This window comes from Mustela erminea, chromosome 19 (genome assembly GCF_009829155.1).
Source record: "Mustela erminea isolate mMusErm1 chromosome 19, mMusErm1.Pri, whole genome shotgun sequence".
Taxonomy (NCBI): Eukaryota; Metazoa; Chordata; class Mammalia; order Carnivora; family Mustelidae; genus Mustela; species Mustela erminea.
In genome coordinates, this window is record NC_045632.1 from 1,885,674 (window position 1) to 1,992,946 (window position 107,273).

Consider the following 107,273-nt stretch of genomic DNA (forward strand, 5'->3'; position numbering starts at 1 on the left):
TCTTTTTTTTAATGGGGGCCTCACTGAACCTCTGGCTCTTCATCTATCTTGGCCACTATGACATGTCTGCTGCCACCACTCCATGACACATTGTTTTTTGTTTTGTTTTTGTTTTTGTTTTTTTTGGTCAGAAAGAGAGAGAGAAAGCACACGAGCAGGCAGACAGGCAGGCAGAGGTGGAGAGAGAGGCAGGCTCCCCGCCGAGCCAGGAGCCCAATGTGGGACTCGATCCCAAGACCCTGGGATCATGACCTGAGCCGAAAGCAGCAGCTTAACCCACTGAGCTACCCAGGCATCCCACTCCATGACACATTGTATCTTTGGGGCCAGTCGCCTTAATGTCTTCCTGGGAGACAATGTCGGGTACCCCCCGACTTAGCTGGCTATACATCTTGGGGTGTGTTTGTGTCCACGTGCCGCTGTTTCTGAACCCATTTCCGGGCCACAGTGTCCCCCCGGGGCCTGGCCTTAGAGGGTCCTTGGTTTCCTAAGGGCTGCTGTCACAAATGGCCACAACCCAGGGGGTATAAAACAAAGGAAAGCTATCCTCTTGTTGTTCTAGAGGCCAGGGGTCTGAAATCAAGTGGTCGGCAGGGCAGTACTCTCTCCAAAGGCCCCATTCCCCTTCCAGCGGCTCCTGGCCCCAGCGCTGCAGGGCTGTGAGTGCCTCCCTTGGCTCCCTGCCTCCGTCTTCTTATGGCCTCTCCTCTGCGTGTCTGTGTCTCCTCTTCCATCTCCTGGAAGGACACACGTCAGCGGATTTAGGGCCCACCTAGATAATCCAAGATGATCTCATCTCAAGATCCTTCCCTTAATTGTACCTGCAAAAACCTTCTTCCCCAAATAAGGTCACATTCACAAGTTCCAGGAGTTAGGATAGGGCCATATTTTTATGCGGGGAGGGACCCACCATTCAACCCCCTACAGAGAGAATGTTGAGCCTCCCCCCAGGCAAACAGCTGTGTGTGAGAATTTCCCCTGTGAGAATCCCCTAACCCGTATAAGACTACGCACGATGACCGTCTCTCCAGTAGGCCATGAGCTCTGGGAGGGCAGCTCTGGGCCTCCTTCCCTGTGGCCCACCCCCCAACCACAGCAGCCAGCACAAATCGCCTGGCGCAGAGCAGACCCTTGAGAAGTAATGGCCGAGTGAATGGGACACCCCCACCCTCGCCCATACCCTCCACGTCATGGCACCCGTGATTCTCCGTGGCCGCATCTGGTCCCGTGTCACCGTATGTGACCGTTTGAGGGTATGAAAAGAAACATAGGGGTACCTGGGTGGCTCAGTCGGTTAAGGGTTATGATCCTGGGTCCTGGGATCGTGCCCTAAACATCAGGCTCCCTGTTCAGGTGGGAGGCTGCTTCTCCCTCTCCCTCTGCCCCTCTCCCCTGCCTGCCCATGCTTGCTCTCTCTGTCAAATAAATAAATACAACCTTAAAAAAAAAAGGAATGCAAATATCAGTAGTCATTTATTGTCCATGACAGCACCCATATTCCAGATGAGAAAACTGAGAGCCCGAGAGAGCAAACTTCCCATCCAAGCGCAGGTCTGCGCCTCCAAAGCCCATGCTCATGGTCACGGGGCCCTCTTGCCAGGCAGGAAAGTTGTGCATCTATTATTTTAATTGTGCACACCAGGCATGTGCTCACGCACACATTGCTACCAGAAAGGATAAAAAGCGCATGCGTCATTGAGAGTATAGGCCCGAGAGTCAGACCTGAGTTCGAGTCCTGCCCTTCCATTTCCTGGCTGTGTGACCTCCAGCGACATCACAGCCCTGAGCCCGTTTCCTCATCTGTGGAAAGGAGGTATAATAATGGGTCCACCCTGCCAGTTTGTCAAGAGGATTTTTTTTTTTTTTAAGATTTTAAAATCTGAGCGGAAGACAGATGCTTTACCCAGTGAGCCGCCCAGGTGCCCTGTTGTGAGAACTAAACACCAATGAATTTGTACAGTGCTTATAACAGCATGGTGCTGAGAAAGAACTTGATAAACAGGAATTGCTGTGGTTATCATCTGGGAATTGGTTTTGAAGGTGGCAAGCCAGGGGAAGGAAAGAGGATGGGACCTATTTGACTTGATGGAAAAATGAGGTAATGAAGACCTAGCCTAGATGTGTGCATTACCTAGACTTTTTATTCTGCTGTTCTAACAAAAACTAAAAAACAGAGTGGCTTAAATAAGGTGGAAGTTATTTTTCTCTCATGTAAAGGTCCAATTAATGTACTTAGGGCTAGAATAGTAGCTTGAGAATGTCAGAGATCCAGACTCCTACTTTGCAGCTCGTCTGCCTTCACCAGACATACGTACCCCCATGGTCCAAAATGGCTGCTCCAGCACCCACCATCACATCCATAGTCCAACCATTGAGAAGAAAAAAGAAAGTCAGGTGTATACCCCTGCCCTTTAAACCACAACCAAGAAGTTATGCATATCACATTCTTTTGCCTAGAATTTAGACATATGGTCACACCTATCCCAAGGGAGACCAGGAAATGTCATTTTTATCTGGGCAACATATACCCAACTAAAATTCTGAGGTTCTGTTTAAAAAGAAGAGGGGAGAAGTGTATTTGAGGGACAAGCATTATCTGTCACACTGGGGTTCTGCTACCAAACGGCTATGTGACCCTGGGTGAAATGAGTTTACCATCCTGAGCCTCAGCTTCCTTGTTGGCAAATAGGATTAACGCAGGCTGCTCAGGATGGATGAGTTGAGGATTTTTTTTTTTTTTTTAAGAGAGAAAGAGTGGAGGGAGAGGGAGAAGCAGATTCCCCACTGAGCAGGGAGTGCAACGTGGGGCTCAGTCTCAGGACCCTGAGAGCATGACCCAAGCTGAAATCAAGAGCTGGATACCCAGCCAACTGAGCCACCCAGACACCCCGAGCTGATGAGGATTTAACAAGGGTGTGGGTGCCCAGCGCTTAGCACAGGGCCTGGTCCATTATCAGCCTGGAGTGTGTGTGTTGGGCATCTCCTTGTCCTTTGAGTGCAGGCTGTGGGTCTTTGTGTGTGAGAAACTATCCCTGGGTTCAAGAGCTGAACCCAGCCCTGACCTTGGTAAGTCACTTCTCTAAAACAAAGGATCTGGCTTCTCCACACTTGGAAATCCCCTCTCAGCCTCCTGACCTTGGGACTGGGCACGTGTCCTTATACACCCATCCCTCTTACACACCCATCCCCCCCCCATCCTCTGCAGAAGGACAGACTCTTAGAAATGGGGAGAGGGTCCATAAGCAGGGTCTCCAGCCCCCCAGATCTCACAGAATGAAGCACACATCCCTCCCTCAACCACTACTACCATGAAGACAGCTCTCCTTGTCTCTGACAGTCCTGACATTCTCAAGCCAAAGTCACATTTTCAAATGCATTTCTCGGGGGCCCCAGCCCCTGCTGCAAGTTTCACTTGTTATCACCACCGTGGGTAAATCCAGACAGTCAGAGACTGTCTCTTCCAGGTGCGTGCGAGAAATCTGCCAAATGTTAAATGCCAATGCCATTCCCAAAAAAACAAATTTTAAGAGCATGCACAGGAAGCTGAACACATCTCCTGGCTAGGTATGTTTGCAGACCCTCATGGAAGCCAAACATCCACTTTACAGAAAGGGAAATGGAGTCCTGGAGAGGGTGAAAAACTGACTTAGTGAGCCTCATGAGTCCAGGGCTCCAGGACCCACCATAACCAAGGGATGAAACCCGTCACCAGTCATGGAATGACCAACAAACACCCTGTGCCTTCTGAGATGCAGTCCGGGTCTGTACCCCCCACCCCCACCGACGGACACAGCATCTCTTCTAGAACATTTCTGCCACCAGAAACGAAGTATTAGACAAACTCAAACCCAGGGGAACAAAAGATCTGGCCTGGCCTGTTCAAAAATGTCGACTTCATGGAACACAAAGAAAGCCCAAGGCATTGTACCAGATTGGAGGCATCAAGAAGACAGGAAACCGGGCGCCTGGGTGGCTCAGTGGGTTAAGCCGCTGCCTTCGGCTCAGGTCATGATCTCAGGGTCCTGGGATCGAGTCCCGCATCGGGTTCTCTGCTCCGCGGGGAGCCTGCTTCCTCCTCTCTCTCTCTCTGCCTGTCTCTCCATCTACTTGTGATCTCTCTGTGTCAAATGAATAAATAAAATCTTAAAAAAAAAAAAAAGAAGAAGAAGACAGGAAACCGAATACAACTTATGACCTCGGTTTGGACACTGGACTGGAAAAAACGGTTTTGCTCTGAAGGATAGTTTGGGGACAACTAGTGCAGCCAGTCTAGGCTGCACTGGTGAATCCGGGTGAAGGGCACACAAGAAGTCTTTGTCCTAGCGTTGCTACTTTCCTGTAAGTTTATCTTTATTTTATTTTTTTTTAATTAATTTATTTAACAGAGAGAAACACAACGAGAGAGGGAACACAAGTAGGGGGAATGGGAGAGGGAGATGCAGGCCTCCTGCTGAGCAGGGAGCCAGATTCGGGGCTCGATTCCAGGACCCTAGCTAGGATCATGACCTGAGCCGAAGGCAGATGCTTAACGACTGAGTCATCCAGGCGCCCCTACTTTCCTGTAAGCCTAAAATGATTTCCGTAGAGAAAAAATGAGAATTAAAAAGTCAGGGCTTGAAAGGGGGGTTTAAGGCTCTGTGTTTCTATCAGTATCTAAGCCTGTGCAGGTATCTGTGGTCAGAGTTTGGGGAATTGGGAGGGTGAATTCGCTGTGGCAGACGCGGCCTTGGGGCGGGACAGGGGCCTTAGGGCGTGGCTAAGGGGTGTGGCCAAACTCAGAGGCCTGGCTGGGACCAGGGGCAGGCCAGCGCCTGAACCTTGGGGCGTGGCCAGAGACCGGAGTCGTGGCCAGACTTGGGGGCGTGGTCTGAAAAGCTCTAACCCGAAGGAGGCGAGTCTGTACTTGGAGCGCCCTCTTGTGGCTATCGTGGGGGGTCTGGCCTCCGCTTTTTATTTTATTTTATTATTATTATTTTTAAAGATTTTATTTATTTTATTTGACAGACAGAGATTACAAGTAGGCAGAGAGGCAGGCAGAGAGAGAGGGGAGGAAGCAGGCTCCCCGCTGAGCAAAGAGCCCGCTGTGGGGCTTGATCCCAGGACCCTGGGATCACGACCTGAGCCGAAGGCAGAAGCTTTAACCCACTGAGCCACCCAGGCGCCCCTAGCCTCCGCTTTTTAAAGAACAGCTTTATTTTTTACAAAATTTTAAAAAATATAAATATAAATAAATAAATAAATAAAAATAAAAATATAGGGGCTCCTGGGTGGCTCAGTTGTTAAGCGTCTGCCTTTGGCGCAGGTCATGATCCCAGCGTCCTGGGACTCCCTGCTCAGCAGGAAGCCTGCTTCTCCCTCTCCCACTCCTCCTGCTTGTGTTCCCTCTCTGTGTCTCTCTGTCAAATAAATAAATAAAATCTTTTAAAATTTTTAAATAAATAAAATAAAAATATAAAAACAGCTTTATTGAGATACAATGTATACATCATACAATTCAACTATTTGAAGTGTGCAATTCAGTGGTTTTAGTAAATTCAAAGGGCTGTGCAATCATCATTAAAATGAATTGAAAACCATGTCTTCAGCCTAAAAACAAACCCCATACCCATTTGGTAGCCACTCCCTACTTCTCCCCAACCCCCTTCAGCTCAGGCAATCCTTAACATACTTTCTGTCTGCATAGATTTGCCTATTCCAAACACTATATAAATCTGATCATACAGGGGAGTCTGGATGTTTTAATTTTTTTAAGATTTTATTTATTGACAGAGATCTCAAGTAGGTAGAGAGGCAGGCAGAGAGAGAGGAAGGGAAGCAGGCTCCCTGCTAAGCAGAGAGCCCAATGTCGGGCTCGATCCCAGGACCCTGAGACCATGACCTGAGCTGAAGGCAGAGGTTTAAGGCACTGAGCCACCCAGGCGCCCTTCATTCCTTTTAATGGTTGAATAATCTTCCATTGTCCAGGTACACTGTTTTTCATTTACTCACTTACCTGCTGATGGACGTTTAGATTATTTCCACAAATAATTGTGTGGATGCATGTTTTCAGTTCTCAGGAATATATCCGCATAGGAGTGAAATTGCTGGGTCAAACACTAACTCTATTTTGCCCTAGATAAACTCTCTTTATTTCCCCTACTTTGAGGAGCTGCCAAATCGTTTTCCAAAGCAGCTGCACCGTTTACATTCCCACCAGCAGCTCCAATTCCTCCGCAGCCTCCCCAGTGCTTATTATCTGTCTTTTCCATTACAGTTAACCTTGCAGGTGTGAAGTGGTAGCTCATTGTCATTCTGATTTTCATCTGACTGATAACAATGTTGCGGATATTTTCCTATCATTCACTGCCTTTGGATCCACCATACCGCTAGAGGAACTCTTAGCCATGTTGCCCTATTTGATCCACATTTTTCCAATTAAGGTATTAATGACATCTTCCTTCTTGGAGTCCCTCCCTTTCCCTTTGCCACATCCTGCATGTGATGTTCAGCATGACCTCCGTGTTTTGTTTTGTTTTTTAAATATTTTATTTCTTTATTTGACAGAGGTCATAAGCAGGCAGAGAGGCAAGTAGAGGGAGAGAGGAGGAAGCAGGCTCCCTGCTGAGCAAAGAGCCCGATGGGGGGCTGGATCCCAGGACCCTGAGATCATGACCTGAGCCAAAGGCAGAGGCTTTAACCCACTGAGCCACCCAGGTGCACCCCCTCCATGTTTTCATACTGTGATCACATCCAGATGCATCCCCATATAATCTATGGCATTGGCTCTGCAGTTTTTCAAACCTGATATAAATGACATTGTGCTGTAATCCTTCTGCACCTTTTTTAAAAAAATTATTATCATTGCTTATTATATTAGTTTCCTAGGGCTGCTGTAATTAAGGACCACAAACTGAGTGACTTAAAGCAACAGAAATTTATTTTCTCCCCATTCTGGGAAGGACCCAAAACCCAGGTGTTGGCAAGGCTACATTCTCTCTGAAGGCTCGAGAGGAGGATCCTTCCTTGCCTCTTCCTAGCTTCTGGTGTTTGCCAGCAATTCTTGACATTCCTTGGCTCTGATCTCTGCCTCTGACACCATGTGGCTTTCTTCCATGTATGTACCTGTGTCCGTATCCAAATTTCCAATCATGCTGGGTTTGCGACCCACTCTAATAGTATGAACTCATCTTAACTTAGTGACATCTTCAAGAACTCCACTTCTAGATAAGGTCACATTCTATTTCTAAATAAGGTTCTAGAGGACTTGAATTTGGGGGTGGGGCACACTAGTCAATCCAGTATACTCATCATCGCGTTTTCAGAACTCACACTATTGGTATGTGTGTCCAATTCATTCATTTGAACTGCTGTGTGGGAGGCCTTTGTGAGAGTATACCGCAATTTATTCATCCCTCCTGCTGGTGATGAACTTACCTTGTTTCCAGTTTTCTCTGTTTCCGACAAGACTGCAATTAACATTCTGGAACAAGTCTCTTGGAGTTTCTTAGGGCAGTAATTTTCAAAGTGCCCAACAAGATCCATTAGTGGGTTGTGAAATCAATTTAGTGGGTTGCAAACATGATTTTCCCTTTAATGAAATGGAATCAAATAGAACAGAAGCTATTGTAACACGTGCACATAGTCAGGGTACGGATTACCCCGTGAAACTGCTTCAGGTGTTTATCATGACCTGATCTGAGCAAACGTTTTTTGCTCGGGAGGCTGTAGCCAGTAATGGCTGTGCTCTGTCCAAGGTCTGATGGATGCCACCAAATTACTTTCCAACTCATTTGTTCATTTACACTCCCATCAGCTCGTCATCAACACTTAGCATAGTCAAAAATCTGAATTTTTACCAGGCCGATGGGTTGTCATCTTATTTCTGGAAGAGGAAACAGGCTCAGAGAGGGCAGAAATGCCAAGAGCTGGAAGACAGACCCCGCCATCTGGACTGCAACGACCCCAGTCTTCGCTGGGATTGAGATGCAACGTTGAGGACCCTGTAAGTGAAGAGTTCTCGGGCTCTAAATAGACACCTGGGTGGATCTGCCTTCAGCTCCGGTTCTGATCCCAGCGTCCTGGGATCCAGTCCCGCATCGGGCTCCTTGCTCAGTGGGGCGCCTGCTTCTCCCTCTGCCTGCTGCTTCCCCTGCTTGTGCTGGCGCTCTCTCTCTTTAATACACAAATAAAATCTTAAAAAAAAGACTTCTCGTGGTCTAAGACGGAATGAGGGCTGAGTGGGGAAAGGAGTTTAGGATGAGAGCTCAGCTAAACCCCTTTCACCTTTCTACACCTCAAAGGGATGCCTGGAACGCAGGGACCTTCTGCCCGGCCCACAGCGCCCTCAGGTGGCTGCCTAGCGCACAGCCGGAGTTGGGCTGATGCTACGGATTGCGCAGGTTGGGGAGAAAACCACACTCCTCCAGCCCTGAGCCTACCAGACGCGCCTTGACCCCACCAGACGCGCCTTGACCCCCGCATTCTTTTTTTTTTTTAAGATTTTATTTATTTATTTGACAGAGAGAGATCACAAGTAGGCAGAGAGGCAGGCAGACAGAGAGAGAGAGAGAGGAGGAAGCAGGCTCCCCGCTGAGCAGAGAGCCCGATGCAGGACTCGATCCCAGGACCCTGAGATCATGACCCGAGCCGAAGGCAGCGGCTTAACCCACTGAGCCACCCAGGCGCCCCAACCCCCGCATTCTTGAACCCCATCTTCCCGCCTCATCTCCTGAGGGACCCACCTCCTCTGGAAATCTTGGCGTCTCGACTCTGGCCTGATTTCCCGCAGGCCCCTCAAGTGGGGATTCAGGAATTATGTTGCCAAGCTCCTGCTCCCTCAGACACCCAACACCTGCTACTAGGGGACCAAGGAGTCTGGTCATTCTATGCTTTCCTTTTCCGAGACAAAGGAATCGCACTATCTCCCCGACCTTTACTCCCAAAAAGTTCAGCTCTCTGATCTTTAATCCTACGCCCTAGCCAAAGATCCAAACCTGGGTCCGAAAGCCCCAGGAGTGCTCCGTCCCAGCCCCACCCCCCCGCAGGGTTTGGATAGCTAAGCTCCCAGCCCTTCCCCCAGCCCCCAAAGCCTCAGGTCTCCCCCAGCCCCTCCTCCACTGCAACCTTGGGACCCAGGCTCCAGTCGGCCTCAGAAGGGGCCCAGGCGTCCTACCTACAATTCCTACCCATTGAAGTCTTCTCCCATGTCCACCCACCGCAGCCACCCCATCCAGCTCTCTTTAGGGGATCAGACCTTCGAACCCCATCTCTAGGAACTCAAGTGCCAGATTCCCCCAGACTCCGCCTCCTCCAGAGACACACGCACCTGTGTCCCCTCCCCGCTTCTCCGGGGCCCGCCCCCTTACCTTTGGCTCCGGGTCCCGCCCCCACCCTGGGCGGGGCCGCACCTTGGCCTGCCGCGGGCCTACCTTCCCCGGAACCCGGGGGCCCATGGCTGCCGCGGCAGCGCCCTGGGGGTGGCCGTCGGGAGAGGCCCGCGCGCTCGGCCGGGCTGTGAGGCGGCTGCAGCGCCTGGAAGGGCAGTGCGGGGATCCCCGGCTTGCCTCCAGCCCCCCCTCGCTGCGAGACGTGCTGCCCCGCATCGTGCAGCTGCTGCGCCAGGTGGCCCACGCCCGGCGGGCGGCCGGCGGAGGCGGCCCCGAGGGTCCCGGTGGTGCGAGGGACTTTCTCATCGTCCACCTTCACAACCTGGAGGCCAAGAGCAGGCAGGTGGCGGCACTGCTGCCACCCCGGGGTGAGAGGACTGCCAACGACGAGCTCTTCCGGGAGGGCTCCAGACTCAGGTGAGCAGCCGCCCTGGCCCCAGAGAAGACATGGGATCAGGAGTCCGGGCCCCCAGCCCCCTTCTCCGTCAGACCCAGGCGTCCAGGCCCCCAGCCCCCTCCTCCCTCAGACCCAGGAGTCCAAGCCCCAAGCCCCGCTCCCTGAGAACCTGTAAAACCGAACAACCCAGTTTTTTCTTTCTTTGGACACCTATGCCCTCAGTTCCCCATTTCTCCTCTTTCTTGGCCATCCAGCAGCCCGCTTCACATCGCCCCACTCTCCCAGAAAACTAGACATACATCCTGGGAATGTGGGGTTCCCAGGGAGCTTCTTGCATGAGGAGGGATGGACTGACACTTCCATCACTGCCCCTGCCTGTGGGGACACACAGCCCCCCCCCACCCCGTCTTGGTTCCTGAGGAACACCTAGCTCAGGACCCAGGGCTTATCTGTAGCTCCCCCCCTCCACTTCTGAACTCTGGGGAAGGCGCTGCTGAGTGACAGGAGCAGGTGAGGTCTGGGCTTTAGAGCCCAGCTCAAAACAAGGTCCGGACCAGCTGCTCTCAACCCTGTCAGGCAAATACTTTTGTCTCCTCAAATTCATCCTGAAATGAAATGCATAGGTTAGGGGCACCTGGGTGGCTCAGTCGGTTAAGTGTCTGCCTTCAGCTCAGGTCATGATCCCCGGGTCCTGGGATGGAGCCCTGCATCGGGCTCCCTGCTTGGCGGGGAGACTGCTTCTCCCTCTCCCATTCCCCCTGCTTGTGTTCCCTCTTTCTTTCTCTCTGTAAAATAAATAAATAAAATATTTTTTTTAAAAATGCATAGGTTAAACTATGCATAATTTTTTAAAAAATTATTATAATACCCAAGTGGCGCCTGGATGGTTCAGTGGGTTAAAGCCTCTGCCTTCAGCTCAGGTCATGATCCCCGGGTCCTGGGATCGAGTCCCGCATCGGGCTCTCTGTTCTGTGGGGAGCCTGCTTCCTCCTCTCTCTCGCTGCCTGCCTCTCCGCCTACTTGTGATCTCTCTCTGTCAAATAAATAAATAAATAAATCTTTTTTTTTAATCACTATAACACCCAAACTGTATTATAAGAGATTATTTAAAAAAAAGAAGAAGAAGAATGTCCTTCATAGTAACGTTATCTGTGTTTCCAATGAAAATGCCAGGACATGGGGTGCCTGGGTGGCTCAATGGGTTAAGCCTCTGCCTTCAGCTTGGGTCATGATTCCAGGGTCCTGGGATCGAGCCCCGCGTTGGGCTCTCTGCTCGGCATGGCAGGGAGCCTGCTTCCTCCTCTCTCTCTACCTGCCTCTCTGCCTACCTGTGATCTCTGTCTAATAAATAAATAAAATTTTTTTTTAAAAATGCCAGGACACGATTATAATTATTCTAGGAAGCAGAATGGGCTAGTCAAACATTGGCACCTCTAGGGAGAATCCCTATGTCACTGAGCCAGTCTCCCTTCCCTACAGAGGATCATCGAATTTCTGTAAAAATAATTTAAGATGTGCAGAAAACGCTTTTGTAAAATGGAATTGGGTTTTAGGTTTAGATCATTTAAAATAGATTCTCCACTTTCATGGATGCCTGATGGGACATTGGAAAGTGGAGTGGGATGTGGGCAAATTTTGCTACAGGGGACTGTCCCCCACAATTTAGCCTCCCTATCGTAATGGCTATGTCAAGTAAATTTCTCAAAACTCATTAGAAAGGTGGTATAACTCCACTGAGAATCACTGTTCTAGAAACTAGGAAGCGGGGCACCTGGGTGGCTCAGTGGGTTAAAGCCTCTGCCTTCGGCTCAGGTCATGATCCCAGGGTCCTGGGATCGAGCCCCACATCGGGCTCTCTGCTCGGCAGGGAGCCTGCTTCTTCCTCTTTCTCTGCCTGCCTCTCTGCCTACTTGTGGTTGCTGTCTGTCAAATAAAAAATAAATAAAATCTTTAAAAAAAAAAAAAGAAACTAGGAAGCATGGGGCTTAGTGAGTGTCTGAGTTGAGTGTTCTAGTTACTAGGGTTCTAGAAACTCTCTGAAGAAGATTTTAGAACAACACTCCCAACTAAAAATCTAATGCAGCCCACATACATAATCTTTTATTTTCCAATAGACATATTACAGATTTTTTTTTTAAGATTTTATTTTAAAATAATCTCTACACCCAGGGCGCCTGGGTGGCTCAGTAGGTTAAAGCCTCTGCCTTTGGCTCAGGTCATGATCCCAGAGTCCTGGGATGGAGCCCCACATCCGACTCTCTGATCTGTAGGGAGCCTGCTTTCTCCTCTCTCTCTCTCTCTCTCTCTCTGCCTGACTCTCTGCCTACTTGTGATCTCTGTCAAATAAATAAATAAAATCTTTCAAAAAAAAAAAAATCTCTACACCCAACATGGGGCTCGAACTCAAACCCCCAAGATCAGGAGTCACCTGCTCTACCAATTGAACCAGCCAGAGGCCCCAAGAAAAAAAAATTTTTAACAGGTGCAGTGAGTTTTGATAACATTCCCTTTACTCAACTCACACTATCCAAAATATAATCTCAACTTGTAATCAGTATAAAGCAATAATTAATAAGATAGTTCACATTTTCTTTTTCCAAAATCTGGGGCACCTGGGTGGCTCAGTCAGTTAAGCATCTCTTCAGCTCAGGTCATGGTCCCAAGGTCCTGAGATTGAGTGCTCGCTTCGGCAGCACATATACCAAGGTCCTGAGATTGAGCCCTGCATTGGCTCCTTGCTCAGCGAGAAGCCTGCTTCTCCCTCTCCCTCTGCCCCTCCTCATGTGCTTTCTCTCTGTCTTTCTCTCATGCTCACTCTCTCTCTGAAATAAACAAATAAAATCTTTAATTTTTTTTATTAAAGAGGAGAGACCCCTCTTTTTAAAAAAGAAAAAAAGATTATTTATTTATTTTATTTATTTGAAAGAAAGAGACAGAGATAGAGCACAGGCAGGGAGAAGAGGGAGAAGCAGGCTCCCCACTGAGCCTCACACATGGGACTCCATCCTAGGACTCTGGGATCATGACCTGAGCTGAAGGCAGATGCTTAACCCACTGAGCCACCCAGGCATCCCTAAATGAAATCTTTAAAAATAATAATAATAATAAAGCCAATAGTAAAAAATGAATGTGCACTGAGTGCTGGCTGCACGTCAGGTGCGCTGGGCATTCTCTGCTGCCCCTCTGAGACAGGGGCTGCACTTATACCCATTTCACAGTTGGGGAAACTGACATAAGGGGGAATAAAGGAACCTCCCCAAAATGCTGCAGCTAAATGTCAGAGCTACCTTTTCTGCACCACCCCCCATCCTGACCCATACCCCAGGGGGGCCACTGGCAGGAGAAAGCACAGGGGTCCACCCCCCCCCCCCAGGGCTGCTAAAACCAAGAAGGCTCCCAGCGCAACCTGCTCTCAGACTGCTCCCAATGCCCTCGGCTCTCATGGGCTCCACCTCTGATAAGGCACCCCTGGGGGGCGGCAGGTGGAGGCTGGGGTCTGTTTGCTGGAGGATGACTGGGATCCTGGGCAGTGCCTCCCTTCCTTCATGGGTAAGGAAACTGAGGTTCACAGAGGGGAGGTGTCGGCGCTGCCATAGGCCATCTTGGAATCAATTTCTTGGTTACAGAGTCTGGGGGCCTGGTGCCTGTGGGTCTTTCCTACAGTGGGTGCAGGTGTCGGTGGGAGGCCCGGAGTCCAGTCCAGGCCCTCAGAGCCCATCCCCACAGGCGACAGCTGGCCAAGCTGGCCCTCATCTTCAGTTACATGCACGCGGAACTGGGTGCACTCTTCCCCAAGGGAGAGTACTGTGGGCACACCTACCAGCCCACCAAGGCGCAGGCCCATGCCTTCTGGAGGGAGCACTGTGGAGCCCGGTGAGTTAGCACCTGTCCCCGGGGCCCCTTAGCTCCAGCGCCTCCTCCTGTCCCTGCCCTAGGGGACCCAGGAGTCCAGCCCCCAGCCACCTCCTCCCTCAAACCCAGCAGTCCAGGCCCCCAGCCACCTCCTCCTCAGAGGTCTTCCCATCCAGGTTCCTCCGCTGCATACCCCACCCCCTCCATCCAGGTGTGTGCTGCCCTGGGCTGAGTTTGAGTCACTCTTGTGCACCTGCCACCCAGTGGAGTCAGGCTCCACAGCCCTGGCCTTGCGCTCCACCATTAACCTCACCTGCAGTGGCCACGTGTCCATCTTCGAGTTTGACATCTTCACCAGGCTCTTCCAGGTCAGCAAAGGCCAAGGCTGGAAGCCCAGACTCTTGGATCCTGGGGGAAGGAGAGGTTGTTGAGAAAAGAGGGGCTGGGATCCCAGACCTGTCGTTCCTGGGAAAGGGAGGATCTGGGGTCTTCTGTATCAGATTCCTGAGGCCCGCCCCAGGTGAAAGCAGGGTGACTGAGACCCCGGGAGGCATGAGAGGTGGGCGGCTTCCTCGGCCCCTCCCTGACCCACTTGCCTCCCTGCTCCAGCCGTGGCCAACACTCCTCAGGAACTGGCAGCTCCTGGCGGTCAACCACCCGGGCTACATGGCCTTCCTCACATATGATGAGGTCCAAGAGCGTCTGCAGACCTGCAGAGACAAGCCAGGCAGGTAAAAGGGCTGGGCCATAGGAGGAGGAGGCTGCTGGGGGCTCCAGGGTCTGGATCCTGGGCTAGGGTGTTGGGGGAGCCCAGCCAGCCTTTGGGGAGTAAGAACTGAAGGGCTGAAGAACCTGAGAACCCAGACTGCCGAGCACTGAGAGGTAGGATGCTGAGTGCCTCATCCTGGGACCTCCCAGGAACCTAATGATCTTGGGCAGTGCTCACCATGCACCACCTTTTGACGTGCATTCTTCTGACACTCTCACAATACACCTTCTCACAATCCAGCAGCTAAAGGAACAATACCGAGGCCGGGGGGCTGAAGACCCTGCCCCAGGATAAGATCCATTTCTGATGAGTCAGAGCTCATATTGCACCGTCTGTCAAAAAAAATTTTTAAGGCGTGCCTGGGTGGCTCAGTGTGTTAAAGCCTCTGCCTTCGGCTCGGGTCATGATCCCAGGGTCCTGGGATCAGGCCCCATGTTGGACTCTCTGCTCGGCGGGAAGCCTGCTTCCCCCCACTCTCTCTCTGCCTGCCTGTCTGCCTACTTGTGATCTCTGTCAAATAAATAAATAAAATCTTTTTTAAAAAAATTTTTATATGATCCCCCCACACACACACACACTTGCTGGAGTAGGAGACTGAGATCCAAATACCTGAGTCCTTAAAAGATTTCAAGCCGAGAAACTTGAGCTGTTGGGCCCTCCCAGAGGGCTAAGGATTGAGGGACTGAGCTACCTGGAACACCTGGATGTTGAGGGAATAGGAGGTCAGATTCATGAGTCTTGCAAGGCTGACTCCAGTAACGCCAAGTATGTTAGCACTCTCCCGGTTACACTTCATACTGGTTTAAAGGGAAAGGAAAAAGGATGGATAAATTCTCGTGATTGAAAAGACCAGGTGTGGGGTTTCAGGCACAGCTGGATCTAGGTGCTCAAATGCTATTGTCAGGGATCAGTGTTTTCCCTGTGTCTACTTCCCTCTGTGTTTGCTTCATTCTCAGACATGGTCTCTCCTTATGGTGGCAAAAAGTTTCTAGAAGCCCCAGCTGTACGCTCTACCAGCTTAGCAACCTCTGTAGGAATAGGGTACCTTGCTCCTGATACTTCTAGCAAAAAAAAATCTCAGTGGTTACTATGGTCAGGGGTCCTAAAAAAGGCACTGATTGGCCAAGATAAAAACAACCTTGTCTGAGCCCCAGTGAAGGAGGAGGAAGAGACAAGCAGGTAAAGCAGCAGGTAATTCCCTATAGGGGAGGACAAGAATTTTAATGCTCATTGATGAAAAAGTGGTAAGCTAGATTATAAAGGACAACGACTTAGACACCTGGATCTCCAACAGAATGGGCAGCTGGGAAGTCCCCAGTGGGACAGCAGTGACCACTCCCTCACCCCGTCCTACCAACCTCTTCCTCCAGTTACATCTTCCGACCCAGCTGCACTCGCCTGGGTCAATGGGCCATTGGATACGTGAGCTCAGATGGCAGCATCCTGCAGACCATCCCTCTCAACAAACCCCTGTTCCAAGCACTCCTGGATGGACAAAAAGAAGGCTTGTGAGTCGCCATCTTGGCAGGGGGAGGGTGTCAGCAGAATGCGCTTGGAAAAGTAGCTTGTGTTGAGCACTGCCAAGATCCCTCAGGGCCCAGGTCGCAGGGTAGACATTGTACGTTTGCAATACTACGTTGTTCCAGTAGGCGGCAGACGAGGGTCTTGGAGCTATTTCTTTTTTTTTTTTTTTTAAGATTTTATTTATTTATTTGACAGAGAGAGATCACAGTAGGCAGAGAGGCAGGCAGAGAGAGAGGGAAGAGGAAGCAGGCTCCCTGCTGACCAGAGAGCCCGATGCGGGGCTCGATCCCAGGACCCTGAGATCATGACCTGAGCTGAAGGCAGCGGCTTAACCCACTGAGCCATCCAGGCGCCCCTTTTTTTTTTTTTTTTTAAAGATTTTATTTATTTTAGAAGCAGAGAGAGAGCTCGAGCTCGAGTACTACAGGCACATGCAAGCAGGAGGAGGGGCAGAGGAAGAGAGAGAGAGAGAGAGTTTCAAGCAGGCGCTACACTAAGCCTGGAGCCGGACCCAGGCCTTGATCTCACAACCCTGAGGTCATGACCTGAGCTGAAATCAAGAGTCTGAAACCTAACCAGCTGAGCCACCCAGGCGCCCCTGGGGCACCTTTTCTGGTTCATGGAAAGCGGCCATGGGCACTAGCAAGTGGCTGCAAGGAGTGTGTGGGAGCCGACCCCACTGGCTCTGTTCCTAGGAATTCTGCTGAAAATCTTTGGCTTCTAGATACCCACACCCTGTGCTAGAATCTAGACCAGGAGAAAGAACTGGGCAGACAGCTGGACAGGTCTTTTCAACTTCCAGCCTTGGCTGCCCCCCAGCTTCTCTTTCAGAAGCTGCCCTGGGTCGGAGGGGAGTGGGAAAAGGTGGTGGGAAAAGGTGAGTCTCTCCCCGAACCTTTAGCCAGAGCTTTCTTACCAGGCGTACCTAAATGATACGATGTGAGACAGATAGATACGCAGTCTGTTCTCTTTTGTTGTTATTCATGGTAGTTCTGTAAAGTCCCCACAAACACTGATTTATAGAACACTGAGCCATGGCTTATGGGGCAAATACAAGTGTAGTTTCCTGCAAGATTCTGGTCCCATATATTTTTTTTAATTTTAAGTAGGCTGCACACCCAATGTGGGGCTTTAACTCATGACCCCGAGATCTAGAGTCCCAAGCTCTACAGACTGTGCCAGCTGGGCGTCCTATCTGGTCACATTTTTGTCAACCAGTTGCTACCTTATTGGTAATCAGTAGCAACCTTTATGTGTTTTTCTGCCTAAAGACACCTTATTTAATGTGTAGTCTGTGCTTTGACAGTGAAGTCAAGTCTAAATAAAGCTCATCTGACACGTGTATATTCCCTATAAGGCGCAGCCCAGCCTTGTGCTTAGGGACACTGGACAGCACTCCAACACTGTCTCAGGGACATTTAAAACAGCGAAATCACTGACAGAATGCATAAAAATGCAAAAAAACATGGCACTAAATGCACTGATAAGGATGCTTGTTTATAGCGTGAGGAAATGAAATGAAAAGACTGAGTGTCCCCTTCTCCAGCCTCAGCCGGAAACGCATCAGGTGACTCAGGGTTTTGACAGGATGTGCAGTTGGTGAGTGACCACAAGAGTACCATGACTATGGATTTGAGGGTGACAGATGTTAGCAGGGAGACACATCTGCAGAAACGGAATCCAAGAATAATGAGGCTCTATTGGTTATACTAGTATATCCCGACTTGACAAACAAGAAAAAGTGAGGCACAGAGAGACAGAGCCACTTGTTGGGGTCACACAGCCACTGAGCTCACGGGCTGGGACTTGAGGCTGGGCTCAGATACGGACCTTCACCCACCACAGTGTCTTGAGTTCCAGGTCAGACTTCATTGGAGAAAAGAGATTCTAGAAATGAAATGAATATGAACATCATCAATCTGGCTTAACCTATTCCTCTGCCCCATCCTGCCCAGCACACAGATCCCACTACCCATTATAAAAATGGACAGATCAAGGAGAGAGGCGAAGAGACTCCAAGCACTTTCTACCATACAGTGAGGTGGCTTGTGGGGTCTAAAGCTGATCATAGCAGCTCTCTCTTTGGATGTGTTTAAGTGTGGAGGAAGCGTTTTATGGCCACCACCAATCTTTGCCCTGCCCCCTCCTCCCCGGACATGATTATGTCCATTTTACAGAAAGGAAAACTGAGTGCAGGGAGGTAGAGTTGCCCAGCGCAGGGCACACAGTGTGTTTGTGGGAGAGCTCTACCTGTTCTGCTCTACCTGGCTGACCAGGCAGACCCACCAGGCTCAGGGGACCCTTGGCACTGCTGTAGGGTACAGTTGTGACCCAGAGGGTGCACAGCCCAGTTCTCAGACCTTGCCCACGGCCCTCCAGGCCCTGCTGTGTGGCCTTGAGCTGTTACCTTTCCTGCAGTGAACTTCCGTAACTATATGTGAAGTGAGGAGTGTAGACAATCTAGAAGGGTCCTTCTGATTTGCTAATCCAAGACTAGGATCTGGTTGCTCTAGCAATGCATGAGCTAAGACACTCCTATATTTGGAGTTGAACACTCAAGGACGGGGGCTCCCTGGGAGGGTGAAGACTGGGGTTTCCCGGTTTCTCAGTTTCCTGGTTCCTGTTGATCTGATTTGTGTTTCCAGACCTTGGGACACTTAGGTCTAATGTGCCTTTTTTGGGGGGCTCTGAGGGGATACAGCCCTGCCCTGGGATCCGAGGAGATACCACTTGCCCTGGAAAGTCCCAATGGGAGGAGAGGGAAGGGAAGAGATTCCTAGGCCAATGATGGGTTTGGGAGAGATGCTCATCCAGGGGCCGTGGGCCTATGGCAGAGTCCAGGGAGCCCTTGCTTCTTGGGGTGGGGGATGTTAGATGTCCCTCAGTACCCCTGTCTTCCCTTTGCCCAGCTACCTCTACCCAGACGGGAAGAACCACAACCCAGACCTGACTGAGCTCTACCAGACGAAACCCCATCCCTACATCCGTGTGTCAGAGGTGAGGTCGCGCCCTCTGCCTCCCCCCGCCCCATCCCTGCTTCCTGCCCTATCCCTCACCCCCACACTGTGCCTCAATTCCTGAATTCTCTCCCTCAGACTCAGGCCTAGAATCCCAGAGGCCTTGGGTATGTGTGCTGGTGCAGTGGCCATGTGAGCTGGGTTAAATCACTTGGTCCCTCTCTCTGCCTCTGTTCCTTCTCTGGAAACTACGGTTCCTCCTGCCTCCTCCCCAGGGGTTTTTGCGGGGATTAAACTAGGAAATGATACTGCTGAGATTATTGGAATGGCTGATGCACTTGAACTTCCCCCGATGACAGCCCCTGTATAGCTTCTAGTCTTTACAGCCACCCCATGGGTGAGAGAGAAATGCCAAGTGAAACCTTTTGGTATAAGTATATCCCACACACTATCTGGGATATACTTAGATCTTAAAAAATTCCACTTCATTTATCCAGAAATCAGCTTTAACAGGGCATGCTATATTTTTAGTTGCTAAATCTGACAACCCTGAGTGTAGACCACCCTGGAGACAGAGGCCCACAAGAAGGTACAAGGAGGAGTCTGCTGAACACACGACCTTGAACTTCAGAGGGCTCAGGGCTGGCACAAAAGTTTGGGGCTTTCTTCCTGTGGCCTGACTTGGATCCCCATGGCTGACAGGCCCCTTGCCATCCTCCCCGTCTTCTCGCCTGCTAGGAGCAGCTGCAGCTCTACTGGGCCATGGACTCCACGTTCGAGCTCTGTAAGATCTGCGCGGAGAGCAACAAGGATGTGAAAATCGAGCCCTGTGGGCACCTGCTCTGTAGCCGCTGTCTGGCCGCCTGGCAGGTGGGTCTGACCGCCCTACCGTCCTGCCCATTCTCCCCCCACTTTACGGCACAAGTCCCTCCTAGAGGATCACCCACATAGGGCAATGCTTATGGATCATATGGGGAAACTGAGGCCCAGGGAGAGCAGAGATGTGCTCAGGGTCCCTCAGGAGTGATGAATGGGAACCCAGCTCTCTCTGTGCCTCTGTCTCCATCTTGCTCTGTGTCTCTAACCTCCGCTCTTCCTTCTCCGGCTGCGTTATTATCCGTGGAAAGGGCTCCTTGTTCCCTGTTCCTTGGCTGGGCGATCTGGGGCCAGTGGCTTCCCCTCTCTGAGCCTTGGGCTCCACCCCTGGAGAATGGGGCTAACAGTAGCCAACCTCCCAAGGGCTATAGTGAGGATCCAAGCCCACAAAACCCTCTGCAAAGGCCCTCTGGGAAGCTGGGGCTCTTGACCCCTAGGTAGTATAGAACCTGACATTAATTTTTTTAAGATTTTCTTTATTTGAGAGAGAGAGAGCATAAGAGGGGAGAAGGTCAAAGGGAGAAGCAGACTCCCCATATGCGGGACTCAATCCCAGGACTCCGGGATCATGACCTGAGCTGAAGACAGTTGCTTAACCAACTGAGCCACCTAGGTGCCCTGGGTTTTTGATGGTAATGGAGGTGTTGGACAAGTATCTGATGGCTGAGGCATGCGTTCCAAAGACTTTCATCTTGGATACACATATTGCCAGCTGTAGGACGCAGCTGCTAGCAAAATCCGATAAGGAACCAGGCCACCCAGCTCATGAAGTACCCTGTTTAGAAAGCCGAGGGGAACCGGTCAGATGACTGACCCTGGAAGACCCTGCTTTGTCCTTCCCACGTTCTAATGCCTCAAATTCACTAACAAAGAGTGGACCGATGAATCCCTAGACACTACACTTATCCCTTAATAAAGGCAGAGCCCCGGGTATGTGCACCTTCCCTCTCTCTACACCCAGGACCTCGCTGTGGGGCCACGTAACCCCCAGGACCTGTGAGTCATCATCTGGTTCTTCGGAGCTCACGGGTGGCTGTCACCGAGGTGTATCCTGGATCATAAGAACCGTAGCACTGGCCCCAGTGATGGCTGCGAGGCAGATGTCTCTATGGGGCTCACCAAAGTTCATAGGGGCCCCGGCAAGTACCTTGGGCATTTCTAGGCAACAGCATCGCTTTGGACAGCTAAGCCCCTCACCCTGCAACACCCTGGCTCCACGGGGCTCCCCACTCGTGCCCCTCCTGACCCTGCTCCCAACCCCCTCCCCCCCCCCACATTCCCCCCCAGCTCCTCTCCTCCTGACTCCTCTCCCTCTCTCTCCGTCTCCCTCCATCTCTCCTCAGCACATCACTGTTGGGGATGTAGGCTCTTGTGATCCCAAGGGACATGGTGGAGGACAGGGAGAACCTGACCCAGGCCCTTCCCACCCTACTCCTAGCACTCGGATAGCCAGACCTGCCCCTTCTGCCGCAGAGAGATCAAGGGCCAAGAGGCCGTGAGTATCCAATTCCAAGTGAGGCCAGCGGAAGCCAGGGCCACTGCTGAGCACCTGAGAGATAGCAGTGACCAGGAAGATGAGGAGGAGGAGCTGGGACAGGTGAGCGGGGCCAGGGACTCCTGGGTCTGAGGGAGGAAGTGCTGGGGGCCTGGACTCCTGGGTCTGAGGGAGGAGGCTGGGGGCCTCACTTCTAGGTCTGAGGGATAAGGGGGCTTGGGGTCTGAACTCCTGGGTCTGAGGGAGGAGCCTGGGGGCCTCACTTCTAGGTCTGAGGGATAAGGGGGCTTGGGGTCTGAACTCCTGGGTCTGAGGGAGGAGCCTGGGGGCCTCACTTCTAGGTCTGAGGGATAAGGGGGCTTGGGGTCTGAACTCCTGGGTCTGAGGGAGGAGGCTGGGGGCCTAGACTTCTGAGTCTGAGGGAGGAGGGGACTGGACTCATGGGGGGAGGAGACTGAAGACCTCCCTCCTAGGTCTGAGGAGGGGACTGGGGGTCTAGACTCCTGGATCTGAATGGGGAGGCAGCTGGCGACAGGATTCTGGGGTCCTAGAAGCTGGACCTTTGCTTCCCCCAAGAATCCAGGGCTCTTTCTCCAGCTGTAACTCTCCTAAGGGTTAGGACTTTGCCTTCTCCATTCTATCTCCAAAGCCAGAAGAGTGCCTGAATGCTGGGACTCTGAGCAGAAGGACACGTAGGGGGGCAGACAATGGCAGCTTTCAGTCCCCTCCTCACCCTCTGTCTCTCCTAGGTGGTTTCCTCAGCACCCCCACAGCCCCCTCAGCTGAGTGTGTCTCCCGCTAAAGGCCGGCTGAAAGTGGTGAGTCAGGCGCTGGTCTGAGGTGGGCAGCTCAGGTCTTACTCAGCCTGGGGTCTCTCAGGGGCCCCAGGCCCAGCACTGATCTTTGCGCCCATTGACAAGGTGCTGGACGATCCTCTACGCCCTCTTGTTCTTGTCCTTAGTTATCCCTCACTGGCTTCCTGACTCTCCGTCCAGCATCCCGGTCATGTCTTACCCGGTCATGGGCCTTTGCACCAGCTGTTCCTTGTGCCTAGACCTCCTTTCCCCAGGCTTGCTTTCTCATCTCCTCCTCAGGGAGGCCTTCCCTGACCACCGTATTTTACTGATAATAAGAACCCCGCCCCCACCAAAGTGCTGCTGATTTCCATAGTTCTTTTCACCACCTGCCAGAGGACAGTCTTTAGGCCTCTGCCTTCTCTGGTATGTCTCCAGAGTCTAGAACAGTACCTGACACACACTGGGTATTCAGTGAAGAGACTTTGAATAAATTCCTTGAACTGGGTGTCCCCAGCAGCCCATGGAGTCAAAAACTGTTCCCCTCTTCACTTTCCAGAGGAAGAAGGCTCAGAGAGGTGATTGCACTCGAAGAGAATTTGGTGTTTGGGGGGCACTTAGAGAACCCTCAAACCAGCTGCTTATTTTCTAAGCAAGCCCCAGCCTTCTTTCTCTCCCCCACCCCATACTTCCTACCCCAGGATTTTCCAAGCCCCTGGCCTGCTGGGGAGGGGCCCGTCTCTGCTAGCGTCTCAGGCCAAGCACACGCAAGATTCAATCAATACAGGGCTGTCTTCAAACAAACAGCTCAGGAAGTCCGGGAACACAATTCGACCGCAGCAAACAAGTGAGCCAGCAGGAAGGGGGGGTGGCGGTGACACCAGCCAGGGAAGCTAAAAACAGATCCAGACCTGCAGCCAAAAGCAAATGGAAACATTAGGAGGCACTTAGCCGGCTCCCTGAGGACAATGAGGGGGACACAGCCCAAATGGGGGCCCAAGGGGGGGCCACAGGGGTGCACTGTTGCCTCGGCTAGGCCCTCCGCTGGCATGCCTTTTCCTCTGCTCCCCAAACCTGCCCAATTCAAATCCTAGTCAACTCCTACCCCTTTGTTCTTCAAAACACGCAGCAAGAGAGAGGTGGTCCTGGGGGGCGGGGGCGGGGGGCGCCGCTGCCCAGCAAAGTGACCGCCAGAATGAAAATGGTTAACGTATGCAGAACTTGCTCTATGCCTGGCACTGCTCTTGACCTATTGATTTAATTGTCATGACAACCCAGGGAGGCAGGTACTGTTCTGATCCCTCTTATGCAGAGCCCGATGTGGAGGCCACCAGCTCAAGAGAGAGAGTTGGGACTGGCCCCCAGGCCCCTGGCTCTAGACTCCAGACTCTGTCCTCCACTCCAGTGGGCCTCTGGGCTCCTCTCTGTGAAATGGGCACCATGCCAGTCCCGGCCGTGTGGGGGCGGGGGTTGGGCCGCTGTGGGCATGGGGCAAAAGGGGCTGTGTCCATGTCCTGGGAGTCTGCGTAGGCCACTCCCACACTGCGGTTCCCCACCTGAGAAACCCCCCTCTAGGCAGCAAGCCCGTCATTTGGTGGGACCCCAGCACCTTGCTGGCCCCTGGGGACCTCTCCCATCCTGTCTCCATAGAGAATAGCAATAAGCCTCGCATGGGACCCCCAGGTTCTGCTGAAATGAGCAAGACTGAGTGTTTGTAACCTGGATTCACATCCCTCCCTGACCTCTAAGAAGCCCCTGCCTGCTGCTCCCCAGGGCTCCAAGAAAAAGCCAACATGCTCTCTGCAGCCCACAAGGCCTGGGGGATCTGACCCCTCCCCACCTCTCTGACCGCTTACCATCCCCCCACCTCCTCTTCAGCAGCAGTGAACCCCTGCCCCTTCTAATGGGCCAGCAAGCCCACCACCCATCTCAGGACCTCTGACTACATCTTTCTTACTCTCAGCCTTCTGTGTAATTCCCCGTCCCCTTCCCAGAGGTCTTCCATGGCCTCTCTTACATCTAGTCATCCCCCACTCTCCCCATGCCGTTTCAGTTCCTTGAAGAACATCTAACACTCTCTGGATGTTTCCTTGTCCGTGCACTGATTACTCATGGTATCGTGCACTGATTACTCACTCTCTGGATATTTTCCTTATCTGTGAGCTGATTATTCATGGTAAGCCTCGTGCTCAATAGATCATCAGTTTCATGAGGACAGAGATTTGTGTGCCTGGTTCATAGCTCTCTCTTCAGAACCTAGAATAGTGCCAGACACACTGTAGATTCTGAGAATATTTGTGAGATGGATGGATGGATGGATGGATGGATGGAAATATGGTTGGATGGATAGACGGGTGGGTCGATGGATGGATGGAAAGATGGACAGATAGATGGATGAAAGCATGGGTGGGTGGATGAATAGATGGACGGAAGGAAGGAAGAAAGGAAAGGTGGATGGATAGATGGATGGATGGACGGACGGATGGATGGAGGAATGCGTAGATGGATGGACAAACAAAACTTCCTACTTAAGCCAGAAGTCCTACGGAAAAAAACAACATGGACCAGGGACACTTCTGTTGTACTGTCCCTCCTCCTCCCCCCAGCCACCAAAGTGTTATCACTGTCTGGACCTATGAAATGAAAAGACAGTTGTAGCTCAGCTGTGACATTTCTTAATCTCCTCCCTCCAGGCACCTCTGGCCCTCCCCAGGCTTCCGGGCCCTCTTTCCTTTCCAAGAATTAAGACTGAGGCACCTCTGGCCCTCCCCAGACTTCAGGGTCCTCTTTCCTTTCCAAGAATTAAGACTGTGGAGTTAGCTCCGTGGCAAATCACCTCCAGCCCTCAGGCCAGGGAGGAAGCCCCGGGGTAAGTGGAGAGGCAGCTGGGGTCCAAGACACCTGGGTGTGTGGGAAGACGGGATTGGGGGAGCAGAAGGGAAACACTGGTCCTAGGAAATCGACAGCCCTCTTCAAACTCTCTCCACTGCAGAAACACCTAAGGGAAAAGTCATCCCTCCAGCTGTGCCTGAGGGTCCCGTGATTCCCTGCCCAGGCCACCACAGCCCCAGCCAGGTTCCCTCCCTGGGCCTGGCCCTGCTTTTCCCCCAACCCGGGCTGGGATACCATCTAACCCACCTCTCTTTCTGCCTCGCAGGGCCCCAAATGTGCTGCTAAAGGGAGCCCTGGGGCTGGAAGGGGTTTCTGAATAATAAACTGCCAAACCTGGTTGTCCTCAGATGTGTGGAGAAAGTTCAGCAGTCACCAGGGGGCAGCTTGACCTTGGGAATGGGGGTCCCTGAGGCCTGATCTCTGCCCCCCATTAACCCAGGGGTCGAGAAGGGTGAGTGGGGGACCCAGCTCTTCGGGATCCAGGAGTCTAGGCTCCCAGCCTCTTCCCTCAGACCCAAGAGTCCAGAGTCCCAAGTTTTCAGAGAATCAGGCAGCCATCCCTCTTTCCCCACTAATGCAAACGAATTTTCTGGAACCAGATCTAGATATCCAAGTACGAAGTCCCTAGTCCAAAAGACCCCACATTTCTTTAAGAGTCGTGTACCGGATCTTGCCCCAGTGTTCTTATCCCTCTTTTCTCTCCATTCCACTCTGGGAGAAGGGTTCCAGGGATTGCCAGTCCAAATCAAACTGAGGATGTGTCTCCCCACCTCATCACTAATCTTGGAGGGACCCAAGCTTCCCTTCACTTCAGTTTAAACCAGTCCACACCCCCTGAGCCCAGGCCGTGCCCAGCCCCAGGCACATGTAGCAGTAATCACTGCCCCCTGGTGGCTCCCAGTCCTGTGGGAGACGGACTGTGATGACACCAGAGTGGGCAGGGTTGGAGGGGTGGGTGGGGGAGAAACGGGGAGGGGGGTGCCACAGGAGCCCAGAGTAGACAGCTGAGCCAGCCTGGGAGGTCAGGGAGGACCTCCAGGAGAAGGCATCCGAGCTGCGACTAAAAAGAAGAGGAAAAGGTTTCCGACTATCAAGGGAGCATGGAAGCCCCCACCGTGGATTTGTCCCAAGCAGCAGAAGCCACCCCCTGGGACAGAAAGAGAATTCACTGAGAGGACGTGCGATCTCTCACAGATTCCCGGGAGCGATTAGAGATCCAAGAGGGGAAAGGAAGCCGTGAAAGGGAAGGGATCCACTGGCAGCCGGCTCCCGCTGTAGCCCTGCCCCCATCACACCATGGAACTGGTCCGATGAGATTACAGTGATGGCCCAATAACCCCTGGACAGCAACCAGCCACCTTGTTGCCTCTGCCGCCCCAGCATCAGGCTGAGGCTGCTCTTCTCACTCACAGTTGCTCGGAACAAATCGTGCCAACACTTAGTGGTGACGCCAACGTCATGGAGACTGAGGGCCAGGATCTGGGGACGGGCTCAGGGTACAGTCAGGTGGTGTTCTGGGCCAGGGCCTGTGAGGGCGGGATGGAGGGCTCTCTGCGGTCCGACCTCTCCATGTGGCCACCACGCTAGCTAGCTTGGGGTTCCCCGCAACATGGCTGCCTAAGGCAGCCTGACTACTTGTAGGTTGGCTGATGGCTTAGTGGAGAGTCTCCGGGTAACCCAGGCAGAAGTTGCATAGCCTTTTCTTTTATTTTTTATTTTTCAAGATTTTATTTGTTTATTTGCCAGAGATTGAGAGCACGAGCAGGGGGAACAGCAGGCAGAGGGAGAAGCAGACTGCCTGCTGAGCAAGGAGCCCAATGTGGGACTCAATCTCAGGACCCTGGGATCATGACTGAGCTGAAGGCAGTCACTTAACCGACTGAGCCCCCCAGGCGCCCCCTCGTGGCCTTTTCTACCTAATCTTGGGAGTCCTATAACGTCACTTCTGCCACGTTCTCTCTATGGGAGAATCACAGCCATGGCATGGCATAGATACAAAAGAGGAATGGACATAGGGTCCCCCTTTCCTGGGGAGTGTCGAGATCAGATTGTTAGAAGAGCATATGGAGGGGCGCCTGGGTGGCTCGGTCGTTAAACGTCTGCCTTTGGCTCAGGTCATGATCCCAGGGTCCTGGGATGGAACCCCTCATTAAATGAATAAATAAAATCTTTAAAAAAAAAAAAAAAAAAAGGAGCATATGGAACGAGAGATACCATTGCAGGCATCTTTGGAAAATAGAATGTGCCCCAGCTCCACAAGGGCATAGACCAACCAGTCCCTGAATCTTCGGCATTATTAGTTCCTGATTCCAAGTACAGCAGGATTTAGGGGCGCCTGGCTGGCTCCGTCGGAAGAACATGTGACTCTTGACCTAGCAACCGTGAGTTCGAGCCCCACACTGGGTGTGGATGTTACTTAAAAATAAATAAAGAGAAAACTAAAAGAAAAAAAAAGTTCTTATCTAAACTTTTGCTGCTTACAGTAAACTGTTGTCCAACTCAGTGCAATCACACTGCCCTCCCCGCTCCAAAAGACAACACGGGCTGGGGCGCCTGGGTGACTCAGAGTGTTAAGCCTCTGCCTTTGGCTCAGGTCATGATCCCAGGGTCCTGGGATCCAGCCCCACATCGGGATCTCTGCTCAGCGGGGAGCCTGCTTCCTCCTCTCTCTCTGCCTGCCTCTCTGCCTAGTTGTGATCTCTGTCAAATAAATAAATAAAATCTTAAAAAAAAAAAAAAAAGACAACACACGGGCTGTCAAAGTTACATTCTCCCGATGCAAATCTGGAATGACCGCAGACCACAGAATCACCATTCCCCACCAAATGTGTCATGATCCCGTATTCCACAAGCTGTGAACTCCTTGTAAAGTCAACCATCACACACTGTAAAGTAACAGGATAAAGGTACAGTAGTCCCCCTTATCCGCACGGGGAAGGTTCCGAGACCTCTCAGATGCCTAAAACCACAGACAGTAACCAACGCTAGGTATACTGTATTTTTTGACTACGGGCTTAGTACTTGGATATCTGTATATACCTATGTTAAAGTTTAATTTACAAGTTAGGTAGAGTAAGAGATTAACAATAATAAAATAGAACAGTTATAACAACATCCTGTAATTAGAGTTACGAGAATGTGGTCGCTTTCTCAAAATATCTTCTTTTACTCAACCTTCTTCTTTTTTTTTTTTTTTTTTATTTTATTTTACTTACTGGGACGCCTGGGTGGCTCGGTCGTTGGGTGTCTGACTTCGGCTCTGGTCATGATTAACAGGAGAAGAAAAAATTAATACCTTAAAAGAAGAAAACACTCAAGAAGCAGCAGTCCTGAATGGTGTTTCATAAACTGAAGAAGTTCCTAGTTTACAGTTCTTTTACATTACATTTTACAATAGTGCTTGTACAAGCTTGCCAAAGATAGAATATGGATCGCCAGTCTTTACATTGCACTTTCAGTTCCTCCATTTGGAATTCAGAAAGGGGAGGGATCCTGAAGATATCACATGTTAAACATACTTTGACACCTACTGTGTTATAAAATATATCATCAGATGTGCCTTGAGAATAGTATATGTAACATTGAAAAAAAGTTTCTGGCTATTAAAAAAAAAAAAAAAAAAAGATCGAGCCCCGCTTGGGCTCCCTACTCAGTGGGAAGCCTGCTTCTCCCACTCCCTCTGCTTGTGTTCCCTCTCTCACTGTGTCCCTCTCTGTCAAATAAATAAATAAAATCTTCAAAAAAATTTTATTTGTCAGCGAGAGAGCGAGCACAAGCAGGGAGAGGCAGGCAGAGGGAGAAGCAGGCTCCCCACTGAGCAAGGAACTCAATGTGGGATTTGAACCCAGGACCCTGGGATCATGACCCGAACAGAAGGCAAGACACTTAACCAACTGAGCCACCCAGCCACCCAGCCATCCCTAGACTCAACCTTCTTGTGATGATGGAGAATAAATGCCTACGTGTTAAGATGAAATGAGGGGCACGACACCAGCACTGTGACATGACCTTGGGCTACTCTTGCCTTTCTGAAATATACGTCAGGAGGAAGATCATCTGCTTCCGGACAACTGTTGGCTGAAGGTAACAAACCATGGAAAAGGAAACCGTCAATAGGCAGGGCAGCCACAGAGGAAAAATAAGCCTTGTTAATTAAAATGTGTAAGTGTATACACATGAGACAGGAAGAATGGGATTGGGAAATTCATTTATTGCACAGATCTTGACTCTGCTGCTTATATCAAGGACGATACTAGGCGCTGGAGATACAGTGGTAAATTCTACAGAAGACAAACAATAAAAAATAAATGTGTGACCCCGGTAAGTGTTGTAGAGGAGAAACGTAGTAGGGAAAGGAAAATAGAAATGGCTGGGAAAGCAGAAATTGCTATTTTAGATAAGATGGTCAAGGGAAACTGATGAGGTGATGTTGGAAAAGAGAGTTGAAGCAAGTAAGGGAGGGAGCTGTGTGGGGAAGAATGTCTAAGCAGAGGGAAGAGGAAGTGCAAAGGTCTTGTGGCCAGAACCCAGAGTGTGCCTGGCTTTGCAGAACAGCAAGGAAGCAAAGAGACCAATGTGGCAAGAACAGAGCTGGCAAGGAGGAAGAGAAAGATGGAGTCAGGGAGGACAAGATCAAGGACCTTGTGAGCCATGGAGTGGATTTTAGCTTTTCCTGAGAGGTGCCCTGGAAGGACTCTGAGCAGAAGAGTGATGTGGGTTGATTCACACTTTAACGGGATCCCTCTGGCTGTTTTGTGGGAATAAATTGTAGGGACAAGGGCCGATGACGTTACAGTACTAGTTTCTGCAAGTCTTCGAGGGACCGTGGCTAGTATTTATTCCTGCCTGCCTTCATGCACACGCCATACAGTCCTTCCCTTTCGCCCGAACCTTGGCTGTTTGGATTCTTGAGGAAGGTGGAAGTGGGAGTGGCTGTGGAGAGGGTGCCCACCAGAGTCCAGCCCAAGCAAGTAGGTGTACAAGCAGGAGCCAGAGGAACTGGGGAGTGGGTGTCCGGGGTTGCAGTGTGTGAACTTGTCCCCAGGAACCCTTGGAGTTGTATTTGTCCATGAGTGAGCCTGTACTATGTGTCCCACGATGATCCAGGGAGCCTGCATGCTCCTGACTCCCGAGCCCTGTAAATTTCCCCTGAGCACCTGCTCCATGTCAGGCCTTATGCAGGGGACACAGCCATGACGGACAGAGAGAGCTCCAGCCCTGCCCCCATGGACCTGCGGTCCCGTGTGGGGAGAGATTAAGCCACAGACAATATGACCCAGAATGTGCAGGACTGGGTTAGGGGAGCCTAGAGGGGGCCTTTGACCTAGCCAGGGGAGCAGGGAGGGCATCCTGGAGGAGGTGATGGTGTAGCTAATACTAAAGGGTTCCCTTTCCCAATGTAACAATTGCTTTCCTTTATCACTGATGAATCAAGTAGCCTTGACCAGTGTGACCAATAACTCCCAGGCTGACATGTAATCTAAGCCTTCCTTCTGAGCCTGATGGTCAAAGCCGTCTTACCAGTGACCCCCATTCTGGCCAGTGTCCAGGACTAGCTACTCCCTATAACCAGTGACATCTCTTCCCTCCCCCGCTCCCAGAGGATTTTGTCCCAGTCAGACCCTGCTTGTGAGAAGACTTGAGCAGTCGGAACTGTGACCCCTCCCCCCCAATCTGACCTGTGACCCTTCCTTCTGACCCTTCCTTCGGACCCCTGGCTCTGCTCCTCCCCACCCCCCTCAGGTGCCCTAGCCTGCTCTCCCTCCCCCACTCACCTGCTCCCTCCAGCCTGATTCTCCTCCCCTTCCCCCAAAGGTTGGGAGGGAGTGAAGGGGAGAGGAAGGGAGGAAGGGGGGTGGCATTCCTGGGATTCTCCGGATGAGGGGATGAGGGAGGGCTTGAGGAAGAAGGAGAGCCACGGAAAGAGCACCCCACCGCACTCCCCGCCCCCCACCCTCATCACTGAGCCCTGGGCTGAACTGAGGTTTGAAGACCATTAAATTTAAGAGATTGAATTGATGGGTTCCAGGCCACTGGTCAGACAGGAAAGCAGCCCTGAGCACTGGCTACAGGGGAGGGCCTCACAAGGCATACAGGGAGAAGATGTTCTAGGCCAGTGATCAAGCTGGGCGCCACTGGTTGTACTGGGAGAGGACAGGGCAAGCCGCTGGTCACGCCGGGAACCACCGGTTCCACTGGAAGAGGCCAGTGCATCCCTTAATGGTCCCCGGTCAGAATGAGGGGGAGAGGGGTCCACGGTGCGGTGAGGTCCCAGCTCAGGACACTGGTTAGACTGGTCTGTCAGGCCACCGCCGGGGGCACTGGTCAGCCTGAGCCGGGCAGACCAGGACTTGGGGGCAGAGGGAGCCCCGCTCCGGGGGCCGAGCGCTGGGAGGTCCACTCCGGGCAGTGGGAGGTCCTGGCAAGGCGCCCGGGTTTGGGGGGGCGGGGACGAAGGGGGGCCGAGAGGGCGGGGCGGGGCGGGGCGGGGCTTCGAGGGGCGGGGCCTGGTCGCTCCCAGCCCCCGGGGCCGCCGAGCTGCAGCCCCGCCAGTCGCCGCCGCCGCCGTCGCCGCCGCCGCCGCCACCGCGAACATGGAGCCCCGGGACGGCCCGGCCCGGGGGTGCAGGGCCCCGCGGCTGCTGGTGCTCGCGCTCCTGCTGGGAGCGCACCCAGGTATGGCTCGGGCAAGAAGCAGGGCGCCACTGGGAGCGGTCCCTGGGGACCCCAGGAAGGGAAGGGGGAAGGGGATTTCATGGACCCCGGGAAGCCAAACCTGAGACCCCCGCCCCCCGAGGAAAAGGGATACAGGAGCATGGGGGATACCCCTCCCAACGGGAGACCTAGGGACAGCTAGGCAGAGGGGCTGGGCATCCCAGAGCAGTGGATTACACAGCACCCGGGAACTCAGCCCGCTCTGCACTCCGGACCAAGGAATGAGGGCCCTCCGCGCCTGGAATCTGGGTCCCGAGACTCCTGCTCCCTCAGACCCAGGGGTCCAGGCCTCCAGTGGCTGGAGTGGCTTCACCCAGGACACAGGAGACTCAAACGCTAGGGCTTCCCCCAGAAAGGTTCTCAAGTTTTGCGAGGGCCAGGGACCCTATGGCTAGAGCCCAGTGAGTCACGTGCTCTTGAGGGTTCCCCCAGCCTGGATTCAGAGCCCAGACCCTAAGGAAGCCACCTCCCTCATGGAGGGGCTGGAACACTGGCCCTAGGCAATGTTGGTGTACCAAAGTGTTTCTGAGTGACAGTGCCCCCTTCCTGGGGCCCCAGATAAATCCACACACCTGCGCGGTGGTGGGAGGGGAGAAGGCCCAGAGGGGCTGGCACCCGAGGGACAGAGAGAACAGGGAGATGAGGGCACAGAGATCTCTCCATCTGTCCTCCTGTCTGTTACTCAGACTAGCCCCAGGCACCACACCCCCTCCCCTGGGACAGGCCTGGGCCAGAGGTGGGTGCCTGGGAATCCAGGCCCCTGGCACAAACATGGTGAATAGCGGGTCCCCAGGGGCAGGGCTGGTCAAGCTGGGCGGGGAAGGGAAGGGAGGTTCTAAGAAGTGAGAGCTGATGCCAGGATGCCAGCCCAGAGGGTGAGAGAGCATGATTTCCCCAATGGGAACAGCTCTATCTGCCAGGATCCTGGGGCAGGACTCCAGCCTACCACCTCCCCCCCCAAACCTTGGCTCCCTTCCGCCTCAGGATCCAGGCTCCTGGGCCTCGCCCCTCTCCTATTTGGAGGGGACGCACCTTACCCCCTTCCCTGCTCCATCAAAGAGGCAGAGGGGCCAAGGGGCGGGTAGGGGGCTCTGGCGCCAGGTGGGGCAGGTCTGGGCCAGCCTGTCCCTCCCACATTCCTGAAACCTGCCCAGCCCTGTCCCCCCTTACCGCCCCCACACACCCATACCTCAGCTGCAGGCGCAGCCCCAGCCCCCTGACTCATGACAAGAGACCCAGGGGCTGAGAGAGATGGAGACGGAGCACCAGGCCGACAGAGAGGCAGAGACTGTGGCCTAGAGATGGAGACCCAGAGTGAGAGACACACAGGCAGAGATGGAGAGACAGCAACCCCGGGCACCGCGCCAGACCCTGTGCAGGGTGCTGGAGGCCAAGGATGAGCCAGTGCTGGCCCTGCCCTTGAGGGGCGGCTGGTCTAATGGGAGGAACAAGGACAGGTGCAGTACCCACCCCCCCGCCAGGAAGATTGGACAGAGGGTCCTACATGACTCAGGGGAGGAGCCCTTAGTTCTTTGAATAGAGAAATGGAGAGAAATGTCGATGGATTTGCAAGCTCAGAGATGCAGACATGAGAAATGGAGGGAGGCGGGAGCTAGGGCTGAGGGATAGGGGCTGAGGGTCTGAACTGTGTCCGAGGGATGAGGGAGCTGGAGGCCTGGATTCCTGGGTTTGAAGGAAGAGGGGCCGAGGGTCTGGACTCCTGGGTCTGAGGGAGGAAGGGGCTGGGGGCTGGGAGTCCTAACCTCAGGATCTGAGGGAGGAGGGGCTGGGAGTCCTGACTCCTGGGTCTGAGGGAGGAGGGGCTCAGAGGCAGAAAGAGCTCAGTGGCTCTTCTGCAGGTGCCCAGGCTGAGGAGCCTTTGCCTGGGTCCTCCCTGGTGGAGGTGATGAAGGGGGAGCCCGTCGCCCTGAACTGCACCGCCTTGGCGGCCCACGACCATTTTGTGCTGGAGTGGTTCCTGGTGAGTGCTGCCTGCTGGGGACCAGAGGGCAGCCAAGGGGGCTGGGAGTCAGGGCACTGCAGGGCTACACACATTCGTTCCCTCATCTGAGCCCAAAGGACCGAAGAGCTCCATCCAGCTGCCTTCCCATTTTACAGGTGGGGGAGTTGAGGCCCAGCAAACGGAAGGTTTCTCCAAGGTCCCCTGGCTTCTGGGCAGAGCTGAGACTAGAAGGAAGATCTCCCCCCTTGGGAGCATAGGCTCCTGAGAGAGAACATTGAGAAACAGACGAAGATATAGCAAGAGATGGGGTGCGGTGGGGGGGGACTAAAGGAAGAGAAAGAAAAGAGGAGATAAGAGGCCGAGGAACAGGCAGAGAGAGGAGGAGAGACAGGAGCAGAGCAGGATGGAGAATGAGGGACCAAGAGAGAGGAGACCACTGCATGGGGCCCAGGAATAAGAGCCAGACCAGAGGGAGGTGACAAGAAGAGAGACATGACCTGCAGGACAGAGAGGGAGGGGCAGGCCAGGCAGCTCCGCGCTGAGGCCCTCCCCGCCCACAGGTAGACCGCTCTGGGGTCCGCCACCGCCTGGCCTCAGCCCAGCAGCAGGGCTCCGAGCTCCAGGGCCGGGTGCACGACTCCCGGGGCCGCAGCCCCCCATACCAGCTGGACTCCCAGGGCCACCTGGTGCTGACTGAGGCCCAGGTGGGAGACGAGCAGAGCTACATGTGCGTGGTGAGGGCGGGCGCAGCGAGCACCGAGGCCACCACAGAGCTCCGCATGTTCGGTGAGTGTCTGCCGGCACCCCGGAAGGGGAGGGCAAGGGAGAGCCCCTGAAAGGGGCTCTTGATGGTAACATCTCCCCTACAGCGAAACCTGAGGCCACGGAGGTCTTCCCCAACAAAGGGATCCTGTCTGTGGTGGAAGACTTTGCCCAGGAGGTACCTCGGGTGGGGACCCTGATTCCAAGGTCCTGAGAGAGGAGAGCGCTGGGAGGTTTGCACTCCCGCATCCTGGGAGAGGACTGGGCTGGGGGGACCCAGACTCCTATACCTGAGTGAGGAGAAGTCCCGAGGAAAGAGGGGCCTGGGCTACAGAGGCCTGGGTCAGAGCCCAGGGCCACACCTGTGTCTGCCCGTGTCTGCCCTAGATCGCCACCTGCAACAGCCGCAACGGGAACCCCGCCCCCCAGATCACGTGGTATCAGAATGGGCGGCCGCTCCGGGTGCCCATGGAGGTGAACGCAGGTGAGCAGACGCCGGAGCCCAGGTCGGCGTGGGATAGAGCCGGCTGGCGGCTGGCGCTGACCGCCTCCCCCCTCTCTCCCAGAGGGCTACATGACCAGCCGTACGGTCCGGGAGGCTTCGGGCCTGCAGTCTCTCACCAGCACCCTCTACCTGCGGCTCCGGAAGGCCCATCGGGACGCCAGCTTTCACTGCTCCGTGAGCTACAACCTGCCCATGGGCCGACGCGGCCGCCTGGACAGCCCTGTCTTCCACCTGACCCTGCACTGTGAGTCCCTGCGGGACCTGACCTCCCTCGACCTTGGACCCTCCTAGCTGACTAGAAGCGCGCCCTGACTTAGCACCCCCTCCAGCACCCTGAACCCCGGGGCGTCTCAGGACTAAACTGCTCCACCGAATTGGGTCTTGGAATCTCACCCTGACCTGTCGCCCGCGTGGACCTCTGACCCTTGACCTGTTCTCTCAATTCAACCTCTGACCTCTGGTCCCTGATGTCAGACTAAGTGCGAACCTGAGCTGTAAAGGATATGACCTCTGCCCCCTGACCAACCACAGCCTGCCCCTTGACTGCGGCACTGACCTCTTTCCCTTAACCCAGACCTGCCTCTTACCCTTGACCTGACCTACCCTTAACCCTGATCATGAGTCTGTCCTGACCTGACCGTCCCTCTTGCGCTTTCCCTTAGATCCCACGGAGAACGTGGATTTCTGGGTGGGCAGCCCGTCCACCACTGAGGGCTGGGTACGCGAGGGTGACTCTGTCCAGCTGTTTTGCCGGGGGGACGGCAACCCCAGCATGGAATACGTATTTTTCCGCCTTCAGGTGACTCACTCCATCGTTCCTTTGGAAGTCCCAGCCCCTGACCTCTGACCTATTGGCCTCCACCAACTTCTGACCTTTCACCTGTGTGGCCCCTGTCTTAGCAGGGCACCTGGCTGGTGACCCAGTAGCTAGCAGGACCCCTGAGGCCCTATTTGAGAGCGTCCTAACTTGCTACCTGAACTGGGGGACCCCTGGCCTAGCAGGGCCTCTGCCCCGTTACTTGAGGGGGCCCTGACCATAGTAGGACACTAACTCGGGAACCCCTGACCTACAAGGTGCCTGACTCTGACCCGGGTGGCCCCAACCTAGCAGGACCCCGCCGGACCGGGGCGGCTCCTGAGCCGGGTTCCTCATCCCTGGTCACCCAGGACAAGCAGGAGAACGTGCTGAAAACAAATCTTGAGGGGAACTTGACCCTGGAGGGGGTTCAGCGGGGCCAGAGCGGGACCTACGGCTGCAGGGTCGAGGACTACGACGCTGCCGAGGACGCGGTGCTCTCCAAAACCGCGGAGCTGCGTGTGGCCTGTGAGCGTCCTGGGAGAATGGGCAGGGGGGCCCTAGCACCAGCGGCCTCCTCGTCCTCATCCCACAGCCCCGCCGCCAACCCTTTCTCTCCGTTTCTGTGGTCCTTCCTGGTCTGCGATGGCCCCCTCCGCCCCCAGGGGCCTACCCCAGCCCCCTCCAGTCTCCCGCAGGAGGCAGCCAGAGAGCTCATTCTGAAGCACAAACCTGACTGCCCCCTGCTCCGAACCTGCCATGGCTCCCCAGTGCCCCTGGGAGAAAGCCCATGTGATCCATCCCGGCCTTCTAGGCCAGCGTGGGGGCTTCACCTCTACCTGATGCTTCTCCCCACCCAGGCATTCTTCTCATCCCAGCCAAGCTCCTCTCCTCATGTCTAGGTCCACTCCCCTGGTTTCTACTTTCCACGTCTAGTTAAGTCTCCAGGGTCCCAGTCTTCTAGAAAACCTTCTGAGCCTGCTTGCACCCGAGCCCTGGATAAAGGGTCTGTCCCTCCTTGGCACTCCTTCTGCCTCCTTTTCTGGGGCTTGACCCTGTGGCTGGGGTCGGGGAGACAGCTGTGAACAACATAGTTCAGTCCCCACCTTCTTTTCCCAGCCCAGGCGGGGGGACAGGTGGTAGATGGGGAACAAGACACTTTGAGTAGCGATGGGACAGCTACAGGGACTAACCCAGAGGGAGGGGATACGAAATTGGCTAGGTGAGTGGGGACTATTTTAGAGGGAGGATGTTACAGGCTCTGTCCCGTCCCGGGAAGCCGATTCTGACTTGGAGATCTGCAGGCAGGAAGTTTATAGGACGTTCCTTGGGATCCACATCTATGGAGGCTGAGGAAGGGAAGGAAGCAGGACTGGGCAGAGGCAGAAGACGGGCTGCAAAAGTCTCATTTGGCCCTGAGGGGCACCTGAAAGGTGGTCATAATTGTGCCCAGTTGGGGCAAGGGGGGTGGACCTTTCTACCCCCATGTCAAACAGCCATTTCACATGGGCCGCCTGAGGAAGGGGGCATGACCTTGAGCAAGGGGCTCTATGCAGCTGAGGTAGTTCCCAGAGAGGGCCGACAGCTGAGGGCTGACAGCTGACATCCTTCTCAACAGCTGGGGGAATAAATCCTTCAGTGTGGAGGGGAAAGCTGAGCATCCACAACAGGGGGTCAGAGGAGCCTCTCAGTTAAGTAGGAAACCAAAGAATAGAATCAGAAACACGAAGAGCCCAAAGAGGAGCTTCCAGGCAGAGGGATCAGCAAGTGCAAAGACCCTGGGACAGGACTCAACCATGGCATGTTGGAGAAAAATGGAAAGAGAGTAGGGTAGCTGGAGCCCAGGACAAAGGTGGTGGGATGAGAAGCAAAGCTGAGGACATAGGCAGAGGTCAGACCAGGCAGGCTCCTGTAGGCTTTGTCAAGGAATTTGGCCTCTATGCCAAGGGCATAGAGGGAGCCCCAGCGAGATTTTATGCAGAGAGCAGGGCTGACCAGTGTGTGTTTTCACAAAAGATCCATCTGGCAGCTCTGGGGATAGAGGGGCCCAGGATCCTGGCCAGCAGGGAGACCAGTGAGGAGCTGGCTACAGTAGTCAAGGCTGTTGGTCCTGGAGGTCAGAGATGGAGAGAAGTGGGAGGGTCGGTTTCAGAGGCAGAGCAAACAAAACTGGATGGAAAGATGGGAATCAGAGAAGGGACACACCTCCCACCTCCCCGGTCCACTCTGGAGGAAGGTGGTTGAATTGGCCATGAGGTTTGCTGTTAGACTTGGGCCGGAGGGGAGCGTGGTAAGCTTGTGGAGGTGGGGAGAATGGAGGAATGCGGACAGGCTCTTCTTAGGGTCGTGTATTCATATCTGTACCCCCAAAAGCCCTGGAGAGCCCCTCACTGCATGGGGGAGGGTCTGGGGAAGGTGACAGTCTGCCCCCCTCCTCCAGACCTGGACCCCCTCGAGCTCAGCACCGGGGAGGAGCTCTCCTTACACTTGGGTAACAGCACAACCGTGAACTGCTCCGTGCAAGGTCTGCCCACCCCTGCCCTGCGCTGGACCAAGGTGAGAAGGGAAAGGAGCCCCCAGCCCTGGAACCCTCAGCCCGCACCCTCTCCCTTCCCTGGACCCCGTCCTCACACCCGCCTGGCCTCCCTGTTCTCTCCCTGCCAGGACTTCGTCCCCCTGGGGAATGGCCCCACCCTCTCCCTGAGCTCCATCACCTTCGACTCTGCGGGCACCTACGTCTGTGAGGCCTCCATGCCCACGGTCCCCCTCCTCAGCCGTACCCAGAGCTTCAAGCTGCTGGTCCAAGGTTCGGGCTGGGGCAGGTCCGGATGGGGACCATGGGAGTGGGAGCGCCAGAACCAAGGGCTGGACCCTCTGCCTGCTAGTCCTCGGCCCTCTGTCCTTCTCTTTCTCTCCCCCTCCTTGCCCTTCTCCAGCGGACCTCCTACTCTTCCCTCCCTCCCCCCTCCACCTCCAGGGCCACCTCAGTTAAGCGCAGAAGAGACTCAGCCCCAGACAGAGGGCGGCTGGAGGGAAGGAGATGAAGTCAGGCTGGTGTGCTCTGCCCGCGGTTACCCGGAGCCCAAACTCAGCTGGAGCCAACTGGGTGGCAGCGTAAGGGACCATCCTGTCCACCCTGAGCTCCCCGGGACCCAGACCCCCTCCCCAGGCCCCTCGGGGGACCCTGCCCCCCTCACTGATCCCAGCTTTGCACCCCTCCTGAGGGGTGGACATCCTCCCCTCTGCCCTCGCCCCAGCCCTTGATCCCAGGTGCTGGGGTTAACCCAAGCATCTATAGCCAGCAGAACCGGCCCTCACTGGGCAGGGCTGGGTGAGCAGCTCCCTGACCCTGAAGGTGACCAGCGCCCTGAGCAGAGAAGGCGTCTCTTGCGAGGCTTCCAACACCCACGGGAAGAAGCAGCATGTCTTCCACTTTGGCTCTGGTGAGGAGCTGCAGGGGTGGGAGGAGGCTGCCCCAGGGTCCGACAGAGCCCTGCCAGCTGACCCCTCCTCCTCCCCCATCCCGTCCCTGCAGTGGCCCCCCAGACTTCCCAGGCCGGCGTGGCGGTCATGGCCGTGGCCGTCAGCGTGGGCCTCTTGCTTCTCGTCGTCGCTGCCTTCTACTGCATGAGACGCAAGGGTCGCCCCCGCTGCTGCCGGCGAGGGGAAAAGGGGGCTCCGTGAGTGGCCTGCAACCTTGGAATTGACCTCTGTGACCCCATCCCATCCCTCCACCCACCTCTGATGTCACCTCCCACTTCAAGCCCAAACCCAGCCCATGACCAACCAACCACATGCCATCCTCAACCCCAGACCCAAATACCTCCCAGCCCCGGCCCCATTGCCAAATGAAATGCAGTCCCGTCTCCAACCTCAGACCTCATCCACAGCCATGCCCAGCCCAGAACCATCCCTGACCCCATCTCCAAGCCCTGCTGCAGCCCATCTGAGGCCTCGGTCTCCTTTGCAACCCCAGCCTCATCCCCATCCCCAAACCTGGTTTATAACCAACCTCAAATCTGTCCGCCTCTAACCTCTCCATCCCCAACCATGTCTCCAGCCTCAACACCAATCCCCAACACACCCCAGCCTCACCCTGAACCCCAGGTTCTCCCTCAGCTGCCTCCCCAGACCGAGAAGGTCTCCATCCCCAGCTCCTTCCCACTCCTTACTCCAGTTCTTTCTCCATCCGTCCTCTCTGGCCTGATCGCATGGCCACCGTTCGCTCCAGGCCACAGCCATCCCCAAACCCATCCCTGGAGCTGATCCCTAGCTAAGTCCCCACCTCCCCATCCCCAACCCGGATGCTGTTACCTAACCCATCCCCATCCCACTCCAGGCCCATGTCCCCCAAGTCCATCCTCATCCCAAACAACCCCCACCTCCAGGCAGGACCACCTCCAACGGCTACCTTCTCCTCCTGCCCCCAGGCCACCTGGAGACCCACAGCTGAGCCACTCAGGGTCAGAGCGGCCTGAGCAGACGGGCCTTCTCATGGGAGGTGCCTCTGGGGGAGCCAGGCATGGCAGCGGGGGCTTCGGAGATGAGGTGGGTGAGGACCCAGGCACCTTGTGGGTGGGGGGAGCGCCGGGGGATGTGGGGGGCCCAGGCTGACCTCTCCCCCTCCTCCCAGTGCTGAGCTCGGAGGACCTCAGAGAGGCTCCACTGGACCTGACCTCAGAGAGTCAGCATCAGATAACCAGCTCTGCCCAGCCTCCGCCTGCCCCCACCTTCCCTCTTCCCCCTCTGGCCCTCCCTTCCCTTCCTTCCTCTGCAGGCGGGGCAGGGACCTACAGCAGCCCCTGCTTGCCGGAGGGAGGGAGGGGGGGTAGGAGGGGACCTTCCTCCAGGGAATGTGACTCTCCCAGGCCCCAGAATAGCTCCTGGACCCAAGCCCAGGGCCTGGCCGGGACAAGACAAGGCTCCAAGGCTCTGAGGGTCGGCTGGCCGGGGCGATTTTTACCTCCTGCCTGCATCGCTGGTGCCCCTGCCCCACCTGACGTCCTGCTGCATAGTCTGACACTGGATCCCCACCCCTGCCCCTCCACCCCCGCCCCATCATCTGTGGACACTGGAGTCTGGAATAAAGGCTGTCTGTCACTTCACACCAAGCTGTGGCCAGAGCCTCTTCTGGAGGATGAGAGGAGAAGGGGGTGCAGGTGATGCTCCCTCCCCACCCCCCTTGCAAGATCTGGGAGAAGTCTGATGTCATGGAAGAAGAGCTAAGAGAGCAGGGAGAGACTCTGCTGGCCAAGGGTGGAAGAGAGAGGACCCAAGGGTCCTAACGGTGTTCAGCGCCTGCTTGAAGGGTGGGGTGCGGTTCCCTTAAGTGCAGTCCCCAGGCTTTCTTGCAGAGACCAAGTGGGAACTGCAGGACGGAAGAAAAGCTTTCTCTGAGCAGCCAGAGTGGATGGAATTAGGGCTGGAGCTGCCCCTCTGAGAAAGGCATGGTTCCTGCCACTGAGAATTCCCTAGGGAAGGAGGGGTGACTTGGAGGAACCCACAAAAGGGTTTCCGGGGCAGAAAAGACTGAGGCCAGTTAGAGAGACTTAATGAGGTCGAGGAAGAGAGTGATTTGAGAGTGGAATGGAAAGAGGGGGAGATGGGGGGCGGGGATAGACTGCAGAAGCCCTTAGGGTCAGACAGACAAAGATTTGGGGAAAGAGAGGCAGAGACAGACAAATAGGGATAAAGAGAGAAACAGAACTAAGACTCAAAGATCACTACAGTCAGCAAGGGAAAGAAAAGAGGTTGAAAGGAGCAGCTGAGAAGGGGTGCCTGTGTGACCTTGGGCAGTGGAGGGGCTGCTGGAAGGCATGTGTGCGCCTGGAGGTCTCTGCGCTCAGATCTTTTCTGCCTCGGGTCTCCCGCAAGTGCATCGGCTTCTCTGTCCTCAGTTTGCTTATCCACAAAATGGACGGAGTGGGATCTGTCACCCTGAGAAAGTGGCGAGCTGCTATGGGAGGGCCTCCTTGTAGGGGACTTAGCCACATGTGCGGGGTCCCCAGAGAAGAAGAGCTCACAGCCTCATGAAGACGCCCAAACTCCACTGTTTATTGAATCTCGGTTTAAAACAAATGAGGGAAGCTGGAGAAAAGAGAGGGAGCAGGTTAACCCACTTAGATCAGGGCACAAGTGAGCCAGGTCCCCACTGCCTGAGTTTTGGGGTACACGCGGCTCCCGAGTCCTGTCTCCCCATGGTGTGGTTCTGATGCCCACGGTAGAGGGTGAACTAAGGGATTCTGCACGCCAAAGGCGCCAGGGCCACGGAGTGGGGGGAAGGGGGCAAATGCTCTTGGCCATGACTGTAGCTGGCTGATAACATGCTTGGCGGCCATGGCTTTTAACGGCATGGCTTGCGCCCAGGATTCAGGGAACAGAGCTGGAGTCACCAGCAGGAAGCCCCTCACCGACACATGGACCCTTGGGGCTTACACGATCCTTCCATCCTTCCCATCTATGTCCAGATCATTCTTAACATGTCTACCAGGCCCTGTGAGCTGCCTCTGAAAAAACCCTCTTTGTTTCATCTATCTGCTTCCTGATTCACGTGGCTTTCTTGTTTTCTATATGGCAGAAGTGACTATGCTTTTTTAAAAAATACAGCAGACACAAGAGAGCGGTTGAGAGAATTTGATAAGATAACCATGGAAAGTGTTTATACAAAGCCTGGCACGGAGTATGTTTTCAGTACGTGTTTATTATTAGTAGTATCACCATCCAAGGAAAATGGAGAGTCAGAGAGAAAAGCAAAATAGCGTCCCTTGGTCCAGGGAAGGGACCAGGTGGAGAGAGATATCACTGTAAGAGCAGACATTGGTGAGGGGGGATCTGGGGAGCTGGGGGTGGGGAGTGAACAGATGGTGGGGGAGGGGAGAGAGGGGATCTCAGGGAGGAGGGGTTCTCTATGCTCAGCACCTGGTCCCTGAGTTAATGAGGGGAGTGTCCTGGCCTGCCTCCCGGGAGGGCATACATTTGCTTAAGGTCCCTCATCTGTATGGCATCCCAGGCAATTTGCATACAGATGGCAGCCTGTGCCCTCAGTCCAATCCCTCCCACCATGGCCAAGGGTCTAGGGGAATGGAAAGGGGGAGCCCGCAGGATCTGAGGCTCCAAGAAGTAAAAGCAAGTTTGGAGTAAACTACCATTTTTTATCAGCATTCTGCGGCTCCCTGTTGCTCTCAAAAACATGAGCCACCCTTCACCGTTTAGGACCTAAAATGTTGCCCCTCACTCATAATCCACCATTCCTTTTGTCACACATGTCCCCGCCTTGTGCCTTCATGACTTAACTATTCCTGGAATGCCCTCCCCCATTTCCCCCATTGTCATGAAGCTTGCCTGTCTTTCATAGCCTGGACCTCTTGAAGGATTCTAGGAAGTTTTCACTCCCATTTCCCTGCCCTGGGAACTTTATAGGAATCTGTGCCTCTTATGGACTCCTATAGATTCCATTAGTGAGGATATGTTTAGTGGCAAATGACCAAAAAAAGGGGGGGGGAGTAAAAAATTTGTGTACGTGAAAAGGAAAATTATTCACTCATATAACCAGGATGACCAAAGGCTGACTTCCTTCAGGCATAGCTGGAACCAGGGGCTCAAATAGTCTCATCAGAAAGCTGTCCTCCCCTGGGGCTAGTAATACATTAAATGTTAATAAAATTAAAAAAAAAAAAAGCTGTCCTTTTCCATTTCACAATTCTGCTGTCCTCTAAGCACAGGCAAGGGTTTTTTCTCTCAAGAGTCACCCCAGCAGGGACGCCTGGGTGGCTCAGTCGGTTGAGCTGCTGCCTTTGGCTCAGGTCGTGATCCCAGGGTTCTGGGATCGAGTCCCACATCAGGCTCCTTGCTCAGTGGGGAACCTGCTTCTCTCTCTGCCTCTGCCTGCCACTTTGCCTGCCTGTGCTTGCTCTCTCTCTCTCTCTCTCTCTAACTAACTAAATAAATAAAATCTTAAAAAAGGGAAAATAGTCACCCCAGCTCCAGATTTCTACCCTACCAGTTTACCAACCCCCAACAAAAAACGGTGTTCCAGGGCGCCGGACAGGCTCAGTTGATAGGGCATACAACTCTTGATCTTGGCATTGGTTATAGGTTTGAACCCCACACTGAGTGTAGAGTTTACTTAAAAAATAAAATCTTAAAAAAAAAAAAGTGTGTCTTTTCCCTATTCATTCAAGAAGTCTGAAGTCTCAGGGCTAATTCCCATTGGACAGGAATGGGTCCCACCCCCATCTGTGAACCAATCCTTGTGGCCAGGGGATTGATCACATGCTCTGATTGGCCAGGACAGGGTCAGGCTCACTGTGGACCTTAAGGACCGAGTGTAGGGGATTCCTTGTAGGAAAACTTGGTGGTGGGGTGGGGTGACGGGCACTGCTGAGAGAATAAAAAGAGGTGACAGGTTGCCAGGCAGGTAAATACTTGGCACCAACCCCAAAGCTTCAGCAGGAAGACTTTGGCTTTGTGCCTGTACCTCCGGGTGGTTACGGCTCTTCAGTGAAGGGTCATGGGACTTCTCAACACTCAAGGCTGACTCCTCAGGCATGAGACCCACCCAGGCATTTGTCAACAAACAGAGCAGCGTTCAGCTTAATCCATGTCCCCTTCTTCATGTGAAGGGGCATTAAACTCCAGCTTACCCTCCTATGGCTTCCCTTGTGGGCTCCACAAAGAACTGTCAGGAAGGCTGAGCTCACTCTTTGACAGGTCCAGAAAAGAGCAGGTGCTGGGGGCCTTCCTGGAAGAAATCTCACTGGGGACTGGGAATCGTGTTCAAGGGAGAACAGGATGTTGGGGGGGGGGGGGTGCAGGGGAGGCAAGGATTGTGCAAAGCAAATTAGTAGCAAAGCGACATAAAACCCAGGGATGCTGGCCATCTAGTCTGGCCCCAGAGTGGGGAGAGAAGGACAAAGAGATCACGTCTATTATGAACCTACTTGTCCCGCCTTTGCCAAGCCTGAGATATGCATTATCTGGAGGGCACCTAGGGTAGAAAGGCTAAGAGTGCAGACTGCCAGGGTTCAAATCCCTGCTTGCTACTTTCTTGCTGGGTGGCGTGGGGCAAAAGAGCCTCAGTGTACTTTTCGGTGAAAGGGGGATCACGATAATGTCTCCTCCAGTGGATTCTTGTGAGGAATTTACTAAGATGCATCAGTCTGGGATTTGCCATTTTGTAACTGTTAGGCCAAGTTATTTAATCTCTCTGTGCCTCAGTTCCCTTATTACATAGGGTCCCATGTGGGTTATTTGAGCTAATACAGTGCACCTAAATGTGTACCCAGCACATTGTAAATATATTTATGAATAGTATCATTACCAATACTTGAAGGCAGGCCAGTAAGAATCCCTACCATTGGAGACCTTGCCCTTTGGGGAGGAAAACTCAGGTGTGTGATGAGAAGAATGGGAGGGCAAGTCTAGGGGGTCCTCTTGCTGGGGCAAGACGCTCTCAAGCATCTGCCCCCTGTTGAGATACCCTCGCCCTAGAGGAACCGGAACGGGGTTGGGGGGGTTTCAGGCGCTCAGCGGCATCCTCCTCCCCCTCCCCCAGCCTCCGGCTTCCCGCCCTCACCCCAACACACTGGGCGGCCTCACCAGCTCCCCCGGTCAGTCCTAGGAATGTGAAGAGGTAGGTGGGGGTGGGGAGGAGCGGGCGCCGCCGGGGAGAGACAAAGGGGCCGAGTCAGAACTAGAAACACAAAGACGCGAGGAGGCTGGGAAGATCGGAGAAGTGGGACAAGGACAAGGGGAGGGACCGACGGAGCCTGGAGGCCCGACCCTAGCCCAGCCCCGCAGGGCCAGAGGAGCGCGGGGCCGGTCTGTGCCGCCCCCTGGCGGGGAGGCTGCGGTAACGAGGAGGTGAGGACCCGAGGCAGGAGAGGACAGGGGATGCGCGGAGCGAGAGACAGAGAAGAGAGGCAGGAACAGAGACATCGAGAGAGACACAGAGAGAAACGACAGACACCGAGGGGCACACATAGAGACAGAGACAGAGTCAAGGGGTTGGAAAGAGACACGGGAACCAAGTGACACAGGAACGGGAAGAGAAGGACAAAGAGCAGAAACACAAAGCGACACCGAGACGTGAGGACTGAAAGACCCAGAGTCAGAGAAATAAAGGGACGAAGGAGATCAAAGATGGTGAGAGAGAGACAGAGCCAGAGACACTGAGAGGGACAGAGAAATCTGGACAGGAATGGCGCAGCGACGCCCAGAGTCCGAGGCAGAGATTGGGAACAGACAGGATACGCCGAGACGCTCCCAGATGGAGACAGATACTGGGCGGGAGACAAGAACTGGGAAAGTCTAGTGGCGGGGAAAGGGGCGGTGGTCTCAGCCTGAGGGCGGGACTCCAGGAGGGGCGGGCCTATTACAACCCACGTGCCTCACGCAGGTGTGACGACGAGGCCTCAGCTAATGCCGAAGGGGGCGGGGCTAGAACTTCGCGCGGGGCTGAGTCTAGGCGGGACTGAGTTCCAAGGGAAGAGGCTGGACCAACCACAGGGAGAGTGGGTAGGCGGGGCCTATGAGGGGCGTGGCTTCAGGGGGTGGAGAGCCCCCTGAGCCCGGGAGGGGGCGTGACAGAACCTTAAAGGAGCCACCGGCGATCGGGGGAGGCGGGGCGCGGGTGGCCTGCTGGAGGGCAAAGGGGCGGGGTTTGAACGCCAGGAGAGGCGGAGATAGAATTCTAGTGGAGGGGCGAGATCTAATACCCGGGAGCGGCAGGTGTAGAATCCTGGGAGGGGCGGGTGCAGAGTGCTGGGCGGGGCGGGAGTAGAATCCTAGGGAGGACCCGCGTGGAATCTCAGAGAGGGCGGGACAGCTTGAGCCAGTGCGGCCGGAGCCCAAGGTCGGCTCCGCGGGGGGGAATGGGGGAGGGAAGGGGTGGGTCCTGTGACGTCAGCGAGTCCGAGCTGCGGGAGAGAAGCCTGGGGCCGGGGGCACCGAGCGGGGAGAGCCCGGCCCCGAGAGCAGAGCCGCGAGAGTAGACCGGGCGGGAACCGGCTCAGAGCCGGAGCCCCTCAGACACCTGCTCTACCGCCCTGCGGATCGGCGCTCACGGAGTGGCCCGCAGGCCCCCGCCCGGGCCCAGTCCCTCCCCGGGCCCCCCCATGGCCCTGGCCGCAGCCCTCCCGCCGTCGAGATCGTCGCCGACGCTGCCGCTCCTGCCGCTGCTGCTGCTGCTGCTTCTGCTCCGGGAAACCGGTGAGAAACCACAGACGCCCACCCCCCGCGCAGACCCAGTCCCTTCCCCACCTTTCGAGTGGGGGGAGCCTGAGCTCCACCCCCAGTTCACCGAGCCCTCTCTCTCGAGCCCTTTTCCTCGCTGGCCCCTACCGACTCTGACCTTTTCCTCTCTGCAGCCCTCTCCCCTCATCACCCTTCTTTACAACTCCCCCAGCCTACACCGGACTTCTCGGTTACCTCCTCCCCCTTCCTCAGATTTTAACACCAAAAGGGTTAAATCCGATTCTTCGCGACCCCCTCCCCACCTTGCACCGAGCTGTCAACCGGATCTGGGGTTCCGTCTCCACTTACCCCCTCAGGCATGTGGGGAATTTCTGCCCCCTCCCCCAGCGGGAGGGTCGCGACGAGGAGACAAGACCATCCCCCCATTTTCCTTCTCCTAGGGCTGGGCGTCTGAGGCCTTGGGAGAATTGAGGGTAGGGGGCCAGATGTCCAGGTCCTCCAGAGGGCGCGGGAGCTCGGACTTTGGGTCCCTTGGAGGGCCAAGGATGAGTACCAGCGACCCTGGGCCTCAGGGAGATGAACGCTCTGCCTCTTGAGCCCCAGAAAACAAGGGGCTGGGGCCTGGCTCCTGGGCTCCAGAAAAATTAGGGGCTGGGGGCTCCGTCTCCTGAGTCCCAGGTAGAATGAAGGCTAGGGACTATATGTCCTGGATCCTCGTCAAATTGGGGGCAGACAGGGCACAAACTTGGTTCCAGGTTGTGAGCAGGGGGCTTTGTCTCCCGACTCCTAGGTAAAATGTTGGGGGGGGGGGTGGAAGAGGCTCTATCCCGTGGACCTCAGATTTAATTGTGAACGTTGGAATGTCTTCTGAAATCCAGTTATAAAATGTGGGCGGGGGACCGTGTTCTTGGCTTCTAGATGTAATCAAGGGCCAGAGGCTCTATCTGGAAAGCTGGAGCTCGGTCGGTGGGGTCCCAGGCCGAAAGAGCAGCTGAGTCCCACAGGCTGGGACCCTTCCCTCGCCTTGTGAACCGTCGGCTGGGACGTCCCTGGGGAAGTTTTACCGGTTTCGCTTTGGCTGAACCCGGGAGGGAGGGGCGGGCGCTCTCCCGACTCCCGATTCTGGACTCCCTGCTTTCGGGACCTTATCTTTTCTCTGGTCGCGCCCTCGTCCCCGGAGCCGCTGCGGGGAGGAGGGGGACGCGCGGAGCCGCCGCCCTAATCCCCCGCCTCTCCCTCCGCTCTGCCCACCAGCCGCCTCCGGTGCCCCTCAACCCCCTTGAGGGAGGGCGCAGCTCTCAGAGGAGGGAGGGGCTGGGAGGAAACAGGTGAAGGAGGTTTTGGCCCCGCCCCTTGCAGGTGACCGGGCTGTTTATTCTCTACTAGAAACTCTGGATGTTGGAGTTTCCCAAGGGTTTGCCCAGAAAGTGTAGGCGGGCGGGGGAGGGTGGGGAGAGATGTCTTGGGGGAGCCCTTGGTTACCCTTCTGACCTTATTTTTCCCAGCATGTCTCTGAGTTGTCTCCCAGCCTTTCCTTAGAGCTGGGTACTGCCTCCCCTTCGGTGTCAGAGGTAGGGAGATGAGGTCAGACCTGCTGCTCTGGGGAAATGCTCAAACCCGCCTGACCTTGAGCCAGGCTTTGATGTGATCCATGATCTCCTGGAGGATTCTAGATCTCCCTGGGAGGCACATCCTATTCCTGTTCCCATTTTGCAGATGGGGACACAGAGGTTTCAAAAGGGCCAGCCTCTTTCCCCGGGTCCCCAGCCTGTCCCCTGGAAGCCGGACTGCAGACTTCAGAGCCTTTCTTGGCTCTGCTCCACCGGGGGCCTCTGAGCCTCCATTTCCTCCTTTGTAAAACTGAGATCCTAACCCCTTCCCTGCAGGGCCATTAGGAGGATTCAGAACTCTTGCTGATCCCATGTGAAAGCTCTTAGCACCTGGGAAGGAGGGCCTTCCCCTTTCCTGACCCCTCATCCCTGTGCCTACACTCCCTGCTTTTCTCTGCCTCCCTCCCTCTCTCCCTGCCCCCCCCCCCATTTCTCACCTCTCTCTGGTCCCCCGGCTCTCTCATCTCCCACAGAGCTCTCTCCCTTTCCTTTCCACCCATCTCTCTTTACCTGTCTCTGGCTCCTCAGCCTTCCCCCTCCGTGGCCTCCTCAGACTGAGGGTGCACCACCTGGGCCTCCAGCTGGGTCCTCCCCAGCTTTCACTGTTCATCCTCATCAGCCAGGCAGCCCCACGGTAGTGGAGGGGATGGGAGGAGAGGGGATGGCGGGCCTGCTGTCTCTTCTTGTTAGGAAAGGGGGACTGGGGAGCGAAGTGGGGGTGGGTCTGCTCACAGGCAGGAGCCGGAAGGGGGGAGGGGGCAGAAGAAGAGGGGAGGGCCACTCACAGAGAGGGCAGAGATACAGAGATGGGGAGAGAAGCCCATGGAGTGTGCATCTGAAACAAATTTAGGCTTGGGATCAGAGACAAACACTAGAATGGAACGGAGAGATGGGAGAGAATGAATTACAGCCCACAGGGGTGGGACAGCAAGCTACTGAGAGGGGACAGAGAAGGGCGGGGGGAGGGGAGGAAGTTGGACAGAGACAGCCGAATAAAGGCAAGAACTGCCTAAGGAGAGAGACACAGGTTTGGTGACAGGCTGGGAGCCCAAAAGCCTCCAGCCATCAGTGATGTTGATGTCATGACCCAGGGAGGTCAGGGCACAGGAGGGCCTCAAGGCCAGGCGCATGTGGGGGCCCCAGGGAATGGTGGACATGGGAGGGACAGGGAGTTAGGCATGCCAGCCAGCTCCTCCGCCCCACCAGGGACGCTGTTACATTTTTAATGTCCCAGTGAGGCTGAGAAATGGAGCAGGAGGGGGAGGAGAAGAGAGACCCACGAGATGGCCCAGGCACGCAAAAGTATTATCAGAGAGTAGGGAGATGGGCAGAGATGGGGAGATCTAGCAGGCAGGGAGGTCCCAGGACCAGAGACCCTGAGAGATGTACTCTCAGAAATCCTGAGAGATTAGAGACCCCAGGAGTCAATGCAAGGACCCAGTTTCCAGAGGCAGGAGACCCAGACCCAGGGAGACTGGGCTCTCAGATGTCAGACAGAGAAAAGAGAATATGAGAACAGCTAGGGATGTGGGCCATCTTGTTTGGCTAGTGAAAATGTTCCGAGATGGGCTCCGGTTTGGGGGAGTCCCCAATCTGTAAATATAAAATATACCGGATACGTAACATGAATATAGTGTCCGAGTAGACCGACGGCGCTGAACGGTGTGGTTCGAATTGGATTGGATGGTATGGAAGTTACGTTTCAGTCCAACTGTCAGAGAGAACATGAGAGACGTGGAAGGAAAACAGAGGCTCTGAGAGAGACGGAAGTAGAGGCCAGAGACCCTACTTAGGAGTTGGAGGCACGTAGGCACTCACTCAGGGCTCTGGGACACGAGAGATCAAAGGGACAGGACCTGTAAGAGGGAGGCCAGAGTCGCATTGCCAGAAACATTTTGGGGGCACATGTAGACTGGGTTTATGAGCACTTCTTTCTGTCCAGGGGGCTCAGCCAGGAAGAGCGATCCTAGAGACTCACCCCAGAAATACCAGACCCCATAGGCGAGGGCTTCAGGGTGGTCGAGCCCCTGCAGGAAGGCAGGGAGATTTCAGCCTGGGGAAGGGAGTGATAACCACCATCTGAGAGATGACCAAGGGAGATGGGGAGGCAGGTGCAGAAGTCCTGGGCACAGCCAGAAAGCCTGTGTCCTGGCGGCAGCTGCTGCTGCTCACCGCCCCCCTAAACCCAGACCGGCTCCCGGATGTCCGCTGTGGGGGTGGGCACTGTGATTAATGCAATTAATTAATTAGCAAGGTGGCTGAGGCAGCAGCTGAGGCCAGTGCTCCAAGCACGCTGGCCTTCAAGGGCCTGCTGAGTCCGGCCGCGCCCTGCAGGGCAGGTCCCAGTGTTTATGGGTCAGAGGGGGTGAGCCAAGCCCTGGGGAGCCAGCCAGGCAGGAGCCCAGTAGTCGGGGCCTCTGGCCCACTCCTCCTCTAGGGTGCTGTAAGCCCTATGCATACGCCTCTCTGCCTTGATCTATCCTTCCCCAGATCTCAGGATTTCAGGCTCTGTGTCTCTGTCCATCACAGTTTCCTCCTGGGCTCGTACTGTCCCCAGGCAGCCCCTGCTCTGCTACCTGTAAGCCCGAAGGCCTAGCCACAGGGAGAGGAAGTGTGTCCAGGGACCCCGCTGACTCCACGTTGAAACTGTCACTAGTCTGGCTTGCTGATGAAGGAGGCTTAGTGAGGTCTGTGTTCCCTGGGCCATCCTCTCCCCCGCTGTGGTGCTGGCCACATCCCAGCCAAGGTCAGGGCTCTGGCACCGCCCAGCAGCACACTGGACACTGAGACTCTAATTCTAGGCCAGCTACCGGCCTCCTGCACCCCCCCACCCCCGTACCCCATCCTCCCAACGCACTGGCTTCAATTCCCATGCCTCCATTGGCCCACCCCTGTGCCCCTAAGTCCCGCAGCCCCTTGGCCTCAGGTCCCAGCCTTTCCACCTTCTAAACTTGCCTCTGGTCTGGCTGAGCCTTCTTCCTCACAGCCCCAACCCCCCAACATCCCTGCCCCATCCCATTCTGAGGGCTCTTTCAGAGGCACATACCTAACCCTGCACCCTCCCCCCCCACCCCACGTGTAACTCTCTGGGGCACCCAAAGCCCTAACTTAGCCTCAGCCTGTGCAGTTGGGTACACCACTGTTCCTCTGCCTTTGTCTCATTCATTCATTCATTCATTCATCATATTTATGGAGCCCCTATAGTGTGCAAGGCACCATTCTAGGCTCCAGAGCCACAGGAGTGAACAAAGATCCCAGTCCCCGGGCCCTGATGTTCCATGGCAAAGACACATCAGGTGCCTTGAGGAAAAGGAAGCTGGGTCTGGGGTAGGGGTGGGGGGTTGTTATTATCATTAGCGTGATGGGGGGGTTACTTGGCCCAGCAAAGACCTGAAGGAAATGAGAGAGGGAGTGGGGAGAGCCCAGGGGGTGGGAGACAGGGCCGGAAGGAGGATTCTGGGAAACCTGGGTCACTATAAAGGCGTTAGTTTCTTTCCCGAGTGAGGGGAGCACACGGGGAGCCCCCCAATGCTACAGCTCTTCAAGCCAGAGGATTTTAGAACCTCATTTGTTCAGCCAACAGGGATAGTCCCCTTGGAGCCAGGCCCCGTTGTGGACACTGAGGGCTTAGCTTGTGAGCCTAACAGGACAAAGAATCCCTCCCCTAGTGACTTTTCCAGGGAGTCATGAAAGTCCAGGCTGGAAGACAGAGGAAATGCTGAGCAGGGGGAGGGGGGTGAGGCCTTCTGGGGCAGAAAGTTGGGGCCCAAAGACCTGCCTCAGGAGCCTGCCCTATGAGAAGTTAAGGGGCGGGTTGGTTTGTTTGTTTTAAGATTTTATTTATTTATTTGAGTGAGAGAGAGAGAGCACAAGCAGACTCTCCTCTGAGGTGGGAGCCAGATGCAGGGCTCCATCCCAGGACCCTGAGATCATGACCTGAGCCCAAGGCAGACGCTTAACTGACTGAACCATCCAGGCGCCCCAAAGAGTGGGTTTTTTAAATGCTCTGAAGCGGGCAGTGCTGAGACAAGACCCTAGATCCAGGAGGGCCACCTCCCTCAGAAGACACAGGCATCCCGCAATCACACGGCCTCCCTTAGAATGGGAAATCTGGGTCCCCGAAGGGACACAGGGGCCTAAAGGTGGGGGTGGGGCTCCGTGGGCCTGAGCTCAGGTTCCCTGGAAAAGGAATCAGGTCTCCTTCAGGAAGCCCTCCCGGCCTGCCTCGGCTGGGTCAGGCCTCGGCTCTGGGTTCTTAACCCCACTCCTGCTACCTTCAGTCTGTGACATCCTTGACGCTGATGCCCACTGGTGCGACATTTGCCTCCCTGTCACATTGTCAGCTCTTGGAGAACAAGCACCTGACTTGTCCTGCAGCACCACACCCAGCACAGAGCCAAATATTAGTTTGGTGGTATATATATGTATTTTTTAAAGATTTATTCGAGAGAGAGAGATTGTGCATGCGTGCATGCACAGGGGAGGGGGCAGAGGGAAAGAATCTCAGGCAGACTCCTTGCTGAGCGGTGAGCCCAACGTGGGGCTCGAGCTCATGACTCTGAGATCATGACCTGAGCCCAAGGCAGACGCTTGACTGACTGAGCCCAAGGCAGACGCTTGCCTAACTCCTGTTAGGTAGTGTTCATTGAGCACCTACTATATGCGAGACCCTGGTGTGGGCTCTGGGGGTACAGCGGGGAACAACAGACATCCCGTCTTTGAGGACCAGCCCTCTGGCACCCAGGACCTCTTTGCTGAGTTGCTCTTTTTTGCATGGACCCCCTCAAGGAGTCAACCTGCTGCCCCGCCCCCGGTCTCCATCTCAACCTCTAGAGCTTCTCTTGAGCCCTTGTCAGGACTTTTTGCTGGCTAGCCAGGTTTCCAACCAGCTCCACCTGCCCTTCAGGTTCCCTTGGTTTAAGCCTAGTCATTCTCCTGCTGAGGAACCCTCCATGGCTCCCACTTGCCTCAAAGGAGAAAACCTAACTCACTGGCCCCACCCTACTTGGCTCCCTCCAGAGCTCACAAGGTCGGATGGTTTCTCCTGACAGAGTGCCCGTCCGTCCTTACCCAGCTAGAAGGAGGCAGAGCCTTTGGGGACCTTTGTCCCACACTCAGTGCCTTTGGAGGCCAGGTGGGTGAAGGGCACCGGCCCCTGAAGGAAGAGGCAGCCTTTCCTCCGTTCCACCCCACTGGGGACCCACAGGAGCCCCACATCCTGATTAATCACCAGGCCCTTCGGTGGGTTAGTAGATTACTGAGTGCTAGTTCATGTGTGAAACAGTGCTGTGTGGGCCAAAAGAAAATACAAGCGAAGCTGGATTTGGCCTGTGGCGGGCGGCTAACGGCCTGTTTGACTCACCGGCCCCAGGCCCTGCAGAGCCCTAATGGGAGCAATTCGTTCCATGGAACTCTCACAGGGGACCCTGGAGGGTGCCGTGAACATCCCCATTTTACAGATGGAGGAACTGAGGCTCAGAAATATGGACACCCACCTGGAAAGGGACCGAGTCAGCAGGAAACCCGTGACAACCAGTAGTGTGGCCTGTCCAAAGGGGAGAAAGCCCCGTTTCCAAAATATTAACTCTTGGGCTGTTTGGGGACATGCGTGGGAATTCTGTGAGACGGTATATCTATTACGCAGTGTTCTTGACCGATGGCTTCTTTCCAGAAGTTTCTGGGACTGCCCCCTCTGGTGGAACTCCCTTCTGCTGGGGACCCTATCATTAGGGTCTCCTGTTAATGTTTCCTGGGTTCCCATGTGGGGCTGGTGGCCGCACACACTCCCCATGCCCTATCTCCGTCAAAGACAGCTGCGCAGCTGTTGCCCCCCTTACGACAGGGCACATGCCCTTGACCCGCCTCGAGACTGAATGTCAAGTGCCACTTGTAATTATACCTACCTGGCCCGCCTTTATTCAACAAACACTGATCTCCTGTTTCCTGTGGCCCCTGAGCTAAGTGCTCCACAAATATTCTTTAATCTTTGTAACAACCCCTGGGAGGTGGGCCCCGTGATTATCCTCATTTTACAGCTGAGGAAACCAAGGCACAGAGAGGTCAAATGACTTGCCCAAAGTCGCATAGGCAGGACATAGCGGAGTCAGGATTCGAACCCAGGCAGTGTGCCCTCAGTCCCTGTGCCCTCCCACCTCGCATAACAGACCCACAGTCCTCTTCATCCTGGTTTCTATTACAAGTGAGAAAATAGGGCGCCTGGGTGGCTCAGTGGGTTTAAGCCTCTGCCTTCGGCTCAGGTCATGATCTCAGGGTCCTGGGATTGAGCCCCACGGGCTCCACTCTCAGCAAGGGATCTGCTTGAGATTCTCTGCCTCTCTCTCCCTCTGCCCTTCCCCTGCTCTCGCGTGTTCTCCCTCTTTTTCTTTCATAAATAAACAAAACCTTTTTAGAAAGAACAAGATAAGTGAAAAATGAAAATACACGTTCACACAAAAACATGTATGCACGGGGCACCTGGGTGGCTCAGTGGGTTGAGGCCTCTGCCTTCGGCTCGGGTCATGATCCCGGGGTTCGGGGATCGAGCCCCGCATCGGGCTCTCTGCTCAGCAGGGAGCCTGCTTCCTTTCCTCTCTCTCTGCCTCTCTGCCTCCCTGTGATTTCTGTCTGTCAAAATAAATAAAATCTTAAAAAAAAAAATGTATGCACATGTTCATAACAGCTTTGTTCATAATCGACAAAAAGTGGGAACAACCCCAGCGTCTGTCCACTGATGCGTGGATAAAGGGAACATGGTACATCCAGACAATGGAATATTATTCAGCTATAAAAAAGAGAACAAAGGCCTGGTATTGGTACTGATAATGGGCACTGGGTTTCTTTGGGGAAGTGTAATTGTGTCCTAAAATTGATTATAGCAACAGACACTATATACAAGGACTCTTGTGAATATACAAAAAGTCATTGAGGAGTGCCTGGGTGGCTCAGTGAGTTAAAGCCTCTGCCTTCAGCTCGGGTCATGGTCTCAGGGTCCTGGAATCGGGCTCTCTGCTCAGCGGGGAGCCTGCTTCCCCTTCTCTCTCTGCCTGCCTCTCTGCCTACTTGTGATCTCTGTCTGTCAAAATAAAATGTTTTTTAAAAGTGATTGAATTGGACACTTTCAGTGGGTGAGTGGGAATGATATCTCAAGAAAGCTCTCAAAAAAAAAAAAAAATGATGGGGGTAGTTTGGGTGGCCTAGTCGGTTAAGCATCTGTCTCCCTTTGGCTCAGGTTTTGATCCCAGGGTCCTGAGATCGAGCCCCACATCAGGCTCCCTGCTCAGCTGGGAGCCTGCTTCTCCATCTCCCTCTGTTCTGACCCCTCGTTGTGCTCTCTTTCTCTCTCCCCCAAATAAATAAATAAAATCTTAAAAGAAAAAAAAAAAAGCTCAGAGAGCTGTAGTTTTTCTAGAAAGGTGAGAGAAAGTGTAATTCTGTGCAGAAAAAAGTGAAGGCTGCCCTCACACTTTAAATATTTAAAAACTTATTTTGTGACACGCTTATTTATTTTTTTTTAAAGATTTTACTTATTCATGAGAGACAGAGAAAGGCAGAGGGAGAGGGAGAAGCAGGTTCCCCACGGAGCAGGGAGCCCAATGAGGGACTCGATCCCAGGACCCCGGGATCATGACCTGAGCTGAAGGCGGACGCCTAACCCAACTGAGGCCCCCAGGCATCTGGCTTATTTATTTTTTTATTGACTGATTTTGAGGGGGATTCTTTTTTTTCTCCAAACATTTTACAAGATTTTTTTTTTCGTTTGACAGATCACAAGTAGGCAGAGAGGCAGGCGGGGGGCGGGGGGGGCAGGAAGCAGGCTCCCCACTGAGCAGAGAGCCTGATGTGGGGGCTTGATCCCAGGACCCTGAGACCATGACATGAGCTGAAGGCAGAGACTCAACCCACTGAGCCACCCAGGCACCCCACTTTTTTTTTCCATCCAAACACTTTATAGTAGGAATTTGCAAACATACACGCAGGTGTAAGTGGGAAGAAGAGCTCAGGAGCCTGCCTCCCGCTCTCCCGCCAGACTCCACAGCAGATTACATTTTGCCGCATTGTCTTCATGGCTCTCTCTGTAGCTGGTTTTGGTTTTGCTGACCTATTTGAGGGTATGTTGTGGACATGATGGTGGAGCCACAGGAATGCTACCTGCCTAAGGTTGAACCACCATGCTTAAGAACATTAGTGAACAGGGGCACCTAGGTGGCTCAGTTGTTAAGCGTCTGCCTTTAGCTTGGGTCATGATCCCAGAGTCCTGGGATCAAGCCCTGCATCAGGCTCCCTGCTCAGTAGGGAGTCTGCTTCTCCCTCTCGCACTCCCCCTGCTTGTATTCCCTCTCTTGCTATCTCTCTCTCTGTCAAATAAATAGAATCTTGGGGGAAAAAAAAAAAGAAGAAGAAGAAGAATATCAGCAAACATTCCAAAGCAGCCCATAATTTAGTCCAGATTCCCGTATCCCTAGTTTTCCTCAAAATATGTTTCCTGGGGGCGCCTGGGTGGCTCGGTGGGTTAAAGCCCCTGCCTTCAGCTCAGGTCATGATCTCAGGGTCCTGGGATCGAGCCCAGCATAGGGCTCTCTGCTCAGCAGGGAGCCTGCTCCCCCCGCTCCCCCCTGCCTGCCTCTCTGCCTACTTGGGATCTCTGTCAAATAAATAAATAAAATCTTTAAAATAAAATATGTTTCCTGGATGGCCCTTTTGGAATGGGGACCCAACAAAGGCTCCTACATGGCATGTGGGGTCTGCATTTCCCAGGGGAGTCCCTCCATGATGGCCCCGACTAGCCTGGAGGTGTCTGGGTCCTTCCCTCTGCCACCAGTCTCTTTCTCTTTTCTCTCCAGGAGCCCAGGATGTCCAAGTTCGAGTGCCACCCGAGGTGCGGGGCTACCTGGGCAGCACCGTGCAGCTGCCGTGCCACCTGTTGCCTCCGGGACCGGAAGTCCGAGTGTCACAGGTGACCTGGCTGCATGTAGACGCAGCCGGGGTCAGCAAGAGTGTGGCCGCCTTCCACCCCTCCTACGGCCCCAGCTTCCGCAGCCCAAAACCTGGTGAAGAGCGGCTGTCCTTTGTCACTGCTGGGCAGAGTGCAGGGACCAGGCAGGGCACCGAGATGGATCTGCGGGACGCCACGCTGGCCCTCCGGGGACTGACAGTGGACGACGAGGGCAACTACACCTGCGAGTTTGCCACCTTCCCCAGTGGCACCAGTCGCGGGGTGACCTGGCTCAAAGCCATAGGTGAGCAGTGCGGGGAGTCAGGGAACAGGAGATCCCCTCCATCGCGGATCCCTTTCTCTCTGGGCTTCAGCTGTGATATTGACTTTCCCTGTGGTCTTCGCTCAGTTAGCAAATATCTGTTAAGCACCTACTGCATGTCAGACTCTATCTTGCAAGTTGAGGACACGGCAGTTCCCAAGGCTTTCAAAAGTATAGACTGAGCACCTTCTAGGTACCAAGCAGTATTCTAGGTTCTGGGCATGAAGCAGTGAATAAGGCAGAGCTCCCAGCCCTGCTGGGGCTTCTATTTCAATAAGGGGGTGCCAGAGAGTGAATAACATCATAAGAAAAATAGGAGTGGGTCAGGTGGATGTAGGCGCATTGGAAGCTGGGGGGCGGGGGGCAGGGGGCAGGCTACAGGCTACAGTGTTGGCTAGGGAGGCCTGGTGAAATCTGAACAAAAACTAGAAAGAGATGAGGGAGCCCTGGAGGGTTAAGTAAGGGAAGAGAATTCTAGGCAGCGGGCATGGCAAGTGCCAAGGCCCTGTGGCAGGGTGCATTTGAGGAAGAGCAAGGAAGTCAGTGTGGCCAGAGACTTGTGAATAAAGGCAGAGTAGGAGGGGAAAAGATCAAGAAGATGATGAGGGCCACAGATCACAGACAGCCTCAAGGACCACATGAAAACTTTGGCTTTTGCCCTGAGAGAACTGGAGCTGTGGGAAGTTCTGAGCAGGGGACAGATGTGATCTGGGTTTGGTTTTCACAGACTCCTTCTGGCTGCACACTGGGGAGACAGGTGGAAGCTCGGGAACCAGAGGGCAGGAGGTAATGGCAACTAGATCAAGGTGGAGGCTGTTGGGTAGCAAGAAGATGTCGGGCTTTGGAAATACGTTAGAGGTAATGCCAGGGAATAATCAAATTAGCAAACAAAGGGAATGGAGTCCCTCATCGGCTCTCTGCTCAGCGGGGAGCCTGCTTCCCCCTCCCTCTCTGCCTGCTGCTCTGCCTACTAGTGATCTCTCTCTCTGTCAAATAAATAAATAAGATATTTAAAAAAGAGAAAGAGAGAACACAGGCAGGGGAAGTGGGAGAGGGAGAAGCAGGCTCCCTGCTGAGCAGAGAGCCTGATGATGCAGGCCTCCATCCCAGGACCTGGGGTCATGACCTGAGTCCAAGGCAGACGCTTTATGACTGAGCCATCCAAGCGCCCCAAAGGCTTCCCTTTTTAATGGAGCCTGAAACCCCAATTGTTTTGCATAATTCAAAGCACAGATCTCCACCATTCGCAAAGGTCTCTCCCTGTGTCATCATGTGTTCTTCTTCTTCTTTTTTTTAAAGAGACTCTTTTTTTTTTTTTTAAGATTTTATTTATTTATTTGACAGGCAGAAATCACAAGTAGGCAGAGAAGCAGGCAGAGAGAGGAGGAAGCAGGCTCCCTGCTGAGCAGAGAGCCGAATGCGGGGCTCAATCCCAGGACCCTGAGATCATGACCTGAGCCGAAGGCAGAGGCTTTAACCCACTGAGCCACCCAGGTGCCCCATCATCATGCGTTCTGTTCAAGGGTTGTATAGAGAGCACCTGCCTCTCACTAGCTATCCCCTGGGGCAGGAACATGGAACAGAACAGCCAAAGCTCTGCTTTCCCAGAGCAGCAGGTGACGTGAGAGCCCCTAAAAGGGAGAGTCAGATGTCAGGGAAGTTCCCTTGAGGAAGTGAAGCCCGGATCTGGAGGAGGAGGAAGAGCAAGCCAAGGAGAAGGGAGGCCCAGACCCTACCAGGCACATGGTCGCCAACACCTTGCAGTGGGTGCTGCAGGGACTGAGGGAGGCGTGGGTCGCATGCCCGGAGTGGTCGGAGGACAGGTGGCTGGGCAACCAGGGAGCATGTGGGGAAGCCCATCGGAGGCTCTGGCAATCAGGGGAGAAAAGGAGGGAAGGAGGAAAGGGCTGTACTACATTGATGAACTCTGGAGAAACCCAGTGAGATCCGCAAGGCACCTGGGGCCATGATGCAGAAACTCGGGACAGTCCAGTTCTACCTGTGGGTTATTCCTCACGGACGTTTTACTGTTTTCCTCCCAGTATCTTTCCATGGTTTCCAGGAAGATGGGTGAAAAGGGCAAAAAATTTCCAGCTTTGGGAAACTCCACAACCTTTATCCCACTTCCGGCACCCCCTTCTCCTGGCAATTACAGGGAAGAAGTAGGAGGTCTTTTGAGCTGGACCTTTGAACTGCATTATTCTGCTTTGGCTTTTTTTGAAGAAAAAAAAAAGAAAATCTCAAGCTCTTGGACGCTGTCTCTGCTTTTCTGGCAGAGGAGGACGGACAGAATAATGTCACAGCACACACAGCATAGGGAGCGTCAGTCACCATCCCAAGGGTTTTACCTATCTGTTTAATCTACCCAACAACCCTCTGGGGTGGGCATTGTAGTTCTCCCCACTTTAAAGAGGAGGAAACTGAGGTACAGGGCTGGGAAATGGTTTGCCCAAGGCCAATGCACCTGCTAAGCAGAAGAAGTGGGATTTGAGCCACCAGTGCTTGGGGCTTCCCGGCTCAGCCCCATTGCAGAGGTGTCCATGGAAGGACCACAGGTGAGGAGTGACGTACCCCCTCTGTTGCTCTCCCCAGCACAGCCCCAGAACCACGCCGAAACGCAGGAGGTCACGCTCAGCCTGGATCCTGTACCCGTGGCCCGCTGTGTCTCTGAGGGTGGCCGCCCACCCGCTCGAATCTCCTGGTTCTCACCCCTGGATGGGGAGACCAAAGAGACTCAGATGTCGGGGCCGGTGCCCGGCACAGTCACCGTCACCAGCCGGTTCACCTTGGTGCCCTTGAGCCGAGCAGATGGTGTCAAGGTCACCTGCAAAGTAGAGCATGAGAGCTTCGAGGAGCCGATCCTGCTGCCTGTGACCCTCTCCGTGCGCTGTGAGTGTGTTGGGGTGTGATCGCATCTCCAGTATCGTCTACGCTGGCTTCCCTGGGGTACTGTCTACACCTTCCCTGAGTGTTGTCTGCATCAGCCTCCCAGTCGGCACCGCCTTCCTGCCTCTTGTCTATACTGGCCCCCCTGTGTCCCCTCATTGCTTCCGCTGGCTTCGTGAGGCACTCTCCTTCCCACCACGATCAGTGGGTGAGCTAGAATGGGTTCGCAAGAGCCAGTTTTATGCATTTTGTCCCAATTCCACATCCAGGGAAGTTGTAGAGACAGCTTGAAATTGACCACTGGGGAGTATTTATACCAAGGAAATTGGCAAACTGCAAAAACGGCCCACACCCACACCCCCCAGCGTTACCCCACAGCGCAGCCGGAGAGTAACTCAGCCGGCTCTTCTCCACCTCGGCCAAACACACCCCAGCCCCCAGCTCAGCACTTTGCACGCTAGCTCCCCAGACACTGCCTTTGGTTAAACCACTTCCTTTATCTGCTCCGGGTGTGGCAGGAATAACAGGCACTGCCTTCGTGGAACAGTAACTCCCTCCCGACCCAGGTGGCATCCCTGGACGGAGATATAGCCTGAACTGATTTGTCCCACTTGGGACATAGGTCTGCCTCCTGTCAACCCAGTTCATTTCTTCAGGATTTCCATCTCTCTGCTGACCTCTCCCCTCTTCTGGGACTCTCCCTGTCCCTGAGCTAGTTCCCCTATTTCCTCCAGATCCCCCTGAGGTCTCCATCTCCGGCTACGACGACAACTGGTACCTAGGCCGCAGCGAGGCCACCCTGAGCTGTGACGTCCGCAGCAAACCGGAGCCCACAGGCTATGACTGGAGCACGTGAGTCCTGGGTGGACCTGGGCTCCTGAGTCCTGGGTCTGAGGGAGTCAGGTCCTGAGTCTGAGGAGGGGCCGGGATCTGGACCCCTAAATCTGAGGGAGGAGGGGCTGGGGGTCTGGACTCCTGGGTCTGAGAGAGGAGGGGTTGGGGGTCTGGACTCCTGGGTCTGAAAGAAGAGGCTGCTGGGGGTCTGGACCCCTGGATCTGAGGGAAGCGCATCAGGGACCTGAGCCCGTGAGTCGTCCAGAAGGAGAGCAGTGGCCATGTAGGGTCCTGAGCATTAGCATTTATGTCCCTGGAGCTTGGATCTTAAAGGCTGTGTGATCAGGGACCAGGCCAGGCTCCCCTGATGTCCCCCTCCGGTGACCCCTGCACCTTCCAGGACAGCAGGCGTCTTCCCAGCCTCAGCAGTAGCCCAGGGCCCCCAGCTGATCATCCACTCAGTGGACAGACTGGTCAACACCACATTCATCTGCACAGTCACCAACGCCGTGGGCACGGGTCGTGCTGAACAGGTGGTCCTCGTGCGAGGTGAGCAGGTCTTGGAGGTTGTCCGCTCCCCAAGTGTTTCTCCTTTGGGGTTCCGGGGCCGCGTTGAGGGAGGCTGTGCCGCCGGCCTGGGGAAAGATTCAGACCCGCCTTGCCAATGAGAAAGGAGGTCCGTGTGGCTTTTCTGTCTTTTCCCCACCTGGGATCTGGATCGGGACGACAGGATAGGCACTGGAGGAAGAATCAGGAGGATGAGGCCTCTGCTGGGGGCTTTCTAGAAACTAGAGACCTGGAAAGAGATTCTAGGAGGAGACTCAGGGACATCGCCCTGGGCTCCAGTTGGAGAGACACATGTCACACAGCTAGACAGACACGAATAGACGCATTTGAATACTGATTTCTTACCATGAGTGCTAGTCAAGTCACATCAGGAAATCAGTTTTCGCATGTGTTGGAGGATTTGTGTTTCTAGAGGGGGTGTTTTGGAAATGGCGGCCGATGTGTCTATGGGTCAAAAGTTCTCAACAGTCTCCCTGATAATGACCTCAAACTCAGATGGGCCCCAAGACAGGAGCGGAAAAGAACAAGGCCAACGAGGCCTGAGGCACTGGCTGATGGAAATGGGGTAGGAATCACAACTGTAGACCGGGAGGGAGGCCGTGTGCCCTGAGACACAGACACGGGGACCCCCGAGCTGGGAACAGAGGCCCTTTCATGTCTCAGTAGGCAGGACCCACATCTCCAGAGACATACTCTGCTCTGAGATGGCCTCGGAATCAAAACAGAAACTCCTCTAAAACAACCCACACCCTCAGACCCACCGTCACCCAGACCCGCAGCCCACATGAGCAGAGGCATACACCAGACAAAGCCAGGTGACCCCAGCCCAGAGCCCCCCAGGATACCACGTTTACCATTCTTAGAAACCCCCTCCCGGCACACCCGTTCATGCAGCACACCCGTGCAAACACACAACACAGGGAATAGTGCCTTGGTGGGCCGGGGGGCGGGGGCTGTGCTCAGAAACATGACCAAAGACAGACACACATAAACGTGAGGACACATAAGTGTGAGTACCCCCGCACACCTGGAGACAGGCGCCACGGCCAGACACAGAAACAGATCCCTTTCCTGAGACATAATCTTATACCACACACACATGCACACATGCACACACACCCCTAGAAACAAATGGAAACAGATCCCTCTCAGGAATTCTGACACGCCCCATAGATACACGGCGCCCCCGCTCAGACCCACTGTCCCAGGAAGTCATACTGTCCCGGACACTATCACGCAGACATGCCCACCGCGGGGAGAAACCCCAACAGTTTCACACGCAGAAACCGTCCCTCACGCACAGATCCTGACAAAGAACCTCAGAGATGTTCCCCGAGGCGCACGCCCTCAGAAACTCCCCAGAAACCCTGCTGCATTCAACAGATCGTCATCTCACAAATATTTGTTGAGGGTTCCTCTTTGCCAGCATCCCCCTTGATGTTAGGGAGATGGTGGTGAACTGGATTCAGCCCCGCCCTGGAAGACACACCCCGGGGAGGGCCGGCTCCATCCACCCTGCCACGCCCCGCTGGAAAGCCCACCCCTGAACCTCTACCCCAGATCCACACCCAAGAACCTGGTCTCCCCAGGCACAGTCATCAGGACACCCCTGTAAGGGGCAGAGCCTTGAACACACAGATGCAGTCATACCTGAGGGTCACCGGAGGAATACACACCCACAAACACACGGACACCCCCCACAGCCCCTTGAAACACACAGAAATCCCAGGGACGTCCCCCGCCAGAAACCACCCCCTCCAAGAGAACACAGCAGCCTCAAAGTTAAGCCCTTCAAACACAGCCCTCAGAGAGACTCAGCCCTATGGGAAGACACCCCGGCTCTGCAGGGAGCCTGACGCAGGACGTGATCCCAGGACCCCGGGATCGTGACCCAAACGGAGGGCAGATGCCCCACCGACTGAGCCCCCCAGGCTCCCCTCACTCTCAGCCCTTGAGTCGCATCTAGAGGGTCTCGGTCACCTTGCACTCCTGCACACGGCCAGACCCAGACGTGCGGTCCCAGGCACGGGGTTCAGGGTTCGTGTAAGCACAACTGTAGGCACACAGGCTGTGCCACAGGCGAGACGGTGCCTCGGGGAGACAGGAGAACTTTTGACCCACAGACTCATGAACACACCCACCCGCTCCAAAATACCACCTGCAGAAACCCAGATAAACATTCCATCCTGCGCTGAAACAGGTTCCCGGACGTCACTGATGGGCGTTCTCAGTAAGAAAACTGTTGCACGCCTCTAACCGGTGTACCGGTATAGACAGATATGACAGACAAAAAAAAAAAGAAAAAGTTTCACAAGATAGTACTTATTCTTCCTACTTGGGAGACACTTTTTCTAGTCTACTTTTTTTTTTTTTTAACTGCTCCTCTTGAATTGCTAAATGGATTTGACAGCCCTCGGGTGGGGCTTTATTTGAAAATGCCACTCTTTTTTTTTTTTTTTTTTTTTTTTTTTTGACACACAGAGAGAGAGAGATCACAAGTAGGCAGAGAGTCAGAAGCAGGCTCCTTGCTGAGCAGAGAGCCTGATGTGGGACTCTATCCCAGAACCTTGAGATCATGACCTGAGCCAAAGGCAGAGGCTTAACCCACTGAGCCACCCAGGTGTCCCTGAAAATGCCACTCTTAAAAGAAACACCCGGAGAAACACGGGCCCTCTGGAGCCTGGGTCCCAGCCCCTCCTATGTGCAGGGTGTGGGTAAGAGGGGTTTAGGTATAAGTGGGTTCCCCGCCCCCTGATTTCTCCCCATCTGCAGCCCTGCATGCAGGGGTGGGGGAAGGGGCATGTGTAAAATGTGTAAAATGGTTCTAGGTTTAAACTATATCAATGTCTATTCCTGGTGTGCGGCCTAGACCCCACCCCTTGTCCCCGCCCCACCTCCTGCACTCTTAGCAGTCCCTGGCTTCCTTCTCCACTTCCAGACCCTTCCCCTCCCAGCTGCTGGCCCACTGCCAGGAACACTAGCCCAGCTGGAGACCGTGGGCTTTATGAGCCCCCATGTTCCACAACTGGGGACATGGCCCAGCCAGGAGGCAGGCTACATGGCCTGGACCAGGTGCTCCCAGCCACTTCCAAGGGGTACAGTGTTTCTCAGGAGCACCCTCCCCCTTCTTTCCTCCTCTCAAATCCACCGGGCTTTGGAATCTTGACAGTCTTGACCCCCAATCCAGCTTGGCTTTTTCCTGGCTCGATCCACCCAAGATTCCATGACCCTAACCTCAGAGCTTTTGTGAGGATCCCCCCTGTCCAGGCCTGTCCAAAGCAGGTCGCAAACTCAGATGCCTCTGGGGTCCTGGCCAGTGACCCTCTGGCTGGGCGCAGAACCCTTGTTCCAAACCCCGCAGCCACCTTCACGCAGCTACTGCCCTTCACCGGGCAGAGACAAGAGCTTGCTGTGGCCGATCTGAGTTTGTTTTTCCCTAAAAGAAATCTGGATTTTTTGGGGGGGGCGGGGGGTGAAATCACCTACTTTCTGCAATGTTAGCAAGTTTAATTTTTTAAAAACCCTGTGCAGGTATCAAGAAACACATCTGGGAGCCACCAGTTGGCAACCCCCCTCACACCCCCATCCAAAGTGCCCAGTGTGTGTAGCCTAGAGTGGACAGGTTCTACCTTCTCTCCACCTCCCCCATCTTCTGCCCAGAGTCACCTCCCCTATTTTCCCGTCACTGGCCCTGTTGTGTCCTCTGCCCCCCAACTCCCCACCACAGATGTGTCCTCTTGACCTCGTGTCTCCCTTTTCTCTCTCTCTCACCCCTCCTTCTCTCTCCTCAGACACACCCCGGGCCTCGCCCCGAGACGTGGGTCCAGTGGTGTGGGGGGCCGTGGGGGGGACACTGCTGGTGCTACTGCTTCTGGCTGGGGGGTCCTTGGCCTTCATCTTGCTGAGGGTGAGGAGGAGGAGGAAGAGCCCTGGAGGAGGAGGAGGAGGAGGAGGAGGAGGAGAGAGCAGTGGAGGAGGAGCCTACGATCCAAAAACTCAGGTGTTTGGGAATGGGGGCCCCGTCTTCTGGACGCCAGCCGCCCCTGGCCCCCTGAAGCCGGATGGCAAAGAGGAGGAGGACGAGGAGGAAGAGGAGGAGAAGGCAGAGGAAGGTCTCATGTTGCCTCCACCCAAGGCTCTCGAGGACGACATGGAGTCCCAGCTGGACGGCTCCCTCATTTCACGGCGGGCAATTTACGTGTGACCCCGAGACAGACAGAGACAGAGACAGAGACACAGCCAGCCACGCCAGCCAAAGGGTTCCAGACTGGTTGGACTCGTTTTTCTGGACGACACTGGAGCTCAGATGCCACCTCCCACTTCCCTGGGTTTGGGAGGGAGCTGGAATCACACACTGGACTTCTGTCTCCAGGGCTGCATGGGGAAGGGGAGGCCCCGGGGGAGCTCGGTCATGGGGACCTAGAGAGGAACCCCCCCCAATATACACACACAGAACTTGTTTTTGGCTCTGACCTGCCCCGGCCCCATGGCACTCAGGAGTTAATAAACGCCTTGGAGGAAAACATCGGGGGTGTCTTGTAATACGTCAGACCCCCTCACTGGGGGGTGGGACAGGGACTACTAGGTCCCGGGGGTGGGAGCCTGATGGGGACTAGACTTCGGGGGCCAAGGGAGGGGAGGGGGGCTCTGACTACTTGGATTGTTCAAGGACATACTGGATGCCTGAAACCCCCAAGGCCAGTGCAACTCCGGAAGGGAGTTGCTGGCTTCTGGGCTCAGAGACTAGGAAAGTTGGACTTGAGGGGCTTCCCCAGGACTGTGGCTGCCTTTCTTCCAGGGGCGGGGGTGGGGGGAATAGCCAAACTGGTGAGAGCCCAGAGCTCCCCAGAACAGACAGGGAACCCTGGACTGGTTTGCCCTCGTGGGGTGGGGCCAGAGCTCAAACTTGACCTTCTTCGGTTGCTGAGAATCTCAGGAGGGAGGGAGGCCCCCTTTGTTCTCTGGGCCCTGAGGATATAGGGCAGGTGGAGGTATTAAGGAACCAGAAAAGTCCCATCTTGATGACACTGAACTGTGGCCTTTCTCAGTCAGCCTTCTTCCTCTTGTCCTAGTCACAACGGGTTTTCAATGATTCCAAGGGAGGGGCTGCAGCTCCTCCAACTAGAAAATCTCCCAAACCCATGCCTGGGAAAGGGGGGGCATTGGGGGGGCCAGTTTTGGTCCCAGTCACCTCTGCTGTCCCGAGCCCCACCACGGAGGATGCGCCCGGAATGCCCGCGCTGAGCCACCAGGTGGGGCTTGGGGCGTCCATTTCCCACCAGTATTGATTTCCACTCACTCTGCCAGGGACACAGAGGTGACTTGGGCAGACATAGCTCCGCCCTCCCACTTCCCCCCTCCCCACCGGGCATGCCGGCAATAAAAACAGGAATAACAGTACTTTCAGGATGGCACTGTGTGGACTGAGTGAGCAGCAGTTACCATCATCCCGCCACCTCTGAAGCTCTCCCGAGGCCGCCAGGCTGCAGAACAGGAAGTTGTGGAAACGAGCGACCCAGACATTCTTCCTCTGGGCAACTGAGCCACGGGGCTGACTGAGGGTGGAGCCTGTGGGTGGGGCTTGCGAACACGTGCAGTTTCCTCTGGTTGTTTATGGTCTTGTCCCCCACCTTGGGTCCCCCATGCCTCCTCCCCAAAATGGGAATTTGGACAGTCTGGCATGGGGTGGATCCTGGAGCGCCCGTCCCCTCCTCGCACATCTGGCAAACACCAGCCAGGTGCCAGACTGTGCCCCTTGGAGCTCGCAGTGGCCGTGGAAAATGACAAACAGGTGACATCGGGGACAGAGAAGGACTCCAACCGAGAGACCCAGGGGGGCATAGCTTCTCTCAGTTCCTTCTCCTGTTAGGTTGGCAGAACCACATCCCCTGCCCAGGGTGACTCCATTCCCTGTAATGAATGAAGGGTTCTGATCCCGATTCCAGAATACCCACCATTCTGTGCCTCTTAGCTCTGCTGGGTCACCTCCCTTCCCTCCTCTGCCAATCCCATCTTCTCTGGCCCTGTGGTCTTTTTGCTGCTCCTTCAAAGTAACACAAGGCTTCCTCAGGGCTTTTGCACTGGCTGTTTCCTCTGCCTGGAATGATCTCATTTCCTCCTGGCTCACCCCCTACTGTCCCTTCAGGCCTTTGCTCAAATGCCGCCTCATAGTAAGTCTCTCTCTGATGACCCTTGGGGTTCCCCGCTCTGTCACTTCCTTACCACCTTCCCCACTCTGTCTTTACCCTCGATCCCTTACTGCCACCTGGCGTGTTAGCTGTTGTGTTCGTCTCTGCACCCTTGGTCTCTACCCAGCTAAAACAGATGTTCCGTGGGAACAGGGACTTGCAGATGTTTTATTCGACGCTGGCACGCAACAAATGCTCAGTAAGAACCAGGGAGAGGAGGTAGACAGGTGGGTGATGACTTAGAGAATAAAAAGCTCTGGCTTTCTCCTGGAGACCCCCTGACGCTGTCGCTCTTCTTGCAGAGACCCCCAACACAGCAGGCGCAGGGGCCACGGGTGGCATCATTGGGGGCATCATCGCTGCCATCATTGCTACTGCTGTGGTCGCCACAGGCATCCTCATCTGTCGGCAGCAGCGGAAAGAGCAGAGGCTACAGGGGGCAGAGGAGGAGGATGAGTGAGTGATGGGCCCCGAGAACTGGGCGGAGGAAGGGTCCCAGAATCTGGGAACTGAAGGGGTGGGGGGAGGGGAGCGACCCCAGATCACTGTGACTTAAGTGGGGTAGAGAGGAGAGTTTCTTTCTGCCTCCTGTAAAGTGTGGGTATGACAGCTCTGCTCTGTGACATCACCAGAGCCCAGGCTTCTGCCACCTTGTTGTTCTAACTTCCCTTCCCTCGCATTCCAAAATGGCTCCCCATTCTTCTAGCACTGTCTATATACTTGACAACCAGATACAGCCCCCTGACCTTCAAGCCCCTATTCCTGCCTGGGGGAAAGACAAATAGAGGGCAGTGACCTGCCCTATAAGGGAACCCATCACTTTGCCTCACTTTCCGTCAGCCAGAACCTGTTCACATGGTATATCAGCTTCAGGGGAAGCTGGGAAATGTAGTCTTTACCCAGGGCGGCCATGTGGCCTGCTAAAATCTCAATCTGAGAACGGAAGTGCCTCGATATTGGAAGAGAACTAACCACACTTCTCTGTGCAGAGCACTTGTTATGTGCCAGGCTTGGTGAAATGCATTTTACGTGTGGGACCTCGATGAGGCCTCACATCCATTCATTGATTCAGTGAGTATTAAGAAAGTAACCATTCAGGGCCAGACGCCAGAGGTTAGGAATGCAATGATGAGGCAAACATTTTTAAAATGTTCACATGTGTAAATACATCACAGAAATGAAATTCTCATAGGGAACCCATGATACCCACTTCAAAGAGGAAACAGTTCCAGAGAGCCAGAATCACTTGCTGAAATTCTTCCATCAAGTGAGCATTTGGGGACCAAAATGATTCTGAAGTAACATAGTCCAGTGTGTGCATGTGTGTTTGTGTGTGTGTGTGTGTGTGTGTGTGTGTGTGTGTGCGCGCGCATAGTAAGGGTAGGGACACTTGTTAAAAATGCAGATTCCTGGGCTTACACTAAACCTACTGAATCAGAACTTTTTTTTAAAGATTTTATTTATTTATTTATTTGACAGAGAGAGTGAGAGAGGGAACATAAGCAGGGGAAGGGGGAGAGGGAGAAGCAGGCTTCCTGGGGAGCAGGGAACCCGGTTTGGGGCTTGATCCCAGGACCCCAGCATCATGACCTGAGCCAAAGGCAGACGTTTAATGACTGAGTCACCCAGGTGCCCCTGAATCAGAACTTTTGCAGGAAAGGCCTGAATTCTGTAGCTCCCTGAGTGATTCTGATTCACAAGAAAGTTTCTGCAACTTTCATTTATTCATCCATTTTTTTAAGCAAAGATTTACTTATCTGAGAGAGAGAACATGAGCAGGAGGGGCAGAGGGAGAGGGAAAATCCCAGGCAGACTCTACACTGAGCACAGACCCCCACACAGGACTTGATGCCACAACTCCAAGACCCTGATCCAAGCCAAAACCAAGAGCTGGACGGTTATCCAGCTGTACCACCCAGGCACCCCTCATTCATTTTTTAAACAAATACTCTCTGACTTCCTCACAGTGAGTTCTGAGAACACTATTGAGGACACGGATCTCATTCTTTCCTCACTTTGCTCACAGTGGCATAGTTATTGAATGATATCAGAAATAATGTTTCAAATACAAACTCAGTAAGTGCTCCAAGAGAGAAGAACAGCTAGATAGAACCATATATCAGGAGTCCCTAATCCTCCTGGAGAATCAGGGAGGCTTCCTGGAAGAAGAGAAATTCATGGGATGAATAAGAGTTAGCTGGGCAAGGGGGGCTTTTGGGGGAGAGGCAGCAGAAAAAGAGATCGGGCAGAGGGAAGGGCATCTGCAGTGATCCTGGGATAGGAGGGCTTCTTGGGTCTGAGACTCCACTTGACCTTCCTCCTACCCAACAGTCTGGAGGGGCCTCCCTCATACAAGCCACCAACCCCCAAGGCGAAGCTGGAGGAGCCTGAGATGGTAAGCACTTCCCCAGGAGCCCAAGCTGCCCCTACCTCCACACCCGCACCTTTTCCCACTGAGGCCAGGGCTAGGAGGGTGGACTTCTGGGGAGAGGCTAGCTGTGAGAGGGTCCTGAACTGCCCCTCTTTCTTCCTTGCAGCCCTCACAGCTTTTCACTCTTGGGGCCTCAGAGCACAGCCCACTCAAGACCCCCTACTTTGATGCTGGCGTCTCATGTGCGGAGCAGGTGGGACTTCAGGGAGGGTTCGGGGTTTGGGCTTAAGGGCCAGGGATCAGCTTCTGACATAAAAGGTCCATCACTAAAGGTCATAACTCAAGGCCAGTGCTGTATACTCAGAGCTTAGAGCACGGAGATGTGTTTGGGATTCAGTGGAGGAGATCATGGTTGAAAAAGTTCAAGGACATGAGGTCCTTGTCACTTAGTGAAGACTGATTGAACATCTACATTTGCCAGATACCGTGCCTGGAGATGAGACAAAAACAGTTGTCATTCCCCTCTGTGGTCTCTTGGATATTGGGTCAGATACTGAAGTTGAGACAAATCAAGGTTCAAGGAGCTCTTCAGGGCTTAAGTTTATGTAGTTGAGGTCAAGATTGAAGTCAAAGGTTCATGGAGAAAGTCTTGTGGTCAGCGATCAAAAGACAAAGGAGAGGCCCAGGACTGACAGGCTCTGGGCTTTGAGCTGGAGACAAGCCATATGATTGCTCCAGTGCAATTTCCACCCAGCCGAACAAGCGATGAAGTCAGGACTGGCTGGCATAAAGAGATGGTCAGGATTTGGGGGGTCAGAGAGCAGGCTGGGATTCTGTGTAATGCACAGGAAATGACCTTGGACTCTTTTTCCCTCCCTGTCTCCAGGATATGCCGCGATACCATGAGCTGCCCACCTTGGAAGAACGGTCAGGGCCCCTGCTCCTTGGGGCCACGGGCCTGGGTTCCCCCATCCTGGTGCCTCCTGGGCCACCTGTCGTGGAGGGGGTTTCCCTGGACTTAGAGGAGGATGAGGAGGAGGAGGAGGAAGACTATCTAGATAAGATCAACCCCATCTATGATGCCCTGTCCTACTCCAGCCCCTCTGATTCCTACCAGAGCAAAGGCTTTGTCATGTCCCGGGCCATGTATGTGTGAGCTGCCATGGCCCTGGCCTCTCACCTCTCACTTTTGAGCCCTTCACTTTCTGGGATCTAGATCAGGGATCTAGTGCCCCCTGACCTCTGGCCAGGCCATGGCCAGTTAACACACAAAAATGCATCTCATCTGTGACTTCTGCCTTGGTGGCTCCACTATGACCTCTAACCCAAGATCTCTGACCCAGAGAAACTGGCCATGCAGAAACCTGGTAACCTTATCTCACATGGGGACAGGGGAATATGTTTCTGCACAACCTCTGACCCAAGGTCTCCTAAGACTGTGACCTTAGATCATACCTCTCATGTCCCATCATCTCCGGACTGCCCCCCGCCGAAGAAGACCCCAGACCTCCGAGTTGTCCTCAGGCAGTAAAATCCCAATAATTCTGTGGGGTAGATGTTGGGGGTACCCTGCTGCTCAGACCTGAGCCCTCCAGGCAGCAGAGCCCCACTCACCCCCTCCCTACCCTGTCTGTTCCCCAAAAACAAGAGGGAAGGGATTCCCCACCCCAAGGCAGAGCTTCCCCACCTCCTCCCTCCTGCAGGCAGGAGTCTCAGGGTCCAGACCCTTCCCTGAGCCCCCACTACCCCAATTCCTGTCTACAGGGAATTAAGCCTCATCCCAGGACTAGATGGGTTAAGTTTCATGCGGTGTGCCTTGCCGGCCCCAGCCTTGGAAGAAGTTGCTGTTACTTTGAAGACTACTGAGTCCTTTAACTCCTGCCCAGTGGGATGGGACCCAAACATCTCCCAGGAGGGAGATTGGCCGGGGCGGGGGCGGGGTGGATGCTGGGGATATAATACTGTTTTTGTAATATAGCATTTCCTACAAAATCTGAGTTTATACTTTGACCAGATGTCAACTTGTGTTTTCTGTGGGATGTGAAGGGAATAGGAGTGGGACATGAGAAACAAATAGGGCACCTAGAGCTGAAGGAAATCAGGAGGCTAGAAGTCAAGATGGGTTACAGGCAAAAAACAAAAGGCCCAAAGATATTTTAAAAATAATAATAATTAAGTGAGGGAATAATGAGCGAAAACGCGTAAACCAAAAACGTAATGATGGATAACAGAAGGAGAGGGGGAGGAGTCCAGGGCAGGGTGGTTGACAAGGAATTGCAGTCTAATGGGTGACGGACGGAAATAAACGGAACAAAGATAGAAATGGCAGTAATTCCGTCTGAGGGACTCAGGTTTAAGGGATAAGTGGCAAGTAAGTATAGGCCAAAGGCAAAATTACGAATAATGTAATGGCAGCTCAGGGCATTATGGGTAATAGAGCCGAATGAATGAGCCAAAGGCAGAGGGATAATAGAGAAACAGGGCCGGCAGGCATGATGGGTAATGGACCCAAAACCTGATGGCTAATTAAAGAAGCGCTAGAAGGATGATGAAAGTGAACAGGCAGAAATGGGCTAAAGGTAGTTCAGGAAATGAAGCTGAAATGAATGGCACAGAGGCATGCTGGGTAATAGGACAGGAATGAATGGGCCAAAGATAGAAGCCGCAGTGACGCAAGTGGAGGCGGGGAACAGAAGGCATGATGGGTAACAGAAGGGGTGGGTCTACGACAACTGTCGCGTTAAATAGCTAAGGGGCATTGTGGGTAAGAAGAAGCAGGACAGGGTTCACGTAACCGGTTAGAATTCTCCCGAGGCACTGTGGGAAGGTCCAGCACTTCCGGTTTTCGGTCGCCTGCTCTGGACTAGGGGCCTGCCCCTCTGCCGCGGTGCCTGGTGGGACGAGGGGCCTGACCTTGCTGCCTAGCAGCCTCTGCCGCGCAACGCATCTTTACCCGTGTCCCTCGACCCTGGCTTGTTAGCCAATGAACGTACGAGACCGATTACGTCACCAGGATCGGCCTCCTGTGCCTGACAGAGCCAATCAGAATGCTTCAAGGATCCAAGATGACCAATTACAGTGGCGATTTCGCCGCGGGGTGGAGTCGAAAGAAGGGACGCCCTCTAGAAAGGGGCGGAGGCGACGACTCAGTGGGCGTTTCAAAGTGCGCAGCGCAGACCAATGGCGGGCGAACACTGGAACCCGCGGCGTTGCGAGCCAATAGATGCGGTCTCTGCGGACCAATTGGAAAGGCGGAAAAGTGTGCCTCGACCGGCCTGTGAGTGGGAGCCAATAGAAAAGGAGGTCCCAAAGAGGTAGGGTGGGACTCCCAGCCATGACTCCAATTGCAAGGCCAAGCCTTGAAGCTAGTGGGCGGATCCCAGAGCGGGCCGAACCAATGGGTTAGGCGGGGTGGGGCGACGGTGGCGGCGGCGGCGGCAGCGGGTTCGGTTGCGCGTGGCGCACGGGGTGGGAGCGGAGCCCAGGCCGGGTGCAGGCGCTGCCGCCAGTGAGAACCGGGACCCGGAGCTGAGCGGGGTTTGGCTGGGACTGCAACCGGAGCGCGCGAGCCCTGACCTTCGCCCTCTGACCTTTCCCCCTTGCAGGCGACCATGGGGAACGTCTTGGCCGCTAGCTCGCCGCCCGCAGGGCCGCCGCCGCCTCCCGCGCCCGCCCTCGTGGGACTGCCGCCGCCTCCGCCCTCTCCTCCCGGCTTCACGCTGCCGCCGCTCGGCGGCGGTCTGGGTGCTGGGGCTGGCGCGGGTCGAGGTTCGGAACGGACCGCTGGTGCTGCGGCCGGCAGCGCCGCAGGGACCGCGGACGATGGGGCCTGCGGCTGCCTGCCCAACCCCGGCACGTTCGAGGAGTGCCACCGGAAGTGCAAGGGTGAGGGGCGACAGACCTGGCGGGGGTGTGAGGGCCCGGATCTCGGGGGGAGGGGGAGCCCTTAGAGGACCTTGGGAATTGGCGCGGACCATTGGAAACATGTAACAGAGCGTTAGGCGTTGACGTTAGGATCGAATGGTGGAACGTTGGACTTGGGACGTAGAACGATGGGACCGGATGGTGGAACCTCAGGATGGAGTGCCAGAGCTGCCGAGCAAAGCCCTAGGGATTTCAGGGAACCCCGGGGATCAGCCAAGCCAGCCTTCTTATGTGATCGGGAAGGAAACTGAGACCCAAGGTCACAGTGTCAGCAAGGGTCCAGAGCCGGGGCCGGGGTGAGGGGGGTGAACCCAAGACTTCTGGATCTTGGACAGTTATGATAGCAGAAGTAGAGGTGACTTTCAGAGGAGTGTTCTGGCATTCAGTATATGTTAACTCATGACATCCTTGTAATGTTTCCATGTGGTGAGTTTACACATGACATCTTACAGGAGACAAGTTTAACACAGAGAGTTAAAGTGACTTGCCTTGGATCACATGGGTAGTAAGCAGTGGCACTGGGATTTGGATGCAGGCAAAGAAAGGCCCTGGTCCTGGTCCTGAGTATTAGCTTAGACCGTCTCTTTATTGGTTGAGGTGCTTTGTGGGATGTTTTGCTTGTGGGTCCCTGGAAGGAGGACAGCTGGGATGGTAGGGAAGGAAGGGGTGAGAGTTGGCGTGTTTGCCTTGGGGTGTATATGGAGGGTGACAGCATTTCTCTTCTTCAGAACTATTTCCCATTCAGATGGAAGGTGTCAAGCTCACAGTCAACAAAGGGTTGAGTAACCATTTCCAGGTGAGCCTTCCAGGTGCCCGTACTCTCCAGAGGTCATCCTAGCCATCTCCCTGCACCTACACGTACAACCCCCTCAATCCCCTTTAAAGGGCTAGGCTCTTTGGCACCTGAAAAGACTCAGAGACACAATGCCAGTCTGACTGCTCATTGGGTCCAGTGGAAGTATTTAGGACCCAGAACCCAGGGATGCCCCTCCACCAGGCAGGAGTGAAGTACGGGTAGGTAGCCTTGTCTCCAGCTTATCTTTTCTTCTAGTGTCTAATCTAGTCAGGCTGAACCTCTCATTCTTTGCCCCCTGCCCTACCCAGAGCTGCCTGTCTTTCTTCATGGTGGGGAAGCCAGGTTGGCAAGTATCCCCATCCCAGGCTGGAAAGGAGCTTTGCTGGGGGCAGGTTCAGCTGGGTTTATTGGGGGGTGGCCCACAGACTCCTCCCCACAGCCTTCCCTCCTCTCCCAGGTGAACCACACAGTAGCCCTCAGCACAATTGGGGAGTCCAACTACCACTTCGGGGTCACGTACGTGGGAACAAAGCAGCTGAGTCCCACAGAGGTGAGGTTCCTTTTGACATTTGTTCATTTTATCATCTTCTAACCAATATGTAGCCAAGCACCAGGCAGAGAAAAGGTTGAGTTGCTAGGGGTGTTGGGAAGTGGGGACTGTTTCTCTAAAATGCTTTGGAGCATGGTCACTCTTTCATCCTGAAGCGTCGTTCTCTGCCCAACCCTGTGCTGGGTCAGAGCTGGGGGTCACCAGACAGGGATGACCCAGAGTAAGCAGAACTGAACTGTACATCATGCAGGGCTTTGAATACCAAACAGGGCATTTGGACTTTCTCTAGGGGGCAGTAGAGAGCCATGGAAACATTTGGATGGGGACAGGCATGACCAGATTTATGCGCTAGGACCATCCCTCAGGCTGCCATGCAGAGGCTGAGTTAGGGAATGCAGGTGAAACCAGAGGCGTGGAAGGAGGCGGGACTGAATTAGATCTCTGCTTATACCAACTATTGCCATTCAGTAAATTCGTTTATTTCACAAACCTTCACTGTACTCCATTCTGTGCCCAGCCCTGTGCTGGGCAGTGTGGGGACAGAGCAGTGGCTGAAACGGCCCTGGGGTTCACAGTCTTGTAAAGAAAGGGAACAGACCTGTCCCCAGAGAGTGACAGTCCAGGGTAACCAGGACTGAAATGCGTGGGGTCGGGGGGAGCCCAGAGAGGCACCTGACTCAGCCTAGGTGATCAGGGAGGGCTTCCTGGAGGAGGGGACCTTAGTCCGATGTTTTCTGAGGCTAGGCTTCTCACCTAGGCTCACCACACAATAGCTAGGCCTTTGACTTCTGACCTTGCCTCTGACACAGGCATTCCCCGTGCTGGTGGGTGACATGGACAACAGTGGCAGCCTCAACGCTCAGGTCATTCACCAGCTGGGCCCTGGCCTCCGGTCCAAGATGGCCATCCAGGTGAGTGGGAGCCAAGTTAGCTGCTCCCCGCGCCTCCCCGAGCACCCAGCAACCCTCTACACTCTCCTTCCCCGCCCCCTACAGACCCAGCAGTCAAAGTTCGTGAACTGGCAGGTGGACGGGGAGTACCGGGGTTCTGACTTCACAGCAGCCGTCACTCTGGGGAACCCAGACGTCCTGGTGGGTTCAGGTAAGAGGCACGGGGCATGGAGGGAGTCCGGTCTCAGTCGCAGCTTTCCCGGCGAATCCATTCCCTGCTCCAGAACTCGTTTTCTACTGTCTAGAAATGGTCAGGGGCAGGAGTGATTTTAAAACACCAGGCAGGATAGCACGGGGACCAAGCAAGTCAATTTCAAAGCCAGCCTAGCCCCTGGCTTCATGGCAGCTGTATGCTAGTGCCCTTGCCCCCTGGGGCCCTTAGTTTCCTTGTATGTGACGTTGGGCTATCTCACTAGGCTGTTGAAGAGGTTACGTTCTTTCGTGTAACAGACTTCAGGGGGTAGGGGGCCCGTAACGGGTCCCAGGGGAGTGTGGGCTGCTTCTGTTACTTGTGGGGCTCTGGGGTGCTTTTGGTGCAAGGATCCCTGGGGTTGGGTGGGGGGGGGGTCCACGTGCAGTTCGGGCAGGTAGTCGGATCCAAGACAGAAGCTGACAAGGAAAGTTCCTGTTTGGGTTGGCGTAGACAGGGACCGCCTGACTTGCGCCTGTCCGTCTAGTCTCTTCTTGGTTCCCCTTTTTTTGGGGTTTTTTTTGGGGGGGGTCTCTGGCTGTTTGTCTTTGATTTCTCGACATTCAGCATGAGAGTTGCTGGGGCGTGCATTTTGTACATTCCACGCACCAAGGGCGAGGGGAGGGAAACCAAGGAGCATTCAGCTTGTTCTCTGGGCACTTCCATTCCAGAGCACCTGGACACAAGCATTTTAAAAAAGGATGTCCGGTTATGGGGGCTTAGAAAGTTGAGGGCTTTGGGAGGGGTGTGTGGGTTCCTCAGAGAAAGCCTCCCTGCATAGGTGATATCTGATAAAAGATCAAAGAGTTGAGGGCAGGTGCCAAGCAGGTTTGTGGGGAAAGAGCTCTTCAGCCCAGCACAGCAGCCAGTGCAAAGGCCCTGAGGCAGGGCCCTTGATTGGATTGCCAGAAGGGGGTTGGCAGAGAGGGAGAGTTGGAAGTCACAGGGGTGAAAGGCCCAAATCAGCTGAGGCTCTGTAGGGCTTGACCCTTGACTCTGAATGAGTCAGGAGCCACATGGAGGATTGTGAGCGTGAGAGGGACAGGAGCTGACTTGGCTTCTAACGGGACCCACCGTGCTACCCCGTAGAGAGCAAACTGTGAGGGGCTCTATCTTGGGGTCAGTGGAGGGGTGAGGAGTGGTCAGGCCCATCCACTTTGAAAGCGGAGCCCATGGGGTTGGCTGGTGATTGGGTGTGGGAGGTGAATGAGAGGAGTCGGGATGACCCCGCAGGTCCGGGCTTGAACGATGGGAAGGATGGGAGTGTGGGTTCCTGTGTTCACGTCTGTCCTGCTGCCATTTGCTCAGCCTTGGAGGGCCAGGTCTTGGGCACTCAGTGGCTTTGTGAAGGCAGGAAGCTTGAATCCCAGGGAGAGCCCTCGGTTCTGCCTGCTGGAGGCTAAGGATCCTCGGGCAGTGTGGACTCTGAGCCCTCCACCCCAAGGAAGAGAAGGGGCTACCTTGGCAGGGAGGAGGGCAGCAGCCAGAAGGGGTGAGGACAGAGGGAAGGGCCATCCCGCCGAATCCAGGGGCTGGAGGAAGCTGGGCATGCAGGGCGTCGCAGGGGAGGCTGCGCCCACAGGTCCCGCGGGGGCATGAGGAACCTCAGGAAGAAACGTGTTCTGTCCCTGCCAACCTGACATCGTCACCCACCTTTTCTGCTCACGTGCCCCCTGCAGCTGGGCCACATGAGCTTTCCTGAGGCTTTCTGGAACCGCTGCTTGCTTTCTCCCCCATGACCTATCTCCATGTGGTCCCTGCTGCTTGGAGCTCTTCTCTCTGGTCTTGACGTGGCTGAGTGAGTAGTTTCAGGACACAGCTCACCCTCACAGAGGACACAGCTCACTTCTTCCACGAGGAAAGCAATGCACGGTCTGCATCGCATCGTCTCCCGTCGCCCCACACCCCACTGGGGCTTCGCAGTGCTTCCCCCTCCCAGGGATGTCCTGTTCTGATCACCTGCCTCCCACACTAGGGTGGCAGCCCTTCTGGGACAGGAACTTGCTTGTCTCACTTGCCACCATGCGTCGAGTGCCTGGAACTGTGCCAGGAACAGAGCAGGCACTGAGAAAATCACGGACGAGAGAGCGAGTGGTGGTAGCGGCACATCCCGTGTGTTGCTTCCTGCCCGCGGTCAGGGCCCTAGGCGTGTGATGCGCGTCCTTTCCTTCAGCCATTCTAGGCACTGGGAGTAGAGCAGTGAGGAGAACGGCTTGTTGGATTCTGTCAACAGCCCTGTGAGGTAGGTGCTGCCATCGCCCTCCTCCTGCTGAGACCCAAAGAGGGGACACGCTTCCCAAGGACGCGCAGCAGGTTAGACTCCGGAATCCGGGCTTTTCTCTGGCCCTGGGCACCCCTACCCCCACGTGCACTCGCCGGCATCATCCCCTGCTTCCCAGCACTGGCCTCGGGGTCCCTCTTCCCCGGAGCCCATGGCCACTGAGGGCATTTTTCATCTCTTAAGCTCTTTTTGTTTTCTCTGATGAGACTGATAACATCATCTGTCACAGGGGCACAAAAACGGAGACCCCTCTGGCACAAGACCGGAGTGGGAGAATCTGTCTTCAGCCCTCAGCGTAAGGCCGTGTGCACAGTTGGGGTTCTCCCTGTGTTGGAGCGCCGTGTCCTACAGCGGGCAGGGGCTGTCCCTTTTCCTGTCACCCATTTCACAGGTGAAGAAAAAGAGGCCCAGGGTGGAGTCAGGCACTCGGGTTCACACAGCAGGAAACCCAGAAGCTGGACTTCGAATCATGGCCTAACCCAAGGGCCTGTATTCCTTCTCGGTTCCCCCACTGTGGCCTCGGGCACCTCCTGAGAAGCTAGCGTGCGCCCAGCCAGTGACTTGAGACAGCCCTCTTGGGAGGGCGCATTTTATTCTAGCTTTTCTTAAATTTTATTTATTTATTTGCTTGAGAGAGAGAATTAAGGGGAGGAGCAGAGAGAGAGGGAAAAGCAGGCTTCCCACTGAGCAGGGTTTCAGACTTGTGAGGTCCTTCACGGCTACTCCCCACGCCGCAGAATGGCCCCCACTTGAGAAGTGCAGGCCCTCTCGGGGAGCCCCCAGGGCCTCGGGGGGAGGCAGGGACAACCAGGACGACTGGGTGTGGATACAAGTGGGAGGGACCACTGGGTTCAGGGACCTCGGGTACAGGAAGGAGGGAGAATTGTGAGGAGCTACAAGCAGGGCAGCCCCCAGGGGGAGGGGCACAGGGAATGGGCTTGGGGAGCAGGGAGAAGGGGGTGAACTGGGGAAACAAGCCAGGTTCCATGGGGAGCGGGAGAGGGACAGGCAGTGGAGAGCATGTTCTGACCCCAGTTTTCAGACTCTCAGTGGCCTCTGTATCCCTGCCAGTTGCAGGGCAGGGGGAAGGTGAATGCAGGGAGTTCAGGGTGGGGGGGATGACTGCCCTGGTCCCATGGTGACCACAGCTCCTACCAGGGGCATGCTGGAGAGAAGTGGCCAAATCCAGGAAACACTGAGGTGTGAATACGTAGTTGGCTGGATTGAGCAGGGGAGAGGACATGCTGGGCGGGAGGAACAGCACGTGCACAGGGAAGAGGGAGCTCCTTGTGTTCGCGCTGCCCAGGGGGACATGGCTGGCTGTGTCTTGGAAAGAGAAAGGGGCTCGGGTTTGAAGCTGGGGCCTAGCCATGCAGGACCCTGCAGCTGGGTCTCCTGGGCAAGGGGAGCCATGGCAGATTCTGAGCAGGAGGAGAACAGGATGTGAGGCCTGTGTATGAATAGGATCCCTCTGTGTTGCAGACGTGATAGCATGGAGAGAGCGAGGCAGACCAGGAGATCGGAGGGAGGTTCGGGGGTCCCCCAACTCTAAGTCCCAGTAGGTGCCAGAGCTGAGAGGTGGGGGCCCTGAGTTGAAGTCCCAGTCTCTCTGGGAGCACAGACAGTTCCTCTTCCCTTAGGGGCCATGTTTCTCCTGCACTGAATGAGGGGACAGGCCCAGCTCAGGGCATGCCAAGAGTGGCCTCGCTGCTGGCTGGATGGGCTGACCCCAGTCTCCTGCCCTTGTGGGGAGGGAATGCACAGCAAGGCTCGCAGAAGCCCAAAGGGGGCTCCTGACCACACCTTCCCCAGAAGACATAGCACCAGACCCATGACCATGAACCCTCAGCCTCCCCAGCCCGATGGCAGCCTCCATCTGGAATGGGAGAGGCCTCTGACCCTGTGCACCCGTTCCTGCTCTGTCCTGTCCCTGTCCCTGTCCCAGTGTCCTGGCTCTCCCCTTGCCCGTCAAGCCTCTGCTCTCAGCTCTTCCCCTGTTCCTCTGTGTCCCTGCCCTGTCTTCCCTTTTTCTCTGTCCCCTTCCTTGCTGGCTCGTGACCTCAGCCCAGCTATGTCCTCTTAGTTTCCCCTGGGAATCTTCCAGCCTTCTCTCCCTCCCTTTCTGATTCTGTTTCCACCTCTCTACATAATTCCCTCATTTTTTCCTTCATCATCACTCCCTCTGCGTCTCGGACTCTCTCCCTCCCAGTTCTCCTATAGCTCGCATTCGTGGTGTCTACTCTCCGGGGCTGCGGAGATTCTAGGCATGAAAGTGTCAGACCCTGGCTCCAGGACTCCAGTCCAGCAGTGGGCAGTCACTTGTTAGCCACTCCCAGGAGGCCTCGGAGCTGTCCCCGCTGCCAGGAGGCGGGGGGTGCCAGCTGTAGGCCTCAGCATGGCCAGTTCTAGCGATCCCGAGCGTCGGACACTGCCCTGCTCCTTAGGCACTCTGTGAGACCCCAGTGCCATCTCGGGAGGTAGTCCCGTTCACAGAGAAGTGACCCCAGTGGCCTGCTGTTACTCCATCCATCAGTGGTGGGGCTGTGTTTGGAACCCAGGCTGTCTGGCCCCCGGAGGTGTGCTTATCACAGCCCTGCCCTCCAGCCTCTCCCCAGTGGCAGAGGGTGAAGAAGCCCAGATTCTGCCCCTGGCATAATCTTGTGACAGTGGGTCAGGGACTCGCTCTCTTAGCCTCTGCAGATGGTGCCAAATGAATGCCCGCCTCGTGGGGCCTGGGAGGCCCAAGGGGTAGGCCCTGAGCCCCCAGCAGGGACACACCTGGAGGGCTGCCTGGAGCCGGAGTCTGGCTCCACAGAACCTGACCACAAGCTGATGTGACGCCCCCTCCCGCCCCCATCTCACCTGCAGGAATCCTCGTGGCCCACTACCTCCAGAGCATCACGCCGTGTCTGGCCCTGGGTGGGGAGCTCGTCTACCACCGGCGGCCAGGGGAGGAAGGCACTGTCATGTCTCTAGCTGGGAAGTACACATGTGAGCCTGGGGGCCGGGGGGCGGGGCCGGGGGCCGGGGTCCTGGCTTCCACGTGCCCCGAGCCCCCTTGGTCACCTGCACCCGTCCCCTCCCTTCCGCCTGCTCTGTCACAGTGAACAACTGGTTGGCGACGGTAACCCTGGGCCAGGCGGGCATGCATGCCACCTACTACCACAAAGCCAGTGACCAGGTGAGCCTGGTCGGGGCTCCGTGGGGAGGGCATGGGCAGTCAGGACCCTCCATCCCCCCCCACCCGGCATGACCCCGGGGGTCCGGCCTGGGAAGCTGACTATTGTGCGTCACCATGGCCCCTCCAGCTGCAGGTGGGTGTGGAGTTCGAGGCCAGCACAAGGATGCAGGACACCAGCGTCTCCTTCGGATACCAGCTGGACCTGCCCAAGGCCAACCTCCTCTTCAAAGGTACAGGCCTTGGTTTCCCCGCTTGGAAACAAGGCGTCAGGTGATTCGGGCCAGAGTGTGCCTGTAGGCCTAAGCAGGTGGTGGAGGGGTGCATGCCGCCCCTTCTGGGGGGACGCTTGTTGAGAAGGCGGGTGCCTGGCCCTGGGCTTGGCAACCACCACATCCACTCCTCGCCCGGCCACTAACCCTCTCCGGCCCCACACTTGCTCCTCCTTTTCGTTTTCTTACAAGTGGGAGGCAGCTCAGGGGGCCCTCAGGCCACCCCCATGCCTCTGCCCAGAGTAGAGACGAGCTCCCCCAGTGCACCATCACAGCCCCCCCGCCAGGCCAGCTCTGAGTCTGATGATAAGTTCCGAGCCTTTCTTGGACCTCAGCAGTTCTCAGGTTGGCGGTGTGTGAAGGGTGGCCCAGGAAGCCGCCCGACCTCTCCATCCCTGTCTCTGTGGTCAGCCTGGCGTCGGAGGCTCGGTTTGGGTCTCAGCTCTGCTGCTCCTCTGCTCCCGTGGCCCCACACCCGAGTCTGGCGCACGACCCCTAGGGAGTTGTCTGTTCCACAGATGCTGAGCACCTGCCGTGTGCCCAGGCCGGGCCCTATCCTACCAAGGCTCCGGGTTGGGGGGAGACAGACTCATTTCCAGAGAGTGAAGACCTGGTGTGGTCAGGATCGGGATGGGAGGGGCCCGTGGTGTGGCCGAGGGCTTCGGGGCAGGAGAAGTCGTCGTGCTAGGGAAGGGAGGATGGCGAAGCCAGTTGCTCTCAGGGCCAGAGAACTTGGGGTTCGGGAAGAGATTTCCAGGTGTGGTCAGAGGTTTAGAAGCCAGTAGTCTGGCTGGTGGGTATCCAAGGTGGCCTGGAGCATGACTCCAGAAGGACGGGGCGGGAAGCTGGCTCGCAACACAGCTGTCTCCCTGCAGGTTCCGTGGACAGCAACTGGGTCGTGGGCGCCACATTGGAGAAGAAGCTCCCGCCCCTGCCCCTAACGTTGGCCCTCGGGGCCTTCCTGAATCACCGAAAGAACAAGTTCCAGTGCGGCTTTGGTCTAACCATCGGCTGAGCCCCTCCTGGCCCCCACCTTCCACCCTTCCGCCTTCAGATCCCACCTCCCCCTCCCCCTGCCATGGAGGGGAGACCTGAGCCCTCCTCCCCGTCCCTTCCCTCCCTCCTCGGGGGTCAAGGGGGGCAGTGGAAAGGAGGGGGCCCATCACCCCAGCAGCTGAGGGGGGGAATTCTGGAACCACGGGAGCTCCAGGATTCAGAGCACTAGGGGCAGGGCGCCCAGTGGGCCTGAAGTCCTGGAGGGGATTCCGGAATCGAGGGGCATGCCGGATTCTGAGCACCAGGGGCAGAGGCGGCCAGACAACCTCAGGGAGGTGTTGGGGCATCCCAGTCCCCCCAAAGGGCCCTGGGCCTGGCCCTGTGGGGGCAGTAAGAAGAGGAGCTTCCCCATCCCCGGTCAGTCCGCCTCCGCCCACTTTCCCACCCATCCCTCAGTATAAATCATGTTTATAAGTTATGGAAGAACTGGGACATTTTACAGAAAAAAAAAAAAAAAACCAACAAAAAATATACATGAAAAAAGTGAACTGGGTGGCATCTGTTTTTCTGTGTGTGTCAGCCCCCCTTTTCCCCAGTCCCTGCAGACGGACCTCACAGGGGCCAGCAGGGGGCGATGCAGGGCGGGGCCAGGAAGCCCAGCCTGGCCTGAGCTCACACATCCTCCCTGTGACTTGGGTGACTTTGGCTGGGACATCACAGGCCCTCCCTCACCAGCAGGGCTGGGTCTTGTCACACCCCAGCTTGGCCAGGCCAGAGAGGCTGTCAGAAGACTCCCCCACCAGCTACAGGAGCAGGGGTGATGTGTCCGTCGCAGGAATCAGGGTGCAAGCTGGGACTCCCGTGGGCTTTTCAGGTTCCAAAACAGGCAGAGGACAATGTATTAGGACCTCTTTGTGACAGAAGGCCAGAGCCCTCAGAAGCCTCACAAGGATCACAGCACCTGGAAAGACCTCAGAGCCTGTTAACGCTGCCTGAGGGGGCAAAGGGCTTCTGGACTTCTGGGCCTCAGGAGAGGTGCTGGAGTCTGACCCTGGGCTGGCTACAGACTACTTGGCTCACATAGGTGGGGGGGAGGTAGAGGTGTGGGTTTTGTCCACCCAGCGTTCGTTCCAGTAAACTCTCCCACCCCTGACTTCAGACAGGAACAGAAACCTTGCTTGGCTATGCGCACACATGCATGAGGTTTGGGGAGGGAGGCCCTTGAACAGAGATGACCCAGAGAAGCCACCCCGTGGGACACAGCAGAGCAGTAATGAGGCCTGGCCCTCCTCTCCTGTGTGCGCCCCCCCACACACCCCCGTCTCAGCTGAAGCTAGGCTTCCCAGTGGGACAGCTGGGACTCACCAGGCTGCCTGGGAAGATGACCCAGTGGCTGGGAAGGTGACAGTGCTCCTGGGGCCAATCAGAGCAGGTTGTGCCAGGAACAGCTCTCGGGATTTTGTACGCACGCAGCTTGCATCACCGGATGGTGGTGTAAGTGTGACCGTTTTCCTAGGTCTTCTGGACCAAGAAGTAGGGTGGTCAGATAGCCTTGATCATTCGCCCAAGGTCATGCAGTTGGCAGAGCCCCGATTTAGGGCCAGACTGTTTCGTTCCAGAGTCCGCAGTCCACAAAGCCGGGATCTACAACGTTGGTTAGGGAGAAGGGCTGGGATCTTCATTCTGCAAACGGGCAGGGGAGCTCAGAGAACTGCTCACCTATGCCCAAGGTCACAGCCAAAGAGGGAAGGAGGAGGGACACCAGGGTGGGTCAGTTGTGAAGCCTCTGCCTTCAGTTCGGGTCATGATCCCAGAATTCTCGAGCCCCTCATTGGGCTCCCTGCTCGGCGGGAAGCCTGCTTTTGCCTCTCCCACTCCCCTTGTTTCTATTCCCTCTGGCTGTCAAATAAATAAAAATCTTAAAAAAAGAGAGAGAGAGAGAGAGCGAGGACCAAAACCCAGGTTTACACAGTCCCCACCCCTCCCATCCCGTCTGTTTGGACCTCTGGAGCCCTTCTCCCTAAGTCCCAAGAGTCTGGACTTCTAGCCATCGCCCCTCAGAACCCAGGAATCCAAGCCCCTCGGGCTTCTCTTTTCCTCTGACCCAGGATTTGGGCCCCCAGTCCCCATTCCAAATTTTATTTATCCATCCACAGGAAAAGAGGAAGGAGGGGAATGGGCGCTTCCTTTCCCTGGTGTTCCTAGCCCCCCAGAACGGAGGAAGGTGCCTGAGTTATTGGGTAAAATGTCACCTCCCTTCCGGGTAGCCGTTGGGGGTTCATCACACGGCCTCCAACTCCCACCTCCTTCCCCCTGCCTGCTGCGTGAAGGGGGGGGCTGTATAGCCCACCTCGTGACTGGGGGCTGGCCCAGCTCGATGCCGCCCAAGAGGAGTGGGCGGGGCAGGGGGAACAGTATAATTGGGCGAGTCTGGAATCCGTGAGTCCTACTCAGCCCAAGCAGAGGCGAAGGAGGAGGTTCCCCGGAGCTGGTGAGAAACAGAGTTGAGGACACAGAGATCTGCTCAGGGCTAGTGTGAGGGACAGGCTGGGGCAGGGGACGGTCCTACCCCAGGGTCATGGAATGAGGAGGAAAGCCGGGGTCGGACCTAGGCAAGAAGTGGGGCACAGGGTGTTGGCTGGAAGAAGGTTGGATGGGAGGAGCAGAACCTGGTAAAACGTATCAAGAGTCCACGAATGGTCAGTGTCATTTATTGAACACTTCTGGATGCCCCCTCAGATCTCCATTACTGGGAGATGCGGGGGCAGGGGTGGCAGCCAGATAACTAGAGCACTCATCTTTTCGCGAGGACTTTTCAATGAGAATTAAGTTAGCCGGTAGGGGGAAGGTGACGTTTGGATGTGAAGCTGGGGCTCAGGCTGTGAAGGGAGAATGAGGAATGTGAGGCCAGAATTTATAAGCCACTGTTGGGGCTCACAGGGAACACGGGACAGGGTAAGTGGAATTTGAACCCACCAAGAGGATGGAATTTGGGCGGTGGAGGCCGACCTGAGGATGGGGAGATAAGACAAGACAATGAGGGAGTTAAATAAACAATGGAGGGACGGTTTGGTAAATGTTTGTGATTGGATTAGGCTGATGCAGATCCTGGGGCGACGGGCGTGATTGGGAGGATGGGGCTCCGGGTGGGAGGGGTCCCCGCTTGCTGCTGTTTGACGTGTCTCACTCAACCTGACCCATCGCAGGCTGGAAGATGAAGGTTCTGTGGGCCGCGCTGGTGGTCACGCTCCTGGCAGGTATGTGGGCGGGGCTTGCTCCAGTCCCTGCCCTTGCCCCTCCCATGCACACCTGTACCCCCCTTTCATCCCTGGGTCCCTCCTCCTGCTGGTATGTCGTCGTCTTGAAGGGAGGCCCAGGTGCGAGGCTTCACATCCACTGTCTCTGAGCGGCTTCTTTTACTCTCTCTGGGCCTCAGTTTTCCTACCCTTAAAACTGTTCTAATGCACTGTTGTCGGGCAGACAGCTCCAGATTGGTGTCCACTGTGACTAGTTCTCTTCACAGCATGGGTCCTGCATGCAGCAGCACAGACCCTCAATATATACCCCTCCCCGCCTGCTCCCTGCCTGCCAGTGCTCTAAAGAAGCCGGGAAGCATTTATGGAGCACCTGCTGTGTACCAGCTACTCTGTGCCTGGTGGGGGTGATGGCTGTGAACTTGATTCTGTGCAGGATGCTGGGCCGATGTGGAGCCAGAGTCCCCACTGGAGGGGGAGCCGAAGCCGGAGCGGGAGCTGGAGCCTGAGGCCGGGTGGCAGGCTGGTCAGCCCTGGGAGCTAGCACTGGCCCGCTTCTGGGATTACCTACGCTGGGTGCAGACACTGTCTGACCAGGTGCAGGAGGACGTCCTCAACAACCAGGTCACCCAGGAACTGACGTGAGTGCCCCTGCTACTCCCAGAGGCCAGTGCCTTCTGGACCCCCGGCCGTCTCCACTCTGGGTTTCTTTGTGTCCCTGCCACCAACTCTTTGGCATCTCTGCTCATGTCTTGCTTCGTCTTTTACATTTCGAGCTTCTGGCTTGATGGACCCTCCCTGCCTCTGGCCACCCATTGTCGCACCCTCACCTTTCATCTCTGCTTCTGCCCTGGCCCTGTCCCCATCTTGCCTCCCCTCCCTCACCCCTTCTGGGTTTTCCTGCTTCTCTCTCCCACCCTCCGTACACACTCGCTTCTGCCCTCTCGGCCCACAGGGTGCTGATGGAGGAAACCATGAAAGAGGTGAAAGCCTACAGAGCGGAGCTGGAGGAGCAGCTGGGCCCCATGGCCTCGGAGACACAGGCCCGCGTGGCTAAGGAGCTGCAGGCGGCGCAGGCGCGGCTGCGCTCAGACATGGAGGACGTGCGCAACCGCCTGACGCAGTACCGCGGCGAGGTGCAGGCCATGCTGGGCCAGAGCACCGAGGAGCTGCGGGCGCGCTTCGCCTCCCACTTGCGCAAGCTGCGCAAGAGGATGCTGCGGGACGCCGAGGACCTGCAGAAGCGCCTGGCCGTGTACCGCGCCGGGGTGCGCGAGGGCGCCGAGCGCAGCGTGAGCACCGTCCGCGAGCGCCTCTGGCCGCTGCTGGAGCAGGCCCGCACGCGGCACGCCAACCTGGGGGCCCTGGCCACCCAGCCGCTGCGAGAGCGTGCCGACGCCCTGGGCCAGCAGCTGCGCGGGCGGCTGGAAGAGGTGGGCAGCCGCGCCCGCAGCCACTTGGAGGAGGTGCGCGAGCAGATGGAGGAGGTGCGGGCCAAGATGGAGGAGCAGGCCAACCAGATGCGCCAGCAGGCCGAGGCCTTCCAGGCCCGCCTCAAGAGCTGGTTCGAGCCCCTGGTGGAAGACATGCAGCGCCAGTGGGCGGGGCTGGTGGAGAAGGTGCAGGCGGCCCTAGGCACCAGCCCCACCACCGCAGCGCCGGTGGAGACACAATGAGTGGGCCCCGCCCGCGCCGCGCGGTGCGCTCCGCCCCTGCCCGCACCCCCTGCTCCCCTGGCCCCGCCCTGACTGTCCTTGTGGAGGGCCCTCGCTTAATAAAGATTGACCAAGCCCCACCGCACCTGCTGGACGTCCGTGTGTGATTTCTCCCTACTTGGCGCCTCGGTTTCTCTTTCCGCCGCACGCTGGCCGCGCAGTTCTGTCCTCTCCCCTCTGCTGTCCGTTGGCTCCCTTCTGTCCCTTTCAGAGTCTCCCTTTTTTACTCAGACGTGGTTCGAGACCAGATCCATCCCTAGGGTAGAACGGTGGTCACCCCTGACTACGGGGATTGGGGGTGGGCTTGCTCAGCTTCGGAATACCTCCTCGGTGGAGCTGGGACCCCAAAGCCACTGCTGTCAGTTTTAAACCCCTATTGTGGCTCCCGTCTTAACCTGATTCTGCCTCCTTACCTCTCCTGGCTGCCGGGCCTACTCTGGCTGAGGCTTCATTTTTCTGGCTTCCTGTTTCCCCCACCCCCCATCCCTGACCTCTTTGAACTCACTCTCTCTGTTTTTCACAGCCCCTGGGTTTGCCCGTTTCTTGCTTCCCTTCTCCCCCTATCTGGGTTTGTCCTCCACCCTCTGTCTACTTGGGTCCTCTCTGGCTTTCACCTTCTGTCTGGGTTTACAGGTGTCGTCTTCAGAAGTGTGTTTCCCTGCCCCTTGCCCCCTCATCCTCCTTCCCTCTGCCTTCCAGCTGGGTGGCTGATGTCTATACAACAAGCCTACTGGGTGCTGGATCCTGGCTGGAGAAAAGGTGGCTGCCCACCCCCCCCCCCACCCCCCATGAGGGGCTGCACTGCACCACCCCCCAGGTAGGGTCCGCTGTTAGGAGTCAGTTGGTTGACACTGCAGCAGTAAGTACTGGGCCCCAGAGATTCCCGCTGGCATTCTCTCCCACCCCCTCAATTCTCAGAGGAGGGGAGCAGGGTTCCCAGCCCAGGGGACAGGCTGGGGCTTGAACTTGTACCTCCCAGGCCCAGCCTGCGTGCTCAACCGTGTGGCTCCTGCCTACTCTGCAATCCCAGCTTTTCCAGCTTCCCTGAGTGCCCTTGTGGAGGCAGGCTCTCGTCCCCATGCCCCAGATGACTCACCCAGCCTGGGTGAGGAGAAGGGTCAGTGGGCTCAGAGGCAGGGGACCTAGTCCCAGCCAAGTGTGCTCCTGATTCACTATGTGCACTGGAGTTTGGGACCAAGTCCTCTGAGCCACAGATGGCAATGGTGGGGGCTGGCCTCAGACATGTCTCTCCCTTGAAGAGCTGAATCTTGAATTCTTGTGAAGACAGGTCTAGAGATGATGGCACAAAGACCGGAGAAGGAGTTTTGGGAGAACAGAGGCTGTCAGGGGTGCTGTAGGGCAGAGGCTGATGCCCCACAGAGGTTTAGAGAGACAGCCTGGAGTCCAGAAAGTGGAGGAACAGAGAATACCACCACTAACACCACCACCCCTCCCCGGGACTTAGGGCCTGGCTAAGCCATTGAATGGGCTTGGCTGTGCCTCAATTTCCCCATCTGTAAATGGAAACCCCCATAGCTAGAATGAGGAGGAGACTGCAAAAGCAAAGTTGTTATTCTATTCTGGTGGGGTGGGGAAGGAAGGGGAGCAGACCTTTGGGGGAATGTCTGGGGAATGCTAGGCTCGCAGGGGAAGCAGATGTCTGGGAAGGCAGCTGGGGGGCTGACGGGGACTAGATGCACTGAGCTAGCCAAAAGGTTGTTGCAATCCTGCCAGGGTCATGTCTGTGCGTCCCTTTCACAACCATCCCCCCCACCCCCCGGGCTGACACGTGGTTGTGGGGGCACAAGGCCAGCCAACCTCAAGTCTGAGGCCAGGGCCGCCCTCCCCACAGCTGCCAGGGATCACTGGCGGTCAAAGGCAGCCAGAAGAAGGGGGGAAGCATTGGACTCCAGCCCTGAGGGACGGATGTGGTGGGAGGAAACCAAGGTGGGGAGGGCTGGTGCCAGGAGGGGCCAGAAGGGGTAAGGGCAGATGGAATGTTTACCAGGGGGCCCAGAAGCTCGCAGAGTGGGAGAGCAGAGAGCAAAGAGGGGCCTGGCAGGATGGATGGAGGCGCATACACTGCGGGGGGCGGGGGGGGGGTGTCTGGCTGTGGAATGAAGACCCTAAAGCTCTACCTCCCTGATGCAGGGAGGGGGCGGGGTGGGGGCTTGAGGGCTGATCTGAAAGTGAGACTGGAGGTGACAAGGGGCTAGGAATGTGGGGGGCAGAGTAGGTGGCCCTTGAGTCCTGGAGGAAGTTGTTCCTGCTGAAATGGCTTGCTAAGAAGGGGGGGAGGGGGTGGAAGAGGAGTTCCAGTGAACTGAGTTACAGAGTTACTGAGTGCCTGAGAGACACCCGCTCCAACCCCGGTCTGGAGAAGGGTGTTCTGCAGGAGAGACCCCCGAGGGAAGATGGCCTTGAAGAGAGACTTCCTGTGGGGAAGGGACTACCGGCAGGCTGAGATCCACCAACGGGCAGATTTGGAGGTGCAGGTGTGACCAGCAAGAGGCTTTAGGCCCAAGGGCTGTGCCTACGCCCACCTGACCCATCAACCCTCGCCAGTCCAGTCCAGCGCGCGGAAGAGGAAAACGTGGGTGGGCACAGGGGTTAGGCTATCTGCCAGAGGCTTAAGGGGAGGGATTAACCTGCCCCGCCCCCTCCCCAGTCCGATAAAGGCCTGAGACGGGCCAGCACCTCCCACCCGTGCTCGCCTGCGACTGATCAGGTCGGTGCTCGATACCCCGGAGGGTTGCCCCTCCAAGAGCACTAGAAAGGGGGTGGAAGGAACTCCGGGGAGGGAGAAGGCGGGGGTCACTAATCACTCCCCGCCCCCCAACCTGCTTCTGCTTCCAGAGTGCCCCTCCGGCCCAACCATGAGGCTCTTCCTGTTGATACCCTGGAGGGTTGCCCCTTCAAGAGCACTAGAAAGGGGATGGAAGGAACTCCGGGAAGGGAGGAGGCGGGGGTCACTAATCACTCCCCGCCCCCCCCCACCTGCTTCTGCTTCCAGAGTGCCCCTTCGACCCAACCATGAGGCTCTTCCTGGCGCTCCCGGTTTTGGTGGTGGTTCTGGCGATGGTTTTAGAAGGTAAAAGTGAGACAGAAGAATATGGGAGTTTGAGCTTTAGAAGCCTGAGGCTGGCCCCGAGCTTGCAGGCCGAGTTTGAAGGACCCTCGAGAGCTCTGGGGCCTCTTCTGGGCCCTGGTTTTCCTCTCTCTCTCACCGATCACTCCACCCCTAACGGCGCCAGGTAGGTGAGGGCTCTCTAAGGGGCGGTCCGGCCTGTGGCTAATCTGCCGTGGCAAGCCCTAGCAACCGATGATGTATGGACTGGTATCTCCAGGATTGGCTGTCTTGCTTTTACAGCCTGGAAAGGGGAGGGGGAAGGCAGTGCTGAGAGTAAGCTAATTCCTCGCAGCCTGAGCTCGGTCTGGTTGCGTCAGTACCCTCTCCCCGCCTCCGAGTCTAACACAGTGACCTCCAAGAATCACTTTCAAGGATCCCCTTTCCCACCCCTGAAATGTCATCGCAAGGGCTCCCAATACTGAAATTTTTGTACCCCTGCCCGTCTTCTGGGCAGGCCCAGCCCCTACCCAGGCGGCCCCCGAAATTTCCAGCACTTTCGAGCGCATCCCGGATAAGCTGAAGGAGTTTGGTAACACCCTGGAGGACAAGGCCCGGGCAGCCATTGAGACCATCAAGCAGAGCGACATTCCTGCGAAGACCCGGTTAGGAACCTTCCCAGGGCTTGGGAGGGCTGGGGTAGATCACTAACAAATTGGGGAAACTGAGGCCTGGAGGGGCAGACAGCTTCCCTGTGGTCACAGCTGTGTCCAAGGGTGCTCAGATGTGGGGGACGGACTCCTGACTTCCATCCTGTGTGGTGGTGAAAGACCGGCCGAGCTTGGAAGTCCATCAGACCCGGGTCCACAGGCCCGCAAAGATTCACCACTCTTTGTGTGATCTCGGGGTGGATGTGGATGAGCCTTTTTCTTCACCTGTGAAATGGGTGATTCTGAGGAGAAGCAAACTAGGGGATTTGCGTAATGCCTGCCTCATGGTAAATGCTCAGGAGGCTAGTTCAGCCAACTCCATTTCGCCACTTAGAGAATCATTCATTCATGAACAAATACCTATTGGGCGTTTGCTAAGTGCCCAGGGCTGTTCCAGTGTGGGGAATAATAGTGATGAATGAGATGAAGTCCCAGCCCACAAGGAACAGATTGTAAACCAGTGAGTGTCCAGGAGATGAGCCCAGAGAGGGCTGAGCATGGAGAAGACAACAAACGGGGGTATAAACAACCAGTGTGGTGCTTGAGCTCACAACCCTAAGATCAAGAGTCGCTTGCTCCACTGACTAAGCCAGCCAGGCACCCCCTTTCATATCTCCTTTTAAAGTATTACTGCTTCGGGGCGCCTGGATGGCTCAGTCAGTTAAGCTTCAGACTCTTGATCTCAGCTCAGGTTTTGATCTTGGGGTGGTGAGTTTGAGCCCCCATGAGGCCTGGTTGTCTTACTTACAAAAAAAAAAAGAGAGAGAGAGATCTGAGTGATTAGGAAAATCCAGCCAGGCCTAGAAACATGGGAAGAATGTTCTCTCCCTGAGCCAGGAAGATATGTACATAATCCAGGCCAGACGGACAGCCTAGGCAAAGACAAGGAGGCAACAGAGGGCCCTTGAATAAGCAGGGGACAGCTAGGCCAGAGCAGGCTTAGTAAAGAGATAGCAAGCCTTCAAAGTTGGGCCACAGTGGAGCCTTCTGACTTCAAAGGGCTCTGGTCGGTCTGGGAAACCCAGCCCAGGTCTCCTTCCAATCCCACAGATATGGGAGCCATGCTCCTTCTGGCGGGAGGTGGTGGGGGCGGGGGAGATGGGGTAAGGAGGCAGGATCTGGGCCCCCTGAGGGAAGACGAAACACTGTGACTCCTTGTCTGTCTCTCCCTGCAGGAACTGGTTTTCTGAGACTTACAGCAAATTGAAGGAGCGGCTTAAAACTGCCTTCTCCTGAACCCCAGGAGAGTTGCCCCCACTCTGGGCTCTGTGCCCTGGAGGGGACTCCGAAATTTCCTGTATCCTGCCTCCTGCTGAGGACTTCGTGCTGCCCAAACCCACCCCCACCCTCCAATAAAAATCCCGTGGAGAATTCTGAGTGCTTCTTTGCTGTGAGGAGGGGCTCAGCGTGGGACACGGTGGATTGGGGAGAGAGGCAAGGAGGCAAGTGTATTAGGATTGTCTACTTGACCTGCACCGAGGACTTTGAACTTCATGGTTTCAAAAAAAATCCTCACAAGAAATTTGGGAGTGGGGCCCTGTTAATTCTGTGAGGGCACTGAGGCCCTGAGAGGTGAAGTCACTTGTCAGGAAGGGGAGAGCTGGATTGGACCCCCAGCCAGAGTTTGCTGCATGCTATATTCTTCCCTGGCCAGGTTGCCCAAGGTGTGGGACCTGGGGGTGGGGGGTCATCATCGTGCACGCAGCAGGTGTTTATTACTCTTAAAATGGATAATAAAGAGAGATGTGGAAGGAGCAAGGGTAGGACCTGGGCTAAAGCTCTAGAAGAGGTCTATCTACACAGTCCCCACCCTCCAACGAAGCTTTGACGTCCCCTCCTCCAGGAAGATCTCCTTAGCCCCCAGGCTGGGTCATCACTGCCTAGGGATGGGGCAGCATTCCCACTGGACTGTGAGCCCCAGGAGGGCAGGGCTGGGGTTGTCATCACCACTGTCCCCAGGCACAGTCCTGCAAGGGACTGGGCACACGGCAGGATCTCTGTACTACTCGGTGGAATAATTATTCTCAATTGGAAAAAAACACCTAAACATTACAGTGTTTTAAAAAGATTTTATTTATTTATTTAAGAGAGAGAAGGAGCACAGAGGGAGAAGGAGAGGGAGAAGCAGACTCCCCACTGAATAGAGCCCCCAAGGTGGGGCTTGATCCAGGACCCAGAGATCACCGCCAGAGCCAAAGACAGACAGTCAACCGGCTGAGACACCCAGGTGCCCCTAAACATTACATTTTCACAGAACTCTGAGGTAGGGGCTGTCACTAGCCCTATTTGACAAAGAAACGGAGACACAGAAGTCTCAAGTCACTTATGTGATGTCACAGAGCCAAAAGTGGGTAGAACTGGGATTTGAGTGTAGGCTGGGGGTAGAGGGGAACAGTCCCAGCGGCCACATCCTTACTCTACTTTCCTTGTTCCTGAGTCACCAGTCAGACATGTCAGCTGTAATCTCACACACACACACACACACACACACACACACACACCTGGCCCTGGGCCTCACCAGCATCATCCCCAGCATATTAAAATGCCCCTATAGGGGTGCCTGGGTGGCTCAGTGGGTTAAGCCGCTGCCTTCGGCTCGGGTCATGATCTCAGGGTCCTGGGATCGAGTCCCGCATCGGGCTCTCTGCTCAGCAGGGAGCCTGCTTCCCTCTCTCTCTCTCTGCCTGCCTCTCCGTCTACTTGTGATCTCTCTCTGTCAAATAAATAAATAAAATCTTAAAAAAAAGATTTTAAAAATAATAATAATAAAATGCCCCTATAGGCACCCGGGTGGCTCAGTCCGTTAAGCATCTGCTTTGGGCTCAAGTCATGATCCCAGGGTCCTGGGATCGAGCCCTGCATTGGGCTCCCTGCTCAGCAGGGAGCCTGCTTCTCCCTTTCCCTCTGCCTACCACACTCCCTGCTTGTGCCCTCTCTCTCTGTCAAATAAATAAATAAAATCTTTTTAAAAGAAAGAAAAAGAAACAGGAGAAGGCACATAGGGTGGTGTCATCGGTGTAAACTGAGAACGTGTGCCTGGGGAACAAGCTTGTGGCTGTGAGCTCTTCCTGTCTGAGGACAGCTCTGAGCCCATCGCAGGGATGCCCGAGGCGTGAGGGTGGGGAACAAAGGTGGGAAATAAATAAATGTAAGTCTCTGTACTCAGTGCCCTGTCCCCCCCAGATCAGTCCCCCAAGCTCCTTATACTCCCCTCCCACTTGGCAGACAAAGGGATTCTGTTAAAACACAAGTCACATCACGCCCCTTCCTCTGCTCAGACCCCTCCCTCCAGCCTCAGAGGAAAACCTGAAGATGGTATTAGAGTCCACCAGCTCATACTACCCGGCCCCATCACCCCTGTGTCCTCTCCCCCTCCCTCACGTCCAACTCCTCAGGCTCCTCTGACACATTGGGCAGGAGCTGACCCCAGGGCCTTTGCATTTGCTATCCCCCTGCCTGCAATGCTCTTCCACCAGATGTCCAGATAGCTGCCTGGCTGCCTTTTCACTTCCTCGGGGTCTCTATTGCACTCCCCACACGGCTTTCCCATCACTCTCCCATTTCCGTATCTGCCTTTCTTTCCAGTAGGTGCTACTCTCTAATATATGTCTATTTGCTTACTTGTTTCCTGCCTATGTCTCCCACTGCTGGGATGTCAAGTTCATGGAGGCTGTCTTGTCTCCTGCAGGGCCGCCAAGTGTCCAGAACAGTGCTGGGCATGCAGTAAGAGCTCAGGCAATACTTCTGGAATGTGAACGAACATTTCCATGGACCAGCTTACACATAGATGCGTGATTCCCATTCATTACCCACTGGTGAACTCATTCATTTTCATTGTTTTTAAAGATTTTATTTATTTGACAGAGAGAGAGATCACAAGTAGGCAGAGCGGCAGGCAGAGCAAAAGAGAGGAAAGCAGTATCCCCACTGAGCAGAGAGCCCGAAGCAGGGCTCAGTCCCAGGACCCTGAGATCATGACCTGAGCCAAAGGCAGAGGCTTTAACCCACAGAGCCACCCAGGTGCCCCTCATTCATTTTAAGATTTTCTTTTTATACTTTATATTTAGAGCCAATGTGTTTGTTCTGTTCGGTTACAAACATACCTTCAGGGCCTCACATAGCAAATAGCCTTGAACACACCAAGAACAAAAACAGCAGGAGAGCCCCAGATGTGCATGTAGAAACATGCCCATGGCACATTGAGACAGCCCCACCTATGGTGCACACTCCACGCAGCAGGCGGGGCAGGGATGGGAGACTCCCTGTGGGCATCTGGCTCAGCCTAGCTGGTCAGGGAGGACTCCCTGGAGGAGGGGATGCAGCACCCAAAACCCAAAAGACGATTCAGAAGTTGTCAAAAAGAGGGGCACCTGGGTGGCTCAGAAGGTTAAGCCTCTGCCTTCAGTTCAGGTCATGATCTCACGGTCCTGAGATTGAGTCCCGCTTTGGGCTTCCTGCTCAGCGAAGAAGCCAGCCACAAGAGGCCATGGAGGGTAGGATTCCAATCCACTGACATCTAGAAGAGGGAAATCCATAGAAACAAGAAGGGGATCAGTGGTGGCCCTGCTGAGCCAGGGTGAAGAAAGCAAAGGGAGTGACCCTGATGGGCTAACTAACGGGTATGGGGGTTTCTTTTCAGGGTGATGGAAATGTTCTGGAATTAGATGGTGGTGATGGTTGCACAACTTTGCAATACGCTAAGCACACACACACACACACACACACACACACACACATTGAATTGTACACTTTAAAAGGGTGAATTTTATGGTATGGGAATATCTCTGGCTTTTTGTTTTGTTTTAAGTAGGGCTCCAAGCTGGGGGGGCTTAACTCACAACACTGAGATCAAGAGTCAGATGGGCTTAACCTACTGAGCCATCCGGGCGCCCCAATATCTCTGTGTCTTAACAATGAAGGAAAACAGAACTCTCAAGACAGAAAGCAGAAAGAAGAGATAAAGGAGGGGACATTTCAACCTCTCTTGGGCCCCAGACATTCCTGCCATAACAGGAATGCAGAGAAAGGAGGTGGGGGCCCAGGAGAAATGGAAGGGAGGTGGGTTCCAGGATTCAGGAGTGAGGGGAGGGGGTCTGGACTGGGGGAAAGTGATTTTGGTCTCTGGTGGTCTCTGACACAGAGCTGCAGGCTCGGAAATGCTCTCTGCCCCCAGACACGTGCACTGGGGTCTCAGAGCCCACCCCTCCCACCCCCACTCCCCTCCTGTGACCTTTCTCTCTGCTCCCATCACCCACTCCCAGTTGTTATTCAACTAACTCTGAGGTCCACCCTGAACAAACTTCAGCCTGTTCCTGTCCCGAGGATGGACAAACATTGCAAACAGCAAACAGCCCACACCGACCTTGGAGTCGGGGGCAGCGGTCAGTGACCTCCCCCAGGCCCATCCTGCTGCCAGCCCCGCTCCAACCTCCCTCTTGACCTCTAGGACCCAGGTGAGGAGGGGCCGCAGGGGTTGTCCTAACTTGGCTAGCGGTGAGGGAGCCGGGTTCAAATTCACCACTTGCTGGTTGAGGAGCCATTAGTCAGTGGCCTCACCCCCGCACCCCCAAGCCTCTGTGTTCTCATCTGTAAAATGGGAATGATGAAGATGCGTGGACCATTCATTGAGTTAAGGCACCAAACCACCAGCAGCTGTGGTGCCTAGTGCAGAATATGTGCTCAGAAAACACAAGCTTGGGGCACCCGGCGACCACAGCCAATTGAGTGTCTGACTTCGGCTAAGGTCATGATCCCAGGGTCCTAGGATAGAGCCCTGCATCAGTCTCCCTGCTCAGTGGGGAACCTGCTTCTCCCTCTCCCTCCCCGCCAGCTTGTGCTCCCTCTCCCTCTCACCCTTGTTCTCTCTCAAATAAATAAAATCTTTTTTTTTAAAGATTTTATTTATTTATTTGACAGACAGAGATCACAAGTAGGCAGAGAGGCAGCCAGAGAGAGAGGAAGGGAAGCAGGCTCCCTGCTGAGCAGAGAGCCCGACGCGGGGCTCGATCCCAGGACCCCGGGATCATGACCCGAGCTGAAGGCAGAGGCTTCAACCCACTGAGCCACCCAGGCGCCCCTCAAATAAATAAAATCTTAAAAAAAAAAAAAAAAGAAAAGAACGAAAACTCAAGTTTAATAAATAGCCTCTGACCTTGACTGAGCACCTCTGCAGGGTATCTGGCGCTGCCCACAGCAATTTACATAAATAGTCTCCTCTACTCTCCAGGGCAGCTGGTCCATGACTCCCAGACATGGACAGAGAAAACAGGCCCAGAGAGGTTAAGTGACTTGCACCAGATCACACAGCAGGCGGGATGTGGAGGCAGGTTCTGAACCCCATGTGCCTTGCGCTTACGCACAACGCATGGTGGGCTTTTCTTTTTCTTTTCTCTACAGTCAAATACAGAATATAAAATGTACTGGGACCTAAGTCCGGGAGGCAACATTTCTGGGGGCTCTTGTTCCTCTGTTCCTCTTCCGTGCTCAGCTCTCCTGGCCAGGGGTGGGAGGCTGTGCTGCAGGGCAGAGAGCAGAGCCCTCCCCTGGCTGCCTCCCCACGCCCCTTGGCAGGGACTTCAGAGACAGGGGCCCAGGTGACAATGACAAACAGAGGCCTTACCCACCCCTGCTGGCCTCCCTCCTTCCTCTGTTACTGTTCTAGGGGTATGCTTCAGTGCCATTAGGGATGTTGCCAAGGTTGTGCCACCATCGTCACTGTCCATTTCTGGAACTTTCTTATCATTCCAAACAGAACCTCACAGACATTTCATTCCCCCCACCCCACCCCAGAGGTTTCATTTTGCTCATTATTGTTGGTGGGGAGCTGCGGGGCACTTTGTTGCACACCTACTGCGTGCTGGAGCCCGGGCTGGGGCCCCTGGGGGAGCAGCATTCTGTTGGAAGCTGTCCCTTATCTGGGGGGAGGGGAAGCATTCCAAGACCCTCAGGGGATGCCCAAAACCACAGAGAGTGCCAAACCCTGGATCTACTGGGTTTTTTCCTGTCTGTACACACCTATGATAAAGTTTAACTTATAAATTAGACACAGGGGTGCCCAGGTGGCTCAGTCATTAAGTGTCTGCCTTCATCTCAGGTCATGATCCCAGAGGTCATGGGATGGAGCCGCCAGTGGGGCTCCATGCTCAGTGGGGAGTCGGCTTCTCCCTCTGCCTCTGCCCCTCCCCCTGACCATGCTGGCGCTCTCACGCGCGCTCTCTCTCTCTCTCTCTCTCTCTAACAAATAATTAATACAAAATGTTGGAGGGTACTATCAGATAAGTTGTTCAGGCTGTGGCCAAGTTGCAGTTGTCCTATTCATCGCATAAATATACAGGATCCTGGGGCACCTGGGTGGTTCAATGGGTTAAGCCTCTGCCTTCGGTTCAGGTCATGATCTCAGGGTCCTGGGATAGAGTCCCACATAGGGCTTCTTGCTCAGTGGGAAGCCTGCTTCTCTCTCTGCCTCTGCCTACCACTTTGCCTGCTTATGCTCTCTATCTGACAAATAAATAAATAAAATCTTAAAAAAAAAAAAAAAAGAAAATCATTGTAAACAGCCATGATCTGTGAGCCCCACCATGACCAGGGTTCTCATTAAGACGTTTCCTTCTATCACTTCATTCAGTCAAAATCCTGCCTCAAGTAGGATTATAGGCCCCTTTTTCAGAGGAGGGAACTGAGGCCAGAGATAGGGGCCAGCAGGTGAGGTGGACCGAGGATTTGAACACCAGTCACTATAGGAGGCCGCAGAGCCTTCCGTCTTCCCCTGTCAGGCCAGAGTCCCAGGAGGGTAGGAAGGAGGGAGGCCAGCAGGGGTGGGTAAGGCCTCCGCTTGTCACTGTCACCTGGGCCCCTGCTCTGAAGTCCCTGCCAAGGGGCGTGGGGAGGCAGCCAGGGGAGGGCTCTGCTCTCTGCCCTGCAGCACAGCCTCCCCCCCCCTGGCCAGGAGAGCTGAGCACGGAGGAGGAACAGAGGAACAAGAACCCCCAGAAATGTTGCCTCCTGGACTCAGGCCCCAGGCCCTGCCCTCCTTCTGCTTCTGTGTTCTGGTCCTGGCCTGTGTTGTGGGTGAGGAGGTGTGGATGCAGGGGTGTGCGGGGTGTGCAGGCTGGCAGATGTGCCGTAGGGAGCTTATGTGTTTCATCGTGTGCAGATGGGTGTGCGTTTCTGGTGGCCGCATGAGAGGTGTGCACGTGGGGCTGGTGCAAATGACCGGGGTACGGGTCGTGCCTTGGTGTGGGTATTTGCACAAGAATAGAACGTCACGGTAAATGCGCGTGCCGGCGAACATACCTATGTAGGTTTGCGTGCACACGTTTTCATGCAGAAGTTATGAGTGTGTAGATGACATGAGGGTGTCTATGTGTTGGTATGTGAACCTGTCTGCATTCTGCACGTGCATGTAAAATTTTAACACTCCAGTGTGCAAGGCATCCTCCCAATTGCCTCATGTGTGGTTAACTCTGAGTTCTCCCAGGATCCCTGAGGTAGGGCCTCTCATTATCCCATTCTGCAGAAGGGAAAACTGAGTACAGAAGAGGTTCGGTCATTGACTAAAGAACCTCGCAGGTCCTATGGGTGCCTCTGTACGTGCATGATCGTGTGTGTCTGCATGAAGGCTGGGATCTGTAGGTGACGCTTTGCGCAGCAGGCGTGAGAGTGCTGGACAGGCAGGTGTGTCTGAGGAGGTCAAGTGCGATCCAAGGCAGGACCCCTGGCCCCCTGGGGAGGAACAAACAACACAGTCCTACCAGCCTCCATCTTTGGGGGTGGACAGTCTTCCTGTGTTCTCCCTCTGCTGTCTGCAGAGGTGGTTCAGACAGTGTGGGGGTTGTGGGAGACCCGAGGGGGGGCAGCAAGCTCAGGTAGTAAAGGAGGCATCAGAAGAGGGGTGGGGCCAAGGGGGGGTTACAAAACTGAGGGGGACACCACAGGCAGACAGAGGGGTGACTGAAGGGGCCGCAGGCACAGAGGGTGAAAGGCAGCAGTGACGGGTGTCAAGGGGCTGCCCTCGGGCCACCAGGGGAGACAGTGATGGTGAGCACAGAGGGGAAAGCAGGAGGAAGGATTCTCAGGTCCCAGCCCACCCATGTGGCCCTCTGGTCCCGCCTAGCCCGCCAGCAAGCGGTGCCCACAGAATCCCCAAGCCCCCAACCAGGGCTAGCGAGTGGTTCTTGGAGCCTGCTGCCTGACAAGGTGAAGGTGCTGGTGACCAGGACCAGAGAGAAGTGGCAGTGGTTCTGGTGAGTGTGTGCCCCTGTGCTTGGGGGGTGGGTGGACTCTCGGGTCTGAGGGAGGAGGGGCTGGGGACAGGACTCCTGTGTCTGACGGAGGAGACGCTGGGGGCCTGGACCCCTGGGTCTGAGGGAGGAGAGGCTGAGGGTCTGGACTCTTAGGTCTGAGCGAGGAGAGGCCGGAGGCTTGGACCTCTGGGTCTGAGGAAGGAGGGGCTGAGAGTCTGGACCCCTAGGTTAGAAGGAGAACCTGGGTCAGAGGGAGGAGGGGCAGGGCCAGAACTCTGGGGTTCTAAGTGGAATAAGCCTGTGACCTCTGGGTCTGAGAAGAGCGGAGAGTAAGAGTCGAGAGCAGGCACTCCTAGGTCTGAAGGAGGAGGGCTGAATGGGACAGCGGAAGTCTTGGGGGTGGCTGGGGTCTCAGCTGTTATGTCCCTTCTCCTGCAGGGGACCGGAGGCCTTCCAGGGCTTTGTGAAGACCTACTACGACGACCACCTGAAGGACCTGAGCGTCCGCTCCCAAGCCTGGCTCCGCAGCTCCAAAGACAGCCTTCTGAACCGGGCCCACAGCCTGTGCCCCCGGCTTCTCTGTGGGGACGGGGACTAGAATTAAAGTTTCTGCTGCCGCCACAATAAAGAAATACTTCTCTTGTGTCCCTGTCCCAGTCCCTTCCCACTGTGGCCGCCCCCAGCAGTTCAAGAGTAGAGGACGTGACACCTGGCCAGGGAGGGACGGGGCGGGCGGGGGCGCTGAGGGGAAGGAGGCAGGGGGATCATTCACTTCTCCCAGCCCTGAAACCCACCCCTGCGGGCTTGTGGGGGGAAGGAGACCTCAGACAGCCGAGTTTGGGGTTGGAGGGGGAAGGCTGGAGTGTGGATGTGGTCAGCAGGTCCCCACAGCCACCTGTCATTCCAAGCTCTGCCTTTGCTTCCTACGTGAGGGAAACCCCAGCCCCCTTTCCTGGTGGGTGCCCAGAACCCCTAACTCTTCACAGCCCCCCACCCAGCCTGTCTCTCTCAGGAGTGAGTTTTCAGAGTGGGGGGCCCCGTGTGGCTTGACCCTGGGACAGTCACTGCCCTCCCTGCCCCGCACCGCCCCCTCAGCGGCCCTGTTGGCTCGGACTTTGGCCTAGGGACAAAGTGAGGGTGGTGGCTGTGGACAGGGAGGTGGACCGCAAGAGCTATAAAGCCTTTCTCTGCCCTCGTGGAAGCCGGGGAGGACAGCCTGCTGGAGCCGGGTAAGAGAGGGACCAGGATGGAAATGGGGAAGGGTCAGCAGGGAGGGGGCAGAGATAATATGAAGTCAGAAACCCCACAGAGTTCCAACATTAGATTCCTCTGTTGGAAGGGCAGGATTTAGAATCTTAGACCATTCCACCTGTGCCGATGGCCCTCGGGGTTGGATCTCAGCTTCATCTCCAAATTGCAGGAGAGACAGTCAGGCCTCTGGGCACTGTCATCGCTGAGCTGAGCGCTTCTGTCACCACAGGGCAGGGCGGTGGGGAGTGGAGACCAACGGAAGGCACAAGGACGCAGAACAGGGCCTGGCGCATCAGAAACAGGCCCCCGGGTGTATGAGGTGCATCCCCGTGCCCACTGGGTCTCAGCGGGATGTCACCCTCTGCCAAGCCTTTCCCAGGCCACGCATGCGACACAGCCTCCCCCGTCCGGAGTACTTATCCCCTCCCCCACAGCGTGTCCCCTCGTTGAAGACATGCTGTACATTTTCCTCATTTAATACCATTGATTGTATTTCTCTCTCATGTGGGCTGCGGAAGGGCAGGGCTGTCGCCTGAGTTCACAGCAGGGGCCTAGGGCCTTGCTTGGCACACACGGTTAGGGCTCGAGAGGCTTCTCGAGGGAATTAAGGGATGTTAGAACGAAGGTGTGAAAATCAGGAGAATCATAAAATGTTAGACAATGAGCCCCAAGCACAGGCACTGGCAGCTGGACTCCGCGTGGGGCCAGGGGTGGACCTAGGGGTCACCGACGACCCTGCTCCACAGTCTTCTCAGCGTTCCAGGTCTTCTGAAGCTATGGGTACCCGATACCTCCTGGTTCTGGTTCTTATCCTCCTGGTCTTGGGATGTGGTGAGTGTGTTTGGCAGGGGACAGACGAGGGGTCTGAGGGGGATGAGATGAGCTCTAAGCATCTTCCCAGTCCGGTCCTTGCCTGGCCCTTCCCCTGTCCCCCTCCTTCCCTGCCTCGTTGCCCCCTGCAGCAGGCTCCTCAGCTCTCCTAATGCGCTCCCCCCCTGCAGAGGTCAGGGGGGCCCACGTGCCCCAGCAAGATGAAGCCGCCAGCCCTGCCCTGCTCACTCAGTTACAAGAATCACTGTATAGCTACTGGGGGACAGCCAGATCGGCCGCCCAGGAGCTGTATGAGAAAACATACCTGACCACCATGGATGAGAAAATCAGGTATCAACCCGCCCCCTCTGGGAACCAGGAGTCCTGGCCCCCAGCCCTGCCCGAACCACGGATTCTGAGATCCCAGCCCCTTCCTCCCTAGGGATCCAAGAGTTTGGGTTCCAGCCACCTTTTCCTACAGGACACATAATTCTGGGCCCCCCAGTCTGTTTCTCCCCTAGACTCGGGGTACTCCCAGCCTCCTCCCCGCTCTGAGCGTCTGTTCTTTCTCCCCAGGGACCTATACACCAAAAGCACAGCAGCTGTGAGCACTTATGCAGGGATTTTCGGTGACCAGTTACTTTCTATGCTGAAAGGAGACCAGTAGCAGCTGGGGCCCCGTCCAGGGGGGAAGGGAGAGTCCAGACCCCACAACCCCTTGGCTCCTCTGACCCGCCCCCCACTTCTCAGCAGCTGCCAGCATCCTGCTCCCAACACTAGTCTGTCTTCTTACAAATAAATTAATATACAAAGCCATTTATTTTATTCCATGTGGTTGCTTTTCTAAGACAAAGATGGCGGGACTGATTCTGTCCATCCAATGCTTATTGAATGCCCATTAGACGTATGGAGGCCTAACTTGGTCAGTGGGAATAACGAGGTAAATAATAACAAGGAATAATCGTAACAGCAAAATTAGACACTGCCCTTCCCCCAAGGTCTGGCCTTCTCCTCTGTGAAATGACAAGCCAGAACACAGCTAACTTCCAGTGGCCTCCGGCAATATCCAGGCCCTGGACAAGTCCTTTAAATGTGCATCCTAGTGAGGTGTCCCATGGTCCTGTGTCAGAGGGGAGACTGGTGCCCGGAGGTCACTACTGAGCATGGGAAATCAGAGCCCAGGTGGTCTGGGACCCAAGAGGATCGGTCTACAAAAGCGATGCCCTGTGACAATTCCTATACACTTGTCCGACATGTCCAAGATTTATTGAGCTCCTGCTAGGGCCAGGAGACACTGCCGGGGGGAAGGGGGGGAAAGACAGTCCTGCTTTCTGTGACCCTTTAAAAAGCTATTGATTGGGTCTGGGCCCAATTCCATGTAGGTTTAGTGATTACAGCTGTGTGCTGTGCCTTGTTAGCTGCTCTCTCCCCTTGTTAGCAACAGTAGTGACATCTGACCTCTCATTCAGGATCAGGAAGGAGCTCTGTTCCGTCTTGAGGCCACCAACGGAGCCCGACCCCGACCGCCAGAGCGGCTGTGGGGTGGGAAGGGGCGGGGAGGCAGAGGGATGAGCCAGACAACCAAGGAAGAAGATGACTTCAGACAGCAATTTGTGTGATGCAGAAAAGAAGTGAAGATATGAAGGCCCGGGTGCTGTCCCCTCGGATAAGGGAGGGCCCCTAGAAAACCTGGCTGGGCTGGTCCCAGGGGATGCAGTGGAGTGTGGTTGGGGCTGTTGTTGCTGGGTGGTGGGAGGAGGGGAGCAGGGGACTGGCTTGGTTGGTTAGTGGTTGGGAAATGGTATCTGGGCAGTAGGGAACTGCAGGCAAAAAGCACAGGATGTGCAAGGAAGAGAAGAGGCAGTACAGTTGGAGAGATCAGTGCTGGGCGGGTAGAGGGCTGAGGGCTTGGACTTCTGGGTTCTGAGGGAGTAGACAGTGGCCCTGGGACCCCCCAAGTCCAGGGGTGGGGCTGTTGGCCTCTGAGGATCTAGGGTCTGTGTTTTTCCTAATCTGCTTGGCATTAACCTCCAGCCGGCCTCTCAGCACTCTCAGAGCAGTTTCCCAGTTCTTGAGGATGGGCAGCTAGGAGTCTAGTAGAAAACAGGGGCCTTGGGGAGGGGCTGTGGGAAATGCCCCCAAGTTCCCCAGGGCCTGGGAAGAGCTGAGGCTGCCAAACCCAGGGGGTGACAGGGAGGGGGGTACCCTAGAGGAACAATCCCTGCTCTGTCCACTTGTTTCCCACGGACTCAAGCCAAACCAAACCACTGCCCAGGCCAGTTCTGCTTCCAACCAATCCTGGTGCCCTTCCCAGATTCCTCCTTCCTTTCTCAGGCCTCCACCCCAGTCCCACTCACCCTAGGACCCCAGAGGCCAGGCCCTCAGATGCCTCTTCCCCCAGAACTCAGGAGTCTGGGACCCCAGACCTCTTCTCCCTCAGACTCAGGAGTCTGGACCCCCAAGCCTTTTTCCTCAGGACCCCAAAGTGTAGGGCTCCAGGCCTTTCCTCCCTTAGAACCCGCCATCGCAGCCTCTGGTTGGTGTTGGGCGTCCCCTAGTGGAAGACAAGAGTGGCTGTGAGCTACTTAGCAGAAATGGAAGAATTTATTTGGTCACTCAACAGACAAGAGGGAGGGCTTTGCACCGGTCCTAAGGTCACAGTCTAGCTGAGAGACCTTGATGCTCCAACAGATCGGGACTCCGCAGTTTATGAGAGAAGAGGTCAGACCTGAGCATTTTGTATCTAGAGTTGAAAGCAGAGATGGGGTTACAGTGAAGGTAGAGATTATGTTTCTTTTTTTTTAATTTTAAATTTTATTTATTTGTCAGAGAGAGAGAGAGAGAGACAGCACAAGCAGGGGGAGCAGCAGGCAGAGGGAGAAGCAGATGGGAGCCCGACCTGGGGCTCAATCCCAGGATCCCGGGATCATGACCTGAATTGAAGGCAGACGCCCAACCAACAAGCCACCCAGACTCCCTTGGAGATTATGTTTTAAATCCCCTCACTTGCCTTAGCTTTCTGTGATCCTCTATTTAAGCTTGTGCATGTAATTTTGTACCTTTTTTTTTTTAAGATTTTATTCATTTATTTGACAGAGAGAGAGCAATCACAAGTAGGCAGAGAGAGACTGGGAAGCAGACTCCCTGCTGAGCAGAGAGCCCGAGGCGGGGCTCAATCCGGGGAGCCTGATGTCAGACCTGAGCCAAAGGCAGAGACCCAACAACCCCACTGAGCCACCCAGGCGCCTGTAATTTTGTACTTTGAAAAAAGAGGCCCACAAAGTCTTGCTTTTGTCTGGTGGACTTGAATCAATATGTTCATTTCTTCCCTAGACTTAAAAACTGGGCCTATGGGGCGGCTGGGTGGCTCAGTGAGTTAAGTCTCTGCCTTCAGTTCAGGTTATGATCTCAGGGTCCTGGGATAGAGCCCCACATTGGGCTCTCTGTTCAACAGGGATCATGCTTCCCCCTCTCTCTCTGCCTGCTTGTGATCTCTCTTTCTGTTAAATAAATAAATCTTTAA

At 55.3% G+C, this 107,273-nt stretch overlaps 8 protein-coding genes across 16 annotated transcripts; all 8 read left to right on the forward strand.

The window, feature by feature from the left end:
• Positions 1–9,352: 9,352 nt before the first annotated feature.
• Positions 9,353–25,267, forward strand: CBLC (Cbl proto-oncogene C). 5 transcript variants are annotated; one of them, XM_032325091.1, is made up of 12 exons: positions 9,353–9,782; positions 13,489–13,635; positions 13,826–13,982; positions 14,224–14,345; positions 15,754–15,891; positions 18,817–18,904; positions 19,603–19,734; positions 21,179–21,337; positions 21,985–22,053; positions 22,731–22,876; positions 24,723–24,898; positions 25,022–25,267. In XM_032325091.1, exons 1-11 carry the CDS (start codon positions 9,430–9,432, stop codon positions 24,847–24,849), a joined length of 1,638 nt encoding a protein of 545 aa, XP_032180982.1. In that variant the 5' UTR covers positions 9,353–9,429; the 3' UTR covers positions 24,850–24,898; positions 25,022–25,267. The 5 variants fall into 5 exon arrangements, with proteins under 5 accessions (XP_032180982.1, XP_032180983.1, XP_032180986.1 ...); XM_032325092.1 differs by having other exon boundaries at positions 24,783–24,898; XM_032325095.1 differs by lacking the exon at positions 13,489–13,635.
• A 6,166-nt stretch (positions 25,268–31,433) lies between these two features.
• On the forward strand, positions 31,434–40,768 carry BCAM (basal cell adhesion molecule (Lutheran blood group)). The gene is made up of 15 exons (XM_032326275.1): positions 31,434–31,596; positions 33,495–33,616; positions 34,159–34,384; positions 34,468–34,538; positions 34,748–34,844; positions 34,927–35,109; positions 35,528–35,664; positions 36,033–36,189; positions 38,102–38,217; positions 38,326–38,467; positions 38,639–38,775; positions 38,960–39,104; positions 39,197–39,341; positions 40,092–40,209; positions 40,295–40,768. Exons 1-15 carry the CDS (start codon positions 31,515–31,517, stop codon positions 40,298–40,300), a joined length of 1,884 nt encoding a protein of 627 aa, XP_032182166.1. The 5' UTR covers positions 31,434–31,514; the 3' UTR covers positions 40,301–40,768.
• A 4,583-nt stretch (positions 40,769–45,351) lies between these two features.
• Positions 45,352–72,574, forward strand: NECTIN2 (nectin cell adhesion molecule 2). 4 transcript variants are annotated; one of them, XM_032326276.1, is made up of 11 exons: positions 45,353–45,522; positions 46,058–46,869; positions 57,305–57,700; positions 60,311–60,607; positions 61,339–61,456; positions 61,839–61,987; positions 68,496–68,649; positions 70,525–70,588; positions 70,731–70,817; positions 71,451–71,710; positions 72,329–72,574. In XM_032326276.1, exons 2-11 carry the CDS (start codon positions 46,776–46,778, stop codon positions 72,540–72,542), a joined length of 1,833 nt encoding a protein of 610 aa, XP_032182167.1. In that variant the 5' UTR covers positions 45,353–45,522; positions 46,058–46,775; the 3' UTR covers positions 72,543–72,574. The 4 variants fall into 4 exon arrangements, with proteins under 4 accessions (XP_032182169.1, XP_032182167.1, XP_032182170.1 ...); XM_032326279.1 differs by lacking the exon at positions 70,525–70,588 and having other exon boundaries at positions 45,355–45,522; positions 71,451–72,422; XM_032326278.1 differs by lacking the exons at positions 68,496–68,649; positions 70,525–70,588; positions 70,731–70,817; positions 71,451–71,710; positions 72,329–72,574 and adding an exon at positions 63,489–64,497 and having other exon boundaries at positions 45,352–45,522.
• A 1,386-nt stretch (positions 72,575–73,960) lies between these two features.
• Positions 73,961–84,249, forward strand: TOMM40 (translocase of outer mitochondrial membrane 40). Its single transcript, XM_032326280.1, has 10 exons — positions 73,961–74,072; positions 74,170–74,449; positions 75,217–75,284; positions 75,742–75,834; positions 76,644–76,745; positions 76,830–76,935; positions 82,124–82,246; positions 82,360–82,436; positions 82,564–82,666; positions 83,581–84,249. The coding sequence occupies exons 2-10, from the start codon at positions 74,176–74,178 to the stop codon at positions 83,718–83,720; spliced, it is 1,086 nt and encodes a 361-aa protein (XP_032182171.1). The 5' UTR covers positions 73,961–74,072; positions 74,170–74,175; the 3' UTR covers positions 83,721–84,249.
• Positions 84,250–86,090: 1,841 nt separating this feature from the next.
• Positions 86,091–88,755, forward strand: APOE (apolipoprotein E). Its single transcript, XM_032326281.1, has 4 exons — positions 86,091–86,192; positions 86,908–86,958; positions 87,392–87,596; positions 87,911–88,755. Exons 2-4 carry the CDS (start codon positions 86,916–86,918, stop codon positions 88,629–88,631), a joined length of 969 nt encoding a protein of 322 aa, XP_032182172.1. The 5' UTR covers positions 86,091–86,192; positions 86,908–86,915; the 3' UTR covers positions 88,632–88,755.
• A 1,806-nt stretch (positions 88,756–90,561) lies between these two features.
• On the forward strand, positions 90,562–93,820 carry APOC1 (apolipoprotein C1). 2 transcript variants are annotated; one of them, XM_032326283.1, is made up of 4 exons: positions 90,562–90,652; positions 91,684–91,761; positions 92,255–92,402; positions 93,623–93,820. In XM_032326283.1, exons 2-4 carry the CDS (start codon positions 91,704–91,706, stop codon positions 93,681–93,683), a joined length of 267 nt encoding a protein of 88 aa, XP_032182174.1. In that variant the 5' UTR covers positions 90,562–90,652; positions 91,684–91,703; the 3' UTR covers positions 93,684–93,820. The 2 variants fall into 2 exon arrangements, with proteins under 2 accessions (XP_032182174.1, XP_032182173.1); XM_032326282.1 differs by lacking the exon at positions 90,562–90,652 and adding an exon at positions 91,292–91,398.
• A 6,504-nt stretch (positions 93,821–100,324) lies between these two features.
• On the forward strand, positions 100,325–102,334 carry APOC4 (apolipoprotein C4). The gene is made up of 3 exons (XM_032324549.1): positions 100,325–100,514; positions 101,560–101,689; positions 102,128–102,334. The coding sequence occupies exons 1-3, from the start codon at positions 100,439–100,441 to the stop codon at positions 102,285–102,287; spliced, it is 366 nt and encodes a 121-aa protein (XP_032180440.1). The 5' UTR covers positions 100,325–100,438; the 3' UTR covers positions 102,288–102,334.
• Positions 102,335–102,813: 479 nt separating this feature from the next.
• On the forward strand, positions 102,814–104,566 carry APOC2 (apolipoprotein C2). The gene is made up of 4 exons (XM_032324550.1): positions 102,814–102,918; positions 103,687–103,771; positions 103,942–104,101; positions 104,327–104,566. Exons 2-4 carry the CDS (start codon positions 103,717–103,719, stop codon positions 104,415–104,417), a joined length of 306 nt encoding a protein of 101 aa, XP_032180441.1. The 5' UTR covers positions 102,814–102,918; positions 103,687–103,716; the 3' UTR covers positions 104,418–104,566.
• Positions 104,567–107,273: the final 2,707 nt, after the last annotated feature.

Coding starts and splice junctions, on each gene's coding strand:
- CBLC (XM_032325091.1), top strand. CDS start 9,430: ATGGCTGCCGCGGCAGCGCCCTGGGGGTGGCCGTCGGGAGAGGCCCGC. Junction 13,983..14,223: donor TCTTCACCAGGCTCTTCCAG/GTCAGCAAAGGC, acceptor TCCCTGCTCCAG/CCGTGGCCAACACTCCTCAG. Junction 18,905..19,602: donor CCTACATCCGTGTGTCAGAG/GTGAGGTCGCGC, acceptor CTCGCCTGCTAG/GAGCAGCTGCAGCTCTACTG.
- BCAM (XM_032326275.1), top strand. CDS start 31,515: ATGGAGCCCCGGGACGGCCCGGCCCGGGGGTGCAGGGCCCCGCGGCTG. Junction 34,385..34,467: donor CACAGAGCTCCGCATGTTCG/GTGAGTGTCTGC, acceptor TCTCCCCTACAG/CGAAACCTGAGGCCACGGAG. Junction 34,539..34,747: donor TGGAAGACTTTGCCCAGGAG/GTACCTCGGGTG, acceptor TGTCTGCCCTAG/ATCGCCACCTGCAACAGCCG.
- NECTIN2 (XM_032326276.1), top strand. CDS start 46,776: ATGGCCCTGGCCGCAGCCCTCCCGCCGTCGAGATCGTCGCCGACGCTG. Junction 46,870..57,304: donor GCTTCTGCTCCGGGAAACCG/GTGAGAAACCAC, acceptor TTTTCTCTCCAG/GAGCCCAGGATGTCCAAGTT. Junction 60,608..61,338: donor TGTGACCCTCTCCGTGCGCT/GTGAGTGTGTTG, acceptor TATTTCCTCCAG/ATCCCCCTGAGGTCTCCATC.
- TOMM40 (XM_032326280.1), top strand. CDS start 74,176: ATGGGGAACGTCTTGGCCGCTAGCTCGCCGCCCGCAGGGCCGCCGCCG. Junction 75,835..76,643: donor AGCAGCTGAGTCCCACAGAG/GTGAGGTTCCTT, acceptor CCTCTGACACAG/GCATTCCCCGTGCTGGTGGG. Junction 82,247..82,359: donor TCTAGCTGGGAAGTACACAT/GTGAGCCTGGGG, acceptor GCTCTGTCACAG/TGAACAACTGGTTGGCGACG.
- APOE (XM_032326281.1), top strand. CDS start 86,916: ATGAAGGTTCTGTGGGCCGCGCTGGTGGTCACGCTCCTGGCAG. Junction 86,959..87,391: donor GGTGGTCACGCTCCTGGCAG/GTATGTGGGCGG, acceptor GATTCTGTGCAG/GATGCTGGGCCGATGTGGAG. Junction 87,597..87,910: donor CAGGTCACCCAGGAACTGAC/GTGAGTGCCCCT, acceptor CTCGGCCCACAG/GGTGCTGATGGAGGAAACCA.
- APOC1 (XM_032326283.1), top strand. CDS start 91,704: ATGAGGCTCTTCCTGGCGCTCCCGGTTTTGGTGGTGGTTCTGGCGATG. Junction 91,762..92,254: donor TCTGGCGATGGTTTTAGAAG/GTAAAAGTGAGA, acceptor TCTTCTGGGCAG/GCCCAGCCCCTACCCAGGCG. Junction 92,403..93,622: donor GACATTCCTGCGAAGACCCG/GTTAGGAACCTT, acceptor CTCTCCCTGCAG/GAACTGGTTTTCTGAGACTT.
- APOC4 (XM_032324549.1), top strand. CDS start 100,439: ATGTTGCCTCCTGGACTCAGGCCCCAGGCCCTGCCCTCCTTCTGCTTC. Junction 100,515..101,559: donor GGTCCTGGCCTGTGTTGTGG/GTGAGGAGGTGT, acceptor GGTCCCGCCTAG/CCCGCCAGCAAGCGGTGCCC. Junction 101,690..102,127: donor GAGAAGTGGCAGTGGTTCTG/GTGAGTGTGTGC, acceptor CTTCTCCTGCAG/GGGACCGGAGGCCTTCCAGG.
- APOC2 (XM_032324550.1), top strand. CDS start 103,717: ATGGGTACCCGATACCTCCTGGTTCTGGTTCTTATCCTCCTGGTCTTG. Junction 103,772..103,941: donor CCTCCTGGTCTTGGGATGTG/GTGAGTGTGTTT, acceptor CCCCCCCTGCAG/AGGTCAGGGGGGCCCACGTG. Junction 104,102..104,326: donor ACCATGGATGAGAAAATCAG/GTATCAACCCGC, acceptor CTTTCTCCCCAG/GGACCTATACACCAAAAGCA.